The sequence below is a fragment of the Rhododendron vialii genome, chromosome 10a, assembly GCF_030253575.1.
Source record: "Rhododendron vialii isolate Sample 1 chromosome 10a, ASM3025357v1".
Lineage (NCBI taxonomy): Eukaryota > Viridiplantae > Streptophyta > Magnoliopsida > Ericales > Ericaceae > Rhododendron > Rhododendron vialii.
The window spans coordinates 10,541,115-10,685,293 of record NC_080566.1 but is presented as its reverse complement, the minus strand read 5'-3'; the positions used below and the strand labels follow the sequence as shown (position 1 = coordinate 10,685,293).

At 38.6% G+C, this 144,179-nt stretch overlaps 6 protein-coding genes and 1 long non-coding RNA gene across 45 annotated transcripts in view; 6 read left to right on the top strand and 1 right to left on the bottom strand.

The window, feature by feature from the left end:
* The window catches only part of LOC131303343 (uncharacterized), a 7,749-nt gene extending 619 nt beyond the window's left edge, over window positions 1-7,130 (top strand). The window contains exons 2-10 of one of the 6 annotated variants that reach the window (XR_009191982.1): window positions 180-233; window positions 3,048-3,131; window positions 4,644-4,769; window positions 5,063-5,130; window positions 5,813-5,882; window positions 5,970-6,048; window positions 6,137-6,214; window positions 6,496-6,563; window positions 6,656-6,681. Coding sequence is in view for 5 of the 6 variants with exons in the window: in XM_058330160.1 (XP_058186143.1) it covers window positions 180-233; window positions 3,048-3,131; window positions 4,644-4,769; window positions 5,063-5,130; window positions 5,813-5,882; window positions 5,983-6,048; window positions 6,137-6,214; window positions 6,428-6,563; window positions 6,656-6,678 (705 nt within the window). In the remaining variant the exon portion in view is untranslated. Of the gene's footprint in view, window positions 1-179; window positions 234-3,047; window positions 3,132-4,643; window positions 4,770-5,062; window positions 5,131-5,812; window positions 5,883-5,969; window positions 6,049-6,136; window positions 6,215-6,292 lie in introns of all 6 variants that reach the window. The other 5 variants (XM_058330161.1, XM_058330160.1, XM_058330162.1 and 2 more) reach the window with 5 other exon arrangements.
* Window positions 7,131-8,306: 1,176 nt separating this feature from the next.
* On the top strand, window positions 8,307-9,858 carry LOC131303342 (uncharacterized). The gene has a single exon (XM_058330159.1). It carries the CDS (start codon window positions 8,439-8,441, stop codon window positions 9,429-9,431), a length of 993 nt encoding a protein of 330 aa, XP_058186142.1. The 5' UTR covers window positions 8,307-8,438; the 3' UTR covers window positions 9,432-9,858.
* Window positions 9,859-52,117: 42,259 nt separating this feature from the next.
* On the top strand, window positions 52,118-110,697 carry LOC131303340 (uncharacterized). Of its 34 annotated transcripts, XR_009191965.1 has the most exons (13): window positions 52,123-52,354; window positions 53,690-53,750; window positions 59,970-60,257; window positions 62,550-62,667; window positions 62,864-62,981; window positions 63,177-63,293; window positions 85,552-85,669; window positions 85,866-85,895; window positions 86,206-86,293; window positions 107,982-108,100; window positions 108,914-109,040; window positions 110,050-110,333; window positions 110,389-110,697. XR_009191965.1 is itself a non-coding variant. In XM_058330156.1 (8 exons), exons 2-6 carry the CDS (start codon window positions 85,231-85,233, stop codon window positions 108,929-108,931), a joined length of 381 nt encoding a protein of 126 aa, XP_058186139.1. In that variant the 5' UTR covers window positions 85,061-85,128; window positions 85,216-85,230; the 3' UTR covers window positions 108,932-109,040; window positions 110,050-110,333; window positions 110,389-110,697. The 34 variants fall into 34 exon arrangements, 1 of the variants encoding a protein (XP_058186139.1); XR_009191974.1 differs by lacking the exons at window positions 107,982-108,100; window positions 108,914-109,040 and adding an exon at window positions 87,295-87,439; XR_009191969.1 differs by lacking the exons at window positions 107,982-108,100; window positions 108,914-109,040 and adding an exon at window positions 87,295-87,439 and having other exon boundaries at window positions 85,866-85,942; window positions 86,177-86,293.
* An 11,947-nt stretch (window positions 110,698-122,644) lies between these two features.
* LOC131302877 (exopolygalacturonase-like) lies at window positions 122,645-124,845 on the top strand. The gene is made up of 2 exons (XM_058329671.1): window positions 122,645-122,785; window positions 124,501-124,845. The coding sequence occupies exons 1-2, from the start codon at window positions 122,645-122,647 to the stop codon at window positions 124,843-124,845; spliced, it is 486 nt and encodes a 161-aa protein (XP_058185654.1).
* A 2,014-nt stretch (window positions 124,846-126,859) lies between these two features.
* On the top strand, window positions 126,860-128,777 carry LOC131302876 (exopolygalacturonase-like). Its single transcript, XM_058329670.1, has 3 exons — window positions 126,860-127,377; window positions 127,967-128,153; window positions 128,734-128,777. Exons 1-3 carry the CDS (start codon window positions 126,868-126,870, stop codon window positions 128,775-128,777), a joined length of 741 nt encoding a protein of 246 aa, XP_058185653.1. The 5' UTR covers window positions 126,860-126,867.
* A 4,054-nt stretch (window positions 128,778-132,831) lies between these two features.
* On the bottom strand, window positions 132,832-142,073 carry LOC131303338 (phosphoenolpyruvate carboxykinase (ATP) 1-like). The gene is made up of 13 exons (XM_058330155.1): window positions 141,920-142,073; window positions 140,793-141,050; window positions 139,093-139,277; window positions 138,481-138,634; window positions 137,904-137,988; window positions 135,450-135,550; window positions 134,953-135,251; window positions 134,589-134,762; window positions 134,437-134,502; window positions 134,007-134,185; window positions 133,670-133,839; window positions 133,396-133,564; window positions 132,832-133,178 (listed from the first exon to the last, which is right to left on the bottom strand). The coding sequence occupies exons 2-13, from the start codon at window positions 141,041-141,043 to the stop codon at window positions 133,035-133,037; spliced, it is 1,977 nt and encodes a 658-aa protein (XP_058186138.1). The 5' UTR covers window positions 141,044-141,050; window positions 141,920-142,073; the 3' UTR covers window positions 132,832-133,034.
* Window positions 134,068-137,981, top strand: LOC131303339 (uncharacterized). The gene is made up of 2 exons (XR_009191948.1): window positions 134,068-134,208; window positions 137,343-137,981. It is a non-coding gene; the product is annotated as an uncharacterized LOC131303339 (long non-coding RNA).
* Window positions 142,074-144,179: the final 2,106 nt, after the last annotated feature.

Genomic DNA, 144,179 nt, shown 5'->3' with positions numbered 1-144,179 from the left:
TTGTCATTTATTCCATTTTAGATGTCCCGAAATGTTAGTCCTGTTTGAAAAAGTTAAAAAGGAAAATGTAATTGATTTTGGCACTTTACGTTTTGTCCAAACACGCCAAGGAAAAGGTAACATAATTTTGTCCAAACACGCCAAGGAAGCCTGGTGGTGACTCTTATACGTTTTTTCAGATTCTACGGGAGCTCAGAGAGGAGACTGCCACCATGCGAGGTAGTCAGATGCAGGTATTCCCGATTCCATTGCATCATCTTTCTTGTACTATTTGCGGTTTTTCCCCCCTTATCAAACCAGTATGGTGTTGATGGTATTCTTGTGCTGTTTGCTTTCTCTTGTACCCAATTAGTTTTTGGAAACCTGCTATACATAGCAACACTGCATATAAGAACATTAACATTTAACAAATAACAAGTAAAACCATGGAATCAGTAAAACTATGTCTGGAAAGAAAAAATATAACATCCAATCCTAGACCAACTTCATTACCTGTGCTCTTCCAGAAAAATGCAGACCCTCATTTACTTTCCACCTTGGTCCTCGCCTGAGGTCTGGTTCGATGCCCCGGGTCCATTGATCGAAATGCGTGAGGCATGCACTTAGAATCGTCTAACCCATGCCCCAGCATTGCACAAAGATCATAGGAATCGTGTCGTTTACGTGCTGCAGTTAGCCTACCCAAGGCAGAATCCTTCTCCCTTCTCCAAACTTTGTACTGTCTGCGTGCAAGTTACTCAAAGTGTGTCATGGGCGAAGTTAAATACTGTACTGTTCTATTTTTAGTAACTTTAATCCGGGTGTGGTGTGCTGTTTAACGACGTTAGGTCAGGAGGTGCTCTGATTTGGATATGGGCTAGGGCTCCTCCCCACAGGTTACGTTCTGCACAATGAACACGCACCGTTACTTGGTGCCTAACCGGCTGGAGTTGACTGGTAAGGCACTCCGATGGTTAAGTATCAGGTGGGAGGAGAAAGGTAGGAAACTCTAGGGTTAGAGTGAGTGATGTACCTCCTTAGGGTTTATCCCTCCTCCTTATATAGAACCTTCAAACTTGCCCTCCATGCTCGGCACGCTTGGTAACTGCTTCGGCTGACGTCACAATTGACGTATTGAGCTGGGCGGTTATAGCTCACGTGAGTTGATTATTATCTAAATATGCACTGCTTTGGCTGACGTCATGGCATGACTTGTGGAGCCAGTCGGTTACATGAATAAGCTGGCATTTGTTAGTAATGTTGGTCATACCGATCGGACCCGATAAGGTGTGATCTCCGAGTTGTGCAGTTTGGACCAGACAGTTCGTATCCGACTTGCAATTCGGTCTGGTCTGTATACTTGGGCCAAGTTTAGCCTATCTAGCAATTGGGCCACCCGAGCTGACTGGACCTTGTTCGTTCGGTCCACTACACCGGGTTTCTAGCCTGTATATATGTAATACGTTTGGGAGACTTTGATATGTAGGTGATCATTTCGTCTTAAGTTTGAGAATAGGGTTCCTTTTTTTTTTTTTTTGATTGTGTGGTTCTTTTGTTTTATTTCTTCCTAGTCTTTCAAGGCTAACTTTGATTTGTTGGATTTTTTTCTCCAAAATTGCTGACCGATCTGTACCAGCCATCATCTCATTCTTAAGTCACTACTGTGGATAACCACAACCATCCCCCACCACCAACACCATTTTTCATGACAACACCACCCTCACCGTCCTCCAATGAAACAAAATCATGGGAAGCTTTCCAACTCTGCACAAGATCTCTGGCTGGAGCCTGAGGTGGTTCCTTAGGCAAACCATGATTTTAGCAGCGATAGTGGCCCACAAAGCTGTCGTTGCCACCTCTGCTACTGCTGCCACATTGGCTCGGCCCATAAAGCCAACTTTAAGTATTTTCCAGAGTTTGGATAAAAGAGAAGCCAGCAGTAGTGTTCAGCGGCTCAGCACTGTGATACCATCATTGGCGAGAGATTTGCGCAAGTTCTCTGGTTGACTACTTCAGTCTGCCCGTCAATTTGTGGATGGGATGTACTTGGAATCTTCCACATCAGTCCCAAGCTTTTGCCACGAAGTCCCCAAAAACGGCCCTTGGAGTTGACATGTATATTATAAACCACTGGTGGCTCTAGTTATTGTATTATTGTATAGGGTAGTCAAATTGAACTCCTGCAAAAATAAACACTACAGATAGCTGATCTCTGTGTGTGTGTGTGTACACAGCTAGCTAGCTTAATTGAACACCCTATCCAAAAGGACCTTAAAACTACTTTGAACACCCATAGAGCAAAACCCACATCTTATAAAATTGAATAAGAAAATATAATTCCACTGGTCCACTCCACAGATGCCCCATCCTCTCATTTTGTATATGTGGCGAATTTCCATATAATTTATTTACTGAGTTCAGTTTTTATTCATATTTCGTCATTCAAATTGATATATGGAAATTAGTTAGCTATTTTTCCTTTTCATATATCTAAACTATAGAACTTTCAATTCATAATTTGTCAAAATCTTGAAAAGATTGTTGAGTACAATTGGTAAGTTATATGATTTTACCCTTTTTTTCGTCAAAATGTCAATATGAACACATTATTGAAGATTTGTTAATAGTTTTAGTTGAACGTAAGTTATTCAATGACTACACTCAACAAAAATCCTTGGGCTGCCAATGGTATTCTCACATCTTTGAAAAACAACTAGCAGCATGTGTAGCATCGGAAGTCTTTGAGCAAGGTATGAAATGCTACTCTTGGACTAATGATCTATCCCAACAAGGATAGGGACGTATCTCTTAGCAGTCTTCAGGAGTTCTCACCCAAAACCCTCGCATAAATCCAAGGTGCATTTGGTTCTGGATAAAATTTCTAGGATAGTGTTTTGTGTACTTCCCTGACCAACTTGGTATCCGAGCCTTACTAACCTGTCCCCATCTTTGTACGCCCCTGGCTGAAAATAAGGATTCGTTGGTATACTCAAGGCACAGAACTGGTGGTTGGACTACTTCCTTTTTTCATCATAAATGGAATCTGAAATTTCTTCTTTGTTTGGCAGGTATCCCCTGATCAAGCACAATTACTTGCAATGCTTGTCCAGATTCTTGGGGCAGAAAAGTGCATCGAAGTTGGTGTTTATACTGTGAGTATTTGTGCATTTTGAAATCTAATTATCTCAGTTATTTGCTTTATCCAGCCCCGCGTGCGTGGGTCATAGTATTATGTTTTGCTTGGTCCCCTTATCGGTTATCATGGAAAACTAAACACAAAAAACTATGGTGTTCATGTAGAGAGGATATTTTTGCAAAATAACCCAAAATCAGATGAGGTAAAATTTCAAAAAAAGACCTTGCAGTCTAGCAATGTTCAACCATTTCATAGCAAGAATAGGTTGGATGAAGTTAATGAAAATAAGAAACACTATAGAGCCTCCTTGTTGGATTTGGAACATGTGAATGATGTTAAGCGTACATTTTTTTTCTTTAAATGTGAAAAACTAGGGTGTCATAAAAATGCGACAGAAGGTAATGAAAGGACAAGTGATGCTGGACGATTAGAGGAAGATAGATCAGACATTCAGAATGCACACCTAAGGAACCCCAGAAATCCACATCTAGAGAGAAGTAGAGGTATCCACACCAGTGCTAAAAGAAACTCATTCCATATCCTAAAGTAATTCAAACAAATGAAACAATATCCATAGAGTTTCTTAAGTATTATCTTTCAAATGATAACTATATAAAGATAAATATCCAAGCAATACTCTCTAATTGTCATTCCTGGAGTAACAACTTAATATACTAAATATCCTTATAAATTGTAATTACACAGATAAATGTCCTCTAGTATCAAATACGAATATCCTGTCTTGTTCCCTATCAGTTCTCCCCTCTTTAGAGGAACTCCACTCCTGCGAGTTAGAAGTTTGGTCAATGGTTTTTCTATTTATGGGGCTTTTGTTAGGTACTTGGTCTTGGAGGCTACAATTGTTTGGCATCACTAACTATTAGAAGGGACGTTCATTCTCTAAAACACCCCCAACCATTTTGTGTTTATGGCTGTGTTCTTTTGTCTGAATTGCCGAATTCTAAACCACCTTAGCTGCTCATGGTGATAACAATTCGGCAGGCAGTTCTTGGATTGTTGTTATCAGTAGAAACACTGCTCATAATCGACATCATAAACAGACTGCTCGTGATGAATTACATGATTGATACCAGGACTATGTAGTTTCCATTTTCATGAATCTCTGATTTTGGGAATGAGGATAATATTTGGTAGAATGTTTTATCAATTCCAATTGAAATGAACTTTAAAAGCTTGGGTACTTGTTTGCTTGTAGTTTTTCTAGTAGTTGATGATTAATATGCAATACGTATATTTGGGCAACACAAAGGCTCAATGCTCTGATTTATTACTTACAAATTAAGGTCATTTTAGTCATCTTCACTTAGTGAGACCAAAACAGCAAAGTCATTAATCTTTTGCCGTCTTCTTCTAGAAGCTGCTAGGCATTCATGTCAGATGTAAGCTTAGCATTCCCTCTCTCTCTCTCTCTCTCTCAGCATACAAAATTTTTCGGCAAAGAAGACAGGTCATTTTCTCGAAATCTTTTGCAGCTCATCTTTATTAGTGCAATGGTTTTTATTTCCAGGGCTACTCATCATTGGCCATTGCTTTAGTCCTACCTGAATCAGGCCGTTTAGTTGCTTGTGAAAGAGATGCAGTATGTCTGGAGGTTGCGAAACGTTATTATGACCGAGCTGGTGTTTCGCACAAGGTGAGTCTTTTTTTCTTTGCTAATACTTGTTTCGTTATTGGTTAATAGATCCTCAAAATTTCTCTAGTAAACATGCTAAGCCATCCTTGACATTGTAGCACACAAGGTGAGTCTGGAGGTATTGTTGAACATGCTTGTTTCACACATTATGACCATCGCTCATTTCTGTCATCATATTCTTCATTGACAGTTTGTGTTCTAATCTATGTCGGCTTACATTTGTATGTTTAAATTTTTGTTCGACTCTTTCTTGTTGATATTTTCTAACTACTGAGATGAATAATTGGCATTAGGTAGATGTGAAACATGGTCTAGCAGCTGATGTTTTAAGATCTATGATTCAATTGGGGGAAACTTGCAGGTACATAGCATACAGCCCAACTATATGTAGTTACAGTCCCTGAAACTTTGCTGTGGTTTCCCTTCATATATGCCTACTCGTCATCGATGTTTGACTCCCATACTGGCAGCTACATGATTTCATTTCTTTTTTGATGATGATGATGATAGAAATGCACTAAATTCTTATGAAACATTTATACAACTTTGGAAATTGCAATCTAGGCAATCTTGTCTCAAATTGCAATTCCTAATAAACTACTAATTTCGAAATAATAACCTAAAAATCTCTCTCTGAAAATTGCACCTCCATCAGTCCAGGTAAGGTTGGAAAGGAGTGGTTGGCAGTTGTGCAGAGACCAAGTTGAGTGAGCCCCAACCAATCTTGATAAACGGTAGAATCCTGCAGTAATACCAATGCTGCTTATGGGGTGGAGGGCGACTACACTAAGGGTGAAGCTAGGGACTAGGTTGCTCCTACCTGCACCACCAATGGAGGAGTTTGCCAAAATGACTAAAGTGCCCCCTTTCCTACATAGTTTCTACCGTTCTATTGTATTGTGTAGGAACTCTTCATCTTGTTGCATGTCATGGACTTGCAAGCATGTGCATTCTTCATGTTGTACGTAATACACCTGAAATTACTGTTATTTGCCAGGTCTATAATCGGGGTACCATTTCACGGTTTCACATCTTTTATGCAGTTATGACTTTGCATTTGTTGATGCTGAGAAGAGAATGTATCAAGAATACTTTGAATTGCTGCTACAGCTGGTTAGGCCGCAATCTACAGCTCGATGATTCGATCAACAATAATGCTACCGACATTTTGGTACCTTCTGATGTACTGATTGTTGTCAGTGTCCTGACGCAGGTCAGAGTTGGGGGTCTTATTGTGATGGACAATGTCCTGTGGCATGGAAAAGTTGCCAATCCATTGGTGAGTTATTTAAATGAATGTGCTCTATGAACCTTTCTGTATAGATATTGATCATGTTGTGCGACTCTAACTGGTTACTTTTGAGTAGGTAATGGACTCAAAGACACTCAGTATTAGAAATTTCAACAGAAGCGTGATGGAGGACAAACGTGTAAGCATCAGCATGGTAGGTGGATGAGTATTTTCTCCCTTTTTTCAGTGTAACATCCTTTAAGTTACTCAATTCATAAGCTTACAATTTTAGGTACCCATTGGCGATGGCATGACTATTTGTCGTAAATTGTGATTGGGATGGAAGACAGATGGCATAGCTTGATCAAATGTCTATCTAAGATCTGAGTTTTAGGTTTCACTAGTATCAAGAGTTGCATTTTCCCAGGGAGCAATTATTTGGAAGGATTCATTTTCCAGAAGTGTACAATCTCAATTTTTGTGTGCTCCAAACAGATTAGAGGTTTGTTTTCCTGGCATGATGTTTGCAGATCTAGCCGACATATCACATTGTCCTGTGGGAGGTATGGTTTAAGGTTTGAGGTCAGTATTTGATGTCTAGATTGTTGTGCAGTACTTTTGAAGCTTGATCGAATTTTCATGTTGATATCCACAGGTGTGGAACTTGACACCAATTGATTGAATTACCAAACCAAGAGAAGGAATTCTCATCTTCCATTTTCTCTTGCTGCAAAAACGGAAGCCCAGTTAGGATGATAGTACCAGGATGACAATGGAAAACTGGATCATATGTTTAGGTACCCATTAGTATTTGCAGTTTCTTATGGGTGTCACATATAATCGAGTCCATTAATACCTACCTTTTAAAAGGAAGGGGATTATTAGAGTGCGGATACAAATGGCCATCTGCTCTGTTATGCACTGTTGGGATTCTCCCCATAAACAGTTTGAGCTTTCACATCTGCAAATTTGCAGGTAGATGTATCGTAGTGGATGTACCTTTTTAACGAGAATTTGCAGCACATATACACTGTTGTTTATGGGGTTTTGTTGTATGTGTGCAAAGATGTTACAATCACTTGCTAGTTGCTACCAATGATGTCAATGTGAGGTTTTATGGATTTTTAGGCAACTTTTGGTTTGAAGCTACTGTATCATGAAAATATTTTGATTTTTCCATGAGTGGTGGTTAGATATATGGTTTTGCTTCTTTCCATTGGCCTTTATTTTTGGTCTTTTATTTTTGGCTCTTTGGATTTACTTTTATAAGCATTTTTGTACCTTTTGGTTATCTAAATTAATGTGATGTAGAGCAAAGCTCGTATCACAGGCAAGTTATCTAAATTAATGTGATGTAGAGCAAAGCTCGTATCACAGGCAAGTTCCACAGATATTGATCAGTAAGGACTTTTTTGGGCCATACAAGGTTGTGAACCTTAACACTAATGCTTAAGTGACCATCTCAGGATATTTTAGGTACCATGTATCACCACTATATTCATAGAACAAAACTCACTTGTCATATACTCTGTCAATACAGTGATGGGTCGATGGCACGCTAGTCATGTACTCTGCCAATACAGTGATGGGTCGATGACAAATTATATGGTGCCCAAAATGTGGTCACCAGAGATGGTCACCATAGCATTGCTCCTTTTTAGGACAAAGCGTTTAAATGCTAATAGGGCGGAACCGGAACCAAACCAAAATCGAACCAGTTTTGCGATTTGGTTCTAATTAGGTTCTTTGATCTCTATGTATAGTAGTTATGCTCGGTTTGAAACTTGAAGAAAATGGGAGGAAAAGAAAAAAAGAAAATAGGAGAAAAATGAAAGAAAATTTTTTCAGATTTTTTTATTTTTTCTTTCTCTCTCCAAACCAGAGTCAGCAGACAATGGGAGGGGAATTTTTTTTAATTTTTTCTTTTCTCTCTTTTCCACAAGTTTTTTGTTTTTTGAAAAGCATAGGTTTTTGTTGGGCCCGTTCCAGAACCGAAATAAGAACTTATTTTTTGTCTAATAATAAGGTGTGTTCCACAAATGGATGAATAAGTACTTATTTTTTAAAAAAATAATTTCAAGCTCAAAAATTTTGTGCTTACGCAAATAATTTTCCTATCACTATGAATCTTGTTTGATAGATTTCATTGAGATCTTTAATACGGTGCAAAAAAAATTGAAAAATTATTTTTCATTTACATTATTTTTGAGTTTGAAAATGTGAAAATAAGCTGCTTATTTGAATTTTGTGAAACAAAGCTCCAAAATAACTCCTCAATAAGGTTTCTGGAACGGGCTCTGAATCATTCACAATTACGAGTGGGCAAAGTACCTGCAAAAACAGAGAGCGGGCAAAGTTACCGTTGAACAGAGCAGCTCCGATTCCCAAGCCAAACGAAGCAAAATGGTTTTCCCTGGCCTTCCCTTTCTCAATCGAAAATGAGTTCAAAAAATCATCCCAAAACACCAGAAATGCAGGTTGCTCCAACCCCTGCCGTTCCCTCCCCACACCCAACAACTCCACCCCCACGGCCGCCGGAGCCGGAGCTTCCTCCGCCCTCACTCTCTCCTCCTCCTTCGGCTAAACACACCTACGCTAGGGCCCAGCTGCTGCACCTGAAAGAAAAGCTCCCACCCTCCACATCCCACCACATCATCAGAGCAGCAGCCAAACAACCCTTCTTCTTCTTCAACCCGGGTTTGCTCAACAGACAACACATCCCTCTTAAAAAAAGCGGCGTCTCCAATGGGGATGTCACCTATGATACTACTGCAGACGGAATCCCCCGCGTGACTTTTTCCCAGAAACGCCTCGAGGAAATCCGTGAGCCATGGATGGAGAGCGCGCTGATACTCAACTTACTGGGAAAGAGCATGGGGTGGAGAGCGTTCTGTAGTAAAGATGGGGAACTATGGGCATTTGAGAAAGATTACAAGGTCATTGACGTGGGGCCTAGGTTTTTTGTAATTAGGTTTGAAGGCAAGGAGGACTACATGAAGGTTTTTTGTGGCGGGCCCTGGGCGGTTACGGGGCATTACCTCGGGGTGAGGAAATGGAAGCCTGATTTCAGGGCTCCGGAAGCCCAGGAAGTCGCGACTGCCAGGGTGTGGGTCCGGCTTTCCGGGCTTCCGATTGAATACTGCGATGAGGAAGCCCTTGACATTATAGCCAAGAAGTTTGGTAAACCTATCAGGATTGATATCACTATTGATGTGGAGACGTGTGCCAGGTCTGCCCGTGTTTGCGTTGAGATCAAGCTGGGAAAGCCACTTTGCCATGGGTTCCGACTAGAACGGGGCGGGGACGAGTATAGGGTGGCATACGAGTCGACTCATTTGTTTTGTTTCAATTGTGGGAGAGTGAATCACCTGAAGGACAACTGCAGATCAGACTCGACAGTTAAGGGCAACCCAATTCTTTATGAGACCTAAGGCGACAATGTGTGCCTGTTTTGTTGCGGTTTAGTGCTTCTGCGGTGGTGTTTGGACGATAAGGGTACTTTTTGTTGGTAACATCTAGGCTTAGGTCAAGAATTATGCTACTTTTTGGTTGTCCCAGAGTAGGGTGTTTTTTTGGGTCTTTTCTATGGATGCTCATGTAGGTTAATTTGTCATGGGGTAGTGCCCTTTTGAAAGCTTTTATGGGTGGTTCATAGATCATTGAGCAATGAACCTTTTTCTAACAAACCTTTTATGGCACTACTAGTAGGTTGTGTTATGTGTTGGTTTAAGACTAATTGCTGGTGTTATGGGCTGTTTTGACTCCCGAAATGGCATGGTGAATGCTGCTTTTGTGTATGAAGGGGATGTCACAACTTTGCCTCAGCTTCTATATATTAAAATGTGATATTCACGTGTATGGTTGGCGTGTGTTTTAGCACTTCTTATCCAGTCTCTGGTGATGTTTTCATTCATGTTGCAGGTTTATTAGTTGTAGCCATGGCACTTCTCTTGATTTTGTTATCTTCTTTAATTTAGCAGTAATTTAGTTGGTAGTGGTGAAGTACCATCTTCAGCTAAGGGAGGAACTTTGGAAGGCTCTTGGTCCTACAACCATCCTTCGAAACTCAAGCAATTTCTGGCTCATGATTTTCCACCGACTGGAAATGGATTAGAGCAATGCCTACTAATACACCTTTAAAACACAACTCAAGACACAACTATTGTGTGCTTTTGTGTTTACGGCTGTGTTCTTTTGTCCAAATTGCCGAATTCTAAACCACCTTAGTTGCTCATGATTATAACAATGTGACAGGCAGTTCTAGGATTATTGTTTTCAGTAGAAACATTGCTCATAATTGACGTCATTAACAGACTGCTCATGATGAAATACATGATTGATACTGAGATTATGTAGTTCCCATTTTTCTCATGAACCTCTGAATATTTGGTAGAGTTGTTCTTATCAATTTCCAATTGGAATGAACTTTAAAAGCTTGGGTACTTGTTTGCTTGTAGTTTTTCTAGTAGCTGGTGCATATATACAATACATACATTTAGGCAACACATAGGCTCAATGCCATCTGATTTATTACCTACAAATTAAGGTCATTTTAGTAATCTTGACTTAGTGAGACAAAAACAGCAATGTCAGTAATCTTTTGCCTTCTTCTTCTAGAGGCTGCTTGGCATTCATGTTAGATTTTAGCTTTGGTCTCTCTCTCTCTCTCTCTCTCAGCATCCAACTTTTTTCTGCAAAGAAGACAGGTCATATTCTTGAAATCTTTTTCAGCTTGTCTTTATCAGTGAACTGATTTTTTATATCCAGGGCTACTCATCGTTGGCCATTGCTTTAGTCCTTTCTTTACCTGAATCAGGCCGTTTAGTTGCTTGTGAAAGAGATGCAATATGTCTAGAGGTTGCGAAGCGGTTTTATGACCGAGCTGGTGTTTCACAGAAGGTGAGTCTTTTTTCTGTAGTTCTAATCACACAAGGTGATTCTGGAGGTATTGGGAAACATGATTGTTTCACACAATTTGACCGTCACTCATTCTGTCATTGTACTCTTCCTTGACGGTTGTAGACTTGTAGTTCTAATCTATGTTGGTTACATTTCTATGTTTATAAGTCTGTGTGACTCTTTCTTCTTTGCTGATATTTTCGAACTACTGAGATGAATAATTGGCATGAGGTAGATGTGAAACATGGTCTGGCAGCTGATGTTTTAAGATCTATGATTCAAATGGGGGAAACTTTCAGGTACTTAGCAGTCCCTTAAACTTTACTGTGGTTTCCTTCATCTATGCTTACCTGTCATCGATGTTTGACTCTCGTACTGGCAGCTACATGATTTTGTTTCCGTTCGAGATTTCGATGATGATGATTGTTGTTTGAGTGGGTGGAAAAGTGTATAGGGTGTTAATTAAACCTAACACACGAGAGAGCTTTATTTATATTACTCTGTGACTCATTACATAACTCAACTATCCAGTGTGGGACAAAGACTAAAACTATTCTAACAATGATGATAGAAATGCCTTGAATTCCAATGAAATATTTACTCAACTTTGGAAATAGCAATCTAGGCAATAATGCAGTGCCACAAAGGCGGGTATGGTGGAGCGTTAACATTGTTATGTCTCTGCATATTTATTGTTACTTTTTGAAAAACTAGCGAAAGGCACTCTCGAGCACGTCGTTCTTTGCTCATTGCTCTTTTTATTGCTCATTGGGTTGTTGCGCTTAAGAAATTGCTCTACGAGTTATATAGCAATTTGCAAATTGAGCAGCTGCCAAAATTCGTTGGGGAAAAGAATTAGCATCTCTGTGACAAAATGCTCCACAGGAAGAAGACTCACTTCACCCTAAATCAAACATCCTAGCTAGATCTTTATGCCATCGTTAACATGAGGAACAGGAGGGGGAAAAAGAACATAAAATAGAAACATGGGACTTCTTAGTAAATAAGAGTTCAGAAATTTTTTTGTATACATTCCACTCTTAGTACTACAACTTATCCTCCAAAATGAGAGAGAGATTTTGTTCGGCAGACATTGAACAACTCCTGCATTCTCAGTGTTTATGACCTTTTAGTGTAAACACATAGCTATTGTTGACCACTGCTGGACAACATTCAACGATTCAGCTGTATTCCACTGTTCACATGGATCTTACAAGTGATGTTTTCCTTTTCTAACAGAGGGAAACCACATCAATTGTACCCAGTTGGCTGGTTTCGGTATTTGAAGTGATATCCAGTGCTCGTAGCGGTCGTGTGGGTGTGTTTGTGATGCCTCGCTGGGGATCGAAGGACCACCAGCTTGGTATTCCACCATCCGGGGTCTGCCGTGATAGTGGGGGCTCGCACCAAATGGCTTTCATGCTTGTGGCAATGAAGGATCTGGTCAGATTCTTATGCCATAAGCTTTTCGGCGCTTGTCCTTCTGGATAGTAGCTTCTTGGACCGAACCGGATGGCCTCTTTTGGTGGGGTGTGATCATTGCGATTGGCCTTTTCGGTGGATGTGTCCTAGATCGGTTGTTGTGGGATAGTAATGACCAGAAATGGCAACTTGCCCATAACGGTTTACAAAAATTTACCGTCATGTAGATAATCGCTTATGTCGTTTTTAGTGTGCTTTAGTTGTTTTTCCGGGATTGTTTATGAAGTTATTAGGTTGAGTCAGGTGCATGCCCCTTTGTGTTCTTTAGTGTATTGTAGCGTTGTATTTCGAACTTTGGATCTTCAATGAAAACGTACGGGAGCCTACGTACCGACGGTGTTGAATTCCAGTCGTACGAATTCACCTTAAATACCGACGGTGTTGAATTCCAGTCGTACGAATTCACCTTAAATATGCAAAATTAATCATTTCAATGATAAGGTCGAGACCGAAAGTTCCACAAAGGGTGGGGTAAAGCCACCATTTATTTTTGAAAAGCAGGTAAAGACACCATCACTGAGGGCCAATAAAACTGTTCTGCGATTCCATACTCCAAAGCAAAAGAAGCCAAAGGGTTTTGGTTTCTCAAAACGAAAACGACAAAAAAAAAAAGAGTTCGAAGCCATCGAATCGTCGTCTCGAAAAAGGAAAGATGCAGTTTGTTTCGACATCTGTTGCTTCCTCTAACCAAACAAACGCAGCAAACACAGGGCCGCAGCTTGAGCTTCTGCGGCCCTCGCTGTCTGCGTCTTTTCCGGTTGAACACAGGTACACCAGGGATCAGTTGTTGTACTTAGGAGGTGAGCTCCCAAATTCAATTTCCAACCGCATCATCAAAGCAGCAATCAATAGTCCGTCTTTCCATTTCCATCTGAGTTTGTTTTGTATAGGACATGTCCCTTTTGATGAAGGGATCGAAAACGGTAGTACTAGTGATATATCCGGTGCGGATATCACTAATACTACTGATATTGTCTTAAAAGAAATCCCAAATTTGATCCTTTCGGAAAAAATTCTCAACCAAATTCGAAAGCCGTGGGAGAAAAACGCCTTAATACTCAATGTACTGGGGGAGAGGGTGGGCCACAGAACGTTCTGTGCCGAAGTTGGGGATTTGTGGGAATTCAAGAAAGATTTCAAAGTCATTGAGTTGGGGTATAATTTCTACATCATCTGGTTTGAAATTATGGAGGACTACATGAAGGTTTTCTGTGGTGGGCCTTGGGCGATTTTGGGCCATTACCTCGGCGTGAGGAAATGGGAACCCAATTTCAGAGCTTGGGAAGCCAAGGAAATCGCGACTGCCAGGGTATGGATCCGGTTTCCTAGGCTTCCGATCGAGTATTACAACGAGGAAGCCCTTCAGATTATAGCCAATAGGTTTGGTAAACCTATCAAGATTGATGTCACAATTGATGAGGAGACTCGTGCCAGGTCTGCTCGTATTTGCGTTGAAATCGACCTGAAAAAATCTCGTTGCCGTGGGTTCCGACTAGAAGGGGACACGTATAAGGTGGAATACGAGTCGACTCATTCGTTTTGTTTCAATTGTGGGCGAGTGGGTCACCGGAATAAGAATTGCGAATCACACTCGACAGTTCGCAACCCTTAACGAGACCTAAGGCGAAGAGACTTGGCGTTTTTATAATTGTTCTTTTCATTGGTAAATATGCAGGCTTCGGTCACAGTTTAAGCTGCTCTTTGTTTGTCCTCGTGTGTTGTATGTTGTTTGTTTTGGGTTTTGTTCTTCCATGTTGTGAGGTCTAACAAGGTTTAGGATCTTCCATCGATATGGTGCTGAGGTATGTATTTTCTTGGTCTGTTTTCTATGCAACTGTCTATAGCAGTCTGCAACCTCATCGAGGAAATTCTCAGTCGATAAAAAGTCGAACATGCAGCTTTCTCACTTCTTTTTATCGATGAAACTGTGAAAAAATTGATCTACGTATCGACTAAGTAGTACTGCTGCCTTACCAAAACCACTTCTTGCGCAATTCATGCGGTTTTTTTTTATATTTTATGACCAGAATATTTTCTTGATTTGCATTTCGAATTGTTCACCTGAACCTACCCGCTCACAACTGGAATTGCCATCATATCTTCTCTTCTCCAGTCACTCTCCCTTTCAAGCTGCGTCACAGCTTAGCCAGTTATTATCGTGGTTCTGATAAGATTCGGATCACCACTCCTATGAAAGCATGGTTCTTGCCTCCCTCCTTGGAGCACGTCCAAATGTTGGCAAATCTAAAACGAAAATTGTGGAAACTGTGAGATATATGTTATGGAATAGCGCAGTAGCATCGAAGAGTTTTCCCTCCCCGTAGCATGGTCTCTATATTAGTGTTTTTTTTTTTTTTTTTTCCGTTGATTTTTCAGTGATGAAGTTGACACAATTGGAATGCAAGAAAGGATATGCCTCCAGTGCAGGGCTCTTGATGAGCCAAGTGGGTCTATAACCACAATGAAGTCGAGAAGGATCATAAAAGTATAACAATATGGATTCATACAAGACAACACTTTACACAAAAAATGCTTTTTTTTTCATCTTTAGTTGATTTTGTTTTTTGTATCCATCATAATTACAAAATCCTAATCCTAATCTCTTGTTTATCTCTTCCTTGTCAAAGGAAGGCATAAGCAAGCAATACACCACTCATTCTCATCCATCCATACACACTCTCCATCAAGCAACCCTCAAGCTCAAACTCAAACATCATTTCAAACTCAAAAACCAAAGGTATAACACATTGGTTCTGTATTCTGTTACGATCCTTGAGGGGGGACTAGTAGGGTCAAGGCTGGTAATCATAACTAGTCTTGGTCCTAAAGCTGGCAAGGTTTCAAAACCATTGTGGTAAGAACTGGTGCACACTGATCAACAGTATGCACGCGCCACTTTCTAGCTGCGCACGCAGGTTCGCGTGGGGACTGGTATCTTGCTTGTTTTATGCTCTCTTTTCCATATTCATCACTTCAAGCATGTTAATAACCAGTCTACTGCTTTCCCTTGTTAAAACTGCTAGTTTTTAGCTAATACTCATATTTGTTGCCTTGGAATACCCCTGTGACCTTTCTGAATATGTCTCAGAACCCAGAAAATGTAAAACCAAGCACTGGTTAGGGTGCTCAAACCTGCGTGCTACAGTGGTTTACTAGCGGAAGGTCCCTCTTTGACCAGTTGTTGGCCTTTGCATGGGTAACTAGGCCTTGGCCTCTGTTTTGTCCCCACACTGTTTATGGGGTGTCTTATTCTTTTGGTGGCCTCTGAGCCCATTAAAAAAGTGTATAGAGTGTTAATTAAACCTAACATATGAGAGAGCTTTATTTATACTAGTATTACTCTGTGACTCATTACATAACTCAACTATCCGATCGATGTGAGACAAAGACTAAAACTATTCTAACAATGATGATAGAAATTGCCTAAATTCCAATGAAATATTTACTCAATTTTGGAAATAGCAATCTAGGCAATAATGCAGTGCCACGTAGGCGGGTATGGTGGAGCATTAACAGTGTTATGTCTCTGTATATTTATTGTTACTTTTTGAAAAACTCGTGAAAGGCACTCTCATGCACGTCGTTCTTTGTTCATTGCTCTTTGTATTGCTCATTGGGTTGTTGCGCTTAAGAAATTGCTCTACGAGTTATATAGCAATTTGCAAATTGAGTAGCTGCCAAAATTCATTGGGGAAAAGAATTAGCATCTCTGTGACAAAATGCTCCACGGGAAGAAGACTCACTTCACCCTAAATCAAGCATCCTAGCTAGATCTTTATGCCATTGTAAACATGAGGAACAGGAGGGGGAAAAAGAACATAAAATAGAAACATGGGACTTCTTAGTAAATAAGCCACTCTTAGGACTACAACTTATTCTCTAAATAAGAGAGAGAGAGAGAGAGAGAGAGAGAGAGAGAGAGAGAGTGTGTGTGTGTGTGTGATGGCGGCTCTAGATTTCGTTCAGCAGACACTGAACAACTCTTGCATACTCAGTGTTTATGACCTTTTAGTGTAAGCACATAGCTGTTGTTGAACACTGCTGGATAACATTCAACAATTCAGCTGTATTCCACTGTTCACATGGATCTTACAAGTGATGTTTTCCGTTTCTAACAAAGGGAAACCACATCAATTGTACCCTGTTGGCTGGTTTCAGTATTTGAAGTGATATCCAGTGCTCGTAGCGGTCCTGTGGGTGTGTTAATTTGTGATGCCTCGCTGGGGATCGAAGGACCACCAGCTTGGCATTGCACCGTCCGGGGTCCGCCATGATAGCGGCCGCGGGGGCTCGCACCAAATGGCGTTCATGCACTTGGCAATGAAGGATCTGGTCAGATTCTTATGCCATAACCTTTTCGGCACTTGCCCTTCTGGATGGTAGCTTCTTGGACAGAACCGGATGGCCTCCTTTGGTGGGGCATGATCATTGCGATTTACCTTTTAGGTGGATGTGTCCTAAATCGGTTGTTATGGGATAGTAATGACAAGAAATGACAACTTATCCATAACGGTTTACGAAAATTCACCGTCGTGTAGACAATTGCTTATGTCATTTTTTAGTGTGCTTTAGTTGTTTTTCCAGGATTGTTTACGAAGTTATTAGGTTAAGTCGGGTGCATGTCCTCTGTGTTCTTTAGTGTATTGTATCTCTGTATTTCAATCCTTAGATTTTCAATACGGGAGCCTACGTACCCACGGTGTTGAATTCCAGTCGTACGAATTAACTTTAAATAAACAAAATTAATCATTTCAATGATGAGGTTGAATGTACTGGGCTCTCTCTGTGCCTTTCCCGGTGAGTCTCCGGCGACTCTCCGACGAGCCTCCGGCGTGATCAAATCTTTACCTTTCATCCTCGTTTCTCTAGATCTGTTCACTCCTGGGGGAGGGAAGCCCCATTTTTGCTCAAGCCTAATCTCCTTTTCTCTACAGCAAAACAGGTATATCCGAGCAATCTCTCCCCTCCCCCTCCCTCTTCCAATCTTCCTCTCCTTTAATCTTTTATTCTTCCAATCTTCCTCTCCTTTAATCTTTTATTGCATGTCAAAATCAAATCGATCTCCCTGTTCTCGTAGCTTTTCTGTCCCCTAAGCTCAACAGTGTTCCAAAAATCCTGTTTGGTGAGAGAAACGAAATCCCCAAGCCAATCACAAATTACACTTCAGATTGAAGATAATCAGGTCAGAATCGGAGATTGTGCTATAAGACCCCCAAGACCTTTCTAGATTTTGTCTTCTTGTTCAGGACAAAATCTTTGGATTGAGGGAAAGTCTTGATTGTTGTTTGCATGTGCTGCTTAAGGTCTTAACTTTGGCTTATCGTGTTAGTTTTACTAAAATCTGTGTTTAAGCACACTCCCCCATCTTCTTTGGGTCTCTAGGATTTTTCTTCTTCTAGTGTCCATAAATCTTGCTTGCGTTGCCTCCGTTGTCATCTTTTTGGTCGTGTTTTTGCCCTTTCCAATATGTTGAAGAAGGGTTTCCTTGGTCCCGCTCCATCTTCTAACTGCAAAAGTGCAGTGAGAGAAAAAGGTAAAAACATAGTTGTTACATGTCCTGGGGAAGAATGTAACAATAGTGTCTTGCCACCAGACCCTTTAAAAGGCATGTCCCAATTCCTTGATTCCTTTGAACATTGAGCTCATAAAATCCTCTCTAGGAGAGCCTTCATATTTTGATTCACAGGACTTTCAAAGATCCTTCAAGCAACTAATAGATGATTGTAAGGATGATTTTGACCCACTTGTGCACTTAGAGTCGCTAGAACATCATGCGTCTAATTTCTCAGAGGGGCGGGAGAAGCACACTCAAAATATTAGCTCCAAGGTAGTGGTGGAAGGTGAGTCATCACGGTTGCGGCGGGTTGCCTTCTCCAGAGGTGAATATTGAGACATATGAAAAGATTGAGGAACCAGTCGACGAATCGGTTGAAATGGCGAGACAGAACATACATAGAAGGGTAGGGAATGAGGAAAACTCAGATTGTTATAAGTCAACTTTGATTTTTGGAAAACAAAGTAGCCATAAATGGTCGAGAATGGACTTTAGTGAATCCAACCACAAAAGGCCAAGTAAGAGGAGGAAAAAGGTTCTTATGGGAAGAAATTATCTTCTTATTGATCGTGGCTTTTCTCAATCTCAAGTTGTTGGCAAAACGTTCTGGTTTTTTTATCAGCCAAGCTTATCGGATGTTGAAATACGAAAGATAGAGTTTCCTCAGGAAGTTATGCAAATGGATTTCCAGGGAAAACAGCTTCACACTAAAGAAAGGACTAGTGATTTCAATCTTGACTGCAAGACAAATAAAACTACTACGGGTGGGTTGCCAAATGAGATTGCTTCAGACGATCCAATCATTGAGGAAGATAAATCCCCTCTACAAAGCCATGAATTTTCTTTTAGTTCACAAGGAGTGAGCTTAGGAAAGTTTGGCTATTCTCCTTCTCGAATTGTGTCCTTTACGTTGGGTGCATGGATCTAAGAGAATCAAGGCACCAAGATCATATTGTGATGATATGGAGGTTTCTCAATCTTTTGACAACACAAAGCAGAAAAGGGAGCATGTAATTGAAGACAGTTGCAATAACCCGTATCTTTTTCAGGCTCCTCGGCGACATTATCTCGATTGCGGTTCGTGAGTTCTATTTTTTATTTTGATTCGGTTGTGTCTTCTCTCTCCCTCTTTGCAGGTCATAGTGGCTTCATTCAAAGTAGACCCTACATCTGCTTTCGTCATAGGAGTTCTTGGGGAGGTGCTTGCTTTATTCTGATTGACTACAAATTGCGGTTAGTGTTCTAATGCAATCTTGCTGGGTCACGGGGTAGTTCGGTCATCTTTTTATTTGCTTTGGTTTGTAATCTTAATGTTGAAGTTTTGCTGAACTCATGTTTTTCATTCTGTTTCTATATATATATGATGTTCTTATTTTGCCAAAAAAGAAAAAAATGATAAGGTTGAGACCGAAAGTTCCACAGAGAGTGGGGTAAAGCCACCATTTATTTTTGAAAAGCAGGTAAAGACACCATCACTGAGGGCCAATAAAACTGTTCTGCAATTCCATACTCCAAAGCAAAAGAAGCCAAAGGGTTTTGGTTTCTCAAAACGAAAACGAAAAAAACTTGAGTTCGAAGCCATCGAATCGTTGTCTCGAAAAAGGAAAGATGCAGTTTTGTTCGACATCTGTTGCTTCCTCTAACCAAACAAACGCAGCAAACACGGGGCTGCAGCAGGAGCTTCTGCAGCAGGAGCTTCTGCGGCCCTCGCTGTCTGCGTCTTTTCCGGTTGAACACAGGTACACCAGGGATCAGTTGTTGTACTTAGGAGGTGAGCTCCCAAATTCCATTTCCAACCGCATCATCAAAGCAGCAATCAATAGTCTGTCTTTCCATTTCGATCCGAGTTTGTTTTGTATAGGACACGTCCCTTTTGATGAATGGATCGAAAATGGTAGTACTAGTGATATCTCTAGTGCAGATATCACTAATACTACTGATATTGTCTTAAAAGAAATCCCAAATTTGATCCTTTCGGAAAAAATTCTCAACCAAATTCAAAAGCCGTGGGAGAAAAACGCCTTAATACTCAATGTACTGGGGGAGAGGGTGGAGAACAGAACGTTCTGTGCCGAAGTTGGGAATTTGTGGGAATTCAAGAAAGATTTCAAAGTCACTGAGTTGGGGCATAATTTCTGCATAATCTGGTTTGAAAGTATGGAGGACTACATGAAGGTTTTCTGTGGTGGGCCTTGGGCGATTTTGGGCCATTACCTCGGCGTGAGGAAATGGGAACCCAATTTCAGAGCTTGGGAAGCCAAGGAAATCGCGACTGCCAGAGTATGGATCCGGTTTCATAGGCTTCCGATCGAGTATTACGACAAGGAAGCCCTTCAGATTATAGCCAATAGGTTTGGTAAACCTATCAAGATTGATGTCACAATTGATGAGGAGACTCGTGCCAGGTCTGCTCGTGTTTGCGTTGAAATCAACCTGAGAAAACCTCGTTGCCGTTGGTTCCGACTAGAAGGGGGCAAGTATAAGGTGAAATACGAGTCGACTCATTCGTTTTGTTTCAATTGTGGGCAAGTGGGTCGCCGGAATAAGAATTGCGAATCACACATGACAGTTCCCAAACGAGACCTAAGGCGAAGAGACTTGGCGTTTTTATAATTGTTCTTTCGTTGGTAAATATGCAGGCTTCGGTCACAGTTTAAGCTACTCTTTGTATGGCCTCGTGTGTTGTATGTTTGTTTTGGGTTTTGTTCTTCCATGTTGTGAGGTCTAACAAGGTTTAGGATCTTCCATCGATATGGTGCTGAGGTATGTATTTTCTTGGTCTGTTTTTCTATGTAACTGTCTATAGCAGTATGCAACCTCATCAACGAAATTCTCAGTCGATAAAAAGTCGAACATGTAGCTTTCTCACTTCTTTTTATTGATAAAACTGTGAAAAAATTGATCTACGTATCGTAAGTAGTACTGCTGCCTTACCAAAACCACTTCTTGCGCAATTCATGCGTTTTTATTTTTATTTTTTATGACCAGAATTTTTTCTTGATTTGCATTTCGAATTGTTCACCTGAACCTACCCGCTCACAACCGAATTGCCTTAATACTGCGCCTTCTCCAGTCACTCTCCCTTTCAAGCTGCGTCACGGCTTAGCCAGTTATTATCGTGGTTTTGATAAGATTCGGACCGCCACTCCTATGAAAGCATGGTTCTTGCCTCCCTCCTTGGAGCACGTCCAAATGTTGGCGAATCTAAAACGAAAATTGTGGAAACTGTGAGATATATGTTGTGGAATGGCGCAGTACCATCGAAGAGTTTTTCCCTCCCCGTAGCATAGTCTCTATATTAGTGTTTTTTTTTTCATTGATTTTTCAGCGATGACCTTGTTCACTTCACAATTTTTTTCAAAAAATATTTCTCAACTCAATCATTACTTTCTCTAACTTTTCAATCATTATTCTCTTTTCTCACTCTATCTATTTCCATTTTTTACCTCTCTCTTCACCCATTTTTCAAAAACACTACTCAAATCACAAACCAAACATAGCAGAAGTTGACACAATTGGAATGCAAGAAAGGATATGCCTCCAGTGCAGGGCTCTTGATGAGCCAAGTGGTTCTATAAACATATTGAAGTCGAGAAGAATCATAAAAGTATAACAATATGGATTCATAAAAGACAACACTTTACACAAAAAAAGCTTTCTTTTTTTCCATCTTTAGTTGATTTTTTTTGTATCCGTCATAATTTTTACTTTTTAGACTATTTTCGTCAAGACGAAAGATTAATCGGAAAATATTCAATGTAACAAAAATTATAAGAGTTGAACAAAAATATCGAAACGACTGATACCAAAAAGTTACGGAGAACGAGGCCTGAATACCATGCTAGCGGTTGTCTTGCTGCAAAAACGAAATTGTCTCCTTCAAAACGGACTCAGCTTCCATCTGATTTTCTCTTTCTCTTGGGCCTCTTACTGGCCGTCCTCTTTTGTACTTGTCTACCTGTTTAGGCCCAACGCGCGTCTAACAATATTACAATACCCATCCAATCCCCGTTTTAAATTATCTGTTCAAAATATCCCCACTCATCGTCGACTTCACCAGCTCGTAAAGCCACCCAACTTCTTCTGAATCGGCCATGGACAGATCGTCCAGAAGCCCGACAACGCCACCTCCTCCTCCTCGTCTCCGCCTCCTCCATCGTTTCCACCGCCGCCTCTCACCGGCAACTTCTGCTACCCCCGATCCCCTTCGCTTCTCGATCTGACGAGATCGACTTTTCTGGTGTCCCCCAAAGTCCCCACCGGCCACGTTCTCTTCCGCCGCTTCTGCCCCTCCTCCCACATCGCGGCATCATCAGCAAGTCCGTCGCCATCATCAAGCAACTCCAGTTCAAAGGCAAAGGGCTTGTTTGGTTCTCAGGAAAACGACTCGATCGTCTCCCTGGTGTTTCTGTAAGGACCAAATTCTGGAGTCATTTGTATGGGCAATCCGTATGATAAAAGATATATTTTATATCGAGTTGTAATTTTATTATTTTTGATAGGCTAGTGAGTCTATATAGACTAGATTGGAAGGAATCATTATTATTTATAATTGAGAGTGAGCATTCTGGATAAAAAAGAAGATCGACTACAACGAGACGGATTTTGGCAAAGACAGATCGATCGGGTTAACAACCGAAACCTTCTGTTTTGGTAAAAGAAAAGCAACGTGCAAAAGGGATCTATTTATGGACTTGTTATTTACTTGGCCTAGGTTTGGAGCACATGCTTATATATAGTAAGAGGTACGGCAAAAGAATTGAAGATATGCCTTATGCCTACCTATCAATACATTTGTAAGGCCATCCATAGTGGTATAATCAAAAATGGATAATCAAAAGTTGACACATCAGCTTTTGATTATTCACTTAAGAGATTGCTAAGCTTAACAATGTTGAGGTTCACAATGGTCACTTCTAGTCCATAACCAAAATAAGGGGTCCACTACAATTTCACACAATCTCTCTCTCCCCTTTTGTTTTCCGCCATTCACTTCCCTCCATTACGTTTTTTTTTGGGCAAAAATATATCGAATATATGGTGTTCTTCCTAGTGTTATCTATCAAAACAACACCGATTTTTTTTTCTTCCTATTCCTATAGCCTATATCACAAATCCACCACTCTCTTAATCTTTCAAAAAAAAATCAGATGTGTTCTTAAATTTGGAAAAGAATGTAAGGTTCTTCCTCTCTCTTTTTTGCAAGGTTCTTTGTTTACTCAACCATAGGGGGAGGAACAAAAAATTGAATAACCACTTTTTAGTCGAAAAAATCAATTTTTTTTTGGCTAAAAAGTGATTATTTATCAAAATACTTGGGTAAAAGTAAAAAAAAAAAAACTTTTCCCGATTCCTCTCGTTGAGATCAATAACCTATAAAAGTTTGGCACAAAACTAAAAAATGCGAAAAAAATTCAAATAAAGACAATTTTCAGATTTAAGTTAAGTTTAAGTTAAATTCATAAGAATGCAGCCTAAAATAGAAACGTAAAAGAAGAGTAAAATATCTTAATCTAGCAACGATGAATTAAATTATAGATGATCGAGAAATATGAGTTTCACTTTTGGAGGAAAAGAAAGAGAAACAGTTTGTGGTTGAAGTGAAGAAGATATAAAGCAAGTGAAGAAGAGAAGAATAAAATAGTAGTTGAAATACGTGTGTATATAAATTTTGGAACTAATTAACTTACGTAGTGTGGGGCTCACAAATTTTGATTATTGAAAAAGGTTGCTAGTTTTGGTTATCCAAAGCCCAAAATTTGATTATTTCTAAGGATGTTGCTAAGTTTGATTATACCATTGTAAGCCATTTTTTGCACAAATATTGTTAACTTTAACAACAATTGTCTTTTGGTTATACCACTGTGGATGGCCTAATAAAAAGAAGAGCACATGCTTGTATAAAGGAAGAGGTACGGCAAAAGTATTGAAGATATGCCTTATGTGTAAAGACTCTGATTTTCAGTAAATCAAAATTTCGTTAAATATTTAAATTTTATTTTTATTTACTTGGATTGCTTTTAAAATTCCTTTTAATTTCTAATAATCCGTCATAATTAGATTTGAGACGTTTAAAATTAAAACTCCTACAGACAATCTAGTCCTTTTCCAAGGACAAATATGCTTGAAAAAGCACTTGTATATTTTCCTAGTGAGTAAACTAATTCTTGAAAATTATATTTCTTGGCTAGAAATCCTACTTGGCAAGTAGAATTAGCTTCTAACCAATTAGTTAGAGAAACCTAACTACCACCTCACCTATTTACATTCCCCTAATCTTAGATGAACATTTTTTACCATCTTTGAGCCTTGTGAACCCCTCAAACCCTAATGGAACCATTGGACCATTAGAATTAATCATTTTGTTTCCAAAAGAAGCAAACTTAGCCTTGCCATGCATACAAACCTATGACTAATAGCCTTAAACCTAATAAGTCACCCTCCAAGGCTCACTTCCCCAGATTAGATTTTCTCTAGGTGTATATATATAAGATATACATAGTACTAGAGAGAGAGAGAGAGAGAGAGAGAGAGAGGGAGAGAGAGTGAGTGTGTGCATGTGTTTGTACACTCTAGCAAGCTATCTCTTTTAGCCAACCTCACACTCAATCTAAGTACAATTTGACAACCCATTTCTAGGCTTCTTTAAACATAAACCTAGCCAATCATTTTCTTCTTCCTTGTGAGCAAACCCTCCTAGGACAAGACAAGGCCAAAACCCTTCATGATAACCTAGATTTTGAACCTAAATTGGATTGATAAGTCATGGCATGCTTGAAAGACTTGATTAGTCAAGACCATGGAGCAAATCCATGGGAGAAGAAGAGAGAGAGAGAGGGCCGGCCAAATGAAGGAGAGGGAGAGCCAAATTTTGCTATAAATAGGACCCATCACTTGCCATTCAACACACACCTTCAAGTCTTCAACTTCTCTCTCTAGAATTCTTGTGTTCTTGATTTGTTCTTCCTTGTTCTTGAGTTCTTTAAGAGACTCATCCAAGACCGCCACCAAACCGCCACTCATTCACTCTTTCGATCCAAAAAGTTTAGTAGTTTAGTCAAGAACAAGTTTCAAGGGAAACCTATTTTCTTTCGAAGCTACCGTAGGAAGTCACTCCATTCGATAGCCGCCGTACTTACTTTTTGCTTAGCCTCCGAAAACCTCGCCTTCAAATATAAGGTTGGAAAACCCCAAGCGTAGGGCTAGATCGTCAGTAGCATAATAAACCGGTAAGACCGGGATCGTACCACAGGGAATTCACAAGATAGCTTAATCGGATTGTAGGTTAAAATGGTAGAATGCAGCGTTCAAGACGGCCAACTTAGTGATGCTTTGAAACGGTGAAAATTGCCAAGGCAAAAGACTAAGAAAATGCTTAATTAACTTAAACGAGGCAAGTCTAGGGATCGTCTAACCCTTAACTTAAGCCGTTACCAGTTCTTGATTATAACTCAGGCGAGAGTCACGACCGCGTGCTCACGCCCGAAAGATTTAAACTTTAAAAGACTACGTTTATAGAAAGATGTGATTAATCGGAATTAAATCAACCTATTTTTGCTAATGTATCTAACACGTAAGAGGCCACGAGCCCTCAATATGTCGCTTGCCAAGACCGCTTGACTAAACAACATACCAAGGAGTTAACACCCCTCGCTTAGACCACAATGGCTAGGTTAATGAAATTCCGAAAACCATGATTTTAAGCTCGAGGACTTGAGAACCAAGTAACCAACTAAGTACTCGGGAAAGATTACCCCGAGACTTGGCCTATCGACTACTCACACATAGCTAAAGCATAAAAGAAAGCATAAAAACGAGACATGATTTTTAACCTGTAAAAACGAAAACAAACTTGATATTATAAAGGATCCAAGTCGTACGAACAACTTTAATTAACAAGAAATTGACAAATGAGAACAAACTTACTTGAGTTCTATGGAAATTACTCTTGAAAAGCTAAAAAAAACATTAATGGAAGAATAACTAAGGTTAATAATGAGCTAGGTCCCAAAAAAGAGGGAGAGAGGTGGTCCTATTTATACACAAAGGACTTTCTCTCTCCTCAAAAGTCAGGAAAAAAATCCCAAAAAGTAACCTATAAAAAGAAAGTTTCCATAAGTGAAAAGTCTGGAAAAGCAAGAAAAATATCTGCTCGGACAAAAGGTTATCGATAACACTAATATTGTTATCGATAACAACACTCTGATAGGCACCCTGGTAAAATATGTTATCGATAGCATTGTTCAAAAGTTATCGCTCTCCTTGCCTCTGGACAAATTATGGACCAAGATGATGCAAAGGTATCGATTACTTGCATAATGTAATCGATAACATCAGGGTTAAGGATGCTTGATGGGCCAGGAATGGGGCAATGTTATCGATAACTTCACTCTTGTTATCGACAACATTCTGCAGAAATGAAGATCTAGCTTGCTGAACTAGTTGAGCTTCATCCAAGACTTTGTCTCAAGGCTTTAGGATTTGGCGGCCCCACTTCTATGGCCTCGAGTGGTTGGACACCAATGTACATCCCGGAACATCCCTTGGCATGCAAAACCGCCTTATTCGCTCGTTTTACCTGGAAAGCTCAGCAAAACACCCTACGTGCAAAATTTGACTTTAGCGATCAAACAAACATAGAAACGTTACAAATCGAAGGACTTGAGCACCCAAGATCATGCAATCTTGTGTGCCTATCACACCCCCCAACTTGAACATTGCTACGTCCCGAGCAATAAAAACGAACCAGTAACATAACTAACAATCCTTCCGACAAAATAGCTGAGGCACATGCTCCCCAACTTAACAACTTAGCAAGAGTTCCAAAAACAAATTTGTTCAAACTTGCAACTAACAGCTGAAAATCAAGATAAATCACTAGGCACCGAGCATATTCAGAGCAAGTTACAAAAGACCGTAACCAAATTCAAAAGAGAGGACACGGCTATCACAAATGCAACCGCATGCTACGAACCACATCCCAAGGAATAGTGCTCGAAAATGGGCAAGGGGGAACAAAAATACCCTGCCTTTTACGTGGAGAGCACCTTTGAACAGAATTTTCACAATCATAATGCCAAAAGCTAAAGTACCGAAAGAAAGCATGCTATGAACTAACTATGCATAACGTCACAAACTGAATCAAGACGGAATAAAGGCGTACTACGGATCAACTAAGGACTTTATAGCATATATTGACCTTGGTTTAAAGAAAGAACGGTTAGCAAAATGGGGTGGCGGCCATATACTAGCATGGTTCAACTACCCTTTTTGCCGCCGCCAACTCAAACTACCAAGTCAAAGCCACAACATGGCCTAAACAAAAACTTAACGACTCCTAAGTAAAAGTTCAACTACTTAAGACAATAAAAAGATAGAAAGGTGGGCTGTCAACCACCAAGCACCCTGACCAAATAGAGGGATTTCAACCTACTACTACGACCATCGACGCTCAACAACCTCCTTATTGCCCTCCAAGATTAGCACCCGGTCCAAACAACACCTCCTCCTCACTCTCAACTTCCGCAGCCCTAGGTGGTGCCTCATACTTCTCATCTGTTGTACTCTCAATGTACTGAGTGTGCCAATGCAGCTCGTGCTTGAGTTCCCCAACCTTTCTTGCCAACTTCCTCCTCTCTTTCTTCTCCTTCTGAATGCAATTCCAAATGGCTATGTTCTGGCAGCAAAGCTTTCGCCAGATACTCTCCTTTGATGCCTTAGGATCAGGAACCGACCATAGAGATGGCTCGGGCAGAGCGGAAGCCGACTGCCCTGCGGATGTTCCTACTGCAGCTGCCTTGGATTGAGACTTGCTTTTCACAAGCACAGCCTTGGTGATGATGCCAGGAGATGGTTCTTCGAGCTTCTTATAGACCCCTTTAGAAATTCCTTTCTGCCTTAGGAAGGCGGTGATCATGCACGGAAAAGGACAACGGGCCGTGCCGAAAGTATCCCCCCTTGAAATCCACAATCTGCCCAAAAATGAACTTCGCCCAATCCGCTCTATAATCAGCGTCATTCATGAACACATACATCACCTCCGCACTCTTCCTCGAAGGTTTATTCTATGCCCCACGGGGAAAGAGATTGTAATGCACCACTTGATTCAAAACCCGATAAGTATCTCTGAACTTCCCCGGTTTGTGCAGAGGGACCCCAACATTAGGAACGGTGGGATAAAGGTCTCCGATAACCACATCCGAATCAATCGGATCAGTACGAGGGTAGTTGACCATATCTCCATCGGGCCTTTCGTAGCGCAAATACGTAGCTATGTCAGCAACATCAACCATAATAGTTTTTCCGTTTACTTTTGACTTAATTCTCTCTATGGTCAACGCCTCACTAGTATCCAATTTCTGGTAGAATTCGATGACACCTTTTTCATTATAACCCTCAAGAGCTCTAGTCCAGAAACGCAAACCTTGATTTTCGAGTTGAATGATTATATTGCTATCATTGCCAAAGCTTCTCCGACTGACTTGCCGCTCACTCTTGAAACCTCTGCCCGGTATTGACTCCACCCAATCTAACTTAGCATCCGCCTCCATCTCCTCCAGCGTCCTACACTTGCGACGTTTCTCACGCTGGCCCGTTCGGCTCTCCAAAGGAGCAGAGTCTTCCTCACTAGTATCCTCCTCCATCGAATCGTGTTCACTCTCTTCCACAATATCATCCTCACTCTCCTGACGAGATGCGGAAGCAACATTTTTGCCCTTAGCGCTTGCACTCGCGCCCACCTGCTTTGTTCTTGCCATTAAAACAGACAGCCCCCACAATAAACAGAACTTTGGATCTGTGCAACACAACTTCAGTATCCAAGATTCAGTACAACAGGGGTAGCAAAACAGTGCATTTCCAGTACCCAATGCAACCGAAAATTCAAAAATCCAGGATAAGAGTCATGGGTGATTTCAACTTGGGGGTTAGGTTATATGGTGAACTGGTTCAAAATGATAATGGATGGAGGTATAAGGGGGAAGAATTGAAGGAAAATGTGAGAAAGAGAAAAGAGAAAAGTACACTTTGGATTTTACCTTGATCTGGGAGATTTGTAACTAGCAAGACTTGAAAATTCTTCAAAACCCTTGATTGGATGGAGGAATCATGTTGAATGTGAGAGGGGATGAGAGAATTTGGTGAATTTATGGAGGAAATGGAAGATATTGGGAGAGGTTTGAGAGTTCAGGATTGCAAAGGGTGGGAGGAGGAACGGTTATGGCGATGTAGAGAGAGAGAGTGGGTATGTATCAATGTGCTTTTATTTGTGCCTTTTCAAATTTTAAAACCGCCCGTAACGCACAGGTATCGATAACTCTAATGGAGTTATCGATAACAATGATCCTGGGAACCCACTGAACTCAGAGTTATCGATAACTCAGTTGGAGTTATCGATAACGAATGGCATTTCCTGGTAAACTGCAGCTCTTCACATGTTTTCCATTTCCAACCACTAGACACATCCCATATTCTCCAAAGCAGCTTCTTAATATTGAACACAACCTCCAACAGCACCCCCCCCTAAGCATTCGGTTTCCTAGGTTAATGAACAAAAAAGGAGGACACGGACTAGGATACAAAATAGGATGAGGGGACAAATAAGTGGTATAATCACGCAAAAAATGCCTTGTATCACCTCCTAAGTACGCCATATATTCCTTAACAATTCAATAAAGACATCAAAACACACTTAGGCATGAACATGAGATTATTTACCTAAACTAAGAATGTAAGGAATGATGATGGGATATGGACAAAACTTGATCAAAACATACTCAGATATTGTGAATTCCACCCTAGTCCATTCATGTAAGTTGCAAAACACAAAATTTGTGTAAAACGAACTCTTGCCAAATAACACTTAATGAGCATGTGCCAAGCTATTTCAATCCACTAACTTTGTAATAACGGAAGGATTGCACTACTAAAAATGAAAATGAAAAATTTAATCGAAAATATAACTGAAAATATATATATAAATATATACCCCTCCCCCCAACTTGAAATATGCTATGCCCTCATAGCATGGAGAACAACAGTAGGGAAAACAGGAACAAAAGAGTGTACCAACGGGGGAATGTCAACCCCCTTATACCTCGACCAAGTTGGAGGCTTTGGTGTCACCGGCTCCGTTCGTCATCCAAACGGCTTTCAAGGTCGACTCCTTCGGCTCTTCCGACAGAACCACAGCTAGTCACATAGGATCATGGCCAAAGCTTTGTTGGATTAATAACCGCGACACGCAATCGCACCCATGCTTAGGGCTCCTGAATGCCTCAATCACTCCGACTTTAGATCCAATCCACCAAGGCTGGTGTGGTAGCACGTTCACCCTGCAAAATACTTAAGCTCGAACTACCTACTAAGAGACAAATGACATTAGAACCGCCCGGCTCGTGTTATCTGGGCCCCAACAAACAGATAAACTAAGGAAAACAACAAAGAACACCACCCGATTTTCACGCAATCACACGAGTCATACTTTTCTCCCCGTGTCGCACCAAGTAGGCAAAGACACGGGTGGCTATACTAGACCGTCAAATTGGTTACATCACGCCCGAAGTAAAATTCACCGCTTGACCTCGCCAAGCAATTAAGCCCAGCGTTCCCTATGATCGAAACAAAGTGATGCAAGACAGAGCCTAGTGCCAAAGGACGGGAATATCAAGCCCCGCCCAAAGACCTAAATTGCCCCCGATAGGGACATATCTGGTGAGCATGGATCGTTAACGGCAAACTACTACAAAGAAGGACTAATAAAAGCCCGATTCAATGATGCATTGGTGAAATCTCATGATTAGACAAACCCAAAACAATTAAAACACGCAAATATGTACAAGAAACAAACATTGCCCTTACTAACCAAAGCTGGGCACACGATCCTTTTTTTAGTAGCGGCGTGCGGAGCTACATATACCTAAGTCAATGGTGGGTACCCATTACCAGGGGGCCGGGTTCGACAAACAGTTAAGTTCAGCTGTTACGCTTTCACTCCCCGTGCAAATTAAAAGAACACACAACTATACCGCCGGGCCATCCGTGTAAACAGGATCGGCCAAAACCTCATCGGGCCCGCCAGCTTCAAAGCCGCCAAGGAAAGGCTTAAGCCGTTGACCATTAACTTTGAAAGAGGAACCGTTGCTCATGCTTTTTACTTCTATTGCCCCGTGGGGGAAAACAGTTTTGACAACATATGGTCCGGCCCAACGTGAGCGCAGCTTACCGGGATGCAAATGCAACCGAGAATTATACAATAACACTTTTTGACCGGGCTCAAAGTTCTTAATCACAATTTTATTATCATGCTTGGCTTTGAGTTTAGATTTATAAGCGCTAGAATGGTCGTAAGCATTGTACCTCAACTCCTTGAGTTCCGTCAATTGGAGCTTGCGGCGGACACCGGCTTTGGCCATATTAAAATTCAGCTTCTTAATGGCCCAATATGCTTTATGCTCAATCTCTACCGGCAAGTGGCACACTTTCCCGTAGACCAACCGATACGGTGACATCCCCAAGATAGTCTTGTACGCAATACGGTAAGCCCACAAAGCATCGATTAATCGAGTTGACCAATCTTTACGGGTAGGATTAACCGTCTTTTCCAAGATATGCTTAATCTCCCGATTCACCAGCTCCGTTTGGCCATTCGTTTGAGGATGATATGCCATTGAAACTTTGTGAATGATGGCATACTTCCGCATGAGGGCCGCAATGGAACGGTTACAAAAGTGAGATCCTTGATCACTGATGATAGCCCTCGGCATCCCAAACCGGGATAAAATGTACTCCCGGAGAAACTCCACTACAACTTGGGCGTCATTGGTACGAGTAGGGATGGCTTCCACCCACTTGGAGACATAGTCAACGGCTAACAAGATATAGAGGTACCCAAAAGATGTAGGAAACGGCCCCATGAAGTCGATACCCCAGCAATCAAACACTTCAATAATCAAGATGGGCGTCAGCGGCATCTCATTCCGTCGTGTCACACACCCCAAAAGCTGACAGCGTGCACACGCCAGGCAGAAAGCAAAAGTATCCTTATACAACTGTGGCCAGTAGAACCCGCTTTGCAAAACCTTGGCGGCGGTCTTCTTGAATGAGAAATGGCCGCCACAGGCCTCTGTATGGCAAAATTTAATAACACTCTATTGCTCAGAATCAGGCACACAACGGCGAACAAGTTGGTCGGCGCAATACTTAAACAAATATGGGTCGTCAAAGGAAAACCGTTTCACCTCCGCTAAAAATCGACACTGCTCTTGCAAATTCCAATGGGCAAGCATCAGACCGGTAACCAAGTAGTTCACAATATCCGCATACCATGGAGCCGTGGAGATTCCAAATAATTGCTCATCGGGAAAAGAGTCACCGATAGGAATGTGAGATGTATGATCTTCGAATTCTAGCCGAGACAAGTGATCGGCCACCACATTCTCGACACCCTTATTGTCCTTAATAGTGAGGTCAAACTCCTGTAGGAGTAAAATCCACTGAATCAATCTCGCCTTGGCATCCTGCTTCGTAAAAAGGTACTTGAGAGCAGAATGATCGGTGTACACGGTGATCGGAGCTCCCATTAGATAAGATCGAAACTTGTCCAACGCAAAGACTATGGCAAGCAACTTCTTCTCCGTAGTCGAATAGTTCATTTGAGCCTCATTGAGCGTCTTACTCGCATAGTAGATGACGTACGGCTCTCTCCCCTGCCGTTGGCCCAAAACAGCTCCAACAGCGTAATCATTGGCATCACACATTAGCTCGAAGGGTAATTCCCAATCCGGAGATCGCACAATAGGTGGAGAAGTGAGACTTGACTTTAACTTGGTGAAAGCGGCTTCACAAGCTGGAGTCCACTCGAAAAGCACGTCTTTGGCGAGCAGATGGCACAAAGGCCGGGCAATTGCACTAAAATCTTTGATGAACCGCCGATAGAAACCGGCATGTCCCAAAAAGGAGCGGATGTCCTTCAAACACTTTGGGGTGGGGAGATTACCAATTAAGTCAATTTTTGCCCGGTCCACCGCAATACCCTTTCAAGATACAATATGGCCAAGGACAATGCCTTCGGACACCATAAAGTGACATTTCTCCCAATTCAGCACTAGGTTCTTTTCCTCGCATCGGGCTAACACTAACCCCAAGTTGGTAAGACAAGCCTCAAAAGAGTCACCAAAAATTGAGAAGTCGTCCATGAACACTTCCATAATTTTCTCCACCATGTCACTGAATAAACCCATAATACACCGTGAGAAGGTACCGGGGGCATTGCAAAGCCCGAATGGCAAACGACAATAAGCAAAGGTCCCGAATGGACACGTGAAAGTAGTCTTCTCTTGATCCTCCAAGGCCACCTCAATCTGATTATAACCGGAGTACCCATCCAAGAAGCAGTAGAACTTGTGCCCGGCTACTCTCTCCAAAATTTGATCGATGAAAGGAAGGGGAAAGTGGTCCTTTCTTGTACTGGCGTTAAGCTTCTGATAATCAATGCACACCCTCCAACCAGTCTGAACACGCATTGGAATAAGCTCATCCTTGTCATTTCTCACCACAGTCACCCCAGACTTCTTAGGTACCACTTGTATCGGGCTCACCCACTTAGAATCCGCTATCGGGTAAATAATGCCAACATCCAACAATTTAAGAACTTTCGCTCGCACAATATCCTTCATGATGGGGTTCAATCGCCGTTGAGGCTGGTGAGAGGGCTTAACATTGTCCTCCATGTAAATGTGATGGGAGCAAAGAGATGCATCTATTCCTTTGATATCGGCTATGGACCACCCAATAGCCTTTGAATGCCTCCTCAACTTAGCGAGTAATTGAAACTCCTGAAGTTCGGTGAGGGTTGAGGAGATTACCACCGGGTATGTTTGGCCATCACCGAGATAGGCATACTTAAGAGTGGACGGTAGTGGCTTCAACTCAAGCTTCGGGGGTTCCACAAAAGATGGAACGGCGCACTTCTCAATCGGGGGTAACTCCTCAAATTTTGGAATCCAAGGGTTGATACCACACATCTCCTCCTCATCTAACAAAGAACACAAGTACGCGACCTCGGGGGCATCAAGAAAATCGGCCTCAGAGGAAGTAAGCGCGAGTTCCAACTCATCCTTGCAAATAAATTCATCAACATGATCTTGAACAAGTGAGTCAATCATGCTAACTCCACATACATCATCATCATCCCCCATTTGGCTCCCAATATGAAACATGTTGACTTGCATCTTCATGTTGCCAAAACTCATGTTAAGTCAGCCATCCCGGCAATGAATGACGGCATCGGATGTTGCTAAAAACGGCCGGCCAAGAATGATCGGAACAGATGATTGAGCCGCCGGTGCCGAGCATGTATCAAGAACCACAAAGTCAACCGGGTACACAAATTGATCAACTTGAACAAGAACATCTTCCACCATGCCTTTGGGAATGCGAATACTCCTGTCTGCCAATTGTAAAGTCACCCGGGTTGGCTTCATCTCTCCCAAGCCAAGTTGTTCATAGATCGAGAACGGTAGGAGGTTCACACTTGCCCTCAAGTCAAGAAGAGCTTTTTCACAAACTTTACCCCCGATGGGGATGGATATAGTCGGACACCCTGGATCATTATACTTGGGAGGAAGGGTGGACTGAAAGAGTGAACTTACTTGCTCGGTTAAGAACACCTTCTTTTGCACTTGGAGCTTGCGTTTGTGAGTACACAAATCCTTCAAAAATTTAGCATAGGACAGAATCTGTTTGATAGCGTCAAGCAAGGGAAGATTGACGATTACTTGCTTAAGCACGTCATAAATATCAGTGTTCAGATTTGGCTTGGCAGGCGACTTTAGCCGATTCGGATATGGAGCGGGAACAGTGAAAGCTTGTGGAACCTCAACTTCTTTAGCTTTTCCCTTCTCTTCTTCCGTAAGAGCTCGTTTGGGGGATTCCCCATTTGGCGTTGTTGGCTTCAATGGTGCCGGAAACGGTAGTAAACTTGGCATCACCAGCAGCTCCGCTTGGGCATTGTCCACTGTCTTCCCACTCCTCAAAGAAATAATAGCCTTGGCTTGCTCGGGGAAAGTCACCGAAGAGCTTCCAAGCAAATTTTGACTTTGAGGATTTGCCAAAGGTTGAGTAGGAAGCTTCCCTTTCTCTTGTTGTAGAATGCCAATTGACGTAGTCAACTAGCTCATTTGATTCCTTATATCGTTCAAAGCTTGAGCGGTTTGCTCGTTGGTAGTAGTTTGCGTTTGACAAAACGCATTCATAGTGTCTTCCAAAGATCGTCGAGGAGGAGGCGCTAGAAGTGGAAACTGATTTCGCCCTTGAAATTGGTTTGGCGGTATGAATCCGGGAGGTCCTTGAGATGGAGCCGTAGGAAACTGTGGCTGACCTTGAAACTGAGGTTGGCACCAAGTTTGATTCTGAGGAGGAGGGGGACCTTGAGAAGTAGACGAGCCTGCCTCATTCTGGTTACCTCAACGGAAAGCCGGATTAGACCTCAACCCCGGATTGTAAGTATTGGAATATGGATCCCAACGTTGGTTCAATGCACACACCTCTTCCATTGGTAGTTGACTATAATGGTGTCGAAGGGCAGGGATCGTATGGCAATTGTTAGTAGAATGACCCACGGTCTCACAAATGACACAAACTTCTTCCACTTGGTGAACTTCCTTCACTTCTTTCACTTGGACCGAATGTAGCTTCATTTTGTCCAACTTTAACGATAATTCGTCCAACCGCGTCTCAAGTCCGTTATGCTCGTTCACCGAAAACTTACCGGAGCCTCCCGGTCCTTGATTTCTCATAGCTTGGTCACCCGGATCAATGTATTGCCAAGTTTAGGCTCTCTCGACCAAAGCGTCTAAGAATTCCCAAGCGGCGTCGGGGTCCTTTCCCATAAAGTCACCGCTCCCCATAGTATCCAGTAGCTGCTTGGACTCCCGATCACAACCCAAATAGAAGTAGTTAATCACAAGATACATGGGAAAATTATGGTGTGGGACAGCTGCGAGTAAATCCTTGTAACGCTCCCAATACTTATAGAAGACTTCCTCATCTTTTTGCTTGAAATTTTGAATTTGATCCATGAGAAGCTTGGTTCGGCTGACCGGAAAGAACTTTGTGGTGAACATGTCTTGCACTTCCCCCCATGTGAGCAAAGAGCGGGGCTTCAAAGAATGGAACCACTGCTTAGCCTTGTCTTTGAGCGAGAAGGGAAATAACTTCAGGCGAGCTTGATCTAGCTGTCCCGGCCCGGTCACAAAGGTGCTAACGATAGTTTCGAATTCCTGAATGTGAGCATAGGGATCCTCCAATTCACGCCCCCGAAACTCTGGTATAACCCGATGGTACTCTGGCTTGAAAGCGAACGCATTAGCGGCAGTGCAAGTGGGAATGGCTATGGGGGAGACATGTGGACCTCTTTCTGGCGTTAAATAATCGCGCAAGGTACGAGCTGCCGGCTGATCTGCCATTGGGCTTAATGGAGGTGATAACTCACGAGATGCAGATCGATGTAGCCGATTCGATAAAGGGCTACGATAGATATTGAGCATACAACCTGCACAATCCAATTAAGCAGACTAGAGGGGCTATGCCGCCGCCTCGTTCTCAAATAGTCCTGTGGGGTTATGCCACCACCACGGCTATATAAGCAATAATAAGTAGAAAGTAAAAAGGCAATTGATGTTTGACTAGCTTCGTTAAACCTCAAGTCGAATTGGTGGTTCAGTTAGAGGTATTCGCTAAGTCGACCTCAAAGTACACAAAGGAAAAATAAACGGAGTACTTACAATGGTTTGTCGTTCCTCCAAATAGGCTATATAAAGAAATCCCCGGCAACGGCGCCAAAAATGCTTAGCCTCCAAAAACCTCGCCTTCAAATATAAGGTTGGAAAACCCCAAGCGTAGGGCTAGATCGTCGGTAGCATAATAAACCGGTAAGACCGGGATCGTACCACAGGGAATTCGCAAGATAGCTTAATCTGATTGTAGGTTAAAATGGTAGAATGCAGCGTTCAAGACGGCCAACTTAGTGATGCTTTGAAACGGTGAAAATTGCCAAGGCAAAAGACTAAGAAAATGCTTAATTAACTTAAACGAGGCAAGTCTAGGGATCGTCTAACCCTTGACTTAAGCCGTTACCGATTCTCGATTATAACTCAGGCGAGAGTCACGACCGCGTGCTCACGCCCGGAAGATTTAAACTTTAAAAGACTACGTTTATAGAAAGATGTGATTAATCGGAATTAAATCAACCTATTTTCGCTAATGTATCTAACACGTAGGAGGCCACGAGCCTTCAATATGTCGCTTGCCAAGACCGCTTGACTAAACAACATACCAAGGAGTTAACACCCCTCGCTTAGACCAAAATGGCTAGGTTAATGAAATTCCGAAAACCATGATTTTAAGCTCGAGGACTTGAGAACCAAGTAACCACCTAAGTACTCGGGAAAGATTACCCCGAGACTTGGCCTATCAACTACTCATACATAGCTAAAGCATAAAAGAAAGCATAAAAACAAGACATGATTTTTAACCGGTAAAAACGAAAACAAACTTGATATTATAAAGGATCCAAGTCGTACGAACAACTTTAATTAATGAGAAATTGACAAACGAGAACAAACTTACTTGAGTTCTATGGAAATTACTCTTGAAAAGCTAAAAAAAACATTAATGGAAGAATAACTAAGGTTAATAATGAGCTAGGTCCCAAAAAAGAGGGAGAGAGGTGGTCCTATTTATACACAAAGGACTTTCTCTCTCCTCAAAAGTTAGGAAAAAAATCCCAAAAAGTAACCTATAAAAAGAAAATTTCCATAAGTGGAAAGTCTGGAAAAGCAAGAAAAATATCTGCTCGGACAAAAGGTTATCGATAACACTAATATTGTTATCGATAACAACACTCTGATAGGCACCCTGGTAAAAGATGTTATCGATAACATTGTTCAAAAGTTATCGCTTTCCTTGCCTCTGGACAAATTCTGGACCAAGATGATGCAAAGGTATCGATTACTTGCATAATGTAATCGATAACATCAAGGTCAAGGATGCTTGATGGGCCAGGAATGGGGCAATGTTATCGATAACTTCACTCTTGTTATCGATAACATTCTGCAGAAATGAAAATCTAGCTTGCTGAACTGGTTGAGCTTCATCCAAGACTTTGTCTTAAGGCTTTAGGATTTGGCGGCCCCACTTCTATGGCCTCGAGTGGTTGGACACCAATGTACATCCCTTGGCACGCAAAATCGCCTTATTCGCTCGTTTTACCTGGAAAGCTCAGCAAAACACCCTACGTGCAAAATTTGACTTTAGCAATCAAATAAACATAGAAATGTTACAAATCGAAGGACTTGAGCACCCAAGATCATGCAATCTTGTGTGCCTATCACTTTTTCGTAGCCACCCTACTGCCAAGAAGAACGGTAGATTCTCTCGTACTTACTATCTCTATATATGGAAATGTGTATATTGTTTGTATGTGGATATGCATGAGAACTTGAAAGGGGCTTATTAAAGTTTTGAAAAGGAAGGGGAGTATGTTGAATATGTCGACTTTATTTTTCGGAAAAACATATGTTGTTTTGAACTTCTTTTAAAGGAAGAAAGAACGGATTTTCGAAATATAAACTTGATCGGAAGTACTCGTATTTTGATCTTAGGAGGGTTATGAGCATGTATACGTGATTACTTAGATTACTTGTTTGATGAGTGATAAAGCATAAGTGGTTTTCCACTCTAAAGGTGTCTGTTCATGTGGCACTATGTTTTATAATGTGTGCTAAATGTTTGAGCATGATTACGTGATAATATAAGCGTGATAAAGTAATATAGAGTTGAATGATCTTGTTAGTTTAGTTTCAAGATTACAGTGAATGATTTATGTTTATTTATGTGAAAAGTCCTGCCGCGAAGTCTTTGCATGAAAATGAGACACAGAAATCGAGAAAGTAGAAACATGACACGTAGGGTGTTGTTAACGAAAGTTGTGTTTTGAAAAGGAAAATGTTTTGAAAACCCGCAATATGGCCAAACGTGGTAGCCCATTGTCTAGTGTGTGTGTGTGCGCACCAATGGGAATCCGGGATGGCGGAACATTGTGAGGATACTCGGGAGACCAGAACGGTGGAACCGAGGTTGAGTGTGTAAAAAAAAAGATTTTGGAAATGTTGATTGGGAAAATGAAAGGTGAAAATAGTGACACGGTCTATGAAAAGTTGCGTAGGAAAAACTCAGGTTTCACAGACACCAACGTTAGTCGAATAGAGAATGTGGATGTATCATTATTAACTGTTTATCTGAAGGTTGTTGACTACGCATGTGCTGTTTAATCAATAGATTATATGAGTTAGTATACTATTGTTATGATCTATTGTTTGTAAGTTATGAGTTAGCGGGTATGAGATTATTCTGCTGAGCCTTTGTAGCTCATAGTGTTACTGTTGTAACCCTGACATATTATACTGGGGGCGACGCTGGTATAATGTGTTAGACTTTATAGATGAGCAGGGGGGAACTCTACAGCTTGAAGGCTTTCGGAGCCGAGGAGCTGGCTAGGATGAAGGAACAGGCGGAGCAGTAGATAAGAACCCTAGTTTCCCTCTCTTCATTTATTGTACTCTTGTGGAAATTATGCTGTAATAATGAGCCAGACTCTATTTAGGTTTTTAATAAAAATGTCTATATAACGTTCCCAAAATTAGGGGCGTTACATTATGCCTATCTATCAATACACTTGTAATAAAAGAAGATAGGATGGTAAGCAAGGCACGCCGTGAAAATACTAAATTATCTCTCATAGGATTACCCTTGTAGTTTAAGTTGAAGGATATGGTCGTCATTTCGCCTTGTTTGGAAGATCTAAAAGAACGTAGGATGGCAAGCCAAGCCACTCCGTGAAATTACCGATTTGTCCTTGTAGTTTGTCAATGGTGGATTTAAGATATGGGGGTATTTTAGGCATTTCAGTGTTAGGTCTTTTGCTTAGTCAAGAAGAAAATGAGGTAAAAAAAATCTTTCTTGTAACATTCCTAAATTTTAGATAAATAAAAATTTGAAATGTTAATTTGTTAATTCGTTAATTAATTAGGTTCGTTAATATGACTACATGATTAAATGTATAATTAGAATTAATCATAAGTATTTATTCAAGATAATTCTAAACCTTACATATATATATGTGTATGCATTTATACTTGTATTCTCTCCTAACTAACTCACCCACACCCTAACATTTTTCCATCCCATAATTTATGGGATTTCCACTCTCGGCAGCCCCCTCCCTCATCTCTCCAGATTCTTTCTCATCCTTCCTCACTTCCCTCCCCCACTCCATCACATTCACTCTTATCATCCCACACTCCTATTACTTCTACAATTGCACTCTATCTCTATCTCACTTTTTCATATACAGACCCATATCCTGAAGTTCCTTAAATAAATCCAAGGCAGTCCGGAAGCCACTCCGCTTTGTGTCTTCTCCAACTTCCGTTTTTCTTTTCTTCTTCCGTCAATTCCGTTTACTTGCTTATCAGCCGGAGGAAAGGTAGATTAATCTCTTCTCTACTTTCTCCTAAGTATATAAATGTGCTATTATATTAGTTGTAATGATAGGAATTGAAAAGAAACAAACCCGTGCATTGTGCGTTGAAGAAATAAAAAAAATTTGTTTTCAGTTCAGATCTGTTTTTTTTTGTGAAACTGTTCGTATGAAAAATCTGATCCGTTCATCTTGTTCGTCTTGTCGAGACGACTTCGGAAAGGTATAATAAGCCCATTTTCGATGTAGGGATTGATCACACGACCCGGTCGAAATTCCGGATTTAAACCATATATATATGTTATATATATGTGTACCTGTGTGCGTACAGTACTCAAGGTGGAAGACGACTGACGTCATAGGAACCCCATCCGTCAAAAATTACAGTTTACCCCCTGTGTTTTGGTTTGTACTAAAATATGATCCTAAACTATGTGAAATTAATTATTTTACCTCCTGTGCTAAATTTTTTAAACTTTTAGGATACACCTATGACTTTTTCTTTGGGATCTGTGATATATGTTAACCTCTAAAGGATCTAGTAACTAAAAGTATTAGGTTTAGAAAGGAATAAAATTATTTTTGGTATTATTATTTTATTGTTAACGGCACCTTAAAAATTTATAAAAACTATTATTAATTTACTTGTTCAACGAACCTTAAGGGCGTCGGCCAACCATAAAATATTATGTGTTTACATACTTGCACAATACCAATTGCTATGCTTGCCTTCATTTTGAAATATATATTGTTTGTTGATTAAGCTATTATGAAGTATTATTGTTGTAATTGTTAGATTGGACTTAGGTTCACGGGTGGTTATGTGTAGAGACTCATATAGACGACGTTAAGTAAATGGAAATTGGTAAAGTGTTGGAAGTGTGAGTATGTGAGTTGTGATTTGAGCCATGGCGATGGCAAGGGTAACCTATGGGGCCCTGTGTTGAAATGGGTTACCTGCGGGGCCCGGTGTTGTGAAGCTAACGTATGATACGTCATGGAAAGTTTCTCTTCGAGGAAGAGAATGGGTCCCATGAGACGGTTATAGTTAGTGAGACGTTAATGTATGATACGTCATGGGAAGTTTCTCTTTAGGGAAGAGAATAGGTCCCATGAGACGGTTATAGTTAGCGTGGGGTAGTGGATGTCCGACCCTAATGTACGATACGTCATGGTATGACTCGATCCTCCTGTTATGGTCTTAAGTGAGAACATGCTCAGTACATAACTTAGGTGCGCTCACCTAAGACCCTGGTACAGGATAAGCAAGAGGAAGGGTGGACCCATGAGACGGTTGTAGTTAGTGGATGTGGGAAGAAAGGATCTCGTGGAGAGTATCCTTAGATTACATGTAAGATGATGGATAGTAAAGAAAAAGGACTATGTGATATTACTCTGTACCTCTCGTATATTATCAATTGTGATATTATTGTTATTATTAAATGTTAATTGTAAGGTAAGGGGTTAGTAGGGTTTAGATTATCTACTGAGTTTCAAAACTCATTATAGTGTCGTTGGGCTGGCGTTTCATGCCAGGTATTCAAGAGACTGAAGAGCATATTCCACTACAAGACGAGCCGTATCAGAGTGAGAACCTTCCAGATGAAGAAGGGGAGTTTGTTGAGCCTTGGAGGCCATACCCTTAGAAGCTCTGTCATTTTGACGTACTTTTATTTAAATTTTCATAAGTGTTATCACATTTGTTAAACTCTATTTCATTTTGTTTGTTTGTAAGACAATTTAGTTGGGTTGAATTTAGTTTTTGAGGTTTCCGCTGCTAAACTCTGTTTAATAAAATCTCATTTCTTATATATTAGTTTTATGAATTTTTAAATCAGTTGAAAATAATTTAATTAACGTGTCCGAAAATCGGGGCGTTACATTTCTTTTCCCTAATTTAAGGTATATTGTTTCTTATAGGTAAAAAAAAAAAAAAAAATCTTTCTTTTCCCTAATTTAAGGCAAGCCAATCTACCATGTTAAAAGACAAAATTACCCTTGTAGATTTCATCTTTCAAATTTCTTTTGGATGTCTTGAGTTGAGGTTAGTTTAGGTCCTACTTTGCTTAGTCAAGAAGAAAAGGCTTTTCGAGAGTATTTTAGGTATTTTGGGTCCTCATTTGCTTAGTGAAGAAAAAAAGGCTTTTGGGGAGTAGTTTAGGTCCTACTTTGCTTAATCAAGAAGAAAATACTTTTTCAATGGTATTTTAGGTATTTAAGTCCTATTTTGCTCAGTCAAAAAGAAAAAGGCTTTTTGGGAGTATTTTAGGTCCTATTTTACTTAGTCAAGAAGAAAAGGCCTTTCATGGGTATTTTAGCTATTTTAGGCCCCTCTTTATTTTGTTAAGAAGAAAAGCTTTATACATCTTCTAAATCTAACCATTAGAAAGAAAGAAATCCTCCTCCCCCTCCTCCTCCTATCTCTCTCTCTCTCTCTCTCTCTCTCTCTCTCTCTCTCGTTCCTCCTAGATCTCCCTCGATCTCTCTCTCATCAATCCCTCTATAATTCAAACAAAGATAGACGCATCAATTTCTCAATCGTAGATTCTTACACACGAGGAAAGATGCAACTACGTGGTTAGATTCTCTTAGATTTCATAACCCTAGACTATGATTTTGTTAGAACTTCAAATTATAAGTATTTGAGTGGTCTCTACTTTCTAAGGTTTTCTAGTTGTTTACTTTTATGGTTCTGTCTTTTTCAGCATGATAGTTTATTGTGTGCTCTCAGCAAATTGAGCTCTAATTTTGTACGATATTTGAAGAAAAGGCTCTCTTGCGGCAAGGTTTTACAGTTATTTTCCAATCTACATGGACGAAAAAACCTCATTATTCGCACAATTTTAGAATCTAATCTGTGACATTATCTTGATTATTGTTGCTATTGTTTGAGAAAGAATTTATATTTTAATCCAAATACCTATTTCTTTGATCTATGTTTATGCAACGTTTAATTTGTCCTGATGGAATCAAAAATACCGTTTCTTATAATCCTTTTTTTTAACAAGGTTGAGCTATTTGTGACTCTCTTCAGTTTTAGTGTATATGTTGAATTAAATTACTTGCATGATCTATGAAATTACAATAGCCTTAATTAATTATTTGAGTCTACAAAATTAAAAATATTTTGGTACTCCAAAATAGTGTTCTTTATGTTATTTTTTCCGTACAAAAACTCCTTTTGCATTGCTTATAAAATACTCGTACTATCTTCTTCTTCTTTCTTTCTTTCTTTTTTTTGTAAAAATGAACTTTCATTCAATTACTTACTCTCTTTTTTTCTCGGCAATTCAATTATTTGCTCTTACAACTTCTTTATTTCCATAACTAAATCTTAATTTGAATTATCTTACATACATGAACAATTACACCAATAAACACACAATACCGCGCAAAGCACGCAAAATTACACTAGTATACTTCTAATACTCCAAAGCAAAAGAGGCATGGCCGTAGCTGAAGTAAAACACAGAAGAAATTAGTTTTGGCAGTGCTATTTCTAAGGGGAATTTCTCTTAGGTTTTGGAGGGTTGGTGGACTCAAGGCCGTTGGCGATCAAGATCATTGGGTGCAGTGTACGTGTGACTCGGCATATGATACTTAGAACTTTGTGAAGATTTGCATTGTTTGGGATAGGTATATCTGTAACTGCACAATGATTATAGTGATTTGATCAATTCCTGTGATTTTTACCCATTCTGGAGTTTTCTACGTATATTTCTGCATTGTGGGATTGATTGCTTGCGTAGTTTTTGCTGGTTATAACTTGGTGATTCACATTTATATTGTTAGGGTTTTAACGAATTGTTAGGAAACCCTGTTTTTTCAGTTTCCATGGAAATTGATATGGTTTACGGAATGTGATAGTGTAGAGAGATGGAATGATTTAAGCCCCGTTCCCCTTTCTTTTTAAACCTTCTTTTTCAAAAAGAAGGTAATTTCAAACTCAAATATAATGAAAATGAAAAATAAAATTTCAAATTTTTTTTGCACCGTTTAAAAGATCTCAATGAGATCTATCAAACAAATCCATATTGGTAGGAAAATTATTTGCATAAACACATGATTTTTTAGCTTGAAATTACATTCCTTTTCTAAAAGTTCATTTTTTAAGAAACCGGAACGGAGCTTTAGTGAACTGTACTAGTGAATTGATATGGTTGCCGGTGTGTATGTATGGGCCTATGGGGGCAATGGTTTTGCACAAATCAGGAGGAGCGAGAAAGTCAATTAGATTTACGAAGCAGTGTACAGTAGGTCTATGTGGGGTAAGGAGCAAGCTCATGGGCGTGAATTATGCGGTTAGGGTGTGATTTGTGTAATTTGGGATTGTGAATTGTGCAGATGAGGTATGAATTCTGCAAAAAGCTCATATTGTAGCTCCAAGAATTCACAAAGGGGTGTGAATTCTGTAGGGTGTGAATTTTTCAAAAAGGTGTGATAAAGTGGCAAGGGCAAAATAATAAAAGCATTTTTAAAAAGGGTCTTGACAGGATATCATGACAAAAAAGGGTTGGCATGGAACCTCAACCAAATAATGGAACTGGCCTGTCATTTTCCGTTTTCTCTTCATCAAGTCTGGTCTAGTTTGGGCCATTTTTTGGCCCTTTCTGAGTCCACAACAATGATCGCAACCGTTCATTATTTAGACCACATCAAGAATAACTACCTTGCCAAAAATTAGGTTGCTTGGATACCGTTTGATATGACTTTAAAATGCATTACGGTTCAGTTTAGATAAATGTGTCAAATGAGTTGCAGTCGCGTGTTGCACAAATTTTTAAAGGATAAATTTCACTAACCTCCCCTAAGGTTTTTGAAATGTCGCTGTGACCTCCCTTACTTTTGCCGACAATGTTGAGATTCTCCCTTCTGTTAAAATTGACCCCGAGTATCCATAGTGGAATAAGCAAAAATGAATAATCAAAGTTTGCCACATCAGATTTTGATTATTCATTTAGAGGTTACTAAAATTAGCAATCTCAAGTTCCACGGTGGTTATTTTTTGCCCATAATTAAAACCATTTCCCTCCAAAGTTTTTCCCTTCAATTTTTCACTCGAAAATGTTCCTGCCGTTCCATCCCCTCCAATTTTTTTCCCGCAGAATATTCCGCCCCCTTCCTTTATCCTTCACTTCACGCCTACTACCATTTTCACGCATTCCTTCTTCTTTCATCCTTTTGTCCAAGGATTCATCAACCTTCTATCGCAAAAATCTCCATCCCGTGTTGAATAGGAAATTGTAATTTGTCGCGCACTTTGCTGAAAAATATAGAAAAAGGAAAAGAAGAGAGAAAGATGGGACCTTAATCTGGCGACAGTGAGTTGGATTCCCGTCGATTGAGAGGGATGACCTTAAAATTTGTGTAGAAACGGTGAGAATGAAGAGGGAAGCAGAGAACCCAGAGGAAAGAAGAGAGAGAAGGAGCGTTGGACGTGCACCAATTTTTTTAGCCGACCAATTAAGACGCGCGTGTTACCCAAGTAGGAGACCTCCGGGTTGTAAAAACTTGTGTAGGTGGGGTCCCACTAGTTTTGGTCATAGACAAAATATTGCTAACTTTGATTATTGAATAACCAAAATTTGATGAGTTGTTAAGAGGTTGCTAGATTTGGTTATTCCAATGTGAGCACTTTCTTGATGCAACATTGCTAACTTTAACAATTTTTTGTTTTGCTTATTCCACCGTGGATGCTCTAACAGTGTTAAGTTTAGCAATGAAATGACGAAAAACCCTCAAGCAAAACCTGAATCATTTTAATTCATTTGATTCTATTCCAAGGAAAAGATTATCTATTAAAGGATAACTAATAAGGGTGTAACGAAACCTGACGGACCGAAAAAACCGATCGATCAGTTCGGTTTTCGGTCGGGGTGATGGCGGAATTTTTCCGAACCGGACTGATCCGTAATCGGTTCGGTCTCGGTTTCTTGGAATTTTCGCCGGACCGAACTGAACCGATCGACTATATATTTTACACACACACACACACACACACACATATATATATATATATACACTTTAAATTAAATGAAAATTTTATATTTCAGGCGGACCGAAATTCCTAACCGAACCGATTCCACCCCGAACCGAACTCAACTTCGGTCTGGTTCGGTCCTGAAAATATTTAGACCGAACCGAATCGGTCTTTGGAAATTTTACCCCGAACCAAAACCACCCCTAATAACTAATGTGCTATATCTATAACCAAACAATCTTACACACCAATTGATCTCCCCTCCCTCCGTCTTCTGATTAGAAACCCATTTTGAACTGGACCCAATTATTCGATTAAAAAAAATAAAAAACTGGACCCAATTATGTACTACTCCATATATATATTACTGACTTGTTTTTTTGGCTTAAATAAGTCATTTGACTTATTTTTTTGTTCTTATTCAATTTTTTTGCGCATTTATTAGTTTTTCATCAATTTTTCGTTGATTATTGCTTCGTCATAACGAGAAAAATCTAAAAAGTAAAAAATTACAATCGAAACCCAATTTTTATAATTAAAGACAAAAATAAGCCAATTTTTTCAGTCTTTATTAAAAAAATTGGGTTCTGATCGTGATTTTTTATTTTTTAGATTCTTCTCGTCATGACAAACTAATAATTCACAAAAAATTAACAAGTGCGCAAAAAAAATTGAATATAAACAAAAAATAAGCACGGATCAAATAAAAAAAGCCATTTGACTGTAAATTGGAAATTCCGAAATTAAGCACATCCTCTCTATTGCATACTCGATCCTTCTCGATAGTTCTACCCTATTTTTCCCTTCAAACCCATCTAAGAAACTAAAACGAGTGATAGATTTCACTATTTTTGGATGTTGGGGTGGATTAGGATTGATGGGGAAAAGAATTAAGAGGAAGACAAATATCTTAACCATCAGCTCGTTTGGCGAAAAGGTAGAATCCGAACCGATGGTTTTTTTTTTTGCAAGTAGAAAGATGCATAAATTATTGAGATTAAATTCTTTCCATCGGCAGTGGAAAATCTTACTTTTCCACCACCACATTTTTCGGTCTTATCGTGTATTTGTTATTGATTTGAACTATTCATCTTGTAGACCTCGCATACTAATGTATCCATTCAAAAAATAAATTTGACCGGACATCGATAGGAGTATCAAAAATTGAATTTTGGTTTGTAAAATGGATAGTTTATCTTTATTATTATTGATAGAAATTAGATCGTCCATTTTATAAACCAAAATTCAAATTTTGATATATCTATCGACTTTCAATCAAACTGATTTTTAGCATGGCAATACTATATTGCTGGTCTTAAAATATGAATGGCTCAGATCACAACAATAGACACTCGATAGGACCTATAATAAACGATGGTTGAAAAGTGGGGTTTTACATCGACGGTCGATAGAATTTATTATCGACCATTTTGTTTGAGGGAATCGAAAGTTTTGTGGTGTTGGTGTGCTCTGATTTTCCAAAACTAGAAAAAAGGAAGTCGGTCGATTCCACTCACCCAAAAGGTTATGATTAAGTGATATATAGATTTCACAATTTTACCAGCTTGGTTATTTCTTGAACAACTCTTCTACCACCACGAACAATCCCACAAACTCATTTGCATTCAAATGGGCGCGCATATAATATACATCTAGTGTGTGTGGGACCCATAAATGAATGTGGGTATGTGTAAAGTGTTGTAGTTGTAGAATTTTTCTTTCTTGAAATTGTTTTTTTTTTGTGTAACCTTGTTCCTCACCGTTTCGTCTTCTCTGTTCCCTTCTCTGGCTTTATCCTCTCTTGCTTTGCCGATTGCCTGCGAGTTTTCACTCTTGAGTGTGGTTGGCTTAACGGCAAGGTGCGGTCCTGGTGGCAGGTGGTGACGTGGTTTGCATGGGTCTCCTGCCGATTTTGTCTCTTGGGTGTTATCGGTTATCGCCTAATGGCAATTGGAGCTTTAGCGGCGGGTGTAGCGTGGTCTCTGGATGTTATAGATATGAGGGTGAACAGTGATGGTGGTGTCCGGTAACGTTCAGATTGGTGTTGATGGATGACAATGGTGGCATGCAAAGGCGTTATGGAACCTTGGTGGTCGGATTCTTAGACCGTTTGTGAGAATCGAAATAGCGGCTTCTCGGCGGTCATTTTTGGGATCTTGTCATTTCAGAGGTTCACGGTGGCACAGGCTGCTGGTTGTTTTATTTAGCTTCATCCCGCAGGGAGGTGGTGGTCGACGTGCTTGCTGGCGGCGGTTGCTGTTTCAAGTTTTGGGTCTCTTGGATTGGGCTTAGCCCTTGCTTGTGTTCAAACTTTGCTCTTTAAGTGTTTAGGAGGCTCATGAGTGTTTTTGGGCTTTGACACACTAGGAGTTTTTTATTTTCATCCAACCTTTGATTGGCCCTCTTCTCTAACTTGGTGTACCATTTGTTAAGTTTTTCTTAATAAATTTAATGCCGATCAAAAATAAAAAAATGATGCTCTTCTCAGACTCACAAATCATTTGCACTATCCCATCTCATCTCGGAGACCAAGCATTTGTCGTCAACAAGATTTAGGTCATCAAGATATTCTATACCAATCAGTCCGAATTTCTGATACATCCATCTAAGCAGTACTTCAAGAGTTCCCTTGGTAGCAAAGCGATAAACTGGGAGGCTCAAAAAAGGGGCGGGGAAAAAAAATCTCCAAACTCTCCAAACCTTGATGGACAAAAAAAGCATCTCTAACGCGTGAATGAACAACAGAAAGTTTTGCTATCAAGTAATTCTCCAACCTCGATGGACAAATTTGAAGCCAAATGAGTATGATATCAAAGGATATTTGAGATTAAAAGACACTCGAGGCTGTCGTGCGCAGAGATATACCCCGTAAGTTTAATGGGTTTAAGTGAACAAATAGTCCTTGATAGAGTTCAATGGAGAAAAATGATTCATGTAGCCGACCCTAATTGATTGAGACATAAGGTCCGTAAGTATAACAGAAAGTCTAATGGTACAGATTTTAGTGGGTACAAATCCATTTTTAGGTCTAAAAAAAATGATTTGAGCTGCTCATTTTGTTTAAAATACTTTGCTTATGGTCCTTGCAAAAAATAAGCTAAATCTGATACCGGTAAAAACGTTTACGAAATATTCAAAACTTTGCTCTAGAATTTAGGCTTGAATTCAAGGGCAAAGTTGAACATTTTTATAGGTGCCTTTAACTGATATCGAATTGAGCTTATTTTTTATAGGAGCCATAAACAAAGTATTTTAAACAAAATGAGCAGTTCCGATCATTTTTTTGAGACCCAAAATGGGACAAAAAAGAGGTTTGTACACACTGGCGAACAAGTAGCACCGTTGTAAGTCTAATGGGTTTAAGTGAACAAGTAGCCCTTGACAGAGCTCAATAGAGAAAAATGATTCATGTAGCCGACCCTAATTGATTGAGACATAAGGCTCGGTTTTTTGTTTGATTTGGTTTGGAATTCCACAAATTTAACGCTTCCGTTGAAGGTTAGGTGACGATTAGACGGCTCAAAATTTGATATCCAAAAAAACTACTGTGGAGATGCTCTAACTATAACATGACGTTGAAGGAGAGCAGTCCTTCAGCAACCTTGTTCGTTTTGAGATTTTGAATTTTGGATTTTCTCTGCACACAATTTTCAAGAGAAATTTTTTCAATATTTTTTTCAACGGAAAAAGCATATTCATTAATCAAGCCATATAGCATCTACAGAATAATCCCGAATACAGATCAAGTCATACGGCAAATACAGATTTCCATCAAAAAATAGAGATACATAGACACAATACATGAAAAGACTAAAAGACGAGACAAGTGTTTAGCCCCTATGCACGAGCCATTGCTCACTTCTTCACACCATCAACATGGATCGGCTAACGTTGAGCTAGTACCCAGACACCAACGTCTTGGGATGACGAAGCTCTATATCAAAGATAACATTAAACTTGTGGAAATCAGTTACCCGATCTGGGAAAACCAAATCGGAACAAAACCCCACAGGAAGATCCATCGGGACGAGAATCGGAAAAACATCCAGATAAAAATCGGCCTAAACATAGTTCAAACATAGTTCTTCTCAAAAGTTACAATGTATCTATCTTTCTCTCTTCACTCATTACCTAAAATCAAATCCAAATCCAAAATTCCAAAACGAACAAACTGTGTCCCGTACTTATTAGTAGTTCAAACTTCGTTCTTCTCAAAAGTTATAATGTACTACTGGGGTTTTTTAATTTGAGGAAACAAAACATAATTCAAAAGTTCAAATTTTGAGATTGCGGTCATTAAAAAAAAATCTAAGAAAAACCAGTAAAAAAGTTGTTATACATCTATATTGCTTGAAGGGATAACATTAAGATTAGAGGTACTAATAAATGAAATGCAAATTCTTTTTTCGTCTCCTATGCAGATGAAGGAATGAATTTCGATTTTAGGTTGTGTTTCCTATGGAAAGAAAAGGGATCTAAACACGAAAATAGTTATATTTTTGGCTCAATGTTGGATCTACAGCCTGAGAGAATGAAACTAATAAATCTAAATAAAATAAGTAGAAAATTAAAGTTCTTAATTCGTTCCATTTCCGGTCATGCCTTATCATTTCCTTGTTTGGAAGCCTTAATTTGTGAAGTAGAAACGTAGTAATTCTTTCGTTCTTCTATTGTTCCAAGATTTCGATAATTTAAAAAAATCTAAGAAAAATCGGGAAAAAAGTTATTATCCTCCTCCTCACCTAATTTCGGTTGCTTCTATACTTTATTTCCTGCTATGCTTTAATAAACTTCACACTTTTTTTTCTTTAAATCCAACGCAAGTTAATGTAGTTGACCATCCTAGATTTCGATAATTAAAAAAAATCTAAGAAAAATTGGGAAAAAGGTTATTATCCTCCTCCTCGCCTAATTTAGGTTGCTTCTATACTTTATTTCCTGTTATGTTCTAATGAACTTCACACTTTTTTTTTTTTTATAAATCCAATGCAAGTTAATTTAACTGACCATTCTAGATTTCAATAATTACAAAAAATCTAAGAAAAATTAGAAAAAAGGTTATTATCCTCCTCCTCACCTAATTTAGGTTGCTTCTATACTTTTTGTGTTCTACTTCAATAAACTTTACACATTTAAAAATAATAATCCAATGCAAGTTAATGTAGTTGACCATCCTCCGAATTAGGGTCGAAAGAGGTTTTCATTCAAGAGGTTCTTATGGCAAAATGAAAAACTATAATTATTCATCTACACCACTAAAAAGGAATGCATAAATGTGCAAGTTATCGCGTACGCATTTAAAAGTTGAGAAGTAGAAAATCAAAAAATAAGAAAAGTGATAAGTTTTCCTTATACCTCATGCGTTCCATACATCTCTGCGTATACCTTCATAAGTCTTTATAAATTAATTAGAATATTTTTTGAATGGCAATTAATTAGAAAATTAGAACGTCTAAAAAAGTTTTTATCATTATCCATTTTCCTCATTTATGTAAAATCAAAAAGAAAGAAAAGAAAAGGAAACATTAATGCTTTCCAGATTTCTTTCTTTTTCTAATTAATCCACCCAATATTTATCTACAACATTTTAATTTCTTTCCTAAGTTAATTAGAAAATTTAAAAACATCTCCAGTGATACGTTTTCTCATTTTAAGTAATCCAGGTGTATAGATGTCATCCTTCGATTCCTTTCGTTGGTTTCGAGGCGGCAGTCGCTCTCTCTATATATACCCCCACAAACATACGCGCAACGCATCCAACGGCTCTGAATAGGGTTTCGTTTATACTAACTCCATGGCGATTTCATCAGATAAAAATGGCGACGGAGACGAAGAAGAAGACGACGATAGCGAAAACGAATACCATCGTGTTTTCGACTATTGCTTCAGTGATTTACCAAAGGTTTGCATCTTCTTGCACCTTAGATTTAACTTCTTTATCTCCTACTCCAGTGGGTGGCTGTAAATTGTAATCGATAGGTTTGGATTGAGTACGTGTACCTGTGCGTGTATATATGCCTACTCTAAATCTCTATGTGTTGTTTGATTGTAGTTTTCATGGTTCAGTAGATCTCGTAATTTTTTCAACCCAATTTTATTAGTCCTGTATCGTAAGAGACAATAAAAGAAGATTCCAAGTCATGTGGTCTGATCTTTGATTAGTTCCCTTCGGGTGAGGGATCTTAGGCAAACAACGTGCGGCATCCCTTATGATGAGAAGCGCCGTGGATCTTTGATATGTCATGACGTCTTCACAAGATCCTAGTTTTCTCTTCTCAGGACTATGGGTCATACTGAGTGCTCAAGGGTTAATAAAATCATATCAACAACATACATAAATGGATCTGGGAAAAAAATTAAAGAAATGTTGGATGACAGATTGGCTGTCTCTACATAGTCAAAGAAGTGTATCCAAATGTTCTAGCTGTTCGCTCAATTTGATTTGATGAGAACTTATGTAAGCGCGGAAGACATGGAGTAGTTGTTTGCTTAAGGGCTCTACTAGGTGTCGGGTTTTGGTCCCTTCCGATTAAGATTTTTATAATTAAAGCTACTGAGGTTTTAAAGAGAAAAGCCAAATAACATAAGATATTAAAACATATGTTCAACTGATTCGTTCGAATGAGGTAAACTTGAAAGATGAAACGTGCCACAAACTTGGAAATTATTCCGTTTGTTCTTAAAATAATAATTTTCCATAGTTATGCTCTCTCATTGTTTCTCGTTTTCGATAATAGTATTGGGCTTCCATTTTCATTTTCATTTGTAGTGTTGTTTTTTGTTTTGGCTTCTGTATAAGCAACTATTAGTCTCAACAAGATGGTTGTATGATGACGGGACATGACAAGTCTAATACTAAGATATGCCATAGAAATTGAATTTTGTTTTCTCATTTTTCGTCCATGGGTTTGTTTAATAATATCAATACTATCAAACTAATGATGTCCATTTTTGAAAGTTCATGCATGATGATTGAGTGACTACATATAATTTCAACAAACCGTAAATGTCACTGTTATCCCCTTGTCCATGTTATACTATGTTTGTTCGAGAATATCGCGAGTTTGTTTGGATTGTCAGTGCCCATAATATGATGCCAATGAATGCTCTTTTGTATATTGCTATCTTCTCGTGTTAGTATATCTCTGTGTCTCTCTAGATGTGTATGCATTGATTGATTTCAAATTTACTCAACACCAAATCTATGGCAATAATATGGATTAAACTCAAAATTCAGGTTTACCCCTACTTCGGTCCCATTCTTTACATCGTCTGAACCCTGGATCTGGTTGTCTCAGGTAATTCCATGTTTCCTACAGATTTCATTAGCATAGCTGATGTCCATACTTACCATTTCCCATTGGATTAATATGAATGTTCATTGAACTAAATATGTGTTTGTATCCATTCTGATAAATGCGTGAAGAACAATCATCATATCTTGTTTAATATGTCTGAAGCTAACCCTCGGGGAGGGTTAGATTGCCCTCGTTTGGGACTGCAGCGTTGTTGTGAACATAATTAGGCTTATACGATACTGCTCATATGAAAACCCATCAGATACTATTGGATTCCCTGAGTAAGTATCCAGTTTTTCCACCCAATTTAATTCGTTTTTCAATTATGGCTGGGATACTAGAAATTGATACAATAGGATGCTTTTGGGACTGTAAATTTTAAGAGGCTTTAATTGAGGTCAAACTGTGAACAATACATCCTTTGCAAATTTTAAGCGTGTGTATTGTTCTGTAGAGTGAAGAGATGTCCTAGTGGAGGTTTCTCTCTCTCTCTCTCTCTCTCGCTCTCCAATGAAGAGAAAACAAGGAGAAAGGAGAGATGAGGAGGAAAAGGGCACTTGAAGGAACAACTCTTTGTACCAATCACTATGCTAAGAAAAAGAAGAAAGAATTTAAGGATTGGAGTGAAGGGAAATAAAGGAAAAGAGATCGGATAGAAGTTGACGTTGGATATGGTCTTTGCTTATCCTTACGATTTTTTATTTTTTTTATGGAATGTGGTAGATACACTTCATCTTTTGGTTTTGATTTTCTATCTATAAGAAGATATTTAAAGTACTTATTTACAATATATCTTTGTAATATCCATGTCTCGCAATATTTATATTGTATTATATATGTATTGTGTATTTGTGTCAATCTATGAAGCACACCTTTATTTGGAGGTCACATGTGGTGTCCGACAATTTTCAGCCACCAACACTCTTTGGACCCAGGTTGTACACTGAAATCAAAGGTGTTCTAGTTCTTCTCAAACTTCTTTTTTTTGTTTTTACGTACTTTAGGACCCTATGGACACTCATGGGACACTTCAAAGGTGTCCAATGAAATGGTAGGCGCAATTGAAGCTTAAGAATGTCTTATTTCATTGATGGTTGAGCGATGACAAAGATTCATGTGAATTGTGAAACGGTTTCTGTCTGATCACCTCATTGAAGGCTGTGACACAACAAGTGCGAATGTTGTAGAGTCTTATTTTTTTATTTTTCATTATATCCTACGATACATGAATAGCTATTTCAGACATGTCCCCAACATATTGTGTCCTCCAAGTTTTGGAAACTTGCATGTTAAGAAGTTAGTGTTGTGTCACACGTCCATGCTAATGCTATGTGCACTGGGGACATCGATGTTGGTCAGAACTTTTTTTTAGTGTATTTCTAAATATGAGTATCTAATGTACTTAAACTTTTTTGTCCATGTATGTTAATATCTAACAAAAATAGTCAGAATGGGAGGTGCAATGTCTCGTGTCTGAATTAGAGGAAGTTGTACAAATACTCTATACTTTACCGTGTGCATAGGTTTTCCTATTGCTACACTTGGTAGATCTTTTTAGTTCTCTCTCCTATCAGATGGGATTGGATTTACGAGAGTTCCCTTTTTACGTGAGATTTAAGATTATACAACTGGTTTTCTTGTCGGAATACCAACACGTGGCATCAACATTTTAGGAGCGTGCATAAATACCTATGTTTCTCTTTCCTCCTTGAAGTGGGAATAACTTCAATGCTGGGTGACTGAATGAAGGGTATCAATAGCTTTATAGCATCAATAATTTATGCTTTTGATGCTTGTTCATGCTGTAAAGCCAAATTGTTTTGCTCCAAATAGTAGTAAATAGCCTTAAGAATCTCACACGTGGAAATGATTTGAATCCAAAATTTTCCTTAGAATAGTTAGGAGATGGAGATTATATTGACAAGATTCAAGGAGAAAAATCACATCCATTTGGAATCCATGAATGATTATTTGGAGTGGAAGTTTAAGTGATACAAGTTATATCAACATAGGGGATTCAGAGCATTGATGTAAAGAGATGGTCTGGAGAGAATTTTGGGGCAAAGGATTGCTGCAGATAATGCTGAAGCGACTGGCTTTAAATACTAGAAGGTTCTTGCCCGATGTGGCTGGTGGTGATGGTGGAATATATTGATGCTTACTGCACAAATGCAAGTATGTTGAGAGGTTTTGGGGGGAAAGATGGTTGTAGAATGGCTACTTAATGTTCTATCTCGACCTCCGATCATGGAGGCAACCATAGGGGATCAACTGTGCTGGGAAATGGGCAATGTCAGTGGTTCAAGTATACCGAAAAAATGACACATATGGTGATTCCATTATGTTGGAGGTGGTTGACAATGCATAATTGAGGCGATACGCTCGAGGTGTCGTGGTGATGGAACAACTTGATGATGCTCGTTTACATAGTGGCAACTAAGACCAGTGAGAGACTTCTGGACAAAACAAGGTTGCTGAGTGACTACTCAATTTGTTCTCTCCTCTATATCGGATAAAGTAGCTTGTTCAAGTATGTCGAAAATATAACCGTGGTACTAATTCCCATATGTTTGAGGTGATCGACTAGGATCATATCATCGACTTTCAATAACAATCACCATTGAAAATTGAAGATGTTGCTAGTGACTATGTATGGAATGTATACATATGTTTGTAGTTACGTATGTCTTGTAATGGGAAGAATTATGTTCTCTCCTATGTTAGTCGTTCAACCTAACTAATCAAGTCAATTGTTGCTTTCATGATATAAACGATAGTACTACCTTGTCATATTTTGGTTTAGAAGGCGTGCGCTCGCGTGCATAGGCACTAAAGCGAGGCGAGGCGCACTGAAAAGGCCTCGGCACCCTGAGGTGAGGCGTATGTACATGAAGTAGAGATAAGGCCCTTGAGGCACATGCCTCACGATGAGGTGTGTGGCGCATGAGGCTAGAAGCTCACAATTTTTCTTAGATCTGCGCTCAAATTTCTTCATATTTCAAACTAAAAAGGCTCTAATCCCTCTATGAACCAAATGAAACACATAAGCCAAACTGTTTAAGTCTTGAAAAAAACTTAGCCAATGTGGAGTGTTATGAATCAAATGACAAAGATGATGAAGTAATTGGTGTTGAAGATTAGGTGACCATGATTAGATAGTTGAGTGCCACTATCCATGTTACTATGTGATCGAACTAAATGTTATGCATTAGATTTTTATGGATGTAATGATTTTCTTCGTATTTGGTGATTTGAACATTGGGAATGCTGTAATTTATGGTGTTTGAAATTGTGGAAAGCATTTACTTATGTTCAATTTTTTCCCTATATTAGATGTGTAATTATTTTTTACTTCTTCTGCCTCACTTTGATGAGGCATGCGCCTTGCCTTGCGCCTATGTGTACATAGAGCCTTTTAAAACACTACCTTGTCAATTAATTGACATGGGATTCTATAGCTATTTTTTTTGAACGTATAGTTGACTGTGTAGTGCAAAAATACAAAGAAAGGTACTCAATTAGCCAATCCCAATTGAATTGAATGAAGCTTAATTTTAATTTGGTTAACAAAGGTTCTAAAAGTAGCTAGGCACTGGTTGGGCGGCCGGGCACTAGCGCCTAGGCCGGTTAATCGGTGCCTATTGCCCTAGACATTAGGCGGATTTTCCATTTTTTAAAATTTTTTTTAGAGTCCTACCTCCTCCCCAAGTTTGAGAGCAAATACAAACATAAGTAGAACAAAATATTAATAACATGAAAACTAAGTAATAATGCGAAGTTCAACATCCAAAGTTCAACCAAATGAAACTAGTAGTACCAAATAGCTAGTCTAATGAGAAGTTTTGATATTCAAGGCTTTTGAAATTTTTTATCGTGTAAGAGAATTGGAAAGATTGGAAATGTATTTACATCATAGTAAAACTACACCAAAGCCTGTTATAGTATATTACCACAACACGAAAATCCTTAATTTTTTAAAGTCACATCGCCTACCCGCCTAATCCGCCTAGCCCCACCTGGTCGCGTAATCTCGCCTAGTTGCCTAGCTCGCCCAGCCAATTAATCTTGCCTAGCGGCCGATTCATCGGCCTGGCTGCGGTGTACCGCCTAGGTCGACTTTTAGAACATTGTGGTTAACCTACTCTGACAAGGCTTAATTTGGTTTTGGGTTTCATAAAACCTTACGTGTGTTTTCTTGATATTGTAACGTTTAGTCCGATAAGAGAAGGATATTGGTGGGATTTGGGATGCTTTAAATGTGATCTAATCTATCGAACGACTCTTACTCTTTTTAAATTGCTAATGGCAATAATTCTAAAACCACACACAAACTCTCTCACATTACATGTGGGCCCCCACACCATTGGAGGTGTGTAATGTGTGTGGACCCTACATGTGATGTGAATGAGTTTGTATGTGGTTGTAGCAAAACTCTTGAAAATGGACCCAACAACACAACATGCTATTCAGCAGCAGCAGCCGCGCACATGTTTTTTTCTTAGGACAAGTTGACAAGACCCCACATATATATTACTGATGCAATCAAATATCGAAAGGGAAGAATTAAATAGATCAGAGAACTCTCCTAACACCAAGGACACTAAAAGACACAAATGACCCTATATTATACTGCATCAATTACGCCCACCCAACCTTCACCCCCTAGCAATATTTAGTTCGATGAATGTGAACATTAGTGTATTTATTGACACGTAGGCCGATATGTAAATCTATGACCCTGTTCGTTTTGGGATTTTGGATTTGGATTTGTAGGTAATGAGTGTAGAGAGAAATACAGTAATGATTGGAAATATGTGTAATGATTGGAGAGAGATAAAGAGAAAAATGAGCGTAATGATTGGAGAGAAATAGTATAATGATTAGAATCCAAAATCCAAAAGCCTTAAACGAACGGGATTATGTGTTTGAACTTTAAGTCCGCATGAATACAGTTTTTACAATCTTCTTTCCACAATTGATTATTTCACATGTCGTGTTCGATGTAAAGTTACATATTTTCTTCCTAAAAGTTGACTTCTTGTTTAAAACTTGGAAAATGTAAGACTATTAGAATTTTGACCTTTGTTGGAAGTCCATAATAGAGCAAAGATCAGTTCTAATAATTACAAATCTATATTATATCATTGGAAAAGTAGCGAAACGTATAAAAGAAAATATCACTTCTTTTTGCCTGTTTCGCAATTTTATGGTTGGAAATTGACTTCTCTAACTTGTTTGTACATTGATACTTCAAACCTTGTCAGTTCAACTTCTTGACTTTCTTATGAGGCCTAAGGAGAGTTTTTGCAAGAAAGTAGTTTTAGAATGTAGAAAAGCATGATGTAAAATCCCAGTCTTTTATAGCACCTTAGTTGCATGAAGTGGGAACGGGAGTTGGAAGTCCATAATAGAACAAAGATCAGTGCTAATAATTACAAATCTATAATATATCATTGGAAAAGCGAAACTTATAAAAGAAATCACTTCTTTTTGCCTTTTTTTGGCAATTTTATGGTTGGAAATTGACCTCTCTAACTTACCCGGCTCTAAATTAGATGACATCACCTGACACTCGTACAGGAGTATCCAAGTCCATGTAACATAGAGATGTGCCTCTATTCCCTTTCTCTCTCCTTTTTTTTTCCTTGGTAGCTTCTTCTGTCATCATCGACGAACGACTTTCTTTGTTCTTCTACATCTGATGTCACTATCTGTATTCCGTGTACCACCTCTTCCTCCCTCCTTGTTCTTGTTTTGTGTTCTTCATTCTATTTTGGTCTTCCTTTCCCGGAAAATCCAACACACCACTGCCGATGATCAGCTCTCCTCAGCCGAACTGCCATTGTGCCCATCTTCATTAGCCTTAGCCATGGTAAGTAACTAACATATTTTTGGCCCTTCCTTCCTATAGAAGTCACCTCTTTCTCTTCTACTTGTTTCTGTCTATTTCTTCTTATTGTGTCCAATGCTGTTCTTCAAACCCCTTCGACCCACACCTATAGCAGCTTGCACTGCACTACTCATTGCACCCAAAATCTTATGCCTCGACAATTTGTTCTTTTCATAAAGCCTATTGTATTTTCTTTTCACTTTAATGATCTCGTGAGAGTGGGATGTAGCCAGCTCATGCTTGGCTTTGAATTGTGCTTATGACTTTCATCATTTTTCTGAGATTTTCATCATTTTTCTTATGTTGTCTCAATCTTTACTCTGTTGCAGGCTTCTGTCTTCGTGTGGGGAGTATTTGTCAAGTCATGCTGTCATCTAATGGTTCAGAGCATGTTCTAAGTTTATGTGGTGCACAAAATGATCCTAAAAAACATCCGGAACTAGGACATTGCATTGACGAACCTATTGTGCATGATAACAAATCTCTTGGCAGGAGGAATGGGAGAATGAGGTTTTCAGATCTTCATGGGATACTTCATGAGCTATATGATTGAGTTTCCTATGGCTGTTACCCTTACCAGTGTTCTGCTTCCCTCAAGGATGCAGCCTAAGGAGCCGGTATTTCATCTCAAACACTTCTTTTTTAGTTCAAACATGGTTGTACTTGGGGTTAAGATCTATCTGTGTGGGGCTAGAAGATTAATAACCAGATGCTGTGTCATTTATTGATCTTCGATGACTCTTTGATTATCATTCTGACTCTTGATGGTTTTGAATGTGGGCTTCTAGTGACATGCCTTCTTACTTAAAAATTGCAACTGTCCTTGAGGGTTTTAGAAATGGCATGCTTAACTTATGCCTACTGTTTCAACTAAGATTCTACTTAAACTTGGCAAATATTTGTTTTATAGGGAGGAGACGGAGAGTGGGAGAGAGGGAATGAGAAGCAAAAGCTGATTTTTTGCTCATTTGGAACATCATGATATCATTTCCTTATATTTGACACCCTCCTTTGTCATAAAAGAGGAAATGCGTGTTTAAAGAAGTTTTATAAATGCAAACCATAAATGACTGACTACTGTTCCGTGTGATCTCCATGCATTCATGTTGGTTTCCTTATTTTGGTGGTTTGCTATTTAGTTTTTGCCCTTGCATTATTTGTAATATCCTTTTCAGCCTAGTCTATGTCCACAGCTGACGCAACTCCGAACCAACGCCTTAATTAATGGCTAAGTGATTAAACCAATTCTTTTTATAGAAATAAGTAACCACCCTATTTCCATTCATTTTAGTTGCATTCCCAATTGTCAGTGTCGATAACACACAAAACCTGCTTTTAGATCAATCCAACTGGATTCAAACAGATTGAGAAAATGCAGAATAATGTTAAGCTTGTCATAAAATACCCTCTCTCAGCACCTGAGATACACAAGAAGTAATGGAACCTTTTTTTTTTTTGGACAGCGATAAGTAATGAAACATAGTAACAACAGCCCCATCCGTCATGGATTAAGACCCAGGTTTTTGAAAAAGCATTAATGAACGTCAATATTCAAATTTAGGTAAAAAAATAAATTGCAAAATGACAAAAAAAAAAAAAACATTGAAATCAATCTCTATTTGGTAAAACAGTATTGGTCATTGGTTAAATTGGAAGTGTATTATCGGCATATAAAAAGCGGCTCCTCTATAAATATCATGAGAAAAACTAGTCCTTCTCGGCTTCTCCACAATACTAGAGAGAGGTGAGTAGAGGGGAAGCAAATTGTTCTCATATACAGGACTATGCTTGTTAATGCTTTTTGTAGAGTTATGTATGTCAAACTCATATGTACATTATCATATAATCTAATGTACTAAAAATATTTTGAGTTAAACAACATTGTCTCTCTGCCACTTACACAGACTGTATTTTTGTATATCAATCGGTGCTTTCTCTTGATAGAAATGGTATAATTCTTTAAGGATTTAAATTTTCAATGGACTGTACCAACACAAGTGCCCCTTTGCTTCAAGTCGAGGGAAAGACACAACTGCCACCCCCTCTGGTGGAGACAACCATTGTGAAAGTGGAGGTTACCGACACTGGTAAGAATGAAAACTCAGTAAATGGTAAGTGGGGTCAGGAGTGGAGAAGGTTCAGTGGCAGTAGATGGAGGTGGTGGAGAAGCAGGAGATGTGGATTCAGAAGTAATGGTACGGAGAAAGAGGGGGAGACCAAGAAAGCATCCAGTGGAGTCACGAGAATGTTTGCCTTCCCTACAAAATATTATTCCAAAAAGGGGAAAGGGACGGCCTCCTGGCATCGGAAAACTGCAATTGCTGGCTGCTATGGGTGGTCCATGCTTCTCGTGGTGTCTTTGACTTCAGATTCTTCGTAGGACACCTGTTGAGTAGATAGACTGCACATTGAACTGCTCCTCATGTTTTGAACATACTAGTAGGAGAGGTAAGCCTAGATATGGATGAGTCTGCCTTAATTCCCCCCCCCCCCCCCCCCCCCCCCCCGCCCCCCCCCCCCCTAAGTTAGTAATATTGGTGTGCTTATGTGATTTTGGTGATTTTAGGACATTTTCGGAAGAATGTTGTCAGTTGTTCAGACGAGTCCTCGAGCTGTCTGCATTCTCTCTGCTGTTGGTGCGGTTGCAATCGTAGATGTGTCTGGCTGGTTACTTTGGCAGTGGTGTTTTAAGGTACGAGGCATGATCTCTCTCTCTCTCTCTCTCTCTCTCTCTCTCTCTCTCTCTCTCTCTCTCCATTTCATAATCTTTGAACTAACTTTTCTGTGATGAACTTTTTTACAAGCTTCTAATTGAGATACTTTTCCTTTCTGTTTTGCTAGTTGGAATGGCTTTTATTTTAATTACCTCTCTTTCCTTGTATTGTTACTGATTTGGGTAATGATTGCAGTAGAAAGGACCTCTAGGGTTGCTCCCAATGGTCGCAGCAAGCAAAGGAGAGTTTCAACAAATCAGACTGTGTCCATAGTGATCTTTACATTAACCGGGAGGTTTCTAGCGGTTCTATGGTAATAATTTGAGATTTTCTTTAGACTTACCTGATGTGTATTTTGCTTTATGTCCTAGGTTGGGCTATCATCTTGTAGGACATGTATTTAATTAGCTGACCCCATATCGTATCTCTGAAGTTATTGGCCGCACTTTGCTTTTATTTTAATCACCTCACTTTTCTCGTTTTGTTACTGATTTGGGTAATGATTGCAGAAGAAAGGACCTCTAGGGTTGCTCCCAATGGTCACAGCAAGCGGAGGAGAGTTTCAACAAATCAGACTCTGTCCATAGTAATCTTTACATTAACTTGGAAGTTTCTAGTTGTTTTACGGTAATAATTGAGATTCTCTTTAGACTTACGTGATGTGCATTCTGCTTTATGTCCTAGGTTGGGCTATCATCTTGTAGAACATATATTTAATTAGTTGACCCCATATCATATCTCTGAAATTATCGGTCGCACTTGGCATTTATTTTAATCACCTCCCTTTTCTCGTTTTGTTACTAATTTGGGTAATGATTGCAGAAGAAAGGACCTCTAGGTTGCTCCCAAAGGTTGCAACAAGCGGAGGAGAGTTTCAACAAATCAGACTGTATCCATAGTGATCTTTACATTAACCTGGAGGTTTCTAGCGGTTCTATGGTAATAATTGAGATTTTCTTTGGACTTAGGTGATGTGCATTCTGCTTTATGTCCTTAGTTGGGCTATCATCTTGTTGAACATATATTTATTATTTTTCTTGTTTGCTTGTGGCAACTGGCTGAGTACCTTCTTTCTGAAAATAAAATCAATAAATAAAGAAGTTGACAGTTCTCGAGTCATATTCATAGTTTCCACATCTGCAAGTTGCGAGGGCATCTATGGTGTCCAATCAGAATTCACACATTGCAGAAATTTGCAATTTAAAGTCCGATGAACGCGATTTTAGGTATGATTAAGGTTCTCGCTGAACTCTTCAAAATGAACGGAGCCAATCATCCAAATGTGATTGGAAAATGGCAAGAAAATTAAAAAATCCATGGAGGGGATACCATCCCCCCTTGTTTACCGGGGATGCATAAAAGTTTCTCTAGGCAAAAGGGCTAGTGAAGAATACTAGCAAGGTTCAGGCAGTCAGCAAGGACGTTCCCTCGTGGATGGGAGAATTTGCACTGTGACTAAAAGATCATCACCTTGTTCGGCACCCAAGCAAGCAAGATTATCAGCACCATGTATTTATTATTTGTCTTGTTTGCTTGTGGCAACTGGCTGAGTACCTTCTTTCAGCTAATAAGAACAATAAATAAAGACTCGAGTTATATCCTGTAGTTTCCACATCTGGGAGTTACGAGCGTATCCAATGGCATCCAATCAAAATTTACACATGGTTGAAATTTGCAATTTAAAGATTGTTATAAATCTTTTTTGGCTAAAGTCTGCGTGATTTTCAAAAGGTGATTATTAGTTAGGAGCGAGTTTTTGTTCAATTTCTTTTACCCAGAAACTTTGCATGTGGAAAATATGCTAATGGTGTCTGATTCATCTTAGGTTTGGGAAGACTAAGAAGGGTATTATGTTAAACGGAAATGAAATCACGTACTGTTATCTTTTGCAGGCTTCTTTCACGGTGTGCTGAGTATTTGTTTTCAAATTTGGATACAGTTTCAGAGTATGTTCTAAGTTCATGCTGTAAGGAAATCATTGCTGGAAAGACTGGCATTGGCGGAGCTATTGTGAAGTGATGATGTCCAGCTTACCTCAAGCATGCAGCCGAGTGTGCCCGGTTTTTATCTCAAACACTTACGAGGTTAGTTTCAACATGATTGGCATTGCTACTTGCTACTTGCTGTCATGCTTTATATAGTTAGACGAGAAGAGGCATCACTGCATATTTTTCGTGTAATATTGGTTCATTGGTTTTGTCACATTGAGATTTGCTTGGACTATTGACTTTTACTTGAACATGGGCTTCTAGTGAAGTGCATTCTTCATTCTAAGTAGTTTCAATATGTTCTTTTAGTTGATATGTAAGTTAGTTCGTTGTTTCTTTTCATCACAGAATAGGGTTGCACCATTAGGCTATAGCAAGGCATAAAGTCAATTTGAAAGCAGTAGTCCTACTACATACAAAATGTATTCTAGAAAAATGCAGGCTAAAATTGACCAACCAAATCTCATCTTTATACAGGCAGAAAGAAGTGCCAATACTTAACCCAATCTGGGACGAACTGAAAGTTGACTTTACACGCGCAACCAAAAAATAGTTGATAACTTGAAATTTTAGGTAGTTTTTTTCTACTCATATATGAGAATTTTTAGAGTTTTTGTGCGCCTAAGGACTTGCAGGGCCGATTCCATAGAACTTTTTCAATTCAACTTAAAAACTAGTACAACTAGTGTGAATATTTGGAGGTTTGCAGGTCCAGGCACCCCTTGTGTCCGCCTATGATGCACGGACACGGACACGGACACGGACACGGACACGGACACCGAAACCGACACCGGGACACGGGAATTCTAAAAAAATGGGGACACGGACACGGCGGGGGACACGCCACGTGTATATTTATTTATTTATTTATATATAAATAATTAATTAATTATAGTTTAGCACCCAGAAATTTTAAAAATAATAATAATTTGGCCCCAAATTTTTTAAAAAAAATTACAGTTTGACCCCCAATTTTTTCAAAAATTACAATTTTGCCCCCAAATTTTTTAAAAAAATTGCAGTTTGGCCCCTGCCGTGTCCCCATCGGTGTCCCCGCCGTGTCCCCAGCGGTGTCCCGCCGTGTCCCCAGCGGTGTCCCCCTCAAAATTTAATATTAAAATATGGGACACGCCACGTGGCGTGTCCCGGACGTATCTCCGCGGTGTCCCCGTGTCCTGACACTGCGATTCTTCAATCTCTAGAGGTGTCGGTGCTTCATAGGTGTCCGCCAATCACATCATTCTGGATTAATTTTCTCATTAATAGCTCCCTAAGTCTACATACGAACTCTCAACCACGACTCTAGACACAACTGCGCTCGGAGCCGTTATTCTTGGTCTTTCTGGAAATCCTGTAATTTTCCAATTTCCATTAATGATATGGCTTGGATTTCCCATTCAAGCCCCAATACCAATCTACCTACAATATTAAAGATACATTCTAGACAAGTTTTTACACCTATCTTTTTTTGATGCAAATCCATCTTGAATTTGTTATGTATTGGTGGTGTTTAGGAGAACATTCCGATCGAGGAAGTCTTCAAGCAGTTCAAATGTACGAGGGAAGGTTTGTCAACAGAGACAGGAGAGAAGAGACTCCAAATCTTTGGCTTTAACAAGCTTGAGGAGAAAAAGGCACAACTTTTCTTAGATTTCTTTATTTCTAATTGTAATTTTGAGCACTATACTTTTTTTATGCTGAACTGTTCTTTTATGAAATTCCTAACAGGAGAGCCAGCTTCTCAAGTTCTACGTAAGCAATGATGCCTTTCTCAGATCTTAATTTACTCTCCCCCTCCTCTCTGCACCGAACCTCTCTTGCTTTGCCGATTGCCTGCCGGTTTTACTCTCGAGTGTAACCCGTTGGCTTAACGGCAAGGTGCGGTCCTGGTGGCAAGTGGTCTCCCACCGATTTCGTCTCTCTGGTTTTATCGGTTATCGCATAATGGCAAGGTGGCGGCGTGGTCTCCAGATATTACAGTTATGAAGGTGACCGGCAATGGTGGTGTCTAGTGATGTTCGGATTGGTGTTGATGGATGACAATGGCGGCATGCGGCGGCGTTGTGGAACCTCGGTGGTCGGATTCTCAGACCGTTTGTGAGAACCAAAATGGCAGCTTCTCGGCGGTCATTTTTGGGGTCTCGTCATTTGAGAGGTTCGCGGGCCGCTCGTTTTATTCAGCTTCATCGGCCAATGCTTGCTGGCGGTGGTCGACATGCTTGCTGGCGGCGGTTGCTGTTTCAAGTTTAGGGTTAGGTTTTGGGTCTCTTGGATTGGGCTTAGGCTTTGTGTTTGGGCTTTGCTCTTCAGGTGCTTCTGCTACGCCCATGAGTGTTTTTGGGCTTTGACCCACTAGGAGTTTTTTTATTTTCATCCAACCTTTGGTCGACCCGCTCCCCCAACTTAATGTACCTTGTTAAGTTTTTTCTTAATAAATTTATTGCCATTAAAAAAAAAATGATGCTCTTCTCAAACTAACACAAATCATTTGCACTATCCCATCTCATCTCGGATACCAAGCATTTGTCGCCAACAAGATTTGGGTCCGAATTTCTGATACATCCATCTCAGCAGCACTTCTTCAAGACGAGGATAAATTGGAAGGCTCAAAAAAGGGGAGGAAAAAAAACCCTCCAAACTTACAAAAGAAAAACAAAAAACAAAAAATGGGGTCTAAAAGCATCTTTAATGCGTGAAGGTTCCAACAGAAAGTTTTGCTATCGATATTCTCCAACCTCGATGGACATATTTGAAGCCAAATGAGTATGATATCAAACTAATCAAAGGATATTTTTGAGATTAAAAAACACTAGTAATATTTAATAGTACCATTGATTGGAGATTTAGAGGTTGTTGTGCACAAAAACATAAGCCTAAGAGCATCTGCAATGGTACTAATCAAAATGTGTCATGTCATCATTTGATTATCCATTTAGTCCATAATTAAACTTAACAACCTCTACCTCCACATTGGTTATTTTTGTATCCCTAACAAAAAAAAACCCAACAATACACAATGCACATTTATCCAATCACAAACGAGTTTTAATCACGCATCCGACCACACCAAATTATTCGTCTCGATAAGACGATTCCAATATGGGGTGTTTTTGAGTTATTGAGTTTAATTGTTGAGTTTGGTTATTGAGTTTTGGTTATTGGTAAAAGTTGTTAAGTTTGGTTATGGAATGAGTGGAATTTGGTTATTTACTAAAAGACTTATAACTTTGGTTATTACAATGTATGGTGTTTTTTGAGCATTGTTGTTAAATTTGCTTATTCACATTCATTTGCTTATTACAATGCGGATGCTCAATAGGTTTAAGTGAACAAGTAGTTCTTGATAGAGCTCAATGCAGAAAAATAATTCATATAGCCGATCCCAATTGATTGAGACATAAGACTCGATTTGGTTTAGAATTCCACAAATTTAACACTTCCATTCAGGGTTGGACCTACGTTGGGCACGTGGAGTCATGTGCCCCCACATCTTTTTAAAAAAATAGTAAAAAAAGTTAGATATAAATACAAAAAAAAATAAGTAATATAAATACAAAAAAATCTCTTACACTAGTACACACCATTAGCATGGTATAGTGGTCATCACAGATTGTGAAAAGTTCCAAGGGGCTGAATTCGATTCCTAGGACCCTCCATCCCTTGTTTTTTCTTTATTTTTCCATTTTTTATCTACCTCTTTTCTTTATTTTTTCATTTTTGTTCTACCTCCTTTTGTTTTCCTCCCAATCCACAATATTACGAAAATTAAATTACTAAATTACTACATCTTTTAGTTTACTTGCCCACCGAGATAGTTGAAAGTGTATTTTTAGCCATGAATATTGTGAAAAATCAGTTGCGAAATAGAATGAGTGATCAATATTTAATGGTTGAACGATAATTTAGAGGTATACATACAGAGAAATATTTTTTAATATTGTGAATAATAGGGAGGGGGAGTCTTCCGTTGAAGGTTATGTAACACTTCCGTTGAAGGTTATGCAACAGGAGTCCATGAGGGAGGAGGATGAATCGTTTTGGCAAGAGAAATGAGGGATTTGGGAGAGATGTTTTATGGCTTTTTCTCCCAAAAATCTAAAACTTAACGATTAGGTGTGCACTAAACAGGGACCCAGGGGTGTTGTAGTGCACTCCCTCACTACATGTGCAGTGCGGGCAATCCGGCCGTCCATCTCAGCAATGGACGACTCGGATTTTCATCCAAACAATAGATGACTAGGAGCTGTAAGAGCTTGAATTAAATCCGAGTCGTCCATACTGAGATGGACGACCAGATCAACCGCACTACACGACGGCGGGTGCACTACAGTCTACAGCCTCTCCCATTCCACCAAACAGGACCCTTGTGGCCTAAAATGGTGTATCCAGAATTGTCCCAAAATGACGTCATTTTGGGGCATAGCATGGAGGCTAGCGGGGCTATCAAAAGTTACAATGTATTGTAGTTTTTTATTTGAGGAAACAAAACATAATTAAAAAGTATAAATTTCGAGATTGCAGTCATTAAAAAAAATCTAAGAAAAATCGGTAAAAAAGTTGTTATACACCTATATTGCTTGAAGGGATAACATTAAGGACTCGTTTGGATGCGGGATAAGGATTGGAGGTTTTATTTATGAAGGAGGGATAAAATAGTAAGTATGTAGTATTGGTTAAAAAAGGATGACCCACATCTCACATTGATGTAATGTTTATGGAGGGGGATTAAATAGTAGTTGGTTTGGATGAGGTATTAAAAATGGAGGAATAAAATAATACTTGGTTTGGATGAGAGATAAAATAGGAAGGATAAAGTTGTTTTGTAATTGAAATGGAGGAGGAGGGAGTATTAGCTAATAACACCTCAAACCCTAGGATAAAATTATCCATCCTTTGGGGGTATTATAGAAGAGGAGGATAAAGGAAGATCCACTGTGTTTTTGGTTCCCAAACCATGAATTAAGGAGGGCCCCACAATATTATAAGGGGATAACCCAATACCCCTTCATAAGACCTCATCCAAACGAGCCCGATTAGAGGTACAAATGAAATGAAATGCTAATTCTTTTTTCGTCTCCTACGCAGATGAAGGAAGGAATTTCGATTTTAGGTTGTGTCTCCTATGGAAAGAAAGGAATCAAAACACAAAAAAATTTATTACTCTATATTTTTTGCTCATTGTTGGATCTCTAGCTTGAGAGAATTAATGAAACTAATAAAATCTAAGCAAAATAAGTAGAAAATTAAAGTTCTCAGTAAATTCCATTTCTGGTCGTACCTTATCATTTCCTTGTTCGGAAGCCTTAATTTGTGAAGTAGAAACGTAGTAATTCTTTCATTCCTTGATTGTTCCAAGATTTCGATAATAAAAAAAAATCTAAAAAAATTCAGGAAAAAGGTTATTATCCTCGTCCTCACCTAATTTTGGTTGCTTCTATACTATATTTCCTGTTTAGCTTTAATAAACTTCACACTTTTTTTAAAATCCAATGCAAGTTAAAGATTTCAATAATTTAAAAAAAAACCTTAGAAAAATCGGGAAAAAGGTCATATCCTCCTCCTCCTCACCTAATTTAGATTAATTTGCTTCTATACTTTATTTCCTGTTTAGCTTTAATAAACTTCATACTTTTTTTTTTAAAATCCAATGCAAGTTAAAGATTTTTGAAATTTTAAAAAAACCTTAAAAAAATCGGAAATAAGGTTACTATTCTCCTCCTTGCCTAATTTAGATTGCTTCTATATTTTATTTCTTGTTTTGCTTTAATAAACTTCACACAATTTTTTTAAATCCAATGCAAGTTATTGTAGTTGACCATCCTAGATTTTGATAATTAAAAAAAACCTAAGAAAAAATCAGGGAAATGTTATTATCCTCCTCCTCACCTAATTTAGGTTGATTTTATATTTTATTTCTTGTTCTACTTTAATAAACTTCACACTTCTTTTCTTCTTCTTTTTAAATCTAATGAAAGTTAATGTAGTTGACCATCCTAAATTTTGATAATTTAGAAAAATCTAAGAAAAATCAGGAAAAATGTTATTATCCTCCTCCTCATTTAATTTAGGTTGCTTCTATACTTTATTTCCTGTTCTATTTTAATAAACTTCACACTTTCTGTTTAAAAATCCAATGCAAGTTAACGTACTTGACCATCCTCCGAATTTGGGTCCAAAGAGGGCTTCGTCCCAATATACTTTCCATGTCTGGTTTCTTGCAAAACTTGGGGTTTAGGTCTCGGATGAGCATATGATTACTCTTAGCATTGTAGATCTATTATGTCTCGGGTTAGGGGTTTGATGTCATCATTCCGTATTTTTATTAATCTTTGTAACATTTTCAAAGATTAATAAATTTTTTTTTGCCTTTCAAAAAAAAAGTCGTGCATTCCATACATCTCTGCGTATATCTTCATACATTTCTAGAATTATTTTTAAATTAATAAGAGAATTAAAACATCTCCCGTAAAAAAGGTTTTTATCATTATCTCTTTTCCTCTTATGTTTCTAAATTCTTTTTAAATTAATTAAAAAATTAAAACTTCTTCAGTACAAAAAGCTTTTATCATTATCTCTTTTCCTTATTTACGTAAAATCAAAACAAGAAAAGAAAAGAAACAATAATGCTTTCCAGATTTCTTTCCTTCTTCTAGTTAATGCATAATAGCATAACAACGATATCCACTCTGTGTTTATCTTAGCATATTTTAATTTCTTTCCAAAGTTAATTACGAAATTAAAGATCCCGAGATAAACATTTTCATTTTAAATAATCCAGGTGTGAACAGGTCATGTAATCATTTGATTCCTTTTGTTGGTTTCGAGGCTGGCTGCAGTCGCTCTCTCTATATATACCTCACAAGTATACGCGCAATGTCTCCAACGGCTCTGATTAGGGTTTTGTTTATAACTCCATGGTGATTCCATCAGATAACAATGGCGACGGAGACGAAGAAGAAGAAGACGATAGCGAAAACGAATACCATCTTGTTTTCGACTATTGCTTCAGTGATTTACCAAAGGTTTGCGTCTTCTTGCACCTTAGATTTAACTTCTTTATCTCCTACTCCAGTGGCTGGCAGTAATTGATATGTGCTTAAAATCATTTGATCTGACTGGTTTGGATTGAGCACGTTTGTGTATCTGTGTGTGTATATGCATACTCTTAAGTGTGGTTTGATCGTAGTTCACTACCCAATTTTGTTAGTCCTGTATTGTAAGAGACACGGAAAAAAAGAGAGCCATCCTATTGGTACCGATTGGATGACTACTGATGGGGTACCGACCGGCACGCAAGACCCACTCCGGTTCCTGTGCAGATGATCTGAGCCGTTCAGAGTGGGCCTGTAAAAAATCAGCCCAATCCGATATGAGTAGGTGCTCGATCCAATTTTCTATTTTTCATTCAGATTAATTGGATCGAGCACCTACACATATTGGATTGGGTTGATTTTTCACAGGCCAATCTGAATGGCTTGGATCATCCGTGCAGGACCCGGAGTGGGCCTTGCGTGCCCGTCAGTACCCCATCGGCAGGGAACCCGTCGGTCCCCTTAGCATTAGTGCAAAAAAAGAAGAAGGCATTTTTAACCTTTAATTCAAATTTTTGATATTTCATGACCTCTTCACAAGATCCTAGTTTTCTCTTCTCAGGACTATTGGTCATATGCTACTGAATGCTCAAGGGTTAATAAAATCATATCAACAACATACATAAATGGATCTGGGAAAAAAATTAAAGAAATGTTGGATGACAGATTGGCCGTCTCTACGTAGTTGAAGAAGTGTATCCAAATGTTCTATTTGACGAGAACTTATGTAAGTGTGGAAGACATGGAGTAGTTGTTTGTTTAAGGGCTCTACTGAGTGTCGGGTTTTGCCCCTTCGATTAAGATTTTCAAATAAAGCTACTGAGGTTTTAAAGAGAAAAGCCAAATAAAAAAAATCTATTAAAGCATATGTTCAACTGATTTGGTCAAATGAGGTAAATGCTATCACTTGAAAGATGAAGCGTGCCACAAACTTGGAAATTATTTCTTTTGTTCTTAAAATAATAATTTTCCATAGTTATGCTCTCTCATTGTTTCTCGTTTTCGATAATAGTATTGGGCTTCCATTTTCATTTTCATTTGTAATGTTGTATTTTGTTTTGGCTTCTGTATAAGCAACTATTAGTCTCAACAAGATGGTTGTTTGATGACGGGAAATGACAAGTCTAATAGTAAGAGATGCCATCGAAATTGAATTTGGTTTTCTCATTTTTCGTCCATGGGTTTGTTTAATATCATCAATACTATCAAACTAATGATGTCCATTTTGGAAAGTTCATGCATGACGATGGAGTGACTACATATAATTTCAACAATCCTTAAATGTCACTGTTATCCACTTGTGCATGTTATATTATGTTCGTTCAAGAATATCACGAGTTTGTTTGAATTGTCAGTGCCCATAATAAGATGTCAATGAATGCTCTTTTGTATATTGCTATATTCTCGTGTTAGTATCTCTCTGTGTCTTTATATATATGTATTCATTGATCGAATTGGAACTTACTCGACAGTGACTCGACACCAAAATTCAGGTTTACCTGCCCTTGCTCAAGACTATTTACATCGTCTGAACCCTGGATTTGGTTGTCTCAGGTAATTCCATGTTTCCTACAGATTTCGTTAGCATTATTAGCATAGCTGATGTCCCTCCTAATACTCCATACTTCCCATTTCCCATTGGATTAATATGTATGCTCATTGAACTAAATATGTGTTTGTATCCATTCTGATAAATGCTTGAAGAACAATCATCATATCTTGTTTAATATGTCTGAAGCCTCGGGACGGGTTAGATTGCCCTTGTTTGGGGATTGGAGCATTGTGAACGTAATTAGGCTTATCCGATACTGCCGTTATGAAAACTCATCGGATTCTATTGGATTCACTGAGTAAGTATCCAGTTTTCCACCCAATTTTAGGAATACTAAAAATTAATACGATAGGATGCTTTTGGGACCGTAAATTTTAAGAGGCTTTAATTGAGGTCAAACTATGAACAATACATCCTTTGCAAATTTTAAACCTTTGTATTGTTTTGTAAAGTGAAGAGATGTCCTAGTGGAGGTTCCCCCCGCCCCCATGAAGAGAAAACAAGGAGAAAGGAGAGATGAGGAGGAAAAGGGCACTTGAAGGAACAACTCTTTGTACCAATAGCTATGATAAGAAAAGGAAGAAAGAAGTTAAGGATCAGAGTGAAGGGAAATAAAGGAAAAGAGATAGATGTTGACGTTCGAAATGGTTTTTGCTTAATACTTACGATTTTTTTTTATTTATGAAATGTGGTAAATGCACTTCAGCTTTTGGTTTTGATTTTCTATCTATAACAAGATAATAAAAGTACTTATTTACAACATATCTTTGGAATATCCATTTCTCACGATATTTATATTGTATTATATATATGTATTGTGTATTTGTGTCAATCTATGAAGCACACCTTTATATGGAGGTCATGTGTGGCGTCTGACAATTTTCAGCGACCCGGACTCTTTGGACCCATGTTTTACACTGAAATAAGAGGTGTTCTAGTTTTTCATACGCACTTTAGGACCCTATGGACACTCATGGGATACTTCGAAGGTGTCAAATGAAATGCTAGGCCTAGTTGAAGCTTAAGAATGTCTTATTTCGTTGATGGTTGAGCGATGACAAAGATTCATGTGAACTGTGAAATGGTTTCTTCTGTGACACAATAAGTGCGAACGTTGTAGAGTCTTATATTCTTTATTTTTCATAATATCCTACGATACATGAATATGTTTTTTCAGACGTGTCCCCAACATGTTGGACATCAAAGTTTTCGAAACTTGCTTGTTAAAAAGTCAGTGTCGTGTCACGTCCATGCTGATGCTTTGTGCACTAGGGACATAGATGTTGATGAGAACTTTTTTTTAGCGTATTTCTAAATATGAGTATCGAATGTACTTAAACTTTTGTGTCCATGTATGTAGATATCTAACAAAAATAGTCAGAATGGGAGTTGCAATGTCTCGTGTCTGAATTAGAGGAAGTTTTAGAAATACTCAATATCATACCATGTGCATAAGTTTTCCCTTAGTAGCAGGATCCATCTAAAATGGGTGCGCTTTCTAGACGGGAATTCGAATCGGCGCTCCCAAGTTGGAAGCTTGCTCCCCTCAAGACTAGAGCTTGCTCCTAACTAAGATGGGAGCGTATTGGGTCGCTAAGGCAGTTATTCTCTTACTTTTAAGGGAGTTATGCCATTATGGAAATGAGAATATGAGAATCATATTAGTCAAGAAGTTTTGCAAATTGAGAATATATAACTTCCAATAACTACACTTTAAGATTAGGAAAATTTTCAGTATCACTTTTTCTTTAATGGTTAAGTATTGAAAGATATGTTATATACATATTTTTATATAATCTATATACGCTCCATAGGCGCTCAAAACTTTAGGAGTTTCTAGGTCCCTCCGCTTCCCTGCACCCATTCCTGCTTTCGCTCTTGCCCCTGCTTCATGCTATTATGGGTTTTCCTATTGCTACACTTGGTACAACTGGTTTTCTTGTCAGAAGACCACATGTGGCATTAGCTTTTTAGGAGTATGCATAAATACCGATGTTTTTCTTTCCTCCTTGAAGTGGGAATAACTTCAATGCTGGGTGATTGAATGAAGGGTATTAATAGCTTTTGTAGCATCATTTATGCTTTTGATGCTTGTTCTATGCTGTAAAGTCTAATTGTTTTGCACTGAATAGTAGTAAATAGCCTTATGAATCTCACACGTGGAAATGATTTGAATCCAAATAGTACTAATTAGCCTTGAGAATCTCACAAATGGAATGATTTGAATCCAAAATTTACCTTAGAATAGTTAGGAGTTAGGGATTATATTGGCGAGATTCAATGAGAAAAATCATATCCACTTAGAATCCATGAATGATTATACGGAGTGGAAGTTTAAGTGATACAAGTTATATCAACATAGGGGATTCAGAGAACTGATGTAAAGAGATGGTCTCAAGAGATTTTTGAGGCAAAGGATTGCTGTAGATAACTCTAAATCGACTGATGGCAAATACTAGAAGGTTGCAACCATAGGGGATCAACTGTGCTGGAAAATGGGCAACGTCAGTGGTTCAAGTATACCGGAAAAGTGATACATATGGTGAATCCATTATGTTGGAGGTGGGGTTGACAATGCATGATTGAGGCAATACGTTGGAGGTGTCACGGTGATGGAACAACTTGATGATGCTCGTTTGCATAGTGGCAACTAAGATCAGTGAAAGACTTCTGGAGAAATTAAGGTTGCTGAGTGGCTACTCAATTTTTTTCTCTCCACTATATTGGATAAAGTAGTGGGTTCAAGTATGTTGCAAATTTAACTATGGTACTAATTCCCATGTGTTTGAGGTGATCGACTATGATTGTCTACTATCAACTCTCAATAACAATCACCATTGAAAATTGATGTTGGCAGTGACTATGTATGGAATGTATACATGTGTTTGTAGTTACGTATATGTCTTGTAATGGGAAGAATTATGTTCTCTCCTATGTTAGTCGTTTCAACCTAACTAATCAAAACAAATGTTGCTTTCATGAGATAAATAATAGTACTACCCTGTAATATTGGTTTAAAAAGTGTTGCCTCACGTGCGTAGGCGCTAAGTGAGGCGAGGCACATTGAAAAGGCATCAGCACCCTAAGGTGAGGTGCATGTCCATGAAGCAGAGTTAAGGCCCTTGAGGAACACGCCTCATGGCTAGGTGTGTGGCGCATAAAGCTAGAACCTCACAAATTCCCTTAGATCTACACTCAAATTTCTTCATATTTCATCGCAACCATTGATTGTTGAGGTTTAAAACATGTGACAATGCACTGGTTAAAATCCTTCTAACTAAAAAGGCTCTAATCGTTAGTCCTCAATGTACTGAATGAAACACAGAAGCCAAACTGTAGTCTTGAAGAAAACTTAGCCAATGTGGAGAGTTATGAATCAAATGACAAAGAAGATGATGAAGTAATTGGTGTTAAAGATTAGGTGACTATGATTAGATATTTGAGTGCCATTATCCATATTACTATGCGTTCGAACTAAATGTTATGCATTAGATTTTTATGGATGTTACAATTTTGTTTGTATTTTGATTGGGGATGCTATAATTTATGGTATTTGAAATTGTAGAAGCATTTACTTATGTTCAATTTTTTCCCTATATTAGAAATGTGATTAATTTCTAGGACTTGCGCCTCACTTTGATAAGGCACGTGCCTTGCCTTGCTCCTAGGTGAACATAGAGCCTTTTAAAACACTCAAGGGATTCTGTAGCTATTTTTCTTGAACGTATAGTTGACTGTGCAGTGCAAAAATACAAGGAAAGGTACTCATTTAGCCAATCCCAATTGAATTGAATGAAGCTTAATTTTAATTTGGTTAACCAAGGTTCTATAAGTCGCTAGCCACTAGTTGGGCGATCAGGCACCGCCTAGTGCCTAGGCCGATTATCGGCGCCTATGGCCTTAGACATTAGGTAGATTTTCCATTTTTTAAAATTTTTTTTTAGATATTCTCCTACCTTCTTCCCAAGTTTGAGAGCAAATACAACAACATAAGTAGAACAAAATATTAATAAGATGGAAACTAAACAAATGCGAAGTTCAACATCCAAAGTTCAACCAAATGAAACTGATAGTACCAAATAGCTAGTCTAATGCGAAGTTTTGATATTTAGGGCTTTTGAAAAGACCGGAAATGTATTTATATCATAGTAAAACTACACCAAAGCCCCTATAGTATATTACCACGATACAAAAATCCTTAATTTTTTAAAATCACATCGACTACCCTCCTAATCGTTTGCCTAGCCCCAGCTAGTCATGTAATCTTGCCTAGCTACCTAGCCTGCCTAGACAATTAATCCCACCTATCGGTCGATTAATCGGCTTGACACCTAGACAAAAGCCTAGGCCCCAAGGCGTGGCGGCAGGGTACCGCCTAGTGCCTAGGCACCAATTAATCGGCCACCCAGGCTGCTTTAAGAACACCGTGGTTAACCTACTCTTGACAAGGCTTAATTTGGTTTTTGGTTTCACAAAACCTTGTGCGTGTTTTCTTGATATTGTCACGTTTAGTTCGGTAAGAGAAGGATAATGGTGGGATTTGGGAAGCTTTAATTGTGATGTAATCTATCGAACAACTCGTACTCTTTTTAAGTTGCTAAGACGGGACTTTACATATCTTTTTAAAAATTAATAATGCCATGTGTCATCAGTGATAAGATATGACTTTCGTATTATGGATTTTGTTAGTAAAACGTGCAACTCGTGAAAGTTGTTGAATTTCAACCTTCTTTAAACAGATATAACTTGAACAAACGACCATCTACTATGATTTATCTAGAATCATTATGTATTGTCTTTCGTCTCGAGAAATCTATCTAGTGGCAATTGATAAAAGAATCTTTTGACACTGCACAAGTTTACTTTTCCACCAAAAGTTGTATATTGGTGTGGTTTCAATGTGCCTTGCACCTTTTAATGAGCATTGTTGGAGTCAGGCTTGCATACACTTCAAGCGTGGTTTTTAGAAGTAACATGAGCAAAATATGTGTTGCGTTTTGTATGGTAAAAATTGTCCCAAGAGCTTAAGCTGTTAAGAAATGGACCGAAGTACGTTTAATAAGCTATTAAACACCTTTCCCCATGTGTAATCCTGACTTTCACGTGGAGATGCAACTGTCCATTAGATAAAGCAATGCAAAATAAGCATTGGAGTAACAGAATGCAATCGGGACCAAATGCAAGTCGGGATTAAGGTGTTTGGAAATGACAATAATTCTAAAACCACACAGAAACACACAAACTCTCTCACATCACATGTGGGCCCCCTCACACATTGGAGGTGTGTAGTGTGTGTGGACCTACATACGATGTGAGTGAGTTTGTGTAAGTGTGTGTGGTTGTAGCAAAACTCTTGAAAATGGACCCAACAACACATAGCATGCTATTCCGCAGCGACAACCACACTCACGTTTTTTTTTTTGGGACAAGTTGACAGGACCCCACATATACGCAGTGTATTACTGATGTAATCAAATATCAACATAGAATTAAAGATTAAAAAAAGAGGAGCAAATCCCATTCAAAGGGATAAACTCCCAAGGGTAGAGAGAGAAACTAAGTCTCAATAAATATTTCCGTGTTCTTAATAATCAAAAGCTACCAACATAAGAGACCGACACCCCTATTTATAGAACCGAGGACTCTACTAACACCAAGGACACTAAAAGACACAAACGACCCTATATTCTATTGCATCAACTACCCCCGAGTGATATTTAGTTCAATGAATGTGAGCATTAGTGTAGTTATTCACACGTAGGCCGATATGTAAATCTATGTGTTTGAACTTTAAGTCCGCATGAATACAGTTTTTACAATCTTCTTCCGCAATTGATTATTTCACATGTCGTGTTCGAGTTAAAGTTACATATTTTCTTGCTAAAAGTTGAATTGTTGTATTGTGTTCAAAACTTGGATAATGTAAGACTATTAGAATTTTAACCTTTGTTGAAAGTCCATAATGGTCAATAGAACAAAGATCAGTGCTAATAATTACAAATCTATAATATATCATTGGAAAAGTAGCGAAACGTATAAAAGAAAATATCACTTCTTTTTGCCTTTTTGGCAATTTTATTGTTGGAAATTGACTTTTCTAAATTGTTGCTTGTAGATTGGTGCTTCGAAACTTGTCAGTTCAGCTTCTTGACTTTCTTATGAGGTCTAGGGAGAGTTTTTGCAAGAAAGTAGTGTTAGATTGTAGAAATTCCTAATGCAAAATCCCAACCTTTTACAACACCTAAGTTGCACGAAGTGGGAACGGGAACGAAAGTGGGAGCGAGGGTATGTAGAAGATCCAAAGTTTGGGTCGCCAAAAGGAGCATGTATATAGGTATTTATTGTATATAAACATGAGAGAGATAAGACGGCCCAATATAGTTTTTATATCAAATTTACGGACTAAACACATAGATAAGTCTAATGTGAGACGAGAGTCCTGATATAGTAAGAATCTTATGCTTTCTTCAGAATACAACTTGTACGAGTATTTTCAAACATTGTATCTTGGTTGCATATTGTATATTGAAATAGTCTGCGATTGGTTTAAGTTCTTTAGATTGGTATTCGATATGTGACATTTATTTCACTTGTGTTTTGCTTTTATATCTTAATAATTTACATTTCAATAAAATTTTCCTCTATTGGACTATAGATGAATACAACCATAAATTCCTTTTGTGTCCCCGGAACCAATTCCTGCATTTCGTGGAATGACATGCCAGCAAGTCTAATTTATGTTTGCGTTGTTTCATGTCTCCTGTCTATGCAATATAAGCCCTTGCGATTCTGTAACAAATATTATGGATAGCTACCCTTATGACGGCTATTGTAACCATCTGTTATGTTGGGTTTTTTGTTTGCGTTGTGCATTCAACCACAAAATCCATTGACCACTCGAATTGTTTTTGTCTGGCCTAATTGAGAAATGGCCGCTCAAATTGTTTTTGCCTAAGTAACAGAAAATGGTGCATTTTAAAACCGTTCTCTCTCCTTTTTTTTCCTTGGTAGCTTCTTCTATCATCATCGACAAACCACTTTCTCCATTCTTCTACATCTGATGTCACTATCTGTATTCCGTGTACCACCTGTTCCTCCCACTCTGCTTCCCTCCTTGTTCTTTTTTTGTGTTCTTCACTCTACTTTTGTCTTCCTTTCCCAGAAAATTGAACACACCACTGCCGATGATCAGCTCTCCTCAGCCGAACTGCCATCGTTCCCATCTTCACTAGCCTCAACCATGGTAAGTAACTAACATATTTTTGGTCCTGCCTTCCTATAGAAGTCACCTCTTTCTCTTCTTCTACTTGTTTCTGTCTATTTCTTCTTTTGTGTCCTATGGTGTTCTTCAAACCCCTTCCACCCACACTATGGCAGCTTCCACTGCACTACCCACTGCGCCCAAAATCTCATGCTTCAACAATACATCCATGTATCTCTAACGTTTGTTCTTTTCATAAAGCCTATTGTATTTTCTTTTCGCTTGAATGATCTCGTGAGAGTGGGGATGTAGTGGCTTTGAACTGTGCTTATGACTTTCATCATTTTTCGGAGATTTTCATCATTTTTCTGATCGAGATTTTCATCAATTTTCGTATGTTGTCTCAATCTTTACTCTGTTGCAGGCTTCTATCTTCTTGTGGCGAGTATTGTCAAGTCATGCCGTCACCTAACGGTTCAGAGCATGTTCTAGCCGGTATTTCATCTCAAACACTTCCCATTTTTTAGTTCAAACATGGTCATACTTGGGGTCATGATCTATCTATGTGGGGCTAGAAGATTCATAACCAGATGATGTGTCATTTATTGATCTTCGATGACTCTTTGATTGTCATTCCGACTCTTGATGGTTTTGAAGGTGGGCTTCTAGTGACATGCCTTCTTACTTAAAAATTGCAACTGTCCTTGAGGGCCTTAGAAACGACATGATTAACTTCTGCCTACTGTTCCAACTGAGATTCTACTTAACCAAACTTGGCAAAAAAAAAAAACTTATAGGGAGGTGACAGAGAGTGGGAGAGAGGGAACGAGAAACCAAAGCTGATTTTTTGCTCATTTTGCATATGATGATATCATTTCCTTATATTTGATACCCTCCTTTGTCATAAAAGAGGAAACACGTGTTTAAAGAAGTTTTATAATTACAAACCATAAATGACTCACAAAATATCCTGACAACTTACTGCAGCTATTGAGGGGCTCGAATCCTCCCAGGTTGAGGATGAGTCACTTCATCATCAAATATAATTGTAACCAGATCAGTTAGAAGGTGAATTTACTTCTCACGGGGATCCACATTAAATAACATAGTGTTCCTTCTACCAGGCTCTTGGATGATCTCCATAGGAGATTCTTGCACTCTCTTGGAACGGGTTTCCGTTAGACATTGCATCCCACTAGTTGACAAAAGGAAATAAACCCCCAAAGTTAATTCTCATGGTTTGTCACATGTTAACAAGAGAAAGATGTAACGTTCAAATGAGGAGAAATAATTCAAGTGTCGCAAACCTGGGATCGCGTCTTTGTGTTACTGAGGAAATCAAACAAAGCTTGATATGGCAGTGGGAGCCGAAGGGAGGTAGCAGCACTGACAATCAAATGTCCAGGTTTGTATTGTACTACTGTTCCGTGTGATCGCCAAGCATTCATGTTGATTTCCTTATTTTGGTGGTTTGCTATTTAGTTTTTGCCCTTGCATTATTTGTAATATCCTTTTCAGCCTAGTCTATGTCCATAGCTAACGCAACTCTGTACCAACGCCTTAACTACTACTTATTTAACAGCTAAGTGATTAAACCAATTCTTTTTATAGAAAAAATAAGTAACCACCCTTTTTGCATTCATTTTAGTTGCATTCCTAATTGTCAGTGTCGATAACATACAAAACCTGCTTTGAGATCAATCCAATTGCATTCAAACAGATTGAGAATTGCAGAATTTTGTTAACTTTGTCATAAAATACTCTCTCTTAGCACCTGAGATGCACAAGAAGTAAATTTACATGGATCTTTCATTCTGGCTGAAGTACCCATGTTGATGTGTCCGAAACTCATATCTATTTTGACACTCGGAATCCTCTATTTGTAATCATATTTACAGAAAAATTAATGTCAAATTAACTAGAAAAGCAATATTTCTAGTCTCATATGGACATGAAAAAGCAAAAACATATTTTTCTTAACCCCTTCTTTTTTAAATACATTTCTAAATATAATTTATGGTACATAATCTGAAAAAATTACGCAATATATACTAAAAACAAGTGTTCAGGACGTGTCCCCGTACCCATACCCAATTTGGGAACACATATCCGAGTATTAAGATTTAAGTTTAGGAAGGTTCGATGCTTGGACTTGCACCTGCACCCGATACTCACCCGAGTCCATGTAAGATAGCTTGTAGTAAGTATCTTGCATGCATGGTACCTAATCGGTAAATGGTGCCTTACGCGGATGCGGTATGTATGTGGTTTATAGATGTGCTCAATATCACCAGCTTTGACAGTTTAGATTTATTGCTTGCTTCCACAAATGTGGTGCGAGCTCCATTGGAGATGTCATGTTCATGCGTTCGCCCCTAGATGCAAGATGATCTGGAAACTCAAATGACCATAGTTTGGGAATCTGAAAAGAAAGAGTCAGGTTGTAGATAACGCATAAATCATAAAGCATATAGCTTGGGATTCTTGCAACCAATAGTTGTTGAAGTTCAATGACCAATAGTTGTTGAGTCCTTTCTTGATCACTACTTTCCTGCACCTTAAATGGCTCTCTTTCGTATGTTGTGCAATATACTCGCGTAAATTGCTGATTGTCAATTATAAGTACGTGTGTAAGCCTTTTCCTTCTCTATCTTATATCCTTGCTCTTGTTGTTTGCAGCTCCATTGAGGGTTCAACGAGGGATCAAGAAGGCAACAGCAGTGAATCAGACAAAGCCATTGACTGGAGAAAAGAAAACAACCAACCAGACACCTTTGGAAGTTCAAGGCGATGAGAAAATGGTGTGTCCGACTGTACCAACAATGGTGGTGATGAAATTCCCTCGTTGACCACCACTGCCTTAGGTTACCGAAATGAAAGCGAAATTTGCTCATTTCAGGAAACTCGATGAGTTGGGAACACGCGTGTTTTGGAAATCTTCAATGTGCCAGGTTGTGTTCAAGAAAGTCTCCAGTGCTCAGGCGGCATATAATAAAGCTTTATTTTGCAAAATGAATGTAAAGATGGATCAGGTGAAGCAAGCAAGCCGGTTGAGGAAGAATCTCCCAATGCAATTCCAAAATTAAAGTCCGCCCTAAAGAAGTTGCCAGATGATGAATGGGTCAATTGACAATATTACCAAAGCTGACAATGCCATCAACAAGAAATATTGTCAAGTGGAGGCTAAGAAAAACGAGAGCAGTCAAAGTCCTAGTTCCACCACCAATGGTGTCTACATTTCCCCGCAAATGATGATCCTTCTGATGAAATGCAGTGGCATTGTAGCTGATTTGATGAATTCATCTGCATAATGTGCACATGGAGCAATAAATAGGCAACACATAGGTAACTTATTTATAATGATATTAAACAAAAGCGGGGTAGGATTCATCCCTTCCTGCTTGCATAGCGTGGTGTTTAAGGTGTTTATCCTCCTAAATTAGCCTGTCAATCTGGCTTTGGAGAGGTTATTCTTTCTAGTTTCTACTTCTATAACTCGTCCTGATCTGAGCAGTTGTCTGAATTGTTAGTGAAGGCCAAAACCTTTTTTTTTCCCCTCTTTATATCACTGAAAACAAATTTTCTCTGTCTATGCCCTTCTATAATCCAAGTTATACTCCCTGTAATCTAGCTTTTGGTGGATAAAATAGGAAGTTTTTCTGATGGAGAATGAGTTTCTCACAATATTACCATTGTCTTAGTTTAGTTTTCTTCGTTTGATCTCTTAGATTCTATCTCAAACATTTGTCTCCTCAACTTAGTAGTTGGTTGATTTTTTTAGTAAGTTCCGCCATTTTGCATTTTTTTATTCTCACTTTACGACTCTCAATGGTGACAGGGAATTTTGGATATTTACTTGCATTCATCTCTTTTTTATATTCATGAGGGTGACTTAGTCATTTGCTTTCCTTTTTTAGGGCTGTATTTTTTTAGTTATGTTGTACTCTCTCTTTTTGATGCTAAGCAGTAAGACCTACATGGTAATAGTTGCAATAACGACATACTCCATCAATCATGTGAGGTCTGGAACCGCTAAATCAGGCCCAATATATTAGAATCCAACAATAGCCCCATAGGGGGCACAAATAAATTAGGAAACACTCCTGTGTAGGATAATTAGTTCTTGCCTTTGGCAAGATTTGACCCCTTGACCTCTCAGTAGAGAGTGTACAAGGGTGACCAACTAGGCTTAGTGCTATTTGGCTAACTCTCTATACTTTGATGAATTGTATGCAGCCACTTATGACTGCGTCTCTTTGTTCTCTTGTTTGACAATATGTAACCCGTCTCACATCTCCCTGCCAAAGCGATCCTGTATTCCCAATGTTGCAACCTCTATTATTATTTTGTAAGGCCTAGACCAGCATTTTGCAGTTTACTTTGGACTACACTTGCATGGCTTTAATACACCAGTTATGTGTCGATATGCTGTACTGCAATTTTTTCCAAATTATGCCAGGGGTGAGGATGTCATACATAATACATTGTGTGTGGGGAGATGTAAGCTCATAAATCTAGTTTGTAACTCTTTACTTTTTTCACATTATGGGTCAAAGCTTGAAAGTCACTTGATTTGGATGAAGTTTTATTGAAACAATGGAATCTGAATTTGATCTGTAGTTTCTAATGAGTGTCCAAAACGGGTTGGCAGCCTTAGAAAGATGAACTTTGCTACAGATTTAATTTACTCACTATACAGTTCTAGTTTTAAAACGCTGTCTAAGCATGTCAAACCACATCCGATGGTCCTTTCTTTCTTCAAGGTACCATTGAATGTTGAAGAAGTCCACAGTTTGAAACAAGGGGAGTACTTTTTCCTACTTAATAGATATGACATACCGTTATACTGAGAATATATCTCCTCGACCCCTCATGACACTTGTTGAGTAGATAGACTGCACATTGAACTGCTCCTCATGTTTTGAACATACTAGTAGGAGAGGTAAGCCTAGATATGGAGGAGTCTGCCTTAATTCTTTCCCCCTAAGTTAGTAATATTGGTGTGCTTACGTGATTATGGTGATTTTAGGACATTTTCGGAAGAATGTTGTCAGTTGTTCAGACGAGTCCTCGAGCTGTCTGCATTCTCTCTGCTGTTGGTTCGGTTGCAATCGTAGATGTGTCTGGCTGGTTACTTTGGCAGTGGTGTTTTAAGATACGAGGCATGATCTGATTCTTTCTCTCTCTCTCTCTCTCTCTCTCTCTCTCTCTCTCTCTCTCTCTTTGAACTGACTTTTCTGTGATGAACTTTTTTTACAAGCTTCTAATTGAGATACTTTTCCTTTCTGCTTTGCTAGTTGGAATGGCTTTTATTTTAATTACCTCTCTTTCCTCGTATTGTTACTGATTTGGGTAACGATTGCAGAAGAAAGGACCTCTAGGGTTGCTCCCAATGGTCGCCGCAAGCGAAGGAGAGTTTCGACAAATCAGACTGTGTCCATGGTGATGTTTTCATTAACCTGGAGGTTTCTAGCGGTTCTATGGTAATAATTTGAGATTTTCTTTAGACTTACCTGATGTGCATTTTGCTTTATGTCCTAGGTTGGGCTATCATCTTGTAGGACATGTATTTAATTAGCTGACCCCATATCGTATCTCTGAAGTTATTGGCCGCACTTGGCTTTTATTTTAATCACCTCACTTTTCTCGTTTTGTTACTGATTTGGGTAATGATTGCAGAAGAAAGGACCTCTAGGGTTGCTCCCAATGGTCACAGCAAGCGGAGGAGAGTTTCAACAAATCAGACTCTGTCCATAGTAATCTTTACATTAACTTGGAGGTTTCAAGTGGTTTTACGGTAATAATTGAGATTCTCTTTAGACTTGCGTGATGTGCATTCTGCTTTATGTCCTAGGTTGGGCTAGCATCTTGTAGAACATGTATTTAATTAGTTGACCCCATATCATATCTCTGAAGTTATCGGCCACACTTGGCATTTATTTAATCACCTCTCTTTTCTCGTTTGTTACTAATTTGGGTAATGATTGCAGAAGAAAGGACCCCTAGGTTGCTCCCAAAGGTCGCAACAAGTGGAGGGGAGTTTCAACAAATCAGACTGTGTCCATAGTGATCTTTACATTAACCTGGAGGTTTCTAGCGGTTCTATGGTAATAATTGAGATTTTCTTTGGACTTACGTGATGTGCATTCTGCTTTATGTCCTTGGTTGGGCTATCATCTTGTTGAACATATATTTATTATTTTTCTTGTTTGCTTGTGGCAACTGGCTGAGTATCTTCTTCTTTCTGCTAATAAAATCAATAAATAAAGAAGTTAACAGTTCTCGAGTCATATTCATAGTTTCCACATCTGCAAGTTGCGAGGGCATCAATGGTGTCCAATCAAAATTCACACATTGCAGAAATTTGCAATTTAAAGTCCGATGAACACGATTTTAGGTATGATTAAGGTTCTCGCCGAACTCTTCAAAATGAATGGAGCCAATCATCCAAATGTGATTGGAAAATGGCAGGAAAATTAAAAAATCCATGGAGGGGATATCAACTCCCCTTGTATACTGGGGATGCATAAAAGTTTCTCTAGGCAAAAGGGCTAGTGAAAAATACTAGCAAGGTTCAGGCAGTCAGCAAGGACATTCCCTCGTGGATGGGGGAATTTGCACTGACTAAAAGATCATCACCTTGTTCGGCACCCAAGCAAGCAAGATTATCGGCACCATGTATTTCTAATTTGTCTTGTTTGCTTGTGGCAACTGGCTGAGTACCTTCTTTCAGCTAATAAGAACAATAAATAAAGACTCGAGTTATATCCTATAGTTTCCACATCTAGGAGTTACGAGGGCTTCCTATGACATCCAATCAAAATTTACACATGGTTGAAATTTGCAATTTAAAGATTGTTATAAATCTGTTTTGGCTAAAGTCTGCATGATTTTCAAAAGGTGATTAATAGTTAGGAGCGAGTTTTTGTTCAATTTCTTTTACCCGGAAACTTTGCATGTGGAAAATATGCTAATGGTGTCTGATTCATCTTAGGTTTGGGAAGACTAAGAAGGGTATTATGTTAAACGAAAATGAAATCACGTACTGTTTTCTTTTGCAGGCTTCCTTCATGGTGTGCTGAGTATTTGTTTTCAAATTCGGATACAGTTTCAGAGTATGTTCTAAGTTCATGCTGTCAGGAAATCATTGCTGGAAAGACTAGCATTGGTGGACCTATTGTGAAGTGATGGTGTCCAGCTTACCTCAAGCATGCAGCCGAGTGTGCCCAATTTTTATCTCAAACACTTACGAGGTTAGTTTCAACATGATTGGCATTGCTACTTGCTAGTTGCTGTCATGCTTTATATAGTTAGACGAGAAGAGGCATCACTGCATATTTTTCGTGGAATATTGGTTCATTGGTTTTGTCACATTGAGGTTTGCTTGGACTCTTGATTTTACTTGAACATGGGATTCTAGTGAAGTGCATTCTTCATTCTAAGTAGTTCTCTTTTTGTGAGGTTGTTTGTAGAAGATGGTAATATGTTCTTTTAGTTGATATGTAAGTTAGTTCGTTGTTTCTTTTCATCACAGAATAGGGTTGCACCATTTAGGCTATAGCAAGGCATAAAGTCAATTTGAAAGCAGTAGTCCTACTACATACAAAATGTATTCTAGAAAAATGCAGGCTAAAATTGACCAACCAAATCTCATCTTTATACCGGCAGAAAGAAGTGCCAATACTTAACCCAATCTGGGACGAACTGAAAGTTGACTTTACACGCGCAACCAAAAAATAGTTGATAACTTGAAATTTTAGGTAGTTTTTTTCTACGCATATATGAGAATTTTTAGAGCTTTTGTGCGCCTAAGGACTTGCAGGGCCGATTCCATAGAACATTTTCAAATCAACTTAAAAACTAGTACAACTAGTGTGAATATTTGGTGGTTTACAGGGTCCAGGCACCCCTTGTGTCCGCCAATCACATCATTCTGGATTAATTTTCTCTATAATAGCTCCCTAAGTCTACATACGAACTCTCAACCACGACTCTAGACACAACTGCTTTCGGAGCCGTTATTCTTGGTCTTTCTGGAAATCCTGTAATTTTCCAATTTCCATTATGATATGGCTTGGATTTCCCATTCAAGCCCCAATACCAATCTACCTACAATATTAAAGATACATTCTAGGCGAGTTTTTACACCTATCTTCTTTTTGATGCAAATCCATCTTGAATTTGTTATGTATTGGTGGTGTTTAGGAGAACATTCCGATCGAGGAAGTCTTCAAGCAGTTAAAATGTAGGAGGGAAGGTTTGTCAACAGAGATAGGAGAGAAGAGACTCCAAATCTTTGGCTTTAAAAGGCTTGAGGAGAAAAAGGCACAACTTTTCTTAGATTTCTTTATTTCTAATTGAACTTTTGAGCACTATACTTTTTTGATGCTGAACTGTTTTTTATGAAATTCCTAACAGGAGAGCCAGCTTCTCAAGTTCTACGTAAGCAATGATGCTCTTCTCAGATCTTAATTTACTCTCCCCCTTCTCTCTGCATCGAACCTCTCTTGCTTTGCCGATTGCCCGCCGGTTTTCACTCTTGAATGTAACCCGTTGGCTTAACGGCAAGGTGCAGTCCCGGTGGCAGGTGGTCTCCTGCTGATTTCGTCTCTTTGGTTTATCGGTTATCGCCTAATGGCAACGTGGCGGCGTGGTCTCCAGATGTTACAGTTATGAAGGTGAACGCCGATGGTGGTGTCTGGTGATGTTCGGATTGGTGTTGATGGATGACAATGGTGGCATGCGACGGGCGTTATGGAACCTTGGTGGTTGGATTCTCAGACCGTTTGTGAGAACCAAATCAATTTTTTTTGCACCGTATTAAAGATCTCAATGAGATCTATCAAACAAGATCCATAGTGATAGGAAAATTATTTGCGTAAACACATGATTTTTGAGCTTGAAGTTGCCTTATACAAAAAATAAGACTGTTGCTATGATAATGGGCGCCGGCGGAGGGAAATCGTACCGGCGGCCGCGCCGGGCCGTCTCCGGCCATTGGACGGCCGATCCGAGCCGTCCAAAAATTCTAACAAAAAAAACCGAGGGGGCCACCGAGGGAATCAACGGCATCCGAGGTGTGTAGGGTGCTTGATCCGAGCACTCATTTTCCGTGTATATGTGATGATCATATATACACGGAAAATGGGTGCTCGGATCAAGCACCCTACACACCTCGGATGCCGTTGATTCCCGCGATGGCCCCTCGGTTTTTTTTTTTAGAATTTTTGGACGGCTCGGATCGGCCGTCCGGTGGCCGGAGACGGCCCGGCGCGGCCGCTGATACGATTTCCCTCTCCGGCGCCCATTGGTTCCTATATAATTCTGAAAAATAAGCACCTCCTTCTTATTTTTTGGGGAACAAACCTTCTTATTCAACAAAAAATAAGTTCTTATTTGGGTTGTGGAACACAGCCTTAATGTTCCTTGTGAAGTTTTTCTTAATAAATTTATTGCGGATAAAAAAAAAAAATGATGCTCTTCTCAGACTCACAAATCCTTTGCACTACCCCATCTCATCTCGGAGACCAAGCATTTGTCGTCAACAAAATTTGGGTCTGAATTTCTGATACATCCATCTAAGCAGCACTTCTTCAAGAAGAGGATAAATTGGGAGGCTCAAAAAGGGGAGAAAAAAAAAAAAAACCCCCCTCCAAACTTACAAAACAAAAACAAAAAACACGAAAAGGGGTCTAAAAGCATCTTTAATGCGTGAAGGTTCCAACGGAAAGTTTTGCATTCGAGTAATTCTCCAACCTCGATGGACAAATTTGAAGCCAAATAAGTATGATATCAAAGGATATTTGAGATTAAAAACACTATTAATACTCCATCCGTTTCTTTTTAAGTGTCCTGCTTCGTAATTCCAACTTATTAAGAAGACATCATCATTACATCTTTCACATCAACTTTTTCCTCCACTTTCCCTACTTACCTATCATCATTACACTTTTACTCACTAACTTTTCAAAATAAAATCTACTTTTAGGGACAAAATAGATAATATACCAACTTTTACCCTCCTAACTTTACAAAATGGACACTTATTAAGGGACAGCTCAAAATGGAATACTGGACACAAAAAAAGGGACGGAGGGAGTATTTAATAGTACCATTGATTGGAGATTTAGAGGCTGTTGTGTGCAAAGATATAAGCCTAATAGGTTTAAGTGAATAAGTAGTCCTTGATAAAGCTCAATGGAGAAAAATGATTCATGTAACCGATCTCAATTATTGAGACATAAGACTCAGTTTGGTTTGGAATTCCACAAATTTAACATTTCCGTTCAGGGTCAGACCCACGTTTGGGCACATGGGGTCATGTACCCCCACGCATTTTTTTTTAAAAATAGTAAAAAAAAAGTTAGATATAAATACAAAAAATAGTAATAAAAATACAAAAAAGTCCCTTACACTAGTATACACCATTAGCATGGTGTAGTGGTCATCACTGATTGTGAAAAGTTCTAGGGGCTTGAATTCGATTCCTAGGACCCTCCATCCGTTGTTTTTTCTTTATTTTTTCCATTTTTGATCTACCTCTTTTCTTTATTTTTTCATTTTCATTTTATCTCTTTTCTTTATTTTTTCATTTTTGTTCTACCTCTTTTATTTTCCTCCCACAATATCTTTTAGTTTACTTGCCTACCGCGATAGTTGAAAGTGTATTTTCAGCCATGAATATTGTGAAAAATCGGTTGCGAAGTAGAATAAGTGATTAATATTTAATGGTTGAACGATAATTTAGAGGTATACATACAAAGAAATATTTTTTAAGATTGTGAATAATATGTGCCCCAGTATAAATCATAGCGAAGGAGGGGGGAGTCTTCTCTTGAAGGTTATGCAACAAGAGTCCATGAGGGAGGAAGATGAATGGTTTTGGCGAGAGAAATGAGGGATTAGGGAGATGTTTTATGGCTTTTTCTCCCAAAAATCTAAAACTTAACGATTAGGTGTGCACCAAATAGGGACTTGAGGGTGTTGTAGTGCACCCCCGCACTACATGTGCAGTGCGGGCAATCTGATTGTCCATCTCGGCAATGGATGGCTCGGATTTTCATTCGAACAATGGATGACTAAGATTTGTAAGAGTTCGAATTAAATCCGAGCCGTCCATACTAAGATGGACGGCCAGATCAGCCACACTACACCGCGACGGGTGCACTACAGTCTACAACCACTCCCATTCCACCAAACAGGACCCTTGTGGCCTAAAATGGTGTATCCAGAACCATCCCAAAGCGACGTCATTTTGGGGCATAGCACGGAGGCTAGCATCTCCCCAGGTCCGATTGAAGGAGAGCAGGTCTTCTCAAGAGTTACAATGTATTTGTAGTTTCTAATTTGAGGAAACAAAACATAATTAAAAAGTACAAATTTCGAGATTGCAGTCATTAAAAAAATCGGTAAAAAAGTCGTTATACACCTATATTGCTTGAAGTGATAACGTTAAAGATTAGAGGTACAAATAAAGTTAAATGCTAATTCTTTTTTCGTCTCCTACGCAGATGAAGGAATGAATTTCGATTTTGGTTGTCTCCCCTACGGAAAGAAAGGGATTAAAACACAAAAAATTTATTATATTTTTGGCTCATTGTTGGATCTCTAGCTTGAGAGAGAATTAATGAAACTAATAAAATCTAAGCAAAATAAGTAGAAAATTAAAGTTTTTTAATTCATTCCATTTATGGTCGTACCTTATCATTTCCTTGTTCGGAAGCCTTAATTTGTGAGTAGAAATGTAGTAATTCTTTCATTCGTCGATTGTTCCAAGATTTCGATAATAAAAAAAAAATCTAAGAAAATTTGGGAAAAAGGTTATTATCCTCGTCCTCACCTAATTTCGGTTGCTTCTATACTATATTTCCTGTTTAGCTTTAATAAACTTCACACTTTTTTAAAAATCCAATGCAAGTTAAAGATTTCAATAATTAAAAAAAAACATTAGAAAAATCGGGAAAAATGTTATATCCTCCTCCTCACCTAATTTAGATTAATTTGCTTCTATAATTTATTTTCTGTTTAGCTTTAATAAACTTCACACTTTTTTTTTTTAAATCCAATGCAAGTTAAAGATTTTGATAATTTAAAAAAACCTTAAAAAAATTGGGAAAATGATTATTATCCTCCTCCTCGCCTAATTTAGATTGCTTCTATACTTTATTTCCTGTTCCACTTTAATAAACTTCACACTTTGTTTTATTTAAATCCAATGCAAGTTACTATAGTTGACCATCCTAGATTTTGATAATTAAAAAAAAATCAAAGAAAAATTGGGGAAAAGGTTATTATCCTCTCCTCACCTAATTTAGGTTGATTCTATATTTTATTTCCTGTTCTGTTTTAATAAACTTCACACTTTTTTTTTTAAATCCAATGAAAGTTAATGTAGTTGACCATCCTAGATTTCGATAATTTAGAAAAATCTAAGAAAAATTGGGAAAAATGTTATTATCCTCCTCCTCATCCAATTTAGGTTGCTTCTATACTTTATTTCTGTTCTGTTTTAATAAACATCACACATTTTTTTTAAAAATCCAATGCAAGTAATTAATGTACTTGACCATCCTCCGAATTTGGGTCCAAAGAGGGCTTCGTCCCAATGGATTTTCCATTCGTGGTTTCTTGGAAAATTTGGGGTTTAGGTCTCGGATGGACAAATGAGTACTCTTAGCATTGTGGATCGATCTCGGGTTGGGGTTTGATGTCATCATCCATGTTCCTATTAATCTTTGTAACATTTTCAGAAATTAATAATTTTTTTTTTTGCCTTTCAAGAAAAAAAAGTCATGCATTTCATACATCGGTGCATATATCTTTTTAAATTAATAAGAGAATTAAAACATCTATTGTAAAAAAGGTTTTTATCATTATCTCATTTCCTCTTATGTTTCTAAATTCCTTTAAATTAATTAAAAAATTAAAACTTCTCCAGCACAAAAAGTTTTTATCATTATCTCTTTTCCTTATTTACATAAAATCAAAACAAGAAAAGAAAAGAAACAATAATGCTTTTCAGATTTCTTTCTTTTTCTAGTTAATGCTCATTATCTCTTTTTCTCATTTACATAAAATCAAAACAAGAAAAGAAAAGAAACAATAATGCTTTCCAGATTTCTTTCTTTTTTCTAGTTAATGCATAATAGCATAACAACGATATCCACTCTGTGTTTATCTTAGCATATTTTAATTCTTTCCAAAGTTAATTAAAAAATTAAAGATCCCGAGATAAACATTTTCATTTTAAATAATCCAAGTGTGAACAGGTCATGTCATCATTTGATTCCTTTTGTTGGTTTCGAGGCTGCCTGCAGTCGCTCTCTCTATATATACCCCACAAGTGTACGCGCAAAGCCTCCAACGGCTCTGATTAGGATTTTGTTTATAAGTCTATGGTGATTTCATCAGATAACAATGGCGACCGAGACGAAGGAGAAGACGACGATAGCGAAAACGAATACCATAGTGTTTTCGACTATTGCTTCAGTGATTTACCAAAGGTTTGCGTCTTCTTGCACCTTAGATTTAACTTCTTTATCTCCTACTCCAGTGGCTGGCAGTAATCGATATGTGCTTAAAATCATTTGATCTGATTGGTTTGGATTGAGCACGTGTGTGTATATGCATACTCTTAAGTGTGGTTTGATCGTAGTTCACTACCCAATTTTGTTAGTCATGCATTGTAAGAGACACGGAAAAAAAGAAAGCCTTCCTATTGGTACCGATAGGATGACTACCGATGGGGTACCGACGGGCACGCAAGGCCCACTCCGGGTTCTGCGCGAATGATCCGAGCCCTTCAGAGTGGGCTTGTGAAAAATCAGCCCAATCCGATATGTATATGTGTAGGTTATACATATCGGATTGGGCTGATTTTTCACACGCCACTCGGGTTTTTCATTATATTATTGAACGGCTCAGATCATTTGCGCAGGACCCGGAGTGGGCCTTGTGTGCCCGTTGGTACCCCATCGGCAGGGAACCCGGCGGTCCCCTTAGCATTAGTGCAAAAAAAGAAGGCAGCATTTTTAACCTTTTAATTCGAATCTTTGATATGTCATGACCTCTTCACAAGATCCTGGTTTTCTGTTCTCAGGACTATTGGTCATATGCTACTGAGTGCTCAAGGGTTAATAAAATCATATCAACAACATACATAAATGGATCTGGGAAAAAAAATTAAAGAAATGTTGGATGACAGATTAGCTGGGTCTACGTAGTCGAAGAAGTGTATCCAAATGTTCTATTTGACGAGAACTTATGTAAGCGTGGAAGACATGGAGTAGTTGTTTGCTTAAGGGCTCTACTGAGTGTCGGGTTTTGCCCCTTCGATTAAGATTTTCAAATAAAGCTACTGAGGTTTTAAAGAGAAAAGCCAAATAAAAAAAATCTATTAAAACATATGTTCAACTGATTTGGTCAAATGGGGTAAATGCTATCACTCGAAAGATGAAACGTGCCACAAACTTGGAAATTATTTCTTTTGTTCTTAAAATAATAATTTTTCATAGTTATGCTCTCTCATTGTTTCTCGTTTTCGATAATAGTATTGGGCTTCCATCTTCATTTTCATTTGTAGTATTGTATTTTGTTTTGGCTTCTGTATAAGCAACTATTAGCTCAAACAAGATGGTTGTTTGGTGACGGGACATGATATGTCTAATAGTAAGATATGCCATCGAAATTGAATTTGGTTTTCTCATTTTTCGTCCATGGGTTTGTTTAATAACATCAATACTATCAAACTAATGATGTCCATTTTGGAAAGTTCATGCATGACGATGGAGTGACTGCATATAATTTCAACAATCCTTAAATGTCACTATTATCCACTTGTCCATGTTATACTATGTTCATTCGAGAATATCGCGAGTTTGTTTGAATTGTTAGTGCCCATAATAAGATGTCAATGAATGCTCTTTTGTATATTGCTATCTTCTCGTGTTAGTATCTCTCTGTGTCTTTATATATATGTATGCATTGATCAAATTGGAACTTACTCGACACCAAATCTATGGCAATAATATGGATTAAACTCAAAATTCAGGTTTACCCGCCCTTGCTCAAGACCATTTACATCGTCTGAACCCTGGATCTGGTTGTCTCAGGTAATTCCATGTTTCCTACAGATTTCGTTAGCATAGTTGATGTCCCTCCTAATACTCCATACTTCCCATTTCCCATTGGATTAATATGTATGCTCATTGAACTAAATATGTGTTTGTCTCCATTCTGATAAATGCTTGAAGAACAATCATCGTATCTTGTTTAATATGTCTGAAGCCTCGGGACGGGTTAAATTGCCCTTTTTTGGGGACTGGAGCGTTGTGAGCGTAATTAGGCTTATCCGATGCTGCCCTTATGAAAACTCATCGAATTCTATTGGATTCACTGAGTAAGTATCCAGTTTTTCCACCAAATTTTAGGGATACTAAAAATTCATACGATAGGATGCTTTTGGGACCATAAATTTTAGAAGGCTTTAATTGAGGTCAAACTATGAACAATACATCCTTTGCAAATTTTAAGCTTGTGTATTGTTCTGTAGAGTAAAGAGATGTCCTAGTGGAGGTTCCACAAACCACCCCCCCCCCCCCCCCCCTTCTCTCTCTCCGATGAAGAGAAAACAAGGAGAAAGGAGAGATGAGGAGGAAAAGGGCACTTGAAGGAACAACTCTTTGTACCAATAGCTATGCTAAGAAAAAGAAGGAAGAAGTTGAGGATCGAAGTGAAGGGAAATAAAGGAAAAAAGATAAGATAGATGTTGACGTTAGAAATGGTTTTTGCTTAATACTTACGATATTTATTTATTTTTATTTTTTTTATGAAATGTGGTAAATGCACTTCAGCTTTTGGTTTTGATTTTCTATCGATAACAAGATAATAAAAGTACTTATTTACAACATATCTTTGGAATATCCATGTCTCGCGATATTTATATTGTATTATATATGTATTGTGTATTTGTGTCAATCTATGAAGCACACCTTTATATGGAGGTCATGTGTGGTGTCCAACAATTTTCAGCCACCAGGACTCTTTGGACCCATGTTGTACACTGAAATTAGAGGTGTTCTATTTTTCTCAAACATCTTTTTTTTTTTTTGTTTATACGCACTCTAGGACCCTATGGACGCTCATGGGACACTTCGAAGGTGTCAAATGAAATGGTAGGCCCAATTGAAGCTTAAGAATGTCTTAATTCGTTGATGGTTGAGCGATGACAAAGATTCATGTGAACTGTGAAACGGTTTCTGTCGGAACACCTCATTGAATGTTGTGACACAATAAGTGCAAACGTTGTAGAGTCTTATTTTCTTTATTTTTCATAATATCCTACGATACATGAATATGTTTTTTCAGACGTGTCCCCAACATGTTGGACATCCAAGTTTTCGAAACTTGCTTGTTAAAAAAAGAGTCAGTCTCGTGTCACGTCTATGCTGATGCTATGTGCACTAGGGACATAGATGTTGATGAGAACTTTTTCTAGCATATTTCTAAATATGAGTATTGAATGTACTTTAAACTTTTGTGTCCATGTATGTAAATATCTAACAAAATTAGTCAGAATGGGAGTTGCAATGTCTCGTGTCTGAATTAGAGGAAGTTTTAGAAATACTCAATATCATACTAGTGCATAAGTTTTCCCTTAGTAGCAGGATCCTTCTAAAATGGGTGCGGAGCCTAGACGGGAACTCAAATCGGCACTCCCAAGATGTGAGCTTGCTCCCATCAAGACTAAAGCCTGCTCCTAACTAAGATGGGAGCTTATTGGGTTGCTAAGGCAGTTATTCTCTTACTTTTAAGGGAGTTTTGCCATTATGGAAATGAGAATCATATTAGTCAATAAGTTTTGCAAATTGAGAATATATTACTTCCAATAATTACACTTTAAGATTAGGAAAATTTTCAGTATCACTTTTTCTTTAATGGTTAAGTATTTAAAGATATGTTATATACATATTTTTATATAATCTATATACGCTCCATAGGCGCTCAAAACCTTAGGAGCTTCTAGGTCCCTCCGCTTCCCTGCACCCATTCCTGCTTTCGCTCCCGCCCCCGCTTCATGCTACTATGGGTTTTCCTATTGCTACACTTGGTACAACTGGTTTTCTTGTCGGAAGACCACATGTGGCATTAGCTCTTGAGGAGCATGCATAAATACCTTCTTTCCTCCTTGAAGTGGGAATAACTTCAATGCTGGGTGACTGAATGAAGGGTATTAATAGCTTTTATAGCATCATTTATCCTTTTGATGCTTGTTCTATGCTGTAAAGTCAAATTGTTTTGCACCTAATAGTGGTAAATAGCCTTAAGAATCTCACACGTGGAAATGATTTGAATCCGAATAGTACTAATTAGGCTTAAGTATCTCACACATGGAAATGCTTTTGAATCCAAAATTTGCCTTAGAATAGTTAGGAGTTAGGGATTATATTGGCGAGATTCAAGGAGAAAAATCATATCCACTTGGAATCCATGAATGATTATTCGTAGTGGAAGTTTAAGTGATACAAGTTATATCAACATAGGGGATTCAAGGCACTGATGTAAAGAGATGGTCACAAGAGGTTTTTGGGCAAAGGATTGCTGCAGATAATGCTAAATCGACTGACGGCAAATACTAGAAGGTTGCAACCATATGGGATCAACTGTGCTAGAAAATGGGCAACGTCAGTGGTTCAAGTTTACCGAAAAAGTGATACATATGGTGAATCCATTATGTTGGAGGTGGGGTCGACAATGCATGATTGAGGCAATGCGTTGGAGGTGTCATGGTGATGGAACAACTTGATGATGCTCGTCTGCATAGTGGCAACTAAGATCAGTGAGAGACTTATGGACAAAACAAGGTTGCTGAGTGGCTACTCAATTTTTTTTCTCCACTATATTGGATAGAGTAGCGGGTTCAAGTATGTTGCAAATATAACTATGGTACTAATTTCCATGTGTTTGAGGTGATCGACTATGATTGTCTACTATAGACTCTCAATAACAATCACCATTGAAAATTGAAGATGTTGGCAGTGACTATGTATGGAATGTATTGTAGTTACGTATATGTCTTGTAATGGGAAGAATTATGTTTTCTCCTATGTTAGTCGTTTCAACCTAACTAATCAAGACAAATGTTGCTTTCATGAGATAAATGATAGTACTACCCGGTAATATTGGTTTAAAAAGTGTTGCCTCACGTGCCTAGGCGCTAAGCAAGTGAGGCGAGGCACATTGAATAGGCATCGGCACCCTGAGGTGAGGTGCATGTCCATGAAGCAGAGTTAAGGCCCTTGAGGCACAAGCCTCACGGCGAGGTGTGTGGTGCATGAAGCTAGAACCTCACAACTTCCCTTAGATCTACACTCAAATTTCTTCATATTTCATCGCAACCATTGGTTGTTGAGTTTTAAAACATGTGACAATGCATTGGTTAAAATCCCTCTAACTAAAAAGGCTCTAATCGTTAGTCCTCGATGAACTGAATGAAACATAGAAGCCAAACTGTTTAAGTCTTGAAGAAAACTTAGCCAATGTGGAGGGTTATGAATCAAATGACAAAGAAGATGATGAAGTAATTGGTGTTGAAGATTAGGTGACTATGATTAGCTATTTGAATGCCATTATCCATATTTCTATGCGTTCGAACTAAATGTTAGGCATTAGATTTTTATGGATGTTATGATTTTGTTTGTATTTTGATTGGGAATGCTATAATTTATGGTATTTGAAATTGTAGAATCATTTACTTATGTTCAATTTTTCCCTATATTAAAAATGTAATTATTTTCTAGGACTTGTGCCTCACTTTGATGAGGCATGTGCCTTGCCTTGCCCCTAGATGAACATAAAGCCTTTTAAAACACTCATGGCATTCTGTAGCTATTTTTCTTGAACGTATAGTTGATTGTGCAGTGCAAAAATACAAGGAAAGGTACTCAGTTAGCCAATCCCAATTGAATTGAATGAAGCTTAGTTTTAATTTGGTTAACCAAGGTTCTAAAAGTTGCTAGGCACTAGTTGGGCGGTCGGGCACCGCCTAGCGCCCAGGTCAATTATTGGCGCCTATGGCCTTAGACATTAGGTAGATTTTCCATTTTTTAAATTTTTTTTTAAGATTTTCTCCTACCTCCTCCCCAAGTTTGAGAGCAAATAACATGGAAACTAAGTACTAATGCGAAGTTCAACATCCAAAGTTCAACCAAATGAAACTAATAGTACCAAATAGCTAGTCTAATGTGAAGTTTTGATATTTAGGGCTTTTGAAATTTTTGATCATGCAAGAGAATTGGAAAGATCGGAAATGTATTTATATCATAGTAAAACCACACCAAAGCCCCTTATAGTATATTACCACGACACGAAAATCCTTAAATCTTTTAAAATCATTTCGACTACCCGCCTAATCGTCTGCCTAGCTGGGGTTAGGCAGTTAGTCTTGCCTAGCTACCTAGCTGATTAATCTCACCTATCGGCCGATTAATTGGTTTGATGCCTAGTCAAAAGCTTAGGCCCCTAGGCGTGGCGGCAAGGTACTGCCTAGCGCCTAGGCACCAATTAATCGGTTGCCTAGGCCGCTTTTAGAACACCGTGGTTAACCTACTCTGACAAGGCTTAATTTGGTTTTTGATTTCACAAAACCTTACCGCGTGTTTTCTTGATATTGTCACGTTTAGTCCAGTAAGAGAAGGATAATGGTGGGATTTGGGAAGCTTTAATTGTGATGTAATCTATCGAACAACTCGTACTCTTTTTAAATTGCCAAGACGAGACTTTACATATCTTTTCAAAAATTAATAATCCATGTGTCATCAATGATAAGATATGACTTTTGTATTATGGATTTTGTTAGTAAAACGTGCAACTCGTGAAAGTTGTTGAATTTCAACCTTCCTTAAACAGATATAACTCGAACAAACGATCATCTACTATGATTTATCTAGAATCATTATGTATTGTCTTTCATCTCGAGAAATCTATCTAGTGGCAATTGATAAAAGAATCTTTTGACACTGCACAAGTTTACTTTTCCACCAAAAGTTGTATATTGGTGTGGTTTCAATGTGCCTTGCACCTTTTAATGAGTATTGCTGGAGTTAGGCTTGCATACTCTTCAAGACGTGGTTTTTAAGAGTAACATGAGCAAAATATATGTTGCGTTTTGTATGGTAAAAATTGTCCCAAGAGCTTAAGCTGTTAAGAAATGGACCGAAGTACGTTTAACAAGCTCCCCATGTAATACCGACTTGCACGTGGAGATGCAACTGTCCATTAGATAAAGCAATGCAAAATACGCATTGGAGTAGTAGAATGCAATCGGGACCAAATGCAAGTCGGGATTAAGGTGTTTGAAAATGGCAATAATTCTAAAACCACATAGAAACACACAAACTCTCTCACATCACATGTGGGCCCCCACACACATTGGAGTTGTGTAGTGTGTGTGGACCTACAAGCGATGTGAGTGAGTTTGTGTAAGTGTGTGTGGTTGTAGCAAAACTCTTGAAAATTGACCCAACAACACATAGCATGCTATTCAGCAGCGACAACCGCACACGTTTTTTTTGGGGACAAGTTGAGAAGACCCCACATATACGCAGTGTATTACTGATGCAATCAAATATCGATAGAGAACTAAAGATTAAAAAAAGAGGAGCAAACCCCATTCAAGGGGATAAACCCCCAAGAGTAGAGAGAGAACTAAGTCTCAATCAATATTTCCGTGTTCTTAATAATCAAAAGCTACCAACATAAGAGACCAACACCCCTATTTATAGACCCGAGGACTCTACTAACACTAAAGACACTAAAAGACAAACGACCCTATATTCTATTGCATCAACTACCCCCTAGCGATATTTAGTTCGATGAATGTGAGCATTAGTGTAGTTATTCACATGAATACAGTTTTTACATTCTTTTTTCCACAATTGATTATTTCACATGTCGTGTTCGATGTAAAGTTACATATTTTCTTACTAAAAGTTGAATTGTTTTCTTGTGTTCAAAACTTGGATAGTGTAAGACTATTAGAATTTTAACCTTTGTTGAAACTCCATAATAGTCAATAGAACAAAGATTAGTGCTAAAAATTACAAATCTATAATATATCATTGGAAAAGTAGCGAAATGTATAAAAGAAAATATCACTTCTTTTTGCCTTTTTGGCAATTTTATTGTTGGAAATTGACCTCTCTAACTTGTTGCTTCTAGATTGGTGCTTCAAAACTTGTCCGTTCAACTTCTTGACTTTCGTATGAGGCCTAGGGAGAGTTTTTGCAAGAAAGTAGTTTTAGAATGTAGAAAATCCTAATGCAAAATCCCAACCTTTTATGGCACCTAAGTTGCGCGAAGCGGGAACGGGAATGGAAGTGGGAGCGGGATTGGGAGTGAGGGTATTTAGAAGTTCCAAAGTTAGGGTCGCCAAAAGGAGCATGTATATAGGCATTTATCGTATATAAACATGAGAGAAATAAGATGGCCCATTATAGTTTTTTATATCAAATTTGTGGACTAAACACATAGATAAGTCTAATGCGAGACGAGAGTCCTGATATAACTAAGAATCCTATGCTTTCTTCGGAATACAACTTGTATGAGTATTTTCAAACATTGTATCTTGATTGCATAATGCATATTGAAATAGTCTGCGATTGGTTTAAGTTCTTTGGATTTGTATTTGATATGTGACATTTATTTCACTAGTGTTTTGCTTTTATATCTTAATAATTTACATTTCAATAATTTTTTCCTCTATTGGACTATAGATGAATAAAACCATAAATTCCTTTTTTGTCCCCAGAACCAATTCCTGCATTTCATGGAATGACATGCCAGAAGTCTAATTTATGTATGCGATGTCTCACGTCTCCTGTCTATGCAATATAAGCCCTTGCGATTCTGTAACGACTGATTATGGATAGTTGCCCTTATGACGGCTATTGTAACCGTCTGTTATATTGGGTTTTTTGTTCACGTTGTGCATTCAACCACAAAATCCATTGACCACTCGAATTGTTTTTGTCTGGCCTAATTGAGAAATGGCCAATCAAATTGTTTTTGCCTTAAGTAACAGAAAATGGTGCATTTTAAAACCGTTCTCTCTCCTTTTTTTTCCTTGGTAGCTTCTTCTGTCATCATCGACGAACCACTTTCTCCATTCTTCTACGTCTGATGTCACTATCTGTATTCTGTGTACCACCTGTTCCTCCTACCTCTGCTTCCCTCCTTGTTCTTTTTTTGTGTTCTTCACTCTACTTTGGTCTTCCTTTCCCGGAAAATTGAACACACCGCTGCCGATGATCAGCCCTCCTCAGCCGAACTGCCATCGTTCCCATCTTCACTAGCCTCAGCCATGGTAAGTAACTAACATATTTTTGGTCCTGCCTTCCTATAGAAGTCACCTCTTTCTCTTCTTCTGCTCGTTTCTGTCTATTTCTTCTTATGTGTCCTATGGTGTTCTTCAAACCCCTTCCACCCACACTATGGCAGCTTGCACTGCACTACCCACCGCACCCAAAATCTCATGTTTTGACAATACATCCATGCATCTCGAACCTTTTGTTCTTTTCATAAAGCCTATTGTATTTTCTTTTCACTCGAATGATCTCGTGAGAGTGGGGATGTAGTGGCTTTGAACTGTGCTTATGACTTTCATCATTTTTTGGAGATTTTCATCATTTTTTTTTATGTTGTCTCAATCTTTACTCTTTTGCAGGCTTCTGTCTTCGTGTGGCGAGTATTTGTCAAGTCATGCTGTCACCTAATGGTTCAGAGCATGTTCTAGCCGGTATTTCATCTCGAACACTTCCCATTTTTTAGTTCAAACATGGTCATACTTGGGGTCATGATCTATCTATGTGGGGCTAGAAGATTCATAAACAGATGCTGTGTCATTTATTGATTTTCGATGACTCTTTGATTGTCATTCTGACTCTTGATGGTTTTGAACGTGGGCTTCTAGTGACATGCCTTCTTACTTAAAAATTGCAACTGTCCTTGAGGGTCTTAGAAACGGCTTGATTAACTTCTGCCTACTGTTCGAACTGAGATTCTACTTAAACAAACTTGGCAAACAAAAAAAACTTATAGGGAGGAGACAGAGAGTGGGAGAGAGGGAATGAGAAACAAGAGCTGATTTTTTGCTCATTTTGCACATAATGATATCATTTCCTTATATTTGACACCCTCCTTTGTCATAAAAGAGGAAACATGTGTTTAAAGTAGTTTTTTAAATACAAACCATAAATGACCGACAAAAGATCTTGACCGCTATTGAGGGGCTCGAATCGTCCCAGGTTGAGGATGAGTCACATCATCACCAAATATAATTGTAACCAGATCAATTAGAAGGTGAATTTTCTTCTCATGGGGATCCACATTAAATAACATAGTGTTCCTTCTCCCAGGTCCTGGATGATCTCCATAGGAGATTCTTGCACTCTCTTGGAACGGGTTTCCGTTAGACATTGTATCCCACTGGTTGACAAAAGGAAATAAACCCCCGAAGTTAATTCTCATGGTTTGTCACATTTTAACAAGAGATAGATGTAACGTTCAAATGAGGAGAAATAATTCAAGTGTCGCAAACCTGGGATCGCGTCTTTGTCTTACTGAGGAAATCAAACAAAGCTTGATATGGCAGTGGGAGCTGAAGGGAGGTAGCAGCACTGACAATCAAATGTCCAGGTTTGTATTGTACTATTGTTCCGTGTGATCTCCAAGCATTCATGTTGATTTCCTTATTTTGGTGGTTTGCTATTTAGTTTTTGCCCTTGCATTATATGTAATTTCCTTTTCAGCCTAGTCTATGTCCACAACTGACGCAACTCTGTACTGACGCCTTAACTACTGCTTAATTAACGGCTAAGTGATTACACCAATTCTTTTTATAGAAATAAGTAACCACCCTTTTTGCATTCATTTTAGTTGCATTCCTAATTGTCAGTGTCGATAACATACAAACCTGCTTTGAAATCAATCCAACTCCATTCAAACAGATTGAGAATTGCAGAATTTTGTTAACTTTGTCATAAAATACTCTCTCAGCACCTGAGATGCACAAGAAGTAATGATATACATGGATCTTTCATTCTGGCTAAAGTACCCATGTCGATGTGTCCGAAACCCGTATCTATTTTGACACTCGGAATCCTCTACTTGTTATCATATTTACAGAAAAATTAATGTCAAATTAACCAGAAAAGCAATATTTCTAGTCTCACATGGACAAGAAAAAGCAAAAACATATTTTTCTTAAACCCTTATTTTTTAAATACATTTCTAAATATAATTTATGGTACATAATCTGAAAAAATTAGGCAATATATACTAAAAACAAGTGTTCAGGACATGTCCCCGTACCCATACCCAATTTGGGAACACATATCTGAGTATTCTAAGATTTAAGTTTAGGAAGGTCCGATGCTTGGACTTGCACCTGCACCCAATACTCACCTGAGCCCACGTAAGATAGCTTGTAGTAGGTATCTTGCATGCATGGTACCCAATCGGTAAATGGTGCCTTATGCGGATGCGGTTTGTATGTGGTTTATAGATGTGCTCAATATCACCAGCTTTGAAAGTTTAAATCTATTGCTTGCTTCCACAAATGTGGTGCGAGCTCCATAGGAGATGTCATGTCCATGTGTTCGTCCCTAGATGCAAGATGATCTGGAAACTCAAATGACCATAGTTTGGGAATCTGAAAAGAAAGAGTCAGGTTGTAGATAACGCATAAATCATAAAGCACATAGCTTGGGATTCTTGCAACCAATAGTTGTTGAAGTTCAATGACCACTAGTTGTTGAGTCCTTTCTTGATCACTACTTTCCTGCACCTTAAATGGCTCTCTTTCGTATGTTGTGCAATATGTTCGCGTAAATTGCTGATTGTCAATTATAAGTACGCGTGTAAGCCTTTTCCTTCTCTATCTTATATCCTTGCTCTTGTTGTTTGCAGCTCCATTGAGGGTTCAAGGAGGGATAAAGAAGGCAACAGCAGTGAATCAGGCAAAGCCATTGACTGGAGAAAAGAAAGCAACCAACCAGACACCTTTGGAAGTTCAAGGCGATGAGAAAATGGTGGGTCCGACTGAACCAACAATGGTGGTGATGAAATTCCCTCGTTGACCACTACTGCCTTGGGTTACCGAAATGAAAGCGAAATTGCTCGTTTCGGGAAACTCGATGAGTTGGGAACACGTGTGTTTTGGAAATCTTCAATGTGCCAGGTTGTGTTCAAGAAAGTCTCCAATGCTCAGGTAGCATATAATAAAGCTTTTTTTTGCAACATGAATGTAAAGATGGATCAGGTGAAGCAAGCAAGCTGGTTGAGGAAGAGTCTCCCTATGCGATTCCAAAATTAAAGTCCGCCCTAAAGAAGTCGCCAGATGATGAATGGGTCAATTGACAATATTACCAAAGCTGACAATGCCATCAACAAGAAATATTGTCAAGTGGAGGCTAAGAAAAACGAGAGCAATCAAAGTACTAGTTCCACCACCAATGGCGTCGACATTTCCCCGCAAATGATGATCCTTCTGATGAAATGCAGTGGCATTGTAGCTGATTTGATGAATTCATCTGCATAATGTGCACATGGAGCAATAAATAGGTAACACATAGGTAACTTATTTATAATGATATTGCTCTCTAAATTGGTTAACAAAAGCGGGGTGGGATTCATCCCTTCCTGCTTGCATAGCGTGGTGTTTATCCTCCTAAATTAGCCTGTCAATCTAGCTTTGGAGAGGTTATTCTTTCTAGTTTCTACTTCTATTACTCGTCCTGATCTGAGCAGTTATCTGAATTGTTAGTGAAGGCCAAAACCTTTTTTTCCCCGTCTTATAACACTGAAAACAAATTTTCTCTCTCTACGCCCTTCTATAATCCAAGTTATACTCCCCGTAATCTAGCTTTTGGTGGATAAAATTGGAAAATTTTCTGATGGAGAATGAGTTTCTCACAATATTACCATGTCTTAGTTTAGTTTTCTTCGTTTGATATCTTAGATTCTATCTCAAACATTTGTCTCCTCAACTAAGTAGCTGGTTGATTTTTTTAGTAAGTCCCACCATTTTGCATTTTTTGATTTTTACTTTACGACTCTCAATGGTGACTAGAAATTTTGGATATTTACTTGCATTCATCTCTTTTTTATATTCATGAGGGTGACTTAGTCATTTGCTTTCCTTTATAAGGGTTGTATTTTTTTAGTTATGTTGTATTCTCTCTTTTTTATGCTAAGTAGTAAGACTTACATGGTAATAGTTACAATAACGACATACTCCATCAATCATGTGAGGTCCGCAACCACTAAATCAGGCCCAATATATTAGAATCCAACAATAGCCCCATATTGGGCAGAAATAAATTAGGAAACACTCTTGTATAGGAGAATTAGTTCTTGCCTTCGGCAAGATTTGACCCCTTGACCTCTCAGTTGAGAGTGTACAAGGGTGACCAACCAGGCTTAGCGCTATTTGGCTAACTCTCTCTATACTTTGATGAATGGAATGCAGCCACTTATTACTGCGTCTCTTGTTTGACAATATGTAAACCATCTCACATCTCCCTGCCAAACCAATCCTGTATTCCCAATGTTGCAACCTCTATTATTATTTTTGTAAGGCCTAGACCAGCATTTTGCAGTATTGTTCACTTTGGACTACATTTGCATGGCTTTAAAACACCAATTATGCCAGGGGCGAGGAATCTGAATTTGATGAAGTTCATAATACATTTTGTGTGGAGAGATGTAAGCTCATAAATATAGTTTGTAACTCTTTACTTTTTCACATTATGGGTCAAAGCTTGAAAGTCACTTGAATTGGATGAAGTTTTATTGAAACAATGGAATCTGAATTTGATCTGTAGTTTCTAATAAGTGTCCAAAACGGGTTGGCAGCCTTAGAAAGATGAACTTTGCTACAGATTTAATTTACTCACTATACAGTTCTAGTTTTAAAACGCTGTCTAAGCATGTCAAATCACATCCGATGGTCCTTTCTTTCTTCAAGGTATCATTGAATGTTGAAGAAGTCCACAGTTTTGAAACAAGGGGAGTACTTTTTCCTATTTCAATAGATATGACATACCGTTATACTGAGAATATACCTCCTCGACCCCTCTGCATACATCGTATAAGAGTTACTTTGCATAGTTGTTATATATGTCGCTTTTGTTTGCCTTTACCTCGTTTTTGTATTTTCCGTCACTAGTCAAGTCAGGGACATGCACGTTTTCCGCAATGCATATTTGAAGAATTTATTTTACTGCCCCTTGTTTTCTGGCGAAGGTCAGCTTGCTGTAGACACAGCTGGAGGAAACTTCACTCTTCATGTCCTGAACATACTAGTACGAGAGGTAAGCCTAGATATGGAGGAGTCTGCCTAATTTTTTCCCCCAAAGTTAGTAATATTGGTGTCCTTACGTGATTTTGGTGATTTTAGGACATTTTCGAAAAAATACTGTCAGTTGTTTAGACAAGTCCTTTAGCTGTCTGCATTCTCTCTGTTGTTGGCCCGGTTGCAATCGTAGATGTGTCAAGCTGGTTACTTTGGCAGTGGTGTTTTAAGATACGAGGCATGATCTGATTCTCTCTCTCTCTCTCTCTCTCTCTCTCTCTCTCTCTCTCTCCATTTCCTAATCTTTGAACTGACTTTTCTGTGATGAACTTTTGTTACAAGCTTCTAATTGAGATACTTTTCCTTTCTGTTTTGCTAGTTGGAATGGCTTTTATTTAATTACCTCTCTTTCCTCATATTGTTACTGATTTGGGAAATGATTGTAGAAGAAAGGACCTCTAGGGTTGCTCCCAATGGTCGCAGCAAGCGGATGAGAGTTTCAACAAATCAGACTGTTATCAATAGTGATGTTTACATGAACCTGGAGGTTTCTAGCGGTTCTATGGTAATAGTTGAGATTTTCTTTATACTTGCGTGATGTGCATTTTGCTTATGTCCTAGGTTGGCCCATCATCTTGTTGAACATGTATTTTCTTTTTCTTTTTTTGGTGCAACGGAATATCATACTATTAAGCAACAAAGGAAACAGAGATCATAGGGATCAGAGTTTGATACATCACCAGAATCTAAATTAAAGTAAACGAAAAGCTGCACCAAGGTTAAGCAGAAGGGCTAGTCAAGAACACTAGCAAGGTTCAGGCAGTCAGCAAGGACAAATTCCCTCGTGGATGGGGGAATTTGCACTGTGTCTAAAAGATCATCAACTTGTTTGGCACCCAAGCGAGCAAGATTATCAGCACTATGTATTTATTATTTTTCTTGTTTGCTTGTGGCAACTGGCTGAGTACCTTCTTTCAGCTAATAAGAACAATAAATAAAGAAGTTAACAGTTCTTGAGTTATATTCTATAGTTTCCACATCTGGGAGTTACGAGGGCATCCAATGGTGTCCAATCAAAATTTAAACATGGTAGAAATTTGCAATTTAAAGATTGTTATAAATCTTTTTTGGCTAAAGTCTTGCTGCGTGATTTTTAAAAGGTGATTAATAGTTAAGAGGGAATTTTTGTTCAATTTCTTTTACGGTTTTTTCCCGGAAACTTTGCATGTGGAAAGTATGCTAATGGTGTCTGATTCATCTTAGGTTTGGGAAAACTGAAGAGGGGTATTATGTTAAACGGAAATGAAATCGTGTACTGTTATCTTTTGCAGGCTTCTTTTACGATGTGCTGAGTATTTGTTTTCAAATTCGAATACAGTTTCAGAGCATGTTCTAAGTTCATGCTGTAAGGAATCATTGCTGTAAAGACTGGCATTGGTGGAGCTATTGTGAAGTGATGGTGTCGAGCTTACCTGTGCCCATTTTTTATCTCAAACACTTACGAGGTTAGTTTCAACATGATTGCTACTTGCTAGTTGCTGTCATGCTTTATATAGTAGCAGAAGCATCTTCCAAAAGCACAGCTGCTTAGGTGGGCAAATTGGTTTTCAAATTGGAGTTTTGATGCAGTCCACAAGGACTCCCATATTTGTTTTCTGGTCATCAAGAAATAATCGGTGTATTCCTAATTCTGATGGCTCCCTGACTTGGCATAAAACATATCATACCTTGTTTCTTATGGAAGATTTTTTCCCCAGCAAACCCCAAGTATGTCATGGAACTATAGGATTTCATATTCATGGTCCTATAGGATTCCTAGATTAGAAGAGGCATCATGGCATATTTGTCGTTTAATATTGGTTTTGTCACATTTAGGATTGCTTGGACTCTTGATTTTACTGAACATGGGCTTATAGTGAAGTGCATTCTTCATTCTAAGTAGTTCTCTCTTTTTGTGAGGTTGTTTTGGAGAAGATGGTAATATGTTCTTTTAGTTGATAATGTAAGTTCCTTGTTTCTTTTCATCACAGAATAGGGTTGGCTTGGTTGCACCATTCAAGCTATAGCAAGGCATAAGTCAATGCGAAAGCAGTAGTCCTACTACGTACAAAATGGATTCTAGAAAAATGCAGGCTGAAATTGACCAACCAAATGTCATCTTTATACAGGCAGAAATAAGTGCCAATACTTGACCCAATCTGGAGCGAACTGAAAGTTGACTTTACACGCGCAACGAAAAAATAGTTGAACTTGAAATTTTAGGTAGTTTTTTTCTACACATATATGAGAATTTTTAGAGTTTTTGTACGCCTAAGGCCTTGAAGGGCCCATTCCATAGAACTTTTGCTCTTTCTGGAAATCCTATAATTTTCAATTTATGGAAATGATATGGCTTGGATCTTCCATTCAAGCCCCAATACCAATCTACTTACAATATCAAAGATACATTCTAGACGAGTTTTTACACCAATCTTTTTTTGTTAATTGAATTTGTTACGTATCAATGGTGTTTAGGAGAACATTCCGATCGAGGAAGTCTTCAAGCAGCTAAAATGTACGAGGGAAGGTTTGTCCGCAGAGAAAGGAGAGAAGAGACTCCAAATCTTTGGCGTCTTAGACTTCTTTATTTCTAATTGAAATTTTGAGCACTATACTTTTTTTATGCTGAACTGTTTGATGAAATTCCTAACAGGAGAGCAACCTTCTCAAGTTCTTGGGTTTTATGTGGAATCCTCTGTCATGGGTCATGGATCATGGAGTCTGCTGCCATTATGGCTATTGCTTTGGCAAATGGAGGGGTACTACACAATTCATCTCTCTCTCTCTCTCTAAATGAAGAGTTGAATTGTACAGGGCAAGCATCCGGATTGGCAATATTGACGAGGCTTGGCATGGGCACCGACATGTACCCATCATCCTCCCTTCTTGGCGTGGGCCCAACATTTCATGTTTAGGAATAAAGAGGGTGGAATCATGTTGATACGTGGAAATAGAAATGTAACAATTGTTTTGAATAGCTAGATTTGCTTGGATCAGTGCTCTTCTTTTTCTTAGCTAGATTTGCTGTTCCTTGCTATGTTGGTGTTCTTCAATTAGCTGATTAGGGTTAACACCACCATTGCATTTTGTCAATCATTTCATCAAGTGAATCGATTTGGCTAACAGGAAAGAGTGTTGCTAATGCCAAAACTGTTTTTGTTTGTACCAAAATTCTAGTGCATAAAAGTCTTGTACATTGCACATGGTACATGGTACAAGACTTTTATGCATATGGTACAAGACTTTTATGCACTATAGTTTTGGCACAAACGAAAACAATTTTGGGATTATCATTTCCCGGAAAGGGAAAATGGGAAGAAATGGTTTGGCTAGACTTGTATGCGTGGGTGAAATTGTGCTTTAGGCAACATAACAGTTCGGGAGTACATGGATAAACAAGGATATCGAACCTAAGAATCTGTGAAACAAATTACAATAGCACGGAAACTTAATTTCTAAATTAAGTGCAGTGGTTTTGTTCTTCTATTCTTGCTATCAGCTAAATTTAAACGTCAATTTCCAGAGATTTGTCATTTGCAGTATCATATACAGTGGTGATTGGAAGCCTAGAATTTGAGTGGTATTGATGTTTTTTGAGTGTAAGCTTACATTTAAAATCAAGATACAGGTCGGATCGTGGTTGCCCGATCAATGACTTCTGTTGTGTATCATAGTTTAGAGAATCTAGGGTTTAGATTTTTGTTGGTTCAAGAGTGTTGCTGCATTTTGTGTTTTCGAACAATTATTAGTTATGATCATTGCCCAACTTTGTTTCTGGGCATCGATGGTTGAATTGCGGGACGTCTGTTACTTGAGATGCACAATAGTCCTTGAGGCAAGATGAACAGGGCTGAGTGCAATCAGAAAGTCTGGGGACCAGTCCACCGCATGCCTCAAAAAAATACAGAAAAATATTTATAAATTTCAAAATAATATTTCATGGGACTCTGTAAAAAATCAGCTCCAACGGATATCGGTAGGTATATTTTTCGAAAATCGTAGGAATGAAACTGTTTAGTTTTGCAGTTTCATCCGTATAAATTCAAAAAATATATCTACCGATATCCGTTGAAGCTGATTTTTTACAAAGTTTCGTAAAATATTATTTTAAAATTTATGAATATTTTTCTGTATTTTTTTGGAGCTCGAAGTGGGCTCCAATATACGTGTGGTGGACCAGTCACCGCGAATTGCATGCGGTGACCGTAGTCATGCTCGAGTGCAATTTTGTTCACCCACCTTAAAAGAGGGTGAACATTACCCTCTCTTATTGGTTGAAATGGTGTGGGTCTCACTCCTGCAATACACTTTTTGATAAGCATGACATTACTTTGTGGTGGGATCTACACTATTTCAATTAATAAAAAACTCAACTCAACAGGGCTTGATCATGGGGCGCTGATCTTAAAATTAAGGAGCTTTTTAAAATTGAAGTTGATCAAAACTTATATTTGCTCGGTATATCACAAGAACGGTTGAGTGGGTTACATATGTCATTGCCAAAGGGCTTGTAGCTCAATGGTATTTTCTGGTCTTTCCACAAGGGAGGTCAGGGTTTGAGCCCCGTCGAAGTCGTTTGTGGTTTCAGGTTATGGACAACATCTAAATCCTTTGTGGATATTTTTTGAAAGGCAAATCCTTTGTTGATTAACTTAATTACTAACTCCCCATCCTCGCTGATGTATAACGTGTGGCCAAAAAAAAAAGGGGCTCCATATGTCATCTATTGAAAAGAAGATCGCATGAAAGATTGGTTATGCTAATGTATTCTACTTTTGCTACTATAAATCCAAAAAGAGGATACGGTTTTTTTTTTTTTTTTTTGGGGTAAGAGGATACGTTTATGTGTATTAATAATAGTTTTTAACTTTTTATGATAATCACTGCTTTAGGGGATTTTATCTAGTTTCTAGATTGAGTTAGTACTATTATTATTCTTTTACTCGCAAAAGTAATTAAGGGGCCCAAACTTTGAAAATTCTTCGAGCCCCGAAAATATCAAGACGGCGTGGTGTGTAAGTATTATGGACCTGAAGATGACACCAATTATTTAGATAGATTTAAAGTTATTGAACGATCAATTCAGCTTTTTTTTTAATTACCCAAAAAATAAAATCAGCTATTTTTTCGTAGGTAATAATTCAGTGTCCCCTGTAGAATTCAGAAACATTTTTCCAGGTATATGGACCATTGCTTTTAATGTGTAACATTCTCCTTTAAAAATTGAGCGCAACATGTTGAATAGTGATGTCTTCTTGAAATCTCCTTGTTTTACTTATGGAGATCGATTTTTAACAAACATATTTGGAACTAGTACACTCAATTAAAGGCGTATCAAATACTCCTGTATACATTGTTTGTAAATCCGTGCAATGCTGTAACTAACGCGTTAAGTATCCCGCATGGCTAGGGAGTACGTTCGCAAGAATGAAACGCGAAGGAATTGACGGGGGCACAAACAAGCGGCGGAGCATTTGGGATATAGTACTACCTACTCCGACCTTGGGAATCCTGCGCAGCAATAAAATTGTCATCACAGTGATCCACAGAATATGAACACATATAAAGGCCCGTAAGAATCCACCCGTGATAGCCCTTAGTCGGTAAGCCCTTTGTGGTCGAAGCTCGAGTCCATGGATAAGTCCTTTGTGGCTCTGGCAAAGTGTAAATGAGTACTAAAGTAAGATTGTACTTACGGCCCGTTTGGATGAAGGATTTGTTTTGGGTGGATTTGTAATGAGGGGGGATTTGAAGGTGGATATGTAATGAGGGGTGATATGTTAAGAAGGGTGGGCCCACCTCTTAAGAATTGTGGATTTATAATGAGATGTTTGGATGATTTTTTGAGAAGAGAGATTTGAAGGGTGGATATGATGGGATAAAGTGTAGAATGACTCAATTGCCCCCTTTAGTTATTTAATGGACAAAAATGTTAATTTTATTATAATTAAAATAAATGCATATTTATTATTAATTGGGGGATAAAAATAAATTTATTAAATCTTAAAAATGTTTAAACCTCATTTATGATTTTTTAATTTTTTTTCGGGAAAAAAAATATAAAACTGATTGTAAGCATGTGATTTGAAGAAAAAGAAAACTACTACGTGTATGGTATATCAAAGGGGTGGTATCCCAGCCAATGGATCAAAGCCCATTGATAAGAAAAAGAAAGATAACGATTGTATAGGATTAAAACCCAATATTCATTCCCAATTCCAGATCTAAAACCACGACCCCAACCCAGTGACCCACAGATTTACCGAAGATCAGCAGCTCCGGCGACGAGCGGTAATCTTCTTTGTCTTCTCCTCTCTCTCTCTCTCTCTCTCTCTCTCTCTCCGGTCTGGTTTGAACAGATGGAGTCGTGATACAAGATAAAAGGCAAGGGCAAAACAGTCTATATCGCCCCCGCTTCACCAACGACAGGGGGCACCCTGTCGTTACCAAATCCGGGAAGAGGTGGAGAAGAATCAGGGAAGAGGTGGAGAAGAATCTGGGAGAGACTCAAATCCCCCTTCCCATTTTCACTCCCAAACACCGGATTTGAGTGGGACCAGGAGATCATATCCGGGCGGCTCCAAATCCGGCCTCCAACTCCGGCATCCAAACAGGCCGTTAGAGACAAAAGGAATCCACCCGTATTTGCAACCATTATGTTGTAGTACGCGTAGGGGTTGGTATCAGCAAGTACTGTACAGCTTTCCTGGCTACGTGTCCGTCCGAAGACTCTGAACTGTCTTGCCAAACACCGCCCAGCGGGTTCACCCCAACTTGAAATGCCATTGCCACAATCAGTGAAGCTACAACCATAAACGTATCCCTTCTCTTACTCAGCCACTTAGGCTCCTGCTCCTCAACCTCAACCCCACCCTCAACAATAGTCTGTTCGCGCTCAAGCTCCTCAACCTCAACCCCGACCTCTACAATAGTCTGTGCTCGCCTTTTGGCCCCGGCGTTAAGTGAGATCTCTTGAATCTCCGAACCTGTTGGATTTCCTCCGGATCGCAAATGAATATCCAGCGCCGTTCGCCCACAATTATTTTTTGCATTCACCTCTATTTTGCTGCTGCTTGAACAATCAGTGTGTGTATGCAAGTTTAAGAAAAAAAGCCTTAGGCTTGTGAGACGTGGATTCTTGGTGAGAGTTTGTGTATAAGGCATAAGGGGTTGGGGTTGGGTCTTCAAATTCAAGTGTTCACTTGTAACTAATTCTCTCATAGTGAAGAACGGGACCTTCTTGGTGGAAGTAGGCCGATTTTGGTCAAACCACGTAAATCTTGCATGTTCTGATCTTTGTGTTGTTTTTCGTTAAACTTTATTTTTGCTTGTGATTGTGGGTTCTTTCGGAATCTCGGCACTCTCTTGCTTCCGCCATTTCTCAACAAATACTTCATCCGTCATATAATTAACGTCACTTTTCGAATTAGAAAGGGTTTTTAGATATACCATCATCTTGATCCAAATCGATTTTCAAAAGAGTTTGCCAAGTAGTCCAGTGGTACGGAGAATAAAGTTGATTGGATTTCACTAATAATCACGTGATCGAACAGCATAAGTTTTTTTTTTACCAATTTGATGTAGTGTGATTCAGAGGATGAACTGTAGAACAAAATATTTCTCGATCGCGTGGTTATAAATGCTTGAGTAACTTGTCTTCTAGTACAAGTAACGTCCTCGGCTCATTCTATAAAGTGACTAGTTCAGTTCGCAACTATGGTATCTCCAAATGCCTTACCGAGGTGAACTACAACCCCATAGTGCGTTTGCTGCACTAGACCCAAGTCCTCTAGTCAGTAAGTATCATACCGGTGTTGAAATAGAACATGGAATTGGTAATCTAGACATGCATACAAAATATATATTATAATAAATCCAAAATACACTGGTACTAGTACATATAGTTCAACTAAAGGAAAAGATATGCTTGTTGGTACGAGATTATCAACTTTGATTTCGTGAATAAATTACTATAGTTTTTTCACACTAGTTTTAAAGACCAAAAAAGACTAGCTATATTTAGGAAAGTACTTAGTAGTAGTATTTTATTAAAAAATCAATTCATTCTACAAATAAATAATATGAGACCAATGGAGTATTGATATGCTCATATGCATATGAAAGGACGGTTAATAAATAAAGTTCAATAATATGCCATAAAAAATGCAACCAGGACCAATGGACATATATACCTCCAATCGTTTTTCAAAAACAACCAGATGCAATATGGTATTCCGGCCACCACTATCAGCATCATTAACAAATTCGGGATCTGGAATCATGTCTAGTAGTAGTACTAGACATGGAAACTGATAGTACTTTACACATGAGTGTAAGAGGGTGTCATCTTGATCCACCTTAACTTGAGCTCTATGGGAGTTGGTTTGAACCAACTCTTTTAAGACTTCAACCTAACCTTTGATTGCTGCGATGTGAAGAGGGTAATTACCATCTTGATCCCAAGCTAGGCACATCTCAAGGCTAACCTTCACTAAAGCTTTCACAATATCTATGTGCCCCTTAGCGGATGCTACGTGAAAGGCCGCCCCAAATTCCGTATCTACAAATTCAGCAAGATTTGGTTTAATTTCTAGAAGTTGTAGAGCAAATTATGTGTTCCCAGTTGATATAGCCATGTGAAGAGGATTTTTCCCTTTGAAATTTCCCACCAAAACTCTATCCAAAATGGAAACATCTTTTGTGTCTTAGATTTCTTTATTTCTAATTGGAATTTGAGCGTTATACTTTTTTGGATGCTGAACTATTTGATGAATTTCCTAATAGGAGAGCAAGCTTCTCAAGTTTTGCATAAGCAATGATGCTCTCCTCTTCAGAGGCGGGGGAGCTGCTGTCCCTTTAAGAGGCAGCAGCCTGCTGTCCTGGCCGAATGATCTTCGGAGATCTTAATTTACTCTCCTTCTTCTCTCTGTACCAAACCAATTAGGGTTTCTGGTTTGGGGTGGAGGAGACATCTCCTCCTCGTCCCCCCGGCACCTCCTCCCCTCCCCCCGCCCCCATTCTTTTTTCTTTCTTTCCCCTTTCCCTAGGGTTGTAGAGCGTCATGGAGGGGCTTCTTGACATAGCATCATCTGGATCCGAATAATCTATTCTAGAGTCCGGTTCCCCTAAGGGATCCCGCACGGGCTTACCGTGCGGGACTCCCCTTTCCCAATCAAATTGCGACGATCCGAGCCGCTCAAAGTGATCAGAACGTGATTTTAAGGGTACCCGCGAGAAATCAGCAAAAAAAATGATCGGGAAGAGCTTGATCCGAACAGTTTTTTGTTGAACGGTTCAGTAAAAAACTTCTCGGATCAAGCCCTTCCCGATAATTTTTTTTGATTATTTCTCGCGGGTACCCTTAAAATCACGTTCTGAACACATTGAGCGGCTCGGATCGTTGCAATTCGATCGGGAAAGGGGAGTCCCGCACGGTAAGCCCGTGCGGGATCCCTCATTGGATATAAAGTGATCTATTCTAATATATCCCCGATTAGTTCATTGGTACAGAAAACAAAGTTGATCAGATTTGCCCATCAGATTTCACTAACCAAGTGATCAAACAAAACAAGTTTTTCTTAGAAAATATTTGATGATTAGTATTGGAACCGTAAGACCATATCTCTCTCGATATATATTTATAAATGTCTGGTTAACCTCATTTTTAGAACCTAGTAAAGTGCTTGATGCGTTCTATAAAGCGACCAATTCTGATAGCAATTATGGTGTCCCAAAATGCGTTACCAAGGGGAACTACAACCCTATAATGCGTTTGCAGGCTCCGTTCCGTTTTATCAAATAAGTACTTAAAAAATAAGGACTTATTTTCAAACTTAAAAATAATGGACTTACAAAAATAAATTTTTTAATTTTTTTCGCAGGGTTTGATAAATCTCATCGAAATCTATCAAATAAGATCCATATTGCATATTTTTTTATTTCAGTAAGGCTACCATTTTTAAGCTTGAAAATTGCAAATAAGTACTTATTTTTTAAGGACCCAATCCGGAACGGGGCCGGGACCTCAAGTCCACATACGTGTGTTGCCTGGTATGTTTTGTACTGTACTGGCACTTAGACAACACATGTATGTGGTGACTTGAACCGTCTTATACACCAGATTGTATCAACTTCTATGTAATATATATATATATATATATATATATATATAGAGAGAGAGAGAGAGAGAGAGAGAGATTGGTTTATCAACAACTATGCCGTACAAGATACTTTTGAATAAAGTGAAATTGGTTTACATGCTATAAAGAGTATCTATTGAATCGGCAAAGATACTTAGAATGCAAGGTGTAGTAAGCATAAAATCATTTCAATTTGAGTATAGAGTTACTCGATATTGGGTGAGGCACTCAATGTGTGGGTTGTTTCTTGCTCCTGTGTCTTGGAACACGAGAGATGAAGAGAAGTTTAGACATTGTTTGTGTCATGTCATAAACTACGAAAATTATTTTGTTGAATTCTGAATTAATTTCAGAATTGTGGGAGAAACAATATTTATAATTTTCACAATATTACGTGTTGCACTATGGGAGATGTTCAACTATACTTAAAGAATAAAGTATGGTGATATGAGTATCCAATTTAAAGTTTAAGAATCCAAAGGCGGATTTAATTATACAATTGGAGTGCAATAATGATTTGGAAATCCTTATGCGTGTATAGCAAGGTCTACGATCGATGGAGTCTGATCAACTCATTGTATTAGAGAAAGAGGCTAATAAGCAAATGGTTGTGCCATCTCTTAGAGGATGATTTAACGGGGTCCAATTCTATGTCAGGAGTTATAATCTGATGGCCATCAGTAGTTAGAAAAGGCATAGAAGATCACATGTAACGGTAAGTCTCGATATTGTAGACATGGTACCGTTAAACATTTGTTCTCACTAAAGAATGAAACGTCAAAAGAATTTATAAGGGATCCGTCAAGTTGAGTTTTGACTAGAGAACAAATGATCATCGAGGGGAATGAGATTAAAGCCTATTATTTAAAAGTCTCTCTAACAGCAACCCAACCTAGCTAATTGGAGATCCCAAGATCTAAGTTTAACGGGACAACTGAGTTGTATGAGACTTGGAGTATCACTGAGGAGAAATCTCTTCAACTCATTCCTATGGTAAAAACAGTGATGCCTGTAGTGTTTTAGGCTAAGTTTAACTTTTAATGATTCTTGTACCTTGGTAAATCTAAGTGGGGTATAGCAAGATACCCTTAATAAGAGATCACCCATGTGAGCGTGAAGGAGCCGCTTCTGTGAGAATTTTCTAAAGCACTCTCTGGAACCAATCAGTGTTCTAGGGCCAAAATGGGCACAACTGTAAGAACCAACTATGTTCGGAAAGATTTTGTGTAAACTCTATTGTCTTGGTTTATACAAAATGCTGAACAGTTCAAGGTATCGCGTCCACTGATTAGCAAGTAAATTCGATAGTTTTTCACAAGGGAAGGTTCAAAGCCAAAAGCTACCTATCCTATGCAGGAAATTTTCACTTGTACTCTCTCTGTCATTTGCATGGTTTTGCATTGGTAATTGAGTCAATTTCATTCATGTGGGGGATTGTTGAAAAATATTATAGGATATAATATTTTATTTTAAGTGTGAATGAAAATTGTTTTATTTTGGAGTTGCATATTTTCATTGGCACTTGTTCGCCATGGACGGACGCGTCTTTCACAAACAGATGTGCATCTTTCCTTAGTGACTTTTTGTAAAGTTAAGAGTTGGCCTATAAATATTGTTTCCCTCATTCATTTTTATAGGTTGATTTTTTTTTTTTTTTCATTCAAGCGCATTCATATGAGAGAGTTACAAACATAGGATAGTTTGCCAGGCCCTCTAATTGAAGTGCTGCTTTGGGGAGATTCCAATCAAGTAGTGCTGAGAGACAGTCGTCTAATGCAAACCGTGAGCACCGTAACGGGGGCGAAATCTGTCTTAAGTACAGAATGTCACACACTAACACTCGCCTTGATCACCAATTTGTTTCCATCTATTTCCAGGTTTTGAGTTCCGATTTTGTTGCACTCATTATTGGTTTTCATCCCAAAAAGTAAACATATTTTTCCAACATGAAGCTCCCCGTCTTATATCGGCTAATGTAGAAATTTTAGTAGTGCCTATAGTTTCCGTTAAATGTATCGAATTTGGAAGCGTACTTTGACTAGGTGTGAGTTGTGCAATGATCTACACTTTTGGGGGTTTATCATAGAGCTAACTCATGACTTTTGTTGCAGGAGAAGATAATTTCTTCACTTAATCTAAAGTCGTCATCAGGAGAACTGGAGAGCTACAACTTGATGTGGTCCTTGAGGCCTTTTATAGATGATGAAATCATGCATCAAGCTTGGAGACTTGTTGCCTGAGTGACGCAGGGTTTCTCAGCAAGGAGGATGATTCACTTCCCCGAATAACCAACTGTAAAAAAAGAATGCTTTGGCCGATAGCTGTGACTCTTTATTTTTTTAATGCCAGCGGATTGAAGTTGAGAGCAGCTAATTAGAACAAATAGTGTGACGACGTGCGGCAGTCTATTTAATAAAAAAAAAACTTGTTTTTGTTTAATAATTTATTCAATTCACGACGGTATGAGAACCACAAAAGACAGTTTCAATGGATGGTTGTGATGACTTTGGTCCGATGGTTGAGAGATGCTAATTAATTGTTATTTTCTCCAGACTTTTTCCTAGCCCGAAAGTACGATTCTATCATTCCAAAGAAGCTGCAATGAAAGCATATTCTCTCTCTTCCCACAACAATAAAAGGAAAAGTAAATTTTGTCCTCTCTTTGCTATTCCACTCCTACCTTTTCCATTCCATTCTCTCTTCCTATTCCCAACTCTCGGTAATAATTTTACAAAAATGCTACACACACAATCGTTATGTGTGTTGCGTAACAAATTTTGATTTGATCGTTCAAATGTGTTTGGACGGTCCAAATTTTAAGTAAACTATTCGTGCGAATAGTTTATTTATTTCCTCAGTGAATCTGGACCGTTCATTACAATAATGAATCGGTAAAGATCGGTTGTGCAAAGAGTTTTGCACAACCGTTGTGCGTGTAGCACTTTTGGAGTAATTTCTTCTCTATCTCTCCCCCCATAAGTAATTTCACTACCATTTCGGTGTTGTAGTGTAAAAGATCGAGGGTTAAGAATAAATAAATCATGCCTTTTATATATGCAAAAAGAAAATATCGGTGTACCCATTTACCATATATATATATATATATATATATATATATATATATATATATATATATATATATATATATATATATATATATATATATATATTCATTCTTCCAACCTTTTTTTCATGAAGTATCCGAATTTTAGTTTCCCCTAGAAATACAACAACATAGGAGTGTATCTTCTTCTGTGATTTCCAAAGGCCGAAGCTCAAAAAGGTAATAGTAATAAAAACATATTCCTATTTCCAAAGTCAAAGCTCTGTATATATATATAAACTTTGACAACTTTTCCTACTACTCTTCTTTTTTACTACTTTCTCCCCTTCCCTCCACCATCCCCCCCTTCTCTCTTGGTCGGCACCACACCACTGAAAATCACCTAATTAAATCTGCTTCCAAACTACAAGAAATTAAGGTGAGTTGTTCCATTGCTTTCTTTTTAACAGTTGAGCAAATAGGATTTGTCACTCATTTTCTTTTCTTTTTTGGTGTACGTTCTCTGTCCATCCATATATATTTTTTGTTCAAGGAAAGAGTTGGTGCATGGTCCTAAGGGTACATGTACGTACATGGGTACGTAGAATCATCCAAGAGGTGGTGGTCCATCCATATTGGATATCAATTTTAAAATAAAAACAAAAAATTGTTTTTTCTGTAAGTTTTTGCTCTATATGACTATATAGTCCAGATTAGGAGGGAAGAAAACATGCATAACATCTAGGGTTTACCTCTCAATGCCTGGAGCATGGCCAAGCCTCTTCGCATGGACACAGACCAGATAGAGAATAGCCCCAAAATTTATATAAAAATCTATAAATAAAGAAACTCCTCTAATCTCTCTCTCTCTCTCTCTCTCTCTCTCTCTCTCTCTCTCTCTCTCTCTCTCTCTCATATTTTTTGTGTTCTCTGTCAAATATTTTAATTCTTTAACTTTAAGGAAAGTGTTGGAGGGTCCTTTGTAACAGATTGGTGATTTCATTTTTCTCTGTCAAATATATTTTTGATAAACCATGAGCCATTCAATAAAAAGTCTAGGTATATTGTGTGTACACTGTAGTGTATGTCATTAAGGCCCAATCACTACCATTGAATGTACATGGGAAGTGTAATGTGGAAAATTTGAAAACCGACGTAGAAGATGCATAAGAATGTCGTCGTCCTTCCAACTTGGGTATAGTTTTCTTTCTGGGCAAAAATCAATTTTGTTAGTTGGAATTAGTGAGGTTTGAACCCCGGTGAAATACACGAGCTAGAATACATGATACAACTCCATGATACATACCATTTGTCTACCACTCCACTTGCAAAACCTAGATATCGTTATTGATGATGGTTTTTAGGAATTTATTCCTTAATTTCTCAAATTTACTATTCTATTAATTGCTATTCTATTAATTTCTCAAATTTACCATTCTGTTTTAATCCATTTAATATGTGGACCCATAAATGTATTAACAGTTATACTCTTTTGAGAAGAATAATAGTAATGTAGTCTAACTATAAACCCATGTATGACTTCGGCTGTTCAACTACAACCCAGCTGAGCCACATTATTGTTTGGATATTTATTTCCTATTTAAAATTATTGCACTTGCATAAATTAATGGAAATTTCAGTTGGGTTGGAATAGAAACAATATCAATTACAATAATCACACCAAAGATATTTAAACTACCGAATCTTTGCAAGAATTGAAAAGCCTTTTTTGTCCTTTCACATTCCATTCCCCATCATAATATATTGTATGTGCTTGTATTTTTTTGTATGTAAAAAAGGCACAGAGAGGTGAAACAAACGCAGGAGAGAGAGAGAGAGAGAGAGGAGGAGGAGGATGATGATGATGATGATGATGATGATGAAGAAAATGGCTTTGGGATGGAGATTTGTCTTGTTAATGTTAGCTTTGGAGTGCAGTACCACCCATGGCCAAGGAGGTCGGGCACCTGCGATTTTTGATGTAACGAGTTATGGTGCGGTTGCAGATGGCAAGACTGATAATACCATGGTAAGAGATGACGTTTTCCTACTGTATTCGTAATCTGATTTATGACTTAATTATTTGTTTTTTTTTTTTTCTTTGGGCTAATTTTCACAGTTATTTGCATGATCATATAGCATTTTTCCCTCACCCATCTTTTTTTTTTTTTTTGACAAAGATATGTAAAGGATCATTCTCAATAACCTCCTCCAAAGTTTTTTCCCTCAAAGTTTCGAACAATAGGGTGGTGCATAACATCTAGGGTTTACCCCACCAAAGTTTCCCTCAATGAATCTGAGATATTAAGGCTCCGATTGTTTTGATGTAAAATGTTTTACAATGTAAAATATTTTTCAAGAAAACAAACTTCAAATTTTTATTTTTCGATGTTTGGTTGGCACTTGAAAATATTTTCAGAAATCAACAAAATAGTGTAAAGAAAGAGGGGAGGGCTTAAACGATGGAAAGATCTGAGAATATTGAAATTGAACGTGGGTCAGGACTGAGCAGTTAGAAATGCAATAGAAGGCAGCGGGTTCATTTCGGAAAATAACTTACGGAAGATTAAGAGTAAGTCATTTTCATCCAATTGATGGAAAATGTTTTACATATAAAATATTTTCCTAATTTTTTACACAATCAAACACCGGAAAATAGGTAAAACATTTTACCGAAAAACATTTTACGCCCAAACAAACGAGCCTAAGATTCATCTTTTAATTTCCTACATTTCCATGAAAGTTTGCCGAGTGGGTTTCTTTCGGTGGAAATTGTAGTAGATGAGTTGGGGTTTCTGTTTATGGATGACATTATTTTTCTTCTTTTGTATTTGGATGAGCAATCGCACTGATATCACAAAAATAAACATTCGATCTGTTTAATTATCAGGCTTTATTTTTTTTAGGTCTGTCTTAGTTCTACCCATGCACTATTCTAGTGATAGATGTAATTCTATTGCGCGCACTTCATGATTGTGCAAATAGGCGCTTTGAGCATATACACTTTCCAGATTTGATCACGAGGAATCACCAAAATATCAGTTTTCAATTTTTTGTTTTTAAGAAACTAAAAGTAGAAACAGGTTTATGGTTTCATAAAAACAAAAACAAGAAACATGTTTGGTAATATTTGTGTTTCTCGAAATAAAAAAAAAAAACTGGTGAAAACACCTTTTTGTAGTTTTCATAGTTTACAAAAACTCTAAAAAAATTTATGAAAAACAAAAAAGTAGAAACTTGCTACCAAACAAATTTTCTTCATTAGTTTTCCTAAAAGTAAAACCAAAAATCAAAAACTGAAAACAAAAAGATTACCAAACGCAACGCCCCCTTTGCTTTTTACATTCATAGTTTCTAAAGCCGTCGTGAGGATCTTGCAATGTTAACGCAAGTCTTTGTATGATTCCCTTAACGAGCAAGATAATTAAGATAACACTTCGTATCCTTTTTGCCTAATTACTGAATAAGACGGGAAATAAATGAGTTTCTCTCTCTCTTTTTATTATATTCCATCATTTCTCACAAATTGCTCAAACAACCACACTACAAGAGCCTCATCTATTGTGCACCACCTTTTCATCATAATATATATGAATAATCCATATTGTTGATACCTAGATTTGCCCCACCACTCCATAGTCAAATAAAATCGGGGCGCAACACCTATGTTTTAACTCTCAATACATTTTTTTTTTTTATTGTTAATGTTCTAACACAAAAATTTGGATATACATTCATATATAGGCCTTTTTAAGAGCTTGGAGTGGAGCATGCATGTGGAAAGGGAAGAGCAGGGTTGTGATCCCAAAGGGAACATACACGCTGGATTCAGTGATCTTCAGAGGCCCATGCAACGGTCCGATAGTGTTTATCATAAAAGGGATAATTAAGGCCTCCACTGATCCTCGTATGTTCTTTATTGACCATTGGATTGGGTTTCAATACATCGATGGGTTGGTGGTGAAAGGTGGTGGCACTTTGGATGGCCAAGGTCCTTCTGGTTGGCCTTACAATGATTGCTACTCCAACCCTAACTGCAAGCCTCTTCCAGTAGTAAGTTTTTTCTATGCCATTCTTTGTAGTAGTTGATTTTCTTCATTCGTATTCTCCTTTTACAGAAAAGGGGCGACTTTAAAAAGGTGAAACATTCTTTTGTTCCAATTTTTTTTCATAAGTAGTATCTATCATACTCAATTTAAGTTTGAATAATTTCCTTGTAAGTATAATTTTGTTTCTATGAAATTTTAACTATCGTTTCTGCTTCAAGTTAGCCCGTCCATCATTTTCAATTGATGTTTGAAGTGGATGACATATTTTACTACAGGGACCAAATTGAAACAATGAAAACGTAATTTTTTTTTTTCCCATTTACTAGAAGACTTGGGGAGGGGGATGTGTATTTACGGAAATAATTTTCTAGTAGTATTTACTAAGCGGTTAAACAAGCAATAGATTTATAGATAAGAATTGAATAGGAAAAAGCTAAGAAAGGCGACATCGGAGTCGTAATTTTCGTATTCTAGCAATGAATTCTTTTGGCTAGGATTTACCAAATCAATTTGATTTTTTTTTTAATTATTGAGTATACCACTTACACCATAATCAATCAGTCATCATCATCATCATCATCATCATCATCATCATCATCATCATTCAATATTCTATGCAAATGTAGTGGCTGCTCTCTGACCTTCAAATATCAAATCCTAATTTCCCAGAATTTACATTTTACAAACGCTCTGCATCTAATAAAGGTAAGGGCAGAATAGTAAAATATCAGAACACTACCCCACGTTCATAAAATTAAGCCTTGCAATTACACAACTCTACCAGTTACTGTATGTCTCCTTATTTGCTTCATCACTTTCCCCATCCAGTAACTCCTAAGTCCTAACAAATAATCTAACCTAGGTCACACAAAATCAAGAAGGAATGTTTTTGCCCTCTTCCGTGTTTTCTTATTTGAATGCAATTTACTTAACAACGCTGCCACTCACACAACAGTTTTACATAGATTTTGTGTACAGATCCTGTGTGGGACCCACTACGGGTCCCACACAAATGGTCCGAACCGTTCAATAAATGTAAAAATATTTTTTCAAGGGTCCTTGCAAAAAAAATCATATCAATCCGATACATGTAGATGCTCGATCCAATTTTTTAATTTTTCATTTGGATTCTAGGATAATGAAAAGTTATATGATTGGATTGAATAACTATAGATATTAGATTAGCTTATTTTTTGCAAAGGGTCTTGAAAAAATTATTTACAATTACTTAACGGTTCGAATAATTTGTATGGGATCCGTAATAAGCCCCACACATATATAAATCTGTGCATTTCTGCTATGTGAGTATCATTACCGGTTACTTGGTTCATCATTGCTTTTTCCCCATAGTACACAGATTCAATGAGTCAAAAAAGTTTAGAAATAAAGTAGAAAGAGTTTTTAACTTACACAAGTTTAGCTTTACCTGTTCACATAGCGGAGCAATCACAGTCGTTCATTCACGCAATTTATGGTTGAGATTTGTTTTTAATTTTGACCGATAAAAATTATTTTTTACCGGTCAAAATTTGTTTCTAATTTGAACCGTCCAAAAACACTTTGAATGTGCACGATTGAACTGCGTAACTCTCAGTTCACGGAGCCCTCCGTAAAAAAGATTTTCTGATAGTTATATATGACAGAGTTGTTTTAAATTTCTACGTACGTTTTTTTGTTAGAGAGTAGTTTTCAATGGTAGTTTTTTTCCCCACATTTACTTACATGGATTCAATGATTCCATGCAAGAAGTAGAAAGAGTAGGAATTTGGGCATTGCCTGAAGTCAAAAGCCGAAGAATGTTAGTAGGAATTTGGTCTTCCATCTTTGGTGTTTGCACCCATAGATGTTTTTCTTTTTTTCCTACCAACAGATTTAGTTTATTGCTAGCTAACTAGAGGTTGTGGCACACATGATGCGTGTCTAAGTAGGATTTTGCCAAAATATGAATCAAACTTTGACAAAACATGCAAATTCCGCGCACGCATCGCGCGTGTGCCACCTTTAGTAACTATTTTACTGTATGTTGTTGTGCTAATTAATCTCACATTGGTTGGAGCAGTCAATGAGGTTCGATTTCGTGACCAACTCGAGGGTGCACCACTTGAGGTCAATCAACAGCAAAAACTCACACTTCAACTTATTCGCATGCAACAACGTGAACATGAGCCACATTCGAATCTCAGCCCCAGAAGGCAGTCCCAACACCGACGGAATCCACATCGGAAGCTCAACCAACATCCGGATCACCCGATCAATCATCGGCACTGGCGACGACTGCATTTCCATGGTCTCGGGTAGCCAAGACATCGACATCTCTGGTGTCTCGTGCGGCCCTGGCCACGGGATCAGCGTCGGGAGCCTAGGGAGGTCGCCTAAGGAGTTTGTGACGGGGATCACAGTGACAAACTGTACTTTCAGTGGGACCCAGAACGGTGTCAGAGTCAAGACGTGGGCCCCTTCTCTAGCTAGCGTTGCTTCGAATTTTATGTTCCAAAATATCTTCATGGATAACGTGAACAACCCTATTATCATCGATCAACAGTATTGCCCGCGGCCTTATTGCAAGGACGATGTATGTTGTGCCCTAACTTGTTTTTTTCTAGATTGTTCCTTATTTCACTTGAAAGAGTCATCCAAAAATTATTCAATAGTTCCTGGAGCTCCAATTTGGCACGTGCACGTCTTGCTCTTGACTCATTGACTTATGAGGGGCAAAAAAGAGATGGATTGGTGGCAGAGTCAAGATTTTTAATCAACACCGATTAAAATATCTTTCTAAAGTCATAGACTATTTCAAAATGAACATGAATTCACATATGCTCGTTATGTTTTGATTTACAGAAGCTTTCTCATGTTCTAAACAATGCATGATACACTCATTTAGAATACTACTACTAAAATCATTTTTCAAAATACACAAGTAAATTTTCAATCATCCATCCATTAATTCTGCATGCAATTTCTCCCACGTCCATTTGAGTGAATTCTGTCGGTTGGCTTCATTGATCCTGTGAGTGTTACTCTTTTTGGTCATAGAGCACCAAACGAACATTCTAAGGTTTAATGCTCTAAAATTACTTACTAAGTACGTAAAACATGCACATCGAGACAATCGTGATGATAAGTTTATTTGTTGCATAACTTGCATTTGTTATGTACAGGATTCAGAAGTTCAGATAAGCAATGTTACATTCCGGAACATATGGGGGAGTTCAAGCTCAAAAGTTGCAGTTTCCCTACAATGCAGTGGGATTGTTCCTTGCCAAAACATCAAGCTTGTGAACATCAATTTGTCCTACAATGGCCCTCAAGGACCTCCTTCTGCTTCTTCTTGTTCTAATGTCCGAGGTCAATCTTTTGGTCCGCAAATCCCCTCCAGTTGCATATAGCTAGCTGCCTTCGATCTCGTCAATTTATTCTTGGCACAACTTCCATAGATTTTCTGTTCATTTATAGATTCTTCAAAACACACCATGTTTTATAACCTCTCAGTCACGATCCTAATGGATCTCACATCAGTTATCTTCGTGTGGACCTCACCAGCATCATGAGAGAAGCGGTGAAAAAACAGGCGTCTTTTTAGCTTGGTGCTGTTTCTAGAGTACTTTTAATAATTGTAGGAGTAATTTTTGTTAATCAATCGATATAATTAGTGGATTATAGATTTTTTAGTTTGTAGTAGTAGTTTTAAGTTTGTGTTTGTGCTAATGATATGCTAATTAGTGGTCTCAAGTTGTCTTAACCGATCATATATAATTGGTGGATTATAGTTTTGTTTCCCAGCACATTTTTGAAATTATACTGATCATCATCCATTTTTTATAATTAATGTTGTTTGACCAAGGGACTAATGACATCTGATCAATTTTTCCTAAAAAAAAAATTATGAATGATCTACTCAACATACTCTACAAATTGAACAATTCAGATCGTGATGAAAAAATCTCGATTGAGCATATTGAGGCACCATAGTGGAACCCGGGATGTGTTACTGTTATGTGCATCCTCAATTTAGAAAATATGTTTTTTGACCTTCCAATAGTGGCCATGAGTTCACATTTTTACCTGTGTATTGGTTACTGCCCTAGATTTTACTTTAAAATGGCGTTGATCAAAGCATATACTAAACGTTAATGCATCCGAATCTGATACCATTCTAGGTGAGATTTGCAATGGCTTGGTGAATAATTTGATTGATCTCACTTATATGTGTTACCTCAAATGGTTTTTTGACCTGCAAAAATGGAAAATACTGTTGTCTTTGAAGGAAGAAGATCGATCCAGAGGTTCGGCATAGGAAACCATGAAAGAGTAACATTTATAGAATATGTTTGTAATCATCAATTATGACTAGTGGTGCCAAGTGACACATAATGTAAAGTGCAGCGGTGCCGGTGGGAGCTAGCAAAGCATGATGTTGTGTTGTTCTTTAATACCCTTAACAGATTCATTTTAGTTTCTTTTTCTGTTCAGATTTAACTTATTTTGACGTCCTGTTACTTTTTAACCAGCTTTAACTTATCGTTTTCTGCAATTTCTTGTCTCCGTATTCTCACTTCCGCCTTATCATAAATGAATACAAGTATCTCACAACTACCAAGCTCCGCCATAAGGGGCCAGGCTCCATTTTGCGCTTTGGTGGCTGGAATCCATACCTACAAATAGTATGTCCACTTTATACGGGTCTGTATTATTACATTTTCTAGCTGATATTTTTCTCCATTTGAGTTTCCCCTTGAATATCTGGTTGTTTCTTCCACTTATACTACTATATTGATGCGAACCATGCGTACCTCTTGGTTGAGTATTAAACCACCACTGGGCTGGATTAAGTATTGTTTTGGGCTTGAAGTAGCCTTTGAACTAACTGGTGCATGACAATCTGTAGTTGCGAATGCAACCAGCATAGGCAACATTATAGTTTTCAGATTGGTTTCCAATATAGTCCGTAACAGTTGGATTTGTTCATCTTCAGGAGGAGATTGTTTCTTCTAATGTTCATGGACCTAAAATTCCTGAATATTCTGTCATGATGGGTGTCATATACAGCATGTTCAAAAGGGTCGACTACATAATGCAGGTGTGAAGCTCCCCTTCTTAAATATCATATGCCAATGTAGAAATTTTAGTAGTGCCTACAGCTTTCATAAAATGTATCGAATTTGGAAGCGTACTTTGACTAGGTGTGTATACTGCAATGATCTACACTTTTGGGGGATTATCATAGAACTCATGACTTTGATGTGGTCCTTGAGGCCTTTTTATAGATGATGAAATCATGCATCCAGCTTGGAGACTTGTTGCCTGAGTGACAGGGTTTTTCAGCGAGGATGATTCACTTCCCTGAATAAACCAACTGTAAAGAAAGAATACTTTGGCCGATAGCTGCGACTCTTTATGTTTTAATGCCCAAAATATAGCAGGTTGAAGTTGAGAGCAGCTAATTAGAACAAATAGTGTAACGACGAGTGGCAGTTTATTCATGAAGTCATAATTCGTGAGGTTGAATGCTTGCTCATGTTTAGTAATCAATACATGAAGATTTGTTTGATTGGTCTCATATATTTCTAAGAAAAGAAAAAAACATTTGGGATTGAACGAAAATGAACTTGTAGTGTATAAAGATATCCTTCTCCAAATGGTAAAGGAGTTTGATTCAACTTTTATTATTAACTTTAACTGGAAAGTGGCAAGAGATAATAATACATCAGTGCCAATGTGATCGGCTTCAGATTAAGTCCTCCTGGTCCTCAAGGGACCGCTTAGGAGCCTTCAGGTTAAAGTCCAGGTTTTCAGGTGCAGGTGGAGTCCTCCCTCGCCGAAACAGAACTGCAAGAGCCCCCATTCTCCGGCAAAGATCAAATACCTGTGGAGAAAGTAATAGAATTAGAAAGCATAGCGTAACGAGGGAGGGGAAGATGGAGGATGTTGGATCTGGCGCGGTAAGGGAGAAAGAAACAGAGGAGAGGGTTGAGAGGGGGCGGCATGGTGGAGGAGGGTGGCCGACTGGAGGGGGAGGGGGAGGGGGAGGTGGAGGGCAGCAGCCTCACCCCACTTAGGGCGCACCATAACAAGGGAAACGTAGAGAAAGTAGAGAGAAGGGAGAGGAGGTTTGGTAGCACGAAAATATACCCGCTAAAGAAGGAAGGAATGTTGAACTCTCAAGACATCCTAAAGCTACATGGATATATTCCTAATCGTGAACTAATTCATACCAGAGGTATATCATTCGTTATTGTAATCAAATCTTAATTCAACCAAGATTAGGAACATTCCAAATATAGTCTAATTCAAATTAGCCCCCAACCGTTAAAATTACCACAAAAAAAAACACCACCTATGAAAAACTTGATTGATGGTGAGTACCGAGAGGTAGAGACGAGAGGGGATCGAGGAATTGATTCGAGCTCATAAGTAAATCGCATTCGAAGGGTGCGAGTTTTGTTCGTGGCGTTTCAAAACAGCGTCGTCGCTTAAAGTTCTTATCTTGACTCTAGAGTAATGGGCAAGTGGGTACCATTTCTACGCCTAACTCGCGTTTCACAAGGGCGAGTTCCCATTAATCCAGATGGACCCGCTACAAAAGTTCGCGTCCATAAGCCCAAAGTTTGCGGCCAAGGTTAAAAAAAAGCGTGTTACCGTTTCACGCTTTCTAGGCCACAGTAAAAAATTACTATAAACGTGTCTCTGATTCACGCATCTTTCTATCGCTCAAAAACACAGGGCTCCAACGAAACGCACGGAGAACACCGAACTCGATTCTCGATCATCTGATCAGGCAATAATTCTTCATCCGAAGTATTCCCCTCATTCAACTTCTTCAAACTATTTCCCTCATGTGAACGGTGCCGCAAGTCAAGTGTGCGGGTGAGAAATGAACCAGAAATTCGATGATTATTGTTTCGCTTCTTTCTGGCGCCTCCGTTGTCCACAACATCTTCAAGCCTAATTTGGTAACGCTATTCTCTATTTTCTTGCTGCCCATTTGTTACAAACGTGTCTGAAAGATTGAGTCACACATCGAATAAATAGGAAAAGGAAAAAGGGTTGAACCTTAGGCGGATCAGACTCCCAACACCATTGAATGAGGGTCCATTGAGTAGTGGTTTACGAAACAGAATTGTTCATTTTCCTTCTAGGCTTTGTTTGGGTAGATGTGGATTCCAAATGAATAGGTTTTGCCTTTATTATACACGTAATGGATGCCTATTCAACTGGCAGGAATGTTTATGTGAAGTTTATAAGTTTCTTACTGATTGATATTCTTACGGTTTGCGTTGCGCTTCTATTTGCTATTTGCACTTCATAGAATTACTCTCCTTTTTGTTTGGGTGTTATCTTGAAGTCTGCTCTCTTTAGCGTTGAGACTCTTCATCTTAACCATTTTACTCTCTTGTAGCCCACCAGGTGTTTGTATTGATGTTCGAGTAGGAAGACTTTTTGAGGCCCTTGTTCTCTCATTTAAATTGTTTGGACCAATTCAGGCCGTTAATGGTAAACTCATACGATTGGGTTATATCTTGTGAAAACATTTTGTGCGACAAGTAAACGCTTGTGGAAAACCGTTAAAAGCAATATCTTGAAGTAGAAACTTGAACGATTGTACTCTCATCATTTACGAGAGGAGTTCATCACCAAGATTTAAAAGTTGTAGCAGGGAGGAATTGTAAAGACGTATAACCGCTGTGTATATATGTGACCTTTTTGTTTACCCTTTACTTTAATGCTCCTCTGGCGTAACATCTTGCCTCATTCATTACTTGTCAGCCGTCTTCAAAATGTGATCTTTTTTTAGAAGCAAAACTCTCGTCTTCAAGTTTTAACATTGATTTTGTTTACAAATAGACTTATTATAGACCATTATATCCTTAAGCACTGGGATGCCTAGGATTGTTCTTTTTCTGTCTTCTTCAGATCATGCAGCATCACTTCATAGTTAATAATCACAACACTTTATGGAGTTTTGCAGCTCCCAGTAAATCTCCCAATTCCAGAGAGACAGTTGAGGAGCCATTCAAAGATTATGTGAAGAAACATCATAATATATATTATAAAGGTTTCAGTTATCTTATGGACCCACTCTCGTACAGAAGAAACACTACGGTCCATAAGTTCATGAGTTGATTTCAAGCAAACACTACAACTTATGACAGGTACATTTCATATCTTATTTCCATCCATATTGCAACTCTTACTGAGAGCTTTGCCTTCTTCCCTTTTCATGGCAGATCAGAAAACAGGTCCGGCTCCTAGGATTTCCTCAGTCAGCTTGTCATCCTTGCCAATCTTGTGGTTCACAAACACCTCAAAGTTGTTCTTGAACAGGCCAGCCAGCTTCAGCAGTGTTTCCTTGTAAGCCTTCTTATTCGACCACTGCATTACCGAATCAATCCCAATTATGAAAATGGTTCATAGAGACGTTCATGAGCGAAACATCAATTGTAAGGCAGTGATATAGAGACATGCTGGAGAGCAAAATTTATCACTATGGGTGCATTTGGATGTAGGTACATTTTCCCATTCTTTTTCTTTCTGCCTCACAAATCCGAGATTCAAAAACAGTCTAACCAAGCAGGGAGAACATTCTCACCGTGTTCACTGGATCCAGGATTTCTGAAGGCACGCCCTCAACCTCAATTGGGATCTCAAGTCCAAACACCTCCGTCTTTCTATAATTTGCATTGAGAAGGCTTCCAGAATGTATGGCGTCGATGATTTTCCTGGTATATGCTAACTTGATACGACTCCCAGATCCATAGCTGCACAGTTTTGTAACTAATCAGATCATTTTCTCATTATTATGTAGGAACAAATTCTATGTTTCAAACAGAATAGTAGTTGTAGTATATATCATCACTACAAACCTTCCACCTGACCAACCGGTGTTGACAAGCCACCCGGTGGCACCATGTTTCTGCATCTTTGCAGCCAGCATGGCAGCATACTTGGTTGGATGCAACATGATAAATGCTGCACCAAAGCAGGCTGAGAATGTTGCCTGCGGCTCCTTTATGCCGTCTTCAGTGCCAGCAACCTGTAGTTACCCTCAAATTTAGTCTCCAAATAACTAAATCACTTACCTACTATTCACATGCGACATTTTCAACATTTCTTGGAACTTCGGTGTTGCACTACTGAATTATTCGTGACATATTGGAAAAAAAAATTGAGGCATTATTGTTATTGAATTTGATTACTTACCAGAGCAGTGTAGCCGCTTATAAAATGATACATGGTCTGTGCTAGGTTCAGCTTGCTCACTGGAGGAAGCACACCAAACGCATCACATGCTAGAAGTATGACATTCTTTGGGTGTGGACCAACGCAAGGTATCTTTGCATTGGGAATGTACTCAATGGGATAGGCTGCACGAGTGTTCTCTGTGATATCAAGAAGAAAACAGGTACACTTCAAAATCTAACAATTATGATTAGAATCAATGAATCACCTATATATAGTTATGAGTTCATTTCAGCTCCTGCATCGTATGTTAATGTAATTGAATTGATGCCCATCTCATTATTTAGCTTACATGGTTCACTTGATTAGTGCTCTTTTTCCTATTTTTTGAGTCCACGTCAATAAGTGGAAACGTTACATCATACCAAAAGAGTAATGACTAATGCGTTACCTGTTACTGTTTTTTCTGTATAATCCACTTCTCGGGTATGCTCATCGAACACCACATTTTCCAAGACTGCAAAAGAATGAGTATTACGACCTAATACATTCATCATCTTCATTTTGTTTCATATTAAAAGACAACTAGAAATAAAATGTTACCAGTTCCAAACTTGATTGCGTTCCAGATATCAGGCTCCTTCTCTTTTGAGAGATCAATGCACTTGGCATAGCAACCTCCTTCTATATTCGACACACCATCCTCTCCCCAACAGTGTTCATCGTCTCCAATTAAAAACCTATTGTGATCAGTAGAAAGAGTCGTCTTTCCGGTACCTAAAATGTGAACAAAAACACAACCCGTCAACTACAATAAAAACATAAAATAACACAAAGTAGTAGTAAACCCATCAGGTAACACGTAACATGATTAATAATCATAGAACGAGAAAGAGTGAGAGGGGCACATATCAGATGGCAAGGGATGGCCCCATGTGGTGATGACAATCCGCGGGCGATCTCTTACCTGAGAGTCCAAAGAAGAGGGCGACATCTCCATCTCTGCCCATATTGCAGCCGGAGTGTAGAGAGAGGATTTGGCGCTTAGGCATGAGATAGTGCATTACACTGAATAGACCTTTCTTCATCTCCCCGGCGTACTGAGTGCCGAGGATCACCATTTCCCTCCTACCAAGGTTTAAATCTACACTAGTAGATGATGTCATGTAGTGGGTGTAACGATTACACGGGAATTGCCCAGCATTGTATATGGTGAAGTCCGGAGTACCGAAATTCTCCAGCTCTTCAGGTGTAGGTCGGATACACCTGTCACCTCACTCAGTTATACATACTAAACTATAACTCAAGTTCTTCCCCTGAATTTCAACACTGATAATATTAGGAGATGTTATGTTTATGTTGAGTTGTTAGCGTTTAAGAGACTTATCTGGTCGGGGGATTAGACCTGGATCGACAGAAAAATAAAATTACTTGGTTAACATTTAGAAATTTATGGTAACGTACATGTTGTGCATGAACAAGGAATGGTAAGCTCTGGCTGAGACAATTCGGACTTTGATTTGGTTGTTGGGGTCCCAGTTCAGGAATTGATCGTTCACGAATACCTGAAAATCATAGATACAAGTCATAATCGAAAGAGATCGAAATTCTTCTGGGCATTCATTTTTGTTGTGTTGAACTTGGATGTCCTTTATTGAATTGGAAGCGAAACATTGTAATTCCAACTTTCAAGATGCGTTATCAATTTTAAGTCCATTTCCTAGCTTTGTCATTCTTATTTGTTGAAGTTGGTCTTAAGTGGTATCTGATAACACTGAAAATTATGATCTGAATTGTTATTAGATACTCAAGACTGATCTTGAAGTGAAAGCTGTTGACACAAGAAGCTGAAAGTAAAATTTCATGTTTTTTTTCTTTCAACTCCTATGTTATGGCTAAACCAAGGGGTTGGCTGGGTGGTCTAGGCCGACTCGAGGGATTACTCCTGTTAAGGAAATAGAGTCTCACATTACTTGGGAGTGGAATGGGGGATCACTTAATAACATTTGGGACCTCTCCACTCATTGCCAATTGGTTTTGAGATGGATATAAAGTTTCCACATGGTATCAGAGTGGGGCTCGTTCCACCCCATATTTTATCAATTTACAATCCACACCCCACGATGACTGACCAGTAAAAAGGCTGCACGATAATAGGACCCAAAAGTGGCCACACGTGACAGACCTCAAACGCGGCTGCACGTGAGGGGGGATGTTAAAGAAATAGAGTCTCACATTGCTTGAGAGTGGAACGGGTGATCACTTAATAACATTTGGGACTTCTTCACTCATTGCCAATTGGTTTTGAGATGGATATAAAGTTTCCACAACTCCCACTAAAGGTCTCAATTAGTTCGACTCGTCAACAACTCTTGGAGCCACCTCACCTTATGCGTAAGCATGTGAAGAGGCTGTGAGAGGGGCTCTACAAATTAGTTCATGGTGCACGCAAGCTAGCCCGAGACACCTTACATTACAGAAAAAACCTCCTATATTATGGCGGTCACTGGGAGTAGTGTTAGTAGTTGAACTACTCAAGCACTACACGTAATTAAGATAGATATTAGCTATCTAAAATAGTTACTACTGTTCCTAACATATATTTTAAGACTTCCGAGGCACTTAAAAAACTTAATTCATTGGGTTTGAAGTGTTAAATTTCATTGTGACATTTTAAAATAACAGTCAATAGGAAAGGGCATGAAATACAGAAGGGATGATAAGTTTATCCATATCAAAATACAGGCCGACCCCTTGGGCAAAGCCTAAGTAAGTTTATCCATATCAAAATACAGGCCGACCCCTTGGGCAAAGCCTAAGTAAGTTTATCCATATCAAAATACAGGCCGAGCCCTTGGGCAAAGCCTAAGAGTCGGCCGCCTGGAGCCTCCAAATATCTGGCCTTTGCTTTTGTTTAATTTGAGCTTGTAAACCAACTTATACAAACGCGGGCGGTTCCGGGAACCCTTAAAAAAATCCTTCAAATTTTAGTCTTATAGTTTCCGATCAAATTTTGATGATCCGAGCCGCTTAATGTGTTTAGAATGTGATTTTAAGAGTGCTTGCGAGAAACTGGCAAAAAAACTAATTGGAAAGGACTAGATTTGAGCAGTTTTTAATTAAACCGTTCAATAAAATTCAATAAAAAATTATTCGGATGGAACCTTTCCCGGTCTTTTTTTTTTTGCTGATTTCTCGTGAGCACTTTTAAAATCACATTCTGATTACATTGAGCGACTCGAATCTTCAAAATTCGATCGGAAACTTTGGAGGGTTTTTTAAAGGGTTTTTTTAAGGGTCCCCGGAACCGTCCCAATACAAATATATGCACTTTTATATTTCTATTTCTAAATTTAGTAATAAAAATAGATGAGCCCCATGTGGCGAGTTCGCCTAGGGCCTTCAAACGTATAGGGTTGGCCCTGTCAAAATATCAAGGTCACGTCCAATCCCAGTGCGCACTCTAGCTACCACCGGATGATGCGGGACAACAAAACCAGTGGAGGCCAGGACAAAGTTGCAGCTAGCTAGCAACAGATCGGAGGCAGTTTCGGTCAAATTGGACAAACGGACAACAAAGAAGCCATCATCCCCCCGCCTTCTTAATCAGATAAGAAGATTGTCCATCCCAATGCCTGCCCTTTTCGGCCTCGAATGTGGTGATGATTATCTTGACCCGTGTCAAGCACACAAACGTACAAGTGTTTCTTTTTTGTTTTCCATTTTTTTGGTTCGAGGGGTCAGTGTATCCGAACTAGCTTGCGTGTACTTCGACTATTCTCTTTTCAGGTCTAGTCAAAAGGCATCCACGGAGCAGGGAGCCCCAAGAGGTTGCCAAGTTACTAGATAGAGTTTTTCTGCTGCCTTTCTTTTGCAATTTTAGGGCATAACTGAAACGGTAGTAGTTGTTAGTTATACCTTGTCCAGAGAGTTCAAGTAATCGACAGCCCTTTCTCTATTCACCATGAAAGTGTGCTCGTCCATTTCAATGTTTGGTGAACCCCTGCAGAATGCACACATTCATAACCCCCATAAATTTGAGAATTACAAAATAGTATTTTTACAGAATAAATGAATTGAATTTTTTATATACAATCTGTGGTTAATCATTTTACTAATGAGAGAAGTGAGACTAATTATTTAGGGGTCTTGGAGCTCTGCCACATAAATTTGTGTTGGATAAGAGTGTTTTGGCATTACATGGCAGTTTTCCAAGACCACCACATACTTTTCGGGAACGTGTCCTTTGGACCGGAGGAAACAGTCTAAATCTGAACCATACATTGAGAAAGTCAATGGTTCGAATCTTCTCAAGGACTTTTCGCGCGAAGAATTCATTTCTTCTAGAGAAGAGTCTTTAAATAGATCCGATCCATTAATTATAGTATTAAACGGTTTAAATTTCAACTGTCTTTTTTCGGTCCAAAACATGGACCAGAGAGGATCCGCTTCCTGGGGGTTGGGGTTGAGGACTTTTGCAAAGGAGTGTACATACTTTCCCCACCAAAGGTCATCCTCGGTAGTCTCGTCTCTGACGACGCGTTTGTCCTTTGGGGACCTCCCAGTCTTTGCTCCAGAAAGTGTAGCCAATGCCCCGCCTGACGTAATGAACGATCCATGCTCGTTCTTTATTGCCTGCTCGTATAGCTCTGCAATATTATAACCACACAAAACAAAAGTTACAATTAAGATTAGTACGAAAACTTCTTCTTTTTTGGGTTATAATTAGGTTTTCAGGACAATTTATGCGCATATCCTAGAAAAACCATCCTGACTGATTTTGGTGCGGCATCTGGTACCCATTTTTTTACGAAAAGTCTATGTGAATAAACCAGGCACATCTTGTGATGCACATGCGCTTTACAAAATAATAAGAGGCTCACGTGCCTCAGACAGCACGAGACACATTTGTATTTAAATTTGCTCACCTAAATTCGCGTCTAGTGCTGCTCTATTCTTTTTCTTTTTTGTCTGTAAATTTTGACGCTGGACGGATATACCCATGGGGTTTGGAAAAATTGTCATCCCCATGTTTTTTAAAAAGTGAAAGTGAAAAAATATTTCTTTAAAAAATACTACATGGTCCTAGTAAAAAAGGTGGTGTTACCTGCGGGTGAGAGATTGTAGAGGACGTGGGTGAACTTGAGGGCGCTGTCACTGACGTCAATAGTAGGAGTGAAATAGTGGTGGTGCGACACGTGTGAGACCTGCCTTGGTGTTTCGGACTTCCTTGCCGGGTCTCCTTTCACCACCTTGGGCCCGGTTTCCCGAGTCAGAGATGCCAATGAGGCACTGATGGCACAAAAAGAGAAAAAAAAAAAACAGATCCAGTAGTAATAATTACTTTAATACAGTAAAATACTAGTACTAACGAAGAGTATAAAAAGAGCAAAAGTGCTACACACACAACGGTTGTGTAAAATACAACACATAATCAATCTCTAGCCGTCCATTGTTGTAATAAATGGTCAGGATTCGCTCAAATTCTTCCCCATAAAAATTAATCTTTTCTGTTGAAGAGTTTTTATAAAATCTAGACCGTCCAAATACATCTGGACGGTCAGAATTACATACACAACCAACACAACGGTTGTACAAGTAGCATTTTTGTAAAAAGAGGAAGGAATAAACAACGATGGGAAAAGAAAAAGAAAAAAAGTGATGTTTTATTACAAGGAAAAAATGAAAAACTATGCGAAAAGAGATTCCTGTTGTTGGGATTTGGCCTTTGGATTCCAGTGATTAAGAATTTAAATTAAACAGCAAAAGGGCATCCAAAGATTCCAAACCAAACAAACCTATTCGTTTTGGGTCTCGAAACGAAGATCCTGAATAAATTTTTTTTATCTATTTTTCTTCATTCATTGCCAATAAATTTTTTTTATCTTTCTATTCATTTATTCACTAGTCTAAAGAACCTCTTTCAAAATCCAACCGAACAAAACTGACTATGTCATCAGATCTTAGGGCCTGTTTGGATGCCACGATAGAAGGGTGTATTGTAATATACACCCTTCTAATACATGGGCCCTCTTCTATGTCGTGCTTTGGCAAGCCAAAAACAAGAGGGATATCTTAATACCCCCTCCTCCATAACCCTCCCCTAATACGCCCTAAGGGAGGGTTTACACATGGCTAGGGTGAGAGCCGGCTATGTGGAATCCCCCCTTATAATACCCCATCTTTCTTCCATTCAACTACAAAATAACTTTATCCTTCTATTTTATACTTCATTCAAACCAAGTATTATTTAATTCTCCCGTCACATCAATGTGGACCCACCCTTCTTACATAATACATCTTACTATCCAATCCCCCCTTCATACATAATACCTCCAAACTTAATATCTCATCCAAACGAGCCCTTACACCCATGATCCATCGGATCATTCTTTCCCCGAATGGAAGGTGGGTCCCCTAGAACTCCACCTCCTAGCCTTCTTGAGGTCTCCACTAATTTCAATAGTGAGGTCCATAAAGGGCAGTCAAACAAAAAAAGTCCATTAGTTCGCTATCATTTAATTTTGGTAATACAGAGCGTCTCGGTTCAAAATGCATCTTATCGGACCAAGTCTTACGGTCCTTTCACAGCCTCTTTACACACACTTGCGCGTGAGTGAGGTGACCTAAAAAATTGACGACAAAAAGAACTGAACCTAAAATTGGGAGCAAATGCCCAAGTCCGGGCCAACTCTTTGGGGTTTCCGTGTCATTTATTCGCACGTATTTGTATTCATTTGGCATACTTCAACTTTTAAATTCAACTTTTAAATTCAACTTTCAATAACTGTGAGACATTTGGGATACCTGATGGATTGGAGCTGCTGTTTCTGACGGTCTTCTTCACACATGGTGGCAAAAGCGGCTTGGGCCCCTTTGATAGGAGTGTTGGGGGCCGACTTCTTCTTCTGAAGCGAGTGAAGCTCGTCGATGGTCTGGGCCTTCACCGTCGGCCCGCTGTCGTCCTGACATATTCCGTTCGGCCGCGCCGTCTGGATCTTCGGCAGCCCGTTCCGTCCCGCCGCCGAGCCAACCTTGATTTCTCCGTTCGCTGCCATTTCTTCTCTGCAATATAAATCACGACTCTAAGACGTATACACGCTTTATTTATCATGGTGATCGAGGTTCTTAAATGTTTTTGAAGAAGTGCTTCACACCATACCACGTGTCATTTTATTAGATAATTCATCAACGCAAAAGACATGGGTGCAGCAGTTTTAACCGATTAAAAAATATATATAGAGCACTACATGGCTGTGTTCCAAGGTTAACGGATAATTTCTCCAAATTATGTGGCTACCTATAAATAGAGCAATAGATGTTACACGACACGTGTTACCTAGATCCATAATGGGCGCACAACACAAACCCCATGTTTCATAAATTAGAGTAAAACTATGACCCTGTCATGAGTGAAGCATAAGCATTGAACACATAAGATTGCAAAATACAACCGAACCAAATTTACGAGGAAATGACATGTTTCGTAAAATAGAAAATAAGTATTTAAAAAATAAGAATATTAGCGGGACCTCGGTTCTTTTGCACGTATACAATATTTTCATTGCGAAAATTCGTCCAGAATAAGGTGGTGGTTAAAGTACAAATCAATACCACTAGTATTCCAATCTAAAATTTAAGAAAGAAAAACACGTGATTTTGTCTATTCAAAATTCGTATGAAATTTGTAGCTGTCTTTCTAACTTTCAGTTGAGTTTTATCGCGTACTTTCAAATGAAAACTACTCGATTATTCATAGAAGCTGGAGATAACTTTAGAGAAGCGTCAAAAATAAAGCAAATATCTCCGTAAGTGGATAGCGAGATTGATCCGCATGATTAATCGAGATGCGCTCAAACTGGCCTGGACACCTGAGTTTTTAAAAAAAGCAAAGCAAATACAGAAATGGACTCTAGAGAGGAGAGAGAACGCACCAGAATATTGGGAACCGGGAACGAAAATGGAGGAGATTATGAACAAGAAAACTCAAAGGGAGCTGAGGAGGAAAATGAAGGATGCAACCATGAAACAGGGTGGTTGAGAGCTCTACGAAGAGAAGGTGGATGAGATGAGGTTGAGGAAATTTCCCGAAGGGCCCTATTTAAAGGCTTGAAGTGGGGCCACTTTAATCACTGCCTTAACTGGGGCATCACTAACCATGGTTAAATCCTATCCTCTGTGGTCCAAGTCTAAGAAAAAAATGACGCAAAATGTCCATAAACTACACGTACGTAATTGATTTGGAACTTGGAAGTGCCTCTCCAGTTTTGGGGAAAACTGGATGGGGTCAAGTCCAGCCATTTCGGGCTCATTTCGGGGTCATCTCGATGATTGGGACCGTAACGACTTGCTCCATCTTTGTACAATATTGTCCGTTTAGGACGCCCAAAGCCCATAAACTTCTCCCTGGACCACCCAAGGATAAACACGTTTAACTGTGAAGTTCCTATGCACTTTGGTCCGCCCTCACGATTTTAAAAGGCCTTGTACAAATAGGAAAGATCTTTTCTTATAAACCATAACTTGCCCCCTCCTGTCCGGACGGAGCCCGACATCTTACAGTACCGCCGAAAAGCAGGGTGTCACAAGGACTGTTGATCTTGCAAAGCGCATTGAGATAGTAGAGCATGCTAAAAATTACGTCGATCGGGCATCAACAAGTAGGTGATCTTAACCTGTATACATGAAATAAATGAGTTTTGATATGGTGTACGTCAAACAAGTTGAAACCCATTTACCTTCTGCTAATATAAAATGTGTTAAATCAAGTACCTGTTTAAATCAAGTACCATTCGCTATCCGATAGACATAAGTTTTTACACGGTCTATTATCTCGACGTGCTCTACAAGATCAACGGTCTCGTTCAATGAGATGTCAAAATAGGTCCGAATTGGCTGGACTGGACGTCATCTAGTTTTTTCCCCAAACTATAGAGGAGCCACTACCAATTTATTTACCGAACGTGGTTCCACGCATAACATTGATGAATGCTTGGGAAGTTGGGAAAGCATCTACGCACAGCGTCAAGTCGCCACAAAACAAAGCCCACAGAGATGTGGGCCCCATAGGTACTGAGCTTGTTGAGATTCGAGGCTAAAATTGAGTTGAGTGGATGATCAGTGACACGAGACCACCGACGGTGCATCGTAGTATTCGAGTGGAGTGGAGGCCACCCGTATGAAATTATTCAGATTCGTATGGACTTGTTCGTTTGAAGTACTTAAAATTTCGGCGCACGATCTTCAACAAATTTTTCTCTATCTCTCTCTTTACTCATTATATTTTAAAACTTTCATTAAAATTCAAACTGAACAGGGTCGTAGAGTCTAGTAGTATTGGGTGGTTCATGCATCGTGGTCTTCGCATGCGAAAGTGAAGTTAGTAAAATTTAGAAAAACTTCTACCAAGATTAATTCACAAGTTACTAATAACTGTATGGTCGCATAAACTATATAAAAACTAAACGTCAGCATTGTATATGCACGCAATCTGGTCTCCCCCTAGCTAATGCCCGGTAAAGATGTGAATTTTGCTATCAACACGGGCATATATGAGGTTCAGGCTTCCACTTATTACAAATCAGGCGAAAAGGAGACAATTGCACCATTTTGTCATGATTTTTTTTTTAGTGCTTTGGAAATGAGACACCATTGTGGGCCTGTGTGGCATGGTTATAGCCTACGGGTCCTATATTATGGTTCGGGTAGTTTATCTTTAAAGCTCGTGGGAAATTTAATATCCTTGACAAATTATTTTAATCGTATTACTGGCAGTCTGGCACCTATTTGATCGCTCGTTTCAAATACTACTATAGTTGCACACAAAATTCCCATTCGGAGTATTTGTTTTCGGATAATTGTGCTTCAATCATGTTTAGAACATCTTCATCAGCCTAACCAAAGTTGGATTCTCGGCAAACTACCTAAAACACCAAAAACCTTACCCAGCAGCCCAGCTTGAACCTCGCCACTTTGAAGGGGAGTTATTGTAGCTCGCTCGGTCCAGTGAGGTTTCGGAGCTCGCTAACTCTGACTTCGTCTCTCTCTCTCTCTCTCTCTCTCTCTCTCTCTCATCCCCCGGTCCTTGCACACCATTCAGTCTCCGATCCAAAAGCAAAAAAAGCCATACCAAAGCTAAATATGTCGTCATCTTCTTGGAAGCCGGTTGCCATCGTTGTCGATTTAGCGGTGGTG

What these genes read in the sequence shown, in the direction of transcription:
- LOC131302876 (XM_058329670.1), top strand. Translation starts at nt 126,868, where the DNA reads ATGAGGTTCGATTTCGTGACCAACTCGAGGGTGCACCACTTGAGGTCA. An exon ending in GGCCTTATTGCAAGGACGAT is followed by an intron (nt 127,378 to 127,966) that starts GTATGTTGTGCC and finishes TGTTATGTACAG; the next exon opens with GATTCAGAAGTTCAGATAAG. An exon ending in TTCTTGTTCTAATGTCCGAG is followed by an intron (nt 128,154 to 128,733) that starts GTCAATCTTTTG and finishes TGAACAATTCAG; the next exon opens with ATCGTGATGAAAAAATCTCG.
- LOC131303340 (XM_058330156.1), top strand. Translation starts at nt 85,231, where the DNA reads ATGTTGTCAGTTGTTCAGACGAGTCCTCGAGCTGTCTGCATTCTCTCT. An exon ending in GTGGTGTTTTAAGATACGAG is followed by an intron (nt 85,349 to 85,865) that starts GCATGATCTGAT and finishes TAATGATTGCAG; the next exon opens with AAGAAAGGACCTCTAGGGTT. An exon ending in CAAATCAGACTCTGTCCATA is followed by an intron (nt 85,943 to 86,176) that starts GTAATCTTTACA and finishes TAATGATTGCAG; the next exon opens with AAGAAAGGACCCCTAGGTTG.
- LOC131302877 (XM_058329671.1), top strand. Translation starts at nt 122,645, where the DNA reads ATGGCTTTGGGATGGAGATTTGTCTTGTTAATGTTAGCTTTGGAGTGC. An exon ending in GCAAGACTGATAATACCATG is followed by an intron (nt 122,786 to 124,500) that starts GTAAGAGATGAC and finishes ATTCATATATAG; the next exon opens with GCCTTTTTAAGAGCTTGGAG.
- LOC131303338 (XM_058330155.1), bottom strand. Translation starts at nt 141,043, where the DNA reads ATGGCAGCGAACGGAGAAATCAAGGTTGGCTCGGCGGCGGGACGGAAC. An exon ending in CAGCAGCTCCAATCCATCAG is followed by an intron (nt 139,278 to 140,792) that starts GTATCCCAAATG and finishes TTGTGCCATCAG; the next exon opens with TGCCTCATTGGCATCTCTGA. An exon ending in CTACAATCTCTCACCCGCAG is followed by an intron (nt 138,635 to 139,092) that starts GTAACACCACCT and finishes ATAATATTGCAG; the next exon opens with AGCTATACGAGCAGGCAATA.
- LOC131303342 (XM_058330159.1), top strand. Translation starts at nt 8,439, where the DNA reads ATGAGTTCAAAAAATCATCCCAAAACACCAGAAATGCAGGTTGCTCCA.